The 135,565-nt window shown below is 55.5% G+C and overlaps 6 protein-coding genes and 1 non-coding gene across 26 annotated transcripts; 5 read left to right on the forward strand and 2 right to left on the reverse strand.

Moving 5' to 3' along the window:
• Positions 1 to 236: 236 nt before the first annotated feature.
• TANGO2 (transport and golgi organization 2 homolog) lies at positions 237 to 37,316 on the forward strand. Of its 7 annotated transcripts, XM_027577063.2 has the most exons (10): positions 3,145 to 3,352; positions 3,655 to 3,707; positions 10,030 to 10,125; positions 19,054 to 19,142; positions 24,601 to 24,720; positions 25,237 to 25,351; positions 28,860 to 28,930; positions 32,419 to 32,572; positions 34,017 to 34,121; positions 35,650 to 37,312. In XM_027577063.2, the coding sequence occupies exons 1-10, from the start codon at positions 3,314 to 3,316 to the stop codon at positions 35,768 to 35,770; spliced, it is 963 nt and encodes a 320-aa protein (XP_027432864.1). In that variant the 5' UTR covers positions 3,145 to 3,313; the 3' UTR covers positions 35,771 to 37,312. The 7 variants fall into 7 exon arrangements, with proteins under 7 accessions (XP_027432867.1, XP_027432868.1, XP_027432869.1 ...); XM_027577066.2 differs by lacking the exons at positions 3,145 to 3,352; positions 3,655 to 3,707 and adding an exon at positions 237 to 286; XM_027577067.2 differs by lacking the exons at positions 3,145 to 3,352; positions 3,655 to 3,707 and adding an exon at positions 284 to 375.
• A 3,909-nt stretch (positions 37,317 to 41,225) lies between these two features.
• DGCR8 (DGCR8 microprocessor complex subunit) lies at positions 41,226 to 76,253 on the forward strand. 3 transcript variants are annotated; one of them, XM_027577055.2, is made up of 14 exons: positions 41,226 to 41,355; positions 46,320 to 47,320; positions 47,796 to 47,955; positions 50,153 to 50,295; positions 50,459 to 50,741; positions 52,818 to 53,015; positions 53,280 to 53,381; positions 54,145 to 54,243; positions 56,059 to 56,141; positions 69,921 to 70,021; positions 70,353 to 70,459; positions 71,623 to 71,750; positions 73,209 to 73,322; positions 74,296 to 76,253. In XM_027577055.2, exons 2-14 carry the CDS (start codon positions 46,601 to 46,603, stop codon positions 74,377 to 74,379), a joined length of 2,322 nt encoding a protein of 773 aa, XP_027432856.1. In that variant the 5' UTR covers positions 41,226 to 41,355; positions 46,320 to 46,600; the 3' UTR covers positions 74,380 to 76,253. The 3 variants fall into 3 exon arrangements, with proteins under 3 accessions (XP_027432856.1, XP_027432858.1, XP_027432857.1); XM_027577056.2 differs by lacking the exon at positions 41,226 to 41,355 and adding an exon at positions 45,521 to 45,902; XM_027577057.2 differs by lacking the exon at positions 53,280 to 53,381.
• A 176-nt stretch (positions 76,254 to 76,429) lies between these two features.
• On the reverse strand, positions 76,430 to 81,714 carry TRMT2A (tRNA methyltransferase 2 homolog A). 4 transcript variants are annotated; one of them, XM_027577060.2, is made up of 13 exons: positions 81,658 to 81,703; positions 81,402 to 81,493; positions 80,594 to 81,156; positions 80,220 to 80,328; positions 79,845 to 80,026; positions 79,543 to 79,657; positions 79,335 to 79,450; positions 79,145 to 79,256; positions 78,259 to 78,381; positions 78,012 to 78,087; positions 77,583 to 77,699; positions 77,378 to 77,474; positions 76,431 to 77,277 (listed from the first exon to the last, which is right to left on the reverse strand). In XM_027577060.2, exons 2-13 carry the CDS (start codon positions 81,423 to 81,425, stop codon positions 77,046 to 77,048), a joined length of 1,866 nt encoding a protein of 621 aa, XP_027432861.2. In that variant the 5' UTR covers positions 81,426 to 81,493; positions 81,658 to 81,703; the 3' UTR covers positions 76,431 to 77,045. The 4 variants fall into 4 exon arrangements, with proteins under 4 accessions (XP_027432859.2, XP_027432861.2, XP_027432862.2 ...); XM_027577058.2 differs by having other exon boundaries at positions 76,430 to 77,277; positions 81,329 to 81,714; XM_027577061.2 differs by having other exon boundaries at positions 81,350 to 81,714.
• Positions 81,715 to 81,913: 199 nt separating this feature from the next.
• On the forward strand, positions 81,914 to 89,485 carry RANBP1 (RAN binding protein 1). Its single transcript, XM_027577070.2, has 6 exons — positions 81,914 to 82,152; positions 83,501 to 83,637; positions 85,445 to 85,602; positions 87,711 to 87,839; positions 88,456 to 88,521; positions 89,060 to 89,485. The coding sequence occupies exons 1-6, from the start codon at positions 82,138 to 82,140 to the stop codon at positions 89,179 to 89,181; spliced, it is 627 nt and encodes a 208-aa protein (XP_027432871.1). The 5' UTR covers positions 81,914 to 82,137; the 3' UTR covers positions 89,182 to 89,485.
• LOC113913417 lies at positions 88,554 to 88,679 on the forward strand. The gene has a single exon (XR_003517201.1). It is a non-coding gene; the product is annotated as a small nucleolar RNA SNORA77 (small nucleolar RNA).
• A 3,618-nt stretch (positions 89,486 to 93,103) lies between the features above and the next one.
• On the forward strand, positions 93,104 to 109,008 carry ZDHHC8 (zinc finger DHHC-type palmitoyltransferase 8). Of its 4 annotated transcripts, none has more exons than XM_027577334.2 (11): positions 93,104 to 93,422; positions 100,318 to 100,439; positions 100,617 to 100,774; positions 100,864 to 101,036; positions 101,217 to 101,319; positions 101,733 to 101,824; positions 101,991 to 102,132; positions 102,351 to 102,471; positions 102,544 to 102,653; positions 104,013 to 105,013; positions 106,177 to 107,418. In XM_027577334.2, the coding sequence occupies exons 1-11, from the start codon at positions 93,319 to 93,321 to the stop codon at positions 106,346 to 106,348; spliced, it is 2,298 nt and encodes a 765-aa protein (XP_027433135.1). In that variant the 5' UTR covers positions 93,104 to 93,318; the 3' UTR covers positions 106,349 to 107,418. The 4 variants fall into 4 exon arrangements, with proteins under 4 accessions (XP_027433135.1, XP_027433133.1, XP_027433134.1 ...); XM_027577332.1 differs by lacking the exon at positions 106,177 to 107,418 and adding an exon at positions 108,048 to 109,008 and having other exon boundaries at positions 93,220 to 93,422; XM_027577333.1 differs by lacking the exon at positions 106,177 to 107,418 and adding an exon at positions 108,048 to 109,008 and having other exon boundaries at positions 93,220 to 93,422; positions 102,351 to 102,438.
• Positions 107,495 to 112,297, reverse strand: CCDC188 (coiled-coil domain containing 188). Of its 6 annotated transcripts, XM_027577341.2 has the most exons (10): positions 111,683 to 112,297; positions 111,396 to 111,503; positions 111,131 to 111,235; positions 110,954 to 111,010; positions 110,785 to 110,844; positions 110,577 to 110,641; positions 110,318 to 110,375; positions 110,008 to 110,057; positions 109,015 to 109,096; positions 107,495 to 107,628 (listed from the first exon to the last, which is right to left on the reverse strand). In XM_027577341.2, exons 1-10 carry the CDS (start codon positions 112,214 to 112,216, stop codon positions 107,623 to 107,625), a joined length of 1,125 nt encoding a protein of 374 aa, XP_027433142.1. In that variant the 5' UTR covers positions 112,217 to 112,297; the 3' UTR covers positions 107,495 to 107,622. The 6 variants fall into 6 exon arrangements, with proteins under 6 accessions (XP_027433142.1, XP_027433143.1, XP_027433144.1 ...); XM_027577342.2 differs by lacking the exon at positions 109,015 to 109,096 and having other exon boundaries at positions 107,500 to 107,628; XM_027577338.2 differs by lacking the exons at positions 107,495 to 107,628; positions 109,015 to 109,096 and adding an exon at positions 109,554 to 109,730.
• Positions 112,298 to 135,565: the final 23,268 nt, after the last annotated feature.

Raw genomic sequence — 135,565 nt, forward strand, 5'->3', positions numbered from 1 at the left:
CTTCCGGCGTGGGGAGCCCGTAAGCCTGGGAAAGCCGCGGGGGTCACGAGACCCCCAGATGCCCGCGCAGCCCCGAGGCTTGGCGCAGCCCTGGGGGCGGAGCGCCGGGAGGGCTGCATCCCCCGAGTGACAGCGCGCCCAGCCAACGGTGCTCGGGGTCGCGGCGTGCCGCCCCGCCTCTGGCGCCGCAGCCCAATGGCGAGCGCTCAGAGGGCGGGGGGGCGGGGCCTGGGCGGCGGTGGTGGCGCGCGGGCGCGGCACCCGGAAGTCGGCGGCGGCGGAGGCGGTGAGTGTGCGGCTGGCGGACCGGGCGGCGGACTCCTCTCCCCGAAGGGCCGGCCCAGGACCCGGGGCGCGGGGCTCCGGGGGGCGCGGGTAGGGAGGGGAGGGACAGGGCCGCACCTCCCCGCCCTGCCTGTCTCCTTTTCCCGAGGCGTGGAATGGAAATCCTACGGCTGGGTCCGGAGAGACCAACTGACCCCGACGAAGCGCCCCATGCGTTACTCGAAGGCGTTTCCAGTGGTCCCCGCCCCAATGGGAAGCAGGGTCCATTGGCAGGCCGGGCCGGTCTCGCTGCGGGGAAGCAGAGACTAGCGGGCCGGGAGCTGCGTGGTCGCTGCAGGGTGGGTGGGCTAGGGCCTCAGACAGTTCTGAAGCCCTGAGTCACGGTGCCACCACCCTGTGGCCTGTTGCGGGGCAGACGGATGACAGCTGATGTTTGTCTCAGTAGGCAGCAAGTGCTCGGTCATGCCTGCGCTTGGACACGCCTTTTCTGGGGTGGCTCAGTTAGTCTGACCATCCCCCCAGGGTATCAGGGGTGGGGGCTGGACAGGGTTGCACCCAGGGCAAGCGCTGGCCCTGGTGCTTGGCTTTAAGACCCCCTTCCCCGACCCCAGAGTGTCAGGTGCTTCATGGCCTCCCTCGGGGCCACAGCTTTAGAGTGAGCCTTCTGTCCTTGGACTAGTCCGTGAGCCTCAGCCCTTTTCCTCCAGCAGGGATATCACATGCTGGGCTCAGGCCTGGCCTGGCATCCTGCTCCCAGCCTGCTGACTGCTGTTTTGCCGCTGCTGTTTGGGCTCAGAGCTTTCTTCCATGAGGCAGATGTGACGTGATGGCAGCTATAAGGGGTGACTGCAGCTGGTAGTACTTTGGAAATGCTTTCTCGAACTTGCTTGTTAATCCTCTGGGCAACCTTTTTGGGCAGATGTTCATTGGTTGGCTGCTGTCCACGGTGAAGAAAACTCAGGCTGAGGGGCAAGTGGTGTTTCCAAGGTCACTCAGAGCCAGGGCCAGGTCCCAGTGCCTCCGCTCCACCTTGGCTACTGTCTCAGGATCTTGCCGGCTTTGGGTGAGCTGGCTGGTGAGGTGGAAGCAGGAGGACACAACAGAGCTGTTCCCTCTTCTTCAGGATCCTAGAGCTCCCGTCTGGTGGGTGGGCTGCCCTGGTGCCCCCACCTTATCTGGCCTTTGACCATTAGCCCCAGTCCTGTGCCTTCATGTTCCTGGCATGTCCACAGACTGCAGGCCACTCAGACTGGGCTGCTGCCAATGTTTGCTCTGATGTGTGGTGACAACAGCCGTCCCTGAATGAAGGAAACAGGCTGTCAGTTCTGCCCTAGCTGCCCAGCCCCTGCACCGTTGTGCTTGCCTCATGATTCTTTTGTGACCTCGTTCTGTGGGCTTTTTGATCGTGTTTCACCATGGATGTAACTGTGTGTGGTGTTTGGGGGCCTCGCTCCTGTGCCTGGCATCTGTATCAGAGGGTGAAGCTCTCTGTAGGCAGCCCTGGTGCCTGCCTGCAGAGGAAGTGGGCCTGTTACTCCTGAGGACTTCCGTGGAGAAATGAGGGGCCTCCAGAGCATGCCTGGAGATAAACAGCTCGTGGCAGGGAGGCTGGGAGGACTTTTAGAAGTGGTGCCACACTTGTCATTGATGCTCCAGATGTGCAGGAACTGGGTCCATCCTTTGGCCGACATGGCATGTGTGTGAGGGCATCACCGTTGAATCTGGCATTTGTTGGTCCAGACCATGGGGTTGGGTGATGGGCTCCATGAAAACGAGGTCGCTCCAGGTCACCAAGCTGTCTTTCCAGGTTATCATCGCAGTTTTTTTTTTTTTTTAAGATTTAATTTATTTATTTGACAGAGACACAGGGAGAGAAGGAACACAAGCAGGGGGAACAGGAGAGGGAGAAGCAGGCTTCCCGCGGAGCAGGGAGCCCGATGCGGGGCTCGATCCCAGGACCCTGAGATCATGACCTGAGCTGAAGGCAGACACTTTGACGACTGAGTCACCCAGGCGCCCCCCCTTTTTTTCTTTCTTAACTTTCCTTTTTATTTATTTTTTTTTAAAGATTTTATTTATTTATTTGAGAGAGAGAGAATGAGAGACAGAAAGCACGAGAGGGAAGAGGGTCAGAGGGAGAAGCAAACTCCCCGCTGAGCAGGGAGCCCGATGTGGGACTCGATCCCGGGACTCCAGGATCATGACCTGAGCCAAAGGCAGTCGCTTAACCAACGGAGCCACCCAGGCGCCCTTAACTTTCCTTTTTAGATTTGCAAAAATGATATATGTGCACTTAAAAAAGGCTGTCCACCATCTCTTGGCGGCTCCCGACACTCCGGGTACATCTTGGTTGAAATACTCCGTTGTCCTTTATTAAGCATGGGGGCCGCAGTGGTCACTGTGAGGCCGGGCTGGTCCCTGGCTTGTGGGGAAGCCAGGAGGGGCTAAGGTAGAGGGGCTGCCCTATGTCCAGGGCTTTCTGAAATGCTCATTCTTCCCCTCATTTGCGTTGCTCCTTTGAACTGCAGAGACAGTGACACTTGGTGTGGAGTTGAATTAGGGCTCCCCAAACATCGTGGAGATCTCAGAAGAGAGTATCCCTGTAGAAAATTTGTCAAGGTGAAATGCCACTTGGTCAAAATGACGAAACACAGATTGTAGAATCCTCAGTTGCTGAGCTGGGAGGAGGGTGGGGTGTTGCAGTGGGCTGGCTGCTCAGAATATTTACAGACGTCAGGGCTTTCTCAGCCAAGGCCCCTGAACAGCACAGCGACACTGTGTTCCCATGTGTGTTTACCTCCTTTGCTGGCAGCTGCTGGGAGGACATTCCGCGTCAGGCGAAAAGAGCAGCGCATGCTTTCCAGCTCTGCCCCTGGGGGCTGCCACAGTGATCGCACAGGCTGCACTGGGTGAGGCTGAGGTGTCTGGCTCCTCAGCCCTGTCATGTGAAGCCCGAGGGCCCCTGTCCTCTGCATGGCTCCTCAAGACCAGATAGACAGGCTGGCAAGCCTTGAAAATATATTCCGAAATGTGTAAAGTGCTTGGAGCTGAAGATTCTCTGGTCCAGGTAACCTCTGTTCAGAGCCTTCACGTGCACAGCCAGCCGGTGGGAGATGGATGTGATGTGAACCGGGAGCCTCACTTTCCGGGTGTCTAGGCCCTCTTGGCTCTGTGTGGAGGCCACAATAGCTCCCCATTCATTCGTGTGCATCCCTGTCATTCTTTGCTGCATTCTGACCTGGCATGTCTCTCCTCCACTGAGAGGCCTGTTTGCCTTTTCAATTGACAAAGTAAAGTGCTCCCACCGAGGGTGCAGGCCCCCTGCCCCTGGCACCCCAGTTCTCAGGTGTGGTTTTGCTCTCTGCTCAGGTGCTGGTGTCATTATGCAGAATTCTTCAAGAGGCCTGGCTCTGCTTTGAAGGGTTTGTACCAGGGCTGAGTGCACTCTTGCCCGGTCTTGCATGGATAACATCTTTTTCGGCCTTTCTTTTCTCCCTACACCAGCCTGCCCATAAGAGTGCACATAAAGCATGCCTGCTGTTAGTGTGCATGTGTTTTAAATATCCAGCTCCATGCGTTGTACAGGGAGCCCAGCCACACCACTAGCGTCCATACCAAGAAGGTGTGCTAGCACCCGGATGTCCCCTATTCTCCAGACCAGGTGGCCCTGCCCTGAATTCTGCCCTCAGGGATGAGTTTTGCTTATTTCTGGCTTGGATACAAATGCTGAGGTGGTGTGCCGTCTCTGCTGTGGGGTTACTGGGGAGCCGGGGCTCACTCAAGACTCACCTGCTTGCGGCGCTTCATGCTCAGTGCTGGGTGTGACTGGTGGTGGTGGCCCAGCACAATTCATTAGACTTTTAAAGAAGATTCTATGAATAGCCAAGAGGGAGACTTGTCCTTCAGATCCCAGAGCATGTGCTGAAGCTGAGAGGCCTGCCGAGCATGCCGGACCGCCATGGAGCCTGGTGACTGGGTGTCCAGGGTATGGCTGAGGTGGGACAGACCTGACTGACGCCTGGCACCTGGGAAGCAAGGGGTACCTCACACCACCCAACGGAGCAGGGCATGGGCTGACCTGAGAACTAAACCAAAATACAACCATGCAAAGAAGGCAAGGGAAAGGGGCTTTCACTCTGGGGCACAGAGGGTGGCCACTATGCGGTAGCAATGGGAAAACTTGCGGTAAAGTAACAGACTGTTTCCGATAGACAGTGCCACAGGCAAGGCTGCAAGACAGGGCAGGCGTGGGAGGAAATATTGGCAGCTGTGGATCAGACAGCCCGTGAGCCTGCCCACACCACGTGCACTACACTACAGGTCAGTGCAGCAAAAGCCCAGGATTCAATACCCAAATCGGTGATTCGTGGACACAGGCAGGCAGGTGTCTGTAAGATGCGCAGCCCCTGGGGGTTGCCACTGTAACCATGGTGAGAGTGTTTCCTGCCACCCTGAGGAGGGCAGCAGCGGCAGGTTGTGGTGCTGGCGGGACGCCCCCTTGCCCAGCCACTGGTACCTGTACTGGATGTTTGGAGGGAGTTGGGTCAGGTCTGCTCACCTAAGAGCATCGTGCTCTGAGCAGCCATTCTGCCCCCTCCGTCTCTGTCCTAGGAAGATCCTCAGCCCATTTGCAGAGCATGTGCTCCCACAGGAGCTGCTGGTTGTGGTCACAGGAGGCGTGTGGAGCCTTGGGCTGGGGATGGACGAGTGGGCACCAGGTATGGGAGGACGGGTGGGCTGGGAGGAAGGGAAGTGGACAGGCCTTGGTGCAAACGCTGGAGGAGATGGTGCTTGTTGGCGTGGGGTGGGTGGCCGGCACAGTTGGTGTGTGATGCCCATTAGCCCCCAGGCAGGGTGGGCCAGCAGCTGGGTGGCATCTGGAGTGCACAAGAGGGAGATGGGGGTTGGTGACCACCCCCAGCACTGCTGAGGTCTCCCCGTCCCCTGACCAGGTCCTTCCCCGTCTGGGCTAGCGGTGACAGTGAGGTCCGGTCAGGATGGCCCTTGGGCCCCACTTGCCTACTCTACCAGTGAGCCTCTGTGAAGTTGCAGACCTGCCCTCCCTGGCAGCAGAAGCAGATCCTCACCTTTGGTCCATCCAGGTGCCAGGCCTTGTCCCCACATGGCTCTCACCTGAGCCACGGCAGCCTTCACCGCACCTCTTGGCACGTGGCTCTGACCACGGGCTGGTCTGCCTGCCTGCTTGAGTCATTTCCTCGTCATGCTCTTGTTAGACTCCGTGTGGACTGAGGTTTGAGGCTTGACTCAACTGAAGAGCCTGGCTAGTCTGAAAGAGGGAGTGTACCTGGCTGCACTTGGCTGTTAGGACAGCCCTGTTGGTTCCTCTGGAAGACAGGCGAGGAAGAAGGAGGCCCCGGCTGGAGGGGGCAGATTTCAGAGGCAGCCGGGTGAGCAGGCAGGATGGAGCGTGCAGAGAATGCTCGAAAGCCTTAAAACTTCCGTGCCCGTGCTGAGACTGACAGCTGGACTCATGACCCATTCTTCCAGTTTTGCATTACCAGTGGTTAGAGCAGGGCAAGGCAGAAGTTGGGATCCAGGAAGACTTCCTCTGGCTTTCTCAGAGAGAAGAAAGAGAGGAAGAGAAGAAAGAGGCCCGTGGCTTTGGTTTGAAGGGAACTTTTTGCTTTTGCCTCACACCTCGTAGGTCCTTCCAGCTGGGGCTCAGGTGTGCCCAGGGACTGTAGGTGTGTGCAGGGAGTGCAGGCCCTGGGCCACACAGGTGGTTGCCCTGGATCTGCCCGGGCTCCCGGTGCAAGGACCTGGTAGAGGTGCACGCTCAGGCTTGGGGAGGCCACCCCAGGGGACGCAGTGCTTCCTTCCACAGTGTGTCCTGGGCGGGCCAAGGACACAGTGGGCGTCCCAGGCTGAGTGAGCAGGTGTGAGGTGTGGTGTGGGTGTGCTGTCTTCATCCGTGCACGTACAGCCTCATGCACCTGCTTGGCCTCAGTCACAGTCCCTGGGTTGGGGGCCTTTGTTAGATGCCATCAGAGAGAACGTACTTCAGAGCTGCAGCCTTTCTGTTTCCCACAGGACTTCATGCGGGCCCTGTTCAATTCCAGAAACGTCCTGGGTAGTTTTTTTTTTTTACAACAGAGTCGTCACTGGGTCACGGAGGTCAGCTTTTTATGTGAAATCTTGGTTGTGACAAAGATTGCCTGGTTGCCGTGTGCAGCTACGAGAGACCGTGTGAGTTCTGGAATGTGGCGTCGCTAGGAAGCCATGGTGGGGATGCTCCAGAGGCTGGGAGCTTGAGTTACTGACTGCTGACGTCGCCTCCTCACCAGTGGGGCCCAGCCCCCTGGTTTTCTTTATGGAATAGTCCAGGCCATGGTAAGCGCCTCTTCGGGTACACACAGCGTGAAATGATATGCGCCCCCCCGCCCTCAGCCACTGTGCCATGCAGGTGTTTTGGGCACTTGTCAGGATGGTCGGCACCTCATAGGCTCCATTTTCCAGCCCCACTGCTCGCATGGCTTCCCCTCCTTGGTCTGGGCCACTGTCCGGGGTCTTCCATCCCTGTGGGCAGCTCCGAGGCCCGGCTGCACCCTTAAGGTTGTGGCATTTGTGAGACAGCACCCCCGGCGGGACCACGTGTGGACATGGTGACGTTTCGTCAGGCTTTCCCAGGGTTGAGCGCTGAGAGAACAGTGAGGCCACCAGGGCTACTGCAGTGGGCATGTTGGCTTCTTAGCGTTTCCATGATGGCGCCGGGGGCAGTGGTTTGTGGATGTGCCAGGGTGGTGTCGGGGTGCAGTGCTGGGGTTATCCTGGCCTTCTGGGGGGGGGGTTCTGGGAGCAGATGCAGGGTCGGGAGGCTCACTTGGTTCTAGCAGCCTGCATGTGCCTGCTCCTCTCTGAGTGCAGCCAGCAGGCACCCCCCACAAGCGCACTGCTGAAGCTCCCGGGGAGAGGGGAATCACCCCTGTGAAGCTCCTGGCTTGGGAAAGTTTTCCCCAGCTGGCCTGTCCTCTGCTCTATGGCAGCGGGGGCCCGGCCTTCTCTGGGTCTGTGTGTCACCCTCCCAGAGAGCCAGATTCTGTGGCACCTGCCCCTTTTTGGCGGGGGTACTCTTTTCCATGTGCTGGGTTACCCGGCTGCCCTCCTGGTTGCTGTGAGGCCAAATGAGGGAAAAGGAGGGAAAGTGAGCCCTTTCCAAGTGAAAAGGATGGGTCTGTGACATTTAAGTGCCATCCGCAAGCCTGGGGGTGGGTGTGCACATCACCATTGTAGCCTCCTTCGCCTGCTGGAGCCCACAGCATCCTGGGAGCAACAGGCAGAGGTGGGGTGCGACTTCCTTCAATGCTTGGATGCTTCACTACCTTAAGGTGTCCCCACCGAGGTTGCCAAGGTCCATGGGTGAGGTTCCTGATCAGACCTCCCCAGGACCTTCCTGCCTGTCTCTTCCTCTAGCTGTGGGCTGGCTCTGGCTTGGGGGCTGCCATGGGCATGCAGACACTCCACGGAGGGCCTGGGCTTGCATTCCTGGTGGAGGTGGGGACAGGGGCCGGGGATGTCACTGAGGAAGCCAGGCACGCTTTTGCCCGGGACGCCATCCTCCCTTACGGACTTTATCACCCCGGGTGTCCTTCAAGGGTGAGCTCCCCATGACAAGCAGAGAAGCCACCAAGCATGGAAGTGGGGGCCTATAGAAGCCCTTCCCCATCTCTTTCCCACTGTGCCAGCCTCGGAACCCTGGGAAGTGGAGAGCAGTGTTTTCTTAGTGCCCCAAGTGGCCAGGCAGGCAGGTGTGCAATGGCCCGAGCAGAACTCAGTTTGCCCCTGTTAGCAGTTCCAGCCTCCTGCCCGCCCTGTGTCCAGCCTGCGAGACAGTGACTGGGAGCACAGTGGCTGTATCTGGAGCTCGCTTGGGGAGCCCTGAAAGTCAGCAGGAGTGAGAAGGTGGCCCAACAAGTAGGGTGTCAGGGAGGATTTCACTAGGGCCTGGGTGGGGGAATGCTGGGAGAAGGGCCCTGCACCCATGGGACCTGCCTAGGTGAATGAGATTGCGGGGGTGGTGGGACGTGGAGCTGAGAAGGGGTGGGGCAGTGGGCAGCGGGCCTGGCTTGAGTGGGGGGCGAGGGATTGGAGAGAAAGGCAGTTCCTGATGGTCCCCTCCCCAGGGGCTGGCTTTCCTCTGGTCCTTCCCTCCCAATGACCACGTCTTCATCGAGGCCGCAGCCCTGGGCTTTGTGCCCACACCTCTGGCGCCAGGCTGCCTGGAGACCCATCAGTGGCCTTTCCTCCAACCACAGAGCCCTCTCTGCTACCCCTGTCTGGAGGGCAGGTCTGCCACCCACACAGGCTGGCTAGGATGGTGAGGTCCTGCAGCCAAGTTGGAGGGCTCTGCTTCTGGCTTGTGAGCATCAGTCGCCAGAGCTGCCCCCAGTGGATGGCCTTGCCCAGCAGCTGGGCACGCAGCCCGGAGAGGTGCACAGCAGGCCAAGGCCTACATGATGGCCTCTTCTGACAACCCAGAGCTGCATGTCCTTGGTGGGGCAGCATGTCCCTGGTGGAGCAATCCTCACAACAATCCTCTGTCCTGGTAGGGCTCTGGGTGGGTGGGATTTCAGAAGTGATGGGTTGGCAGGGCTTCTCCCATTGACCATGTTTGGCCTGGTTGCCACAGGCAGTGCCGGTTGGCCTCTCCTGCAGTATTCTCATTTGTGGGAGAGACTAGCTCCCTGGGAGTGAGAGGCCTATGTCTTCTGTGCTGGACCATGGCCCTGTGGCAGGTTCCCATCCCCTGCACCTGGCGGGTGGGGCCCCTCTCGGCCCACTCCTGCTCCTCCCATGCCTGAAGTACCCTCCCCCGCCACCTCCGTGTGGCTTCTCCAAGGCTTGGGGGCAGAGGGTTTGGAGTGGCATGGTGTTCGTGGTTTATGTTGAAACCTGGAGCAAGGATGGGCAGGGTCTGGGCATCTCATCCCACCTTCTCCCAGCTGGGGCCCAGTTCACAGACCCTCTTTACAGATGCAGGTCCCAAACCTTGCTCTAGTAGGTGCTGTGTTCTGGGAGGGTACTGCACGGACCCTCCCCAGTCCCAGGGCTCCCCAGGCTAGTGCACTTGGAGCTCAGTGGACACGGAAGCACACACACACAAACACCCACACATGACTATACACTCACACATGCATGCAGACCTCAAGGCCTCACGTACATGCACATACGCCGAACACTCCCTCACCCCCCTTGCTTCTGAGGCTCTTCTGGGGGCATCTTTTTGGCTCCCTTCAGTACCTCCACAGCCTCTGTGTTGTCCATTCCCTGGCTGTGGCTGCTGGCTCTGCCCTGCAGCCGTGCCCTGGCTCAGGCACACATGCAGGGCTAGAGACCCTCAGTCACCTTGTCCAGGGTCAGTGGCCTCAGGATTTCATCTCTATTCTCAGCTCAGTTAGGGGAAAAGATCTGCTGGCCCTATAGAGGCCGCCAGGTTCTCGTTCTTGCTCCTGTGGCCACCCTCCACGTGGTGTGTCCAGGGCCAGTGAGCATTGCAGGCAGCAGGGGACAGTCTGGCCCGTGCTGATGTGTGTGAGCACTTAGGGAGATGGTTGGGCGGTGCTGGTGAGCGTCACCGTGTCTGGCGTATGGTTCTGCCATGTCCGCAAGGGTCAGGGGCATCCCAGAGGCAGTTCTCTTCTGGGCCAGGGAGCATTGCAGGTTCGGGGAGGCAGTGGTGTGTTGTCTGCTGTTTATTCAACACATTTTTTTTTCCTTTTCCCGCAGACTGGTGACCCTGTGTGAACAAAGCTGCTCTCAGGGACCCATGTGCATCATCTTCTTTAAGTTCGATCCTCGCCCTGTTTCTAAAAATGCATACAGGTAACCCCCTTGCTCTGTGTCTGTTGTCCTCCACTTGGCCTCGGGTGCCCCACAGTCCTCATAATACCCTACAAGCTGTACAGGCTGGGCCTGCCCTGTCCAACAGCAGTTATTCAGTGTGGGGTGCAGCAGTGGGTACCGCCCGGTGGCAGGAACGCTGAACTGACATACGAAGGTGCAGAGGCTTAGCTGCTTAAGGTCGCTGGAGGGGCAGGACAGAGGAGCCATGTTGGGCCAGGTAGGGGCGCAGCCCTGTGGTTTCTGCAGGGGCGCCAGGGGCAGCAGAACTGGCTTGATGAGCAAGAGCCCCATTTAGACTGGGCTCCTCTGTGTTGCCAGTGGTAAGTCTGGGTGGTGGTGGCAACACAGGGTCTGTGGGTCCTGAGCTGGGGAATGGGGGTGGGGGTGGGGAAGCTGGGAGACCAGCAGAGGTGGGAAACTGAGGCCAGAGAGGGATGAGACATGATCCAGTGCACCCCCCTCCTCCCCACGACCTTGGGCTCTGGATGTGCCCCTCTGTTCCCTGGGGCACCCAGTGGGAATTTTTCCGTGTTTTTCCAAGTATGAGGCTGAGAGGTAACCCACAACCAAAATGACATTTTAAACTGATCACTAGTACGATTGCTTGGAAAGTTTTCATCATTTTGAAATCTATACCAGAAATGATATGAGCCATTTTGATTAGCTTCTTAGACTTGAGTCACCATGCAAAATTGCACAGACACCATGATGCCTAATTTCGTGCAGAATGAAACTCATTCCAGGCCAGGGGTTGGGGACTGAAGAGTCCCCAGTGTTCCCATCATGCAGAGGAATGGACAGCAGGGCCAGGCCAGGGTCCTGGAGCTGACCCCGCACGACCCCCAGCAGAATGAGCTGGGGTGCAGCCAGTGGGCAGGATCCAGGGGCAGTGATTTGAGCAGGGGGAAGTGTAACATCCAGAATTATTAACTGTTAACAGGATTGGAATGGCCTGGGTGGAACCCCGTGTTCCACCCTCAGGCTGAGAGCCAGACCTTGCCGGAGAGGTTCAGCCGCGGCACACTGGATAGCAAAGAAATCGCTGGGGTGCCACGGCAGCAGAACTTGCTAGGATTCTGCCCTCCCGTGTGCTGGCAACTGTCGCGGGAGGATATTGGGGGGAGGTGCTGGCCACTGGGTGCGTGGGGGAAGCCACATGTGTAACCGGACTCATCCTGGGGGAGCCGGGCACATTGCCAGGTGTGTCCTGCGGTGGGACGCCACCGAGGTAGAGGTAGAGCGCCCTCTACTGACGAAACTTAATATGGTACTAGCCCCAAAGTTCAGCTGCTTTATCATGAGGAGGCAGTGAAGGGCAAATTTGGGGCTGAGACATAATAGCTGGATTACTGACACGGTCTACCCCTTTGGCTACTGAGGTTTCATGTGCACCCTTCTATGCTCACATGAACTCTCACGCACCAACAAAATGACTCTGTTTTGACCTGGAGTGAAGGATTTCTCACACGGGGACATGCAGCCTCACAATTCCTGAGTCTGTTGCTGGCTATATTTACTACCAGATTCAGCCGCAGCCTCCCTGGAAATCTTGTTTCTCAAGGTTACCTCCAGTCTTCTGCCAGTAAAATAAACATGGGAAGAAGGAGGAAGGAGCTGTCTTGCTTTCGCTCGGGACCTGTGCATCACTGCCAAGACCTCTCCTCATAATGACTCCCAGTGGATTGTGATTTGAGACAACCTTAGTGTTTCTCTCCAGTGTATTCCAAAGCCCTAAGCCAAAAACTAAACATACCACAGCTGGTGACTGACTGAATACACTTGTTGTTTACCCTATTGCGTGGGGGGGGGGGGGGCAAGAGGGACTTCCGGTAGCTGCTCCTACTGTAGCTGTGGGGTTGTCTGGCCCTTGAGAATGGGTGGGCTGTGGGCCCTTGGTATTCATGCTTCCGTACGTGTGTGATGGAGAAAAGGACGGGAGGAGCAAGGAGGGGGCCACATGGGAGGGACACTGCAGCAGGGCCAGTGAGGAGAGGCCAAGCCTGGGCCTGTCAGAGATTGGAGAGGGGTTCCCAGTACCTAGAGTGGAATGGGGAGCAGGCCAGGCTCCAGGGCCATCAGTGTGGTGGGGAGGAGGCCCTGGCTAGGCAGTGCTGCCAGGAGCCAATGGGGCCAGCAGGACCTGCCCCAGCGTCCCTCACTTGGGCTCCCTCCTGCTTTAGCCATCCCTGTCCTGGCCTGAGATGCACCAGCCTCTGCCTGCCTGCGTTGGCATGCACTGCTGTGTCTTCATCTCCCACCCCCCAACCTAATAAATGGCAGGAATAGGAGTGTGTGCCGTTCTAACCATTGACAAGTGTCCAGTTCAGTGGCATTAAGTACATTCACGTCGTTGTGCAACCATCCCCACCATCCATCTCCAGAACTCTTCATTGTCCCCAGCTGAATCTCTGTCTCCACCAAACACTGACTTCCCGTTTCCCTCCCCCCAGCCCCTGGCAACCACCAGTCTACTTGGTTTCAATGACCTTGACTACTCTGGGGAATCTTAGTATTTTTGTGTGACTGGCTTATTTTATTGAGCATAGTGTCCTCAAGATCATGGTGTAGCATGTGTCAGAATCTCTTTCCTTCTTAAGGCTCAGTAACATCCCACTGTATGCAGGACCACATTTGTATCCATTCATCTCTTGATGGACACTTGGACTATTTCCACTTCTTGTCTATTGTGAGTCCTACTGCCGTGGAGATTAGCATACAAGTGTCTGTTTGAGTCCCGCTTTCCATTCTCTTGGGGGTATACCCTGAGGCAGAATTGCTGGATCATATGGCAGTTCTGTTTTCAACTTTCTGAGGAACTGCCACATTGTTTCCCGCGAGTGTCTTTCGATGGTCGTGCCATAGGCTTCTCGAGCCATGCCAGCCCATGTATCCGTTTGGTGGCGGAGTATGTCTTCACGGTGTGTCATCATTGTTCATTGTCCAGACCAAGTTCTCTCCCACCAAGCCAGACAAGCCAGGTGCCAGGGCCACCATCCACTTGGACTCTGCTGCCCACCAAGCTGGTCCACATGGCTGGGGCCCATCGAAGACCCTGTGCTCCGTGTGCTGTCTTAGGCACCCTCAGTATCATCACACGTGCAGTGGCCTCTTGGCACTTGGGGTAATGGGAAGCACCTGGTTTTGTTTGTGGGTTGAGTTCATCCCTGCAGTCATTGCTGCTCCAGGGTCAGATGGTTGCGAAGGGGACTTTTATAGCTGGAATGGTGGCCATCCTTGCCATGGAAAGTTGACCTTTGAACAACATGGATTTGAACTGTGCAGGTCCACTTACATGCTGATTTTTCTTTTTAAGATTTTATTTATTTATTTGACAGAGAGAGACACAGCGAGAGAGGGAACACAAGCAGGGGGAGTGGGAGAGGGAGAAGCAGGCTTCCCGCTGATCAGGGAGCCCGATGTGGGGCTCGATCCCAGGACCCTGGGACCATGACCTGAAGCTGAAGGCAGACACTTAACAACTGAGCCACCCAGGCGCCCTGACATGCTGATTTTTTAAAGTACAGTACGATAAATGTATTTTCTCTTCCTTACGATTTTTTTTTAAGATTTTTAATTTTTTTTCAAGTAATCTCTACACCCAGTGTGGGGCTCGGACTCACAACCCTGAGATCAAGAGTCATGGGTTCCACCGATGAGCCAGCGAGGCGCTCCTCTTTATGATTTTCTTAATACTGTTTTATTTTTCTCTAGCTTACTTTATTGTAAAAAATATGGTATGATACACATAATATATAAAATACATGTGAATTGAAATGTTTATGTTATTGGTAAGGTTTGTGGTGAACAGTAGGCCAGTACTAGTTAAGTTTTGGTGGAGTCAAAAGTTATACATGGATTTTTTGGGGAGCCTGGGTGGCTCACTCGGTTAAGCATCTGCCTTTGGCTCAGGTCATGATCCCAGGGGGCTCCCTGCCTAGTGGGGAGCCTGATTCTCCCTCTCCCTCTGCTGCTTCCCCTGCTTGTGCTCCCCCCTCCTCTCTCCCTCTCTCTTGGTCAAATGAATAGATAAGATCTTAAAAAAAAAAGTTATACCTGGATTTTTGACTCTGCGGGGAGGGGGGTTGGTGCCCTTAACACCTGTGTTTAAGGGTCAGCTGTCTATGTAAATTATTTAAATATCTGTCTGCCCTACAGAAAAGAATGAGACATCCTCACCCTTGATGCTGTGGGCAGTGTCACCCATGGCTCTGTCATTGCCAGATGCTGATCTCACAGGAATGTGTTTTCTGACCTCCCAGGAGTCAGTTCCTGGAAGATGAGCCTGTCCCTGTCATGCCCTGCCTGGGACTGGCCCAGTGATGGTGGCGCTTGGTCTGTGCCTGCCACTTTGCAGGCCTGCTGGTGAAAGGCACGGCTCCTGAAGCATCTCTTCTCTTGGGCCTCGTTCAAGCATCGTATCATCTGTTTCCCCACGAGAGAAAGTATAGCCCACTGCGGAGCAAGCATCTTGTGGTCTCTTCCCCCCAGATTTAGCAGTCACAGTGTGTTGCTGAGTGATGCTCACCGGGTGCAGGCAAGGAGGGAGCCAGCTCAGCACCTGCCCAGGGAGTGAATGTGAGCATGGCCATTTCTGCAGAGAATCTCCAGGCCTGACGCTGGGCTAGGCCCTGGTGTCATGGATCCCATGGTCTACACCTCCCATCCCCCATGTCACCATCCCACTGCCCCTCGCTGTTGGGGATACCCATCCCTCCAGATGTGGCAGTGGTCCCCAGGTCACATCCCACTGCTGCCTCCCCGCAAGCACTGCCCTGGCATGACTCCCCAAATGCCCTCAGGCCTCCCCATCTGTCTTCTTGGTGCTGAGCTGGCCCTGGTAAGGTGGGCTCCTTGGGTGTCACTCCTCCTGGGGTTGCCTGTGGCATGAGGCATCATGGCCCCTGCCCAGATGTGGGACTCCCCTGGGTGATCCCAGCCTCTGCCTCCCATGCCTGTTGTTACCTGGCACTTGGAACCTCCAATTTTTGGTGATGATTACCCAGTGTGAGTACTGTCTGGGCGCCTGTTGGTTCTGTTCGTTTTAAATTTTAGTACGGATATCTGCAGCACTGAGGCAAGGAGTGTAGCAGATAAGAAATTATTTTAGCAGTCTGTGAGATGCTGACTTAGAACTTTTCTGTGCTGCAGCTTTGCCCCGGAATCCTAGTGACCTTGCTCTGTAGAGGCAGTGGCGTTTCCCTGGGATTCTACTTATTTCCCTGATTGTAAAGGGGTACGTGCTCTTTGAAAAAAAGTCATACCCTACAGGATGTACAAAGTAAAATGTGAGCTCCCGTAACCCCTGTGGTAGGCTGATGGCTCCCAAGATTCCTGCCCCCGCTATACACACCAATGTCATTCATTCCCCTGGTTGTGTGTGGGGCTGTGGGGCTAAATGTGAAGGGATTTTACCAATGTGACAAAAGTCCCTAATCGGTTGAGTTGGAGTTAGTCAAATGGGAGCAGTCCTGGGTGGGTCTGACGTAATCAGGAGAGCCCCCAGGTGGGGCCAAGCCCCTTCCTGAAGAGGTAAGCTGCTGTGCTTGGAGGGGCCCATGGCCAGGAACTGGGGGTGGCCTCTAGGAGTTGAGAGTGACCCCGGCCTAGGATGGGAATTCTGCAGCAACCTCAGGAACATAAGGAAGATGCCGAACCTCAGCGACACCCTGCTGGGCAGCACCTCGGGTGCTACCTCAGGGGCCGCTGAGCAGAGCACCCAGCACATCCCGGCCTGCGCTCCTGACCACGGACTGAGATGAGAAGTAGGCGTCGCTCTAAGCCGCTGTATACGCACGCTTTGTGTGTGGCAATCTGTGGGGCCCCATAGAAAACCAGTATGCTTCCCATCAGGTAGCACTGTCATGGCTGTCATATAACCACCATCTTTATCAAAATGTCTGTGTAGACTCATGAGCTGATTCCCCTTGTTGGTTCCAGTCTGGAGGACCTGCTGGGCGAGCTGTCACATCCTTCTGGTGGCTTCCACGGGACTCATCACTGCTGGTGACATCACTGGGCCATGGGCCTGTGCACCTGCTATTTGGCGCTAAACTCTCCCCAGATGGTGCACAGACTTGCCCCTCAGATGGTGCAGAGATCCCCCACACCATAGTACACAGATTCACCCCCCCGAAATGGTGCCCTGACTCACCTTCTAGACGACACACAACTCACCTGCCAGATGGTGCACACGCCTACGTCCCCCAGATAGTGCACTGACTCACTGCCTAGATGGTATACAGACGCACCCTCCCAGATGGTGTGCAGACTCAGCCATCCCAGATGGTACACACTCACTCCCCAGATGGTGTGCAGACTCCGCTATCCTAGATGGTGTGCAGATTCACACTCTCAGGTGGTACACAGACCTACCTAGTACCTCCAGACAGTGCACAGACTCACCCCCAGTAGCAGAGTGAGGAGTGCCCATCGATGAGTAATTAGTGGTTTCAGTTATTAGAACAAAACAAACCTGACTTGCTGTCCTCAGAGCCCCTGACTGGTGGGCATGGCCCCTGCCCCTGGGCGCTGTGGCACAAATGGACTTTTATTGGTGTTGCAGTACCCGGAAGTGGTGAGTGAGGGAATACTTTCTCTTACTTGGAGCCTTGATGTGGGTACTCATCATGCCCACATGTCTCCCAATTAGGTATTTAATGAAATCCCCAGCAAACCACTAGCAATTCAGCTAAATAGTGACTCTTGTGGCAGAAATAACTGAGCAGTTATTAATATTCCTAGTTATTAACAAATGCGTGTCACTGCTCCTTGTTTTAAAAATAGTAGGGAGTTGAAAATCTTAGGACAGAAGGTTCTGCTCAGTCAGCTTTTTTTTTTCTCCCTAAGTTTTCCTTTTCTGGAGACTTACCTAAGAATCAGAACCAGAAGTCAATAGCACCAGTCTCCATTTGGGAAGCACCTCCCCGGCCTCCCTGGCCCCCCCGACCCCTCTCAGCACAGGTGTCAGGATGAGTGAGCAGAGGAGTGGTGCTGGGCGGCAGAAGGTGGACACTGTTTTATGACTACGTGGAATGACCTCCACCCACAGGGGTTGGTGGGGTGCCCGGCCCATACACGCAGCCTGTGGGAGCAGTGCTAGCTGGGTTGGGTCCAGAATTGAGTCGCAGAAGGAAGGGACAAAGCAGATGTGGCAGAAGATAGAGGTCAGGGCCCGGCTGGCTTCTTCCTAAGGCTGTCTTCCTCAAACCGGGGCTGGGGTCCAGCAGGTTGAGCTGCAGAGGATTGTTCTGTGAATGGCTGGGTTTCGTATCAGGGACAGCGACTCCTCCCTAAGTGCCTGTCCCTGAGACCTGGAGCAGCCTGGAGTGCTGTGTCTGGGGGGATAGAGGGCTGCCGCAGCCTGGACAGGTGTCCCGAAGGTGGTGAGACTCCCAGGGCAGATCTGGAGGGTTTGATGGCCACCGCCAGGCCTTGGCCATGTTGGTGCCTGTGGCTGGGGCTGCGTGGGGAGGTACAGATTTGTGGGGGGGGGCTACCACACGCTGTGTGCACAGGATGAAAGTGCTTCTATGGGCCTGGGCAGTGGTGCGGGTGCCAGTTTCACTTTCAGTTTTATAAACTTTGTTAACTCACATTTTACCACAAGCAAATGTCCATAAAAATCTTATTTTTTTTTTTTTAAGATTTTGTTTGTGCGAGCCGGGTGGAGGTACGGAGGGAGAGGGACAGGCGGACTCTCCGCTGAAGCAGGGAGCCCGATGCGGGACTTGATCCCAGGACCCTGGGATCATGACCTGAGCCGAAGGCAGATACTTAACTGACTGAGCCACCCAGGCGCCCCTAAATGTTCATGAAAATCTAAGAGTCAATACAAAAATTATTTTTGAAGACTCCTTAGGATCTGACCACTGACTAGACTGACTTGGTTTCAGACTCAGTGTGACCACAGGCGGCCAAGCCGTAGCTCCTGGCCCCGTGTCCTTTGTGCACCTGCCCGTGGTGCTCAGAGGTTCCTTTGGCTGTCGCTTCTTAGACCCAGAGGTCTCATGGACGTGGCAGCCCCACTCAGTCACAGTCTGTGTTCTTATTTAAAAGGGCAAAGCCCACTAGAAGCTTTGTTTTCTTTTTTTTTTAAGATTTTATTTATTTGAGAGAGAGAGAGAGAGAGAAAGAAACAGCATGAGAGGGGAGAGGGTCAGAAGGAGAAGCTGGATCCCTGCTGAGCCGGGGGCCTGATGCAGGACTCGATCCCAGGACTCCGGGATCATGACCTGAGCCAAAGGCAGTCGCTTAACCAACTGAGCCGCCCAGGTGCCCAGAAACTTTGTTTTCTTATGTTAAAACTAGAACTCTTTTGAAAACGTTGACATCTTCTCTGCTTGCCAACAAAAAACTTGTTGGATTCATAATGCAAAAAACTAGAGAAACACAGAAGTTCTTACCCACTTCCTTCCCCCAAACACCCCAAAACGCAGGACAGCAGCCTCCAGAGATCCTGTGCTCTGCCGCTGCTCCACATGTCCCCAGGGCCCTTCTGGTGGGCCTGCTCACATTTCTAGGAAGTCACGGGCTCACTGGGGATGGCCTCGGGGGAAGGGACAGATGGGCAGAAGGGGTACTTCTCTGCCACCGGCGCACCTGGGACATGCCTGTGCAGGTCCTGCTGCCCTTTTTGGATAAGTGGGGTATGCAAGGTGGGATGGGATATGTGTCTTTGCCCAGCATCGCCTGTCTGTCAGGGTCAAGGTCCTGGGGCACAGTCTTTGCTGAAGTCTCCCTAGGAAACCCACATGTCTGGCGCCATCACTGACCTTTGTCTCCTGAGGGTTCCTGTCCTCTTTAGGACTTGCCTGTGTTGCTAACGGAGGCAAATTTTCTTTGTTAACAGGAGAAAAAATTGGCTTTTCTGTTTTCCCCTGAGACCTTTAGTCATGCTTTCTCTTTCAGGCTCATCCTGGCGGCCAACAGGGATGAATTTTACCACAGACCATCCAAGCTAGCTGACTTCTGGGGGAGCAACAATGAGGTCCTCAGTGGTGAGTCTTCGGGGGGGCAGCCACAACATGGCAGGAAGTAGGAGCCCCAGAGTGCTTTTAACTGTTAGTGGTACTGCCTCTCAGTGTAAGTGCAGAATGAAGGAGTGGACACTGACTGGTCTCATGGGGGAGGCTCCCAGGTTGGGGTCTGGGGCCAGCATTGAGGTGACCAGCCCCGAAGTGTCTACCCAACACCATCCACGTGGTTTCATGTGTTGTGGGTTCCCAGAGAAGGAGCTGGAAGGATCAGTTGGTTTTATTTGTATCCACCTTTTCGCTGTGCACGTGTGGTTGGGTTTGTATGAGGTGCAGGTTCACATTCGGTCACTCTGTGAAGCATCGTAGTTTGTGTGTGTGTGTGTGTGTGTGTGTGTGCGTGCATTCATGCACACGCGCGCGCACACACATTTCTCTTTACACACCAGCACGCCTCGCTCCAGAGATGGTCTGGATTTGGGGAGCAGAGGCTTGGTTGGAGCACATTCAGATGGGAGCTGCATGAGGAGTTCCCACAGAGGGAGGCAGAAGCGGAGGTGACAGCTGTGTCCCCTGCTAGCTCAGCGGGCAGCCTCCCTGAGCCCTGTGGACAGAGAGCAGTTTCTGCCCATGGGGTGGACAGGGGTCTACTTGAAAGGCACGTGGATAGGTGTTGGCCAGGCCAAGGTCCCTCTGCCTGCGAGCTAGGTATCAGGGAAGCACAAAGGAGCCTGGCAGGGCTGACAGGGGTGCTCAGGTGCCCAGTGGGCTGAGTGAATGGCCTCAGGGTTCTGGGGACACCAGGTGTGCCCTGCTTCGCCTGCAGCATCTAAAAGCTTGACTGGAACTTATACAGAAGGCCTCCTGTGTAGACTGGTTGCGCGTTGGTGTTAGGAAAACACTGCCCAGGCTGGATTGTTCTGGTGCCATGTGGGAAGAGGACAGGAGTAGAGAGACTGAGGCAGGGCAGTGTTGTGGACAGGAGGTCTGGCAGGTGGTGGGGAAAGCTGTTGTGACCCTGTGAGATGAGACCCCTCTCACTGAGAGCAAGAGGGAGAAGAGGCTAGGTCTCTGGGTTATGTCTTGGCCTCCTCAGAAGCTGCACGGGAGACCTCGGAAATGTCTAGACGTGCAGACAGAAGTGGGGGGCCGGAGACCCCTGTTGTGTAAGCTCCAGGTACTTCAGTACAGTAACCCCAGGGGGGCCATGTATGTGGGGTCCTTGGCTGGGCCAGCCATGGCTCTCCCAGGGGTCGAGGGTTAGGCCTGCAGGGCAATGTGAGGAGGGCTGAGGAGAGCCTGTGGGCCTGGCCAGTACCATGCCAACCATCCTGAGCTAGAGTAGAATGGAAGGGGGTCATGGGGATGGGGCAGGCTGTGTGTGTTGCTGCTGCAGGGCATGAATGGGTGGCTGTAGTGGCGTCGGGGGATGGGGACTGGTCAGGGTGGGTGGGGTGAGGGGTGAGGGCCTGATGGCACTTCTTGAGTTTTTTTGTAGAACAGGGCACAGATGAAGGGTTAGCCTGTTTGGGCTCCTTTGGCCATCCTGGCCACCTGGGCTCCATGCTGCTTAGGCACTCAGGCCTGCACCCTGCCCCTAAATCAGGGCCAATCCCTGCTGAGGGGTTCCAGCCACTTGGAATCCTTCACCCTTTGTAGTGATTTGGAGTTGGTCTCTGGCATGCTGATACGGAGCTCCTGCCTAGTGGGAGGGTGGCCCTGCTGCATGACAGTGCTGGGTGGGCCCAGTGGCCACTGCACCCGTTAGGGCTGGAAGACACTAAGATCCACATCCTCCCACCATCTGACATACCAAATTGTGTGCAGAATTGTAGGCCAGTGGTTCTCCAAATGCGATCTGTGAGCTAGTAGCATCAGCATTGCTTGGAAACTTGTTAGAAGTTTGGAAAAATTCGGGTATTATTTTTTAAAATATTTTTTCTGTCTCCTGCTCTCTCTTCTTGGTCTCTTTCCCTCTCTCTGCCTATTCACACATATATTAGTTTTCTTGAGGTTGTCCCACACTTTGATGACGCTTGGTTCATTTTATTAAAAGATTTTATTTCTCCGTTTTTTAGAGAGAGTGTGCACACGGGTGTGCATGAATGAGGGGAGGGGCAGAGGAAGAGAGAGAGAATCTCAAGCAGATACACTGCTGAGTGCAGAGCCTGACTCGGGGCTCAGTCTCACGACCCTGAGATCATGACCTGAGCCAAAATCAAGAGTCAGACACTTCACCGACTGAGCCACCCAGGCACCCCTGATAATGCTCAATTCATTTTTAAAAACCCTCTTTTCTCTCTGTTTTATTTTAGATCATTTCTATTGCCATAACTTCACATTCACTAATCTTTCTGTGGTGTCTAATCTGCTTTTTAACCCCATTGTATGTTTTTTCTCTCACACATTGTAGTTTTTATCTCTAGAAATTCAATTTTTCCATCTTCTTTGTATGTTCTTAACTGTTTTAGCATACAGAGTATAGTTTTAGTAGCTGTTTAAATATCCTTGTCTGTAAAGTCTGATGTCTGTGTCAGTTCCAGTTCAGTTTGACTAGATTGATTGAACTTTTAGTAAGCAGGGTCATGTTTTTCTGCTCCTTTGCATGCTTGGTAATTTTTGATTGGATGCCAAACATTTATGGGTTTTATCTTGTTGGGGACCGAATATTTTTGTATATCTATAAATATTCCTGCGCTTTGTTCTGGGACACAGTCAAGATGCTCAGAAACAGTTTGATCCTTTCAGGTCTTGCTTTTAAGATTGGTTAAGTGGCTCTGAAGCTATGCCCAGTCTAAGGCCAATGATTCCCTACTCCTCAGGCAAGATCCTTCTGTCTTCCCTTGCCTTTGCTCCTTGGATCTTGAGGTTTTCCAGGCTGACTTCTAGGAACAGGCACTATTCCCAGCCCTGCGTGAGCACTGTCTCCTCTAATCTTTCTGGATGGTTCTTTCCTGGCCTCGGGTGGTTTCCTCACGCACATGCACCGATCAGCTGCCTGGGGCTCTGTGCGGCTCTCTCCTCTCTGGTCCTCTGTCCCGGGAGCTCTGGTCTCCTCAGTCTCCCCAAAATCCCAGCCCTTCTCCTCAGCCAGGGAGTCCGGTGGACTCTGCCTGGGTCTCCTCCCCATGCAGTGTCCTGGAGACTCTCTCCAGTCTTGGGGTTCGCCTAGTTTATTTCTTGTCTCAGAGATCTGTGTCCTTTGTTTTTTGATGTCCAGTGTCTTGAAACGCATTGTTTCATGTTATTTTCTTTTGGTGGTTTTAGGTAGGAGAGTAAAGCTGGTCCCTGGTGATTGGCCAAATATGGAATTCTTGTTTACTGTTCAGTGCTTGATTTGTAGGAGTTTTTTATGCATTCTGGATCGGAGTCCCTTGTTGGATAAATGTATTGCCTCCTCATTTTCTTTTTTCTTTTTTTTTTTAATTTTATTTATTTATTTGACAGAGATAGTGAGAGAAGGAACACAAGCAGGGGGAGTGGGAGAGGGAGAAGCAGGCCTCCCGCGGAGCAGGGAGTCTGATGCGGGGCTCGATCCCAGGACCCTGGGACCATGACCTGAGCCGAAGGCAGACGCTTAACGACTGAGCCACCCAGGCGCCCCGCCTCCTCATTTTCTTAATGACATTTTCTGGTGAGCAGAATATTTTCTTTTAGTGAAGTGAAGTTTATTCTTTTATAGTTTATTCTGTTTGTGTCTTTGCCTACCCTAAAGCCATAAAGATGTTTTCCTCTTTTTGCTTCTAGAAGCCTTTTGATTTGGGGTTTTGTTTTTAGGTCTATGATTTATCTTACATTTTTGTACTTGGTGTGAGGTAGGGGTTGAAATTCATAATCTCAAGTTCTCCTAGCCTTATTTATTGAATAGATAACTCTTTTGCCTATTGCATTCCTATGGCAACGTGGTTGAAAATCAGTTGAACACACGTGTGTGGATCTATTTTGGACTCCTTTGTGTGCCATTGATCTGTTTGTCTGTCTTGATGCCAACATCACACTGTATCGATTGCTGCAGCTTTTTTAGCAATTTTTTTTTAAAAGATTTTATTTATTTATTTGACAGAGAGAGAGAGACAGTGAGAGAGGGAACACAAGCAGGGGGAGTGAGAGAGGGAGAAGCAGGCTCCCGCGGAGCAGGGAGCCTGATGTGGGGCTCGATCCCAGGACCCTGGGATCATGACATGAGCCAAAGGCAGCCACTTAACGACTGAGCCACCCAGGCGCCCCTTTTTTAGGAAGTTTTGAAATCAAGTGGTGTTAAGTCCTCCAGCTTTGTTCTATTTCAGGACTCCTTTGGCCATCCTGGCTCTTTTGTGTGTGCATATAAATTTTAAAGTCAGCTTGTTAATTTCTATAAAATAGAAAAACTTCCTGGGATTTGGATTTGGATTGTGTTGACTCTTCTGGCCATTTGGAGAGAACTGTTGTCTTAACGGTATTGACTCTTCGGTTGAGGAACAGGGCATCTCTGTCTCTCTTTTAGTTACAGATTCTTGACTTCTCCCAGCACTGCTCTGTGGTTTTCAGTCTTTAGGTGTTACACATTTTTCCTTAAATGTTTTCCTTTGTTTTATTTATGCTACTGTAAATGGTATCTTTAAATTTTCATTTTTCTGATTCTTGTCTTTATTTAGTTAGTTCTAGTAGATTTTTTTTTTTTTAGTAATTTTTGTATTGAACATCAGGCTCAAACTCAGGACCCTGAGATCAAGAGTCCCATGCTCTTCTGATTGAGCCAGCCAGGTGCCCCCAGCAGATTTTTTTTTTTTTTTCCTATAGATTCCTTTTGGATTTTCTTCACCTGTAATCCTCTCGTCTACGAATACAGTTTACTTCTTCTTTTCTGATTTTTCCATCTTTTCTTTCTTTTACTGTTACAGTTTATTATTACTATAAAAGTGATATTTTAATGATTTAGCTGCTTTTACCCCAGTCTTCAACTGAAATGATCTTCTAATCTAGGAAGACACTTTGCTATGACTTAAAGGGCCTCACCGACCCAGTGGTGAGGCCCCATGGAGGGCTAACCATGACCTGGGCCTATGGGGTATAAATAAAGCAAACAGGTGGGCCTGGATGTGCTCCGAACTCCTAGTGAAGCACCCAGCCTGAGGGCCTATGTGTCTTGCTGGGGGAGGACAGCCAACGGCCCTGCACCTGATCCAGGATGTGGGATTGGGGCCTGGTGCCGTTGCTCGGATGGAGCTGGTACTGTGCTCCCAGCCCAGTGTTGATCCGAGCATCAGGATGCATTCCACGCATGCCAGGTCCCACCGTAAGCTTTCAGGGGCTCTGTGGGCATCAGATATCATCCTGGGAGCACGATCTCTCTCACATGCCCTGTGGACTTTAGGGCTGCGTTGCCCTGAGTAGTTCAAGCCCCTATTCCTTAGCCAGGGCTGCCGGGCTGAGCATGTATCTCCCTAGGACACAGGGCCAGGGCAGTAGGTGCTACTGGTGGTGACACTGTCATCTGTCACAGGGCTTGACATGGAGGAAGGCAAGGAAGGAGGCACGTGGCTGGGAATCAGCACACGGGGGAAGCTGGCCGCACTCACCAACTACCTGCAGCCACGGCAGGACCCGGATGCCCGGGGCCGAGGTACCATGGGGCTGTGGTGGAGGATGCGGGGCAGGGGGGCGGGCTTTCCTGGGCACATGTGGACACAGGAGGAGGAAGAAAGGGAAGTGGGGTGTTTCCGGCTCTGAGGCCCACTGGCTGGCATCACTGTGGGAATCCCCCCTCCGCCTGGCCCAGACAGCACCTACCTGCACAGACATGGTTTGCCCCTCTCAGGGAACACTCTCCACATTTGTGCCCCAGACCAAAGTGTCACTTCTGGCTATTGTCGTTGTCCCCCACCTGTCAGATGTTTGCAGAGCAGTACCCCGTGGGAAGACAGCTCTATGGACACACATTGTCCCCACTGAAGATTTTTTTCTCCTCATGCTGTACTTCCATTTAGGGTGTAATGCAGAAAAAAAAAAATTAAAACCCAACAAAAACAGAGTTCTTGATGTAGACCTCCTTAGATGCCAGGGGAATGAGGTACGGCTCCCCAGGACGAGGGACTCAGCCCTGCTGCCTCGGCCATGTGTGTCTGTCCCCTACCCACAGGTGAACTTGTGACCCATTTTCTGACTACAGACATGGACAGCTTGTCCTACTTGAAGAAGGTCTCTGCGGAGGGCCACCTGTACAACGGCTTTAACCTCATAGCAGCCGACCTGAGGTGGGTCTGCTGGGAGGGAGATGGCAGCCCATCGGGCACTGCCACAAAGCTGAGTTGTGGGCTTGACGGGAAGTGGGGTTCCCACCCTGCCACTCAGCTTGGGGTACTGCAGCAGCCTCTGCAGGGACATAGCTCCTGGTGGGCATGGTGAGGGTCCCCAGGGCCGGCCGACTGTTGCGGAGGCGTAGGGATTGGAGCCCGGGCTTCCTGAAGCAGCGTCAGGGTTGCTGGCTCCTACGTGCGAGCTATAATAAGACTGCAGCGGGCATCTCCAGTCACGGGGGGCACCCCTTGCCCACGCCGGCCCCTTGCCCCTGAGCTCTCCTCCACGTGTCCGTTGGCTCAGGAGTGCCCTGTTGTGGAGCTGCACCTCACCTGCCCTGTTCTGTGGTGCGCAGAGGTGCCCCAGGCTGGAGAAGGAAGGCCCAAGCACCGCTGACTGGGGTCCAGAGCAGCTGGTGGTGGTCAGGTGCTGCTGAGCTCTGGGGCCTCACAGTGGCTTCTTCAAGGGGAGGTGTGTCTGAGCATGTGGCCTGGCTCATCTCAGGTTCTGCAAGGGGCTCAGTGGAAAGCTCCCAGGGCCTGTCTGGAGTTGTCAAGGGGCAACAAAGCTGTCCCAGCTGCCCACGGGCCTCATCACCAGAGGATGTGGAGGCTCTGCTGCGCAGTCATCTGGGGGGAGTCTTCCCCTATCTGGAATCGGGCAGATAGGCAAGGAGCAGAGGCAGGAGGAAGGGTCCCCGAGAGGCCTGGAGCCTCGGGTGCCTGTGCTGGCTGTGAGTCAGGAGGCAGGTTGCTGGAACCCGGCAGGGGCCTGCGGCCGTTGGGGTGTTGCCAGGCCCAGTGAGGCACTCAGAGGTGCAGCAGTAGCTGGCAGTTGCCCACATGGCTGTGTTGGGGTGGATGCTGAGCCCTTCATGTGCAGCACCTGGCACATCCTCACAGCCACCCCGTGTGCACCTGCTGCGGCCGAGCTCCGACGTGGCGAAGACCCCTGCTGGTGTGCGGTGGGGCTGGGGTCCCCTGGTGCTGCTTTGGGCTGTTGGCTGGGGTCCAGGTGGCCCTGGAGACCGTAGCCCCATCCCACCGAGTGGGCACCAGGTTGGGGAGGAGCACCGCGCTCATGGCTGTGACAGCTTGCAGCATCTGTGTTTCTACCTGAGGTGCTGGCTGGCCACTGTTGGGTTGTGGCCTGGCTTCTCCGAGTGTGTTATCTCTGTGGCTCCCATGTCTGGACCCTGGCCACGGCCCTGCAGGAGCTCAGGCGCCAGCTGCACTGCTGTGGGCCTCCATAGGGCTGTCTCTAGGCCAGGGCCTATTGCTCAGCAGTGTTTGCTGAGTGCTGGCTGAGGAGCGGGCACTGCCCATGGTCCGCTTCCTCCGTGGGACGCTGAGCCATGAGGTGAAGTGATTGTTGGTGTTTGGTGCAGAATAGCGGGAGTCCTGTGGTACCCTTGTCCCCCGGGGGTGGGGTGGTGACCCCAGAGCCTGTGCCCAGGACTGTTGATCAGATGCCAGTGGACAGTGGCTGGCGCTGCGTGCTGGGTGCCAGGCATCCACCCGGCCCTTTCTCCAAGTGTGCAGACAGATGTGGTGACAGATGAGTAGACACTATTGACAGTCTTGGTGCATAAGGCAGATCACGGCAGGTGGGGGAGTGGTAATGCCACAGCCATGAAGGGTGGCCGATGTGGAGAGGCTCTGGCTGGGTGTCCTCACCTCCGATGCCCCAGGGCCCATGTGCATTCCTCAGAGCAGGCCGCACGGAGTGGCTGGTGGATTCAGGCATTGGTGGGAACAGCCCGACAGGGCGGGTGGGGTGTCCTGTGCTCCCTCCCGGAGGACTTGCACTTTACAGATGTGGGCTGGGGACTGCAGGGGTTTTGTGAATTTGTCCTTCAGTGAAGTGAGCATCCATCGTCCTTTCCTCCAGCCCTCCCCTTGTGCACCCCCACTGCCAGTGCCCCAGAGGTCAGTGGATGTCGTCAGCTTTCACCAGGGGAGGTGGTCAGTACCCCGTGGTTGGCCCATGACCAGACACCTGGCCTGAGCCTACTTCCTTCCACAAGGAGCCCCAGGCCCACTGTGCCTTGAGTGTCCACTGCATGTGGCCCACTCGGCCCCACTGCACGGATCGACACATTGATATGGAGGCTGCAGTGGCCATGGGAGGAGGTGGGGACTGGCATAGGTACTTGCTGCCTTGGACCTCTCCTCCGCACCATAGGCAGCTACTCCAGGGAGACTTCCATGCCCAGGCAGGGATCCTTTTGCTTGTCGTTCTCTCTACGTCTGACCCGGTCTGGGAGACCAGTAGTCCAGCAGGACTCAGTGCTCAGCGGCCATGTCAAAGTGGCTGGGTGACGAGAGCCCCAGCTCTGAGTGGACACATGCATGGGCAGGCGGCTCCTGCAGGTGGGCTTGGGCCCCTCTGTGCCTGAACAGCTCTCCTGGCTCCTGGGGCCACAGGGTCAGAGCTTGCCGCCCTAGACACTGCTCTCAAGGCCAGGTGGTGGCCAGGGCAACTGAGTGGGTTATGCCCAAGGACCAGGTGTGGAGGGCTGAGGCCAGAGGGTGGAGGGAGTCGTCAGTCAGAGGAACCCCAGTGGCAGGTGCCAGAAGGAAGTCAGGGTCAAGAAGAGGGGAGCCTCATCTCTATCATGGCTGGTCCCTGACCAAGCATGGCGGGAGTGGGTGTCCAATCCACAGGTCTTCATGCTTTCTAGCTTTGTGCCTATAAACACAATTTCTAAAGTCATTAGCCAGATATCTTGAGAAATGAGCCAGGGGCTGTGGGGAGGAACACAAGCAGAATGTGAAGCCCTCTGGGGCCAGGGTGGGCACAGCCAGAGGGACTCCCTGGCAGCCCCACCCGGCTCTTTCTTTGCAATGGTTCATCCTGGAGGTTCAGGTCCCTGTGTGGCGTTCCCTGCACCTGCGGCAAGGTGGCCCAAGGCCAGGAAGAGTCCTTCCTAGTTTGCAGAGCAGGCAATTTCAAGGAAGATTTACTATGGTGTTTATGAGTGGGAACATTTTCAGCTCTGAGCATTTTGAACTATTTTTAAATGCACACTCAGCACATAAAAGTAGGCAAATGTGATCTTTGGTGCTTTGTTTGGAAGCCTCTGTTACCCTGGGGTATTCCACTGTGTCTGGAGGTGTCCAGAGATGGGCTGTGGGGGTGGGGATTGGTGTCTGTGGGCGCAGTGCAGTTATTAACGTACATAGCATGCAAGTACCTGTGCCACGGGGGCATGTGGTGAGGCAGGAGGGTCTTTTAGATGCTGCCCCTCGCAGCCTGCTCCCAGGCCAGGGGTCTCTGTGGTGAGCCAGGAGTCAGGAACCAGGGGTCTCAAAGATCCTACATGGGAGGCTGGGGCCCTGACCAGCTCCTGTCCTGGTTGCAGCGAGCCATTGTCCCTGTCCTAGACTGTGGAGATTGCCAGACAGTGAGAGATTTGGACGCCCCATAGCTCCCATCTGACTCTCTCTCTCCTCCTTTCCACAGCACAGAGAAGGGGGATGTCATTTGCTACTATGGAAACCGGGGGGAGCCTGAGCCAGTTGTCCTGGCACCAGGTTAGTCTACTCTGGTGGGTGGTGACAAGGTGGGGGCTGCTTCTGTGGGGACACTTCTGTACTTTTCAGAGACTGGGTCCCTGTCACATTCCTCTCCTGGGATTATGCTCCTTGGCCATTTGTGTGGCTTATGCCCCCATAGTGGCCCATGGCCTACACTTGGTCCACATGTCAGGTTGCCCACAGCCAGGGCCACCTTCCCCTAGCACTGAGCCCGTGACCGCCCAGAAAGAATTGAAAAAGGACAATCTGCAAATTACAAATCTACCCCCACTTCTGTGCATTGGCCCAGAGGCCTTTGTGGAAGCATCTGGAAACTACCCCTGTGATGCTCTCTCTCATTTCTCAGTACTTGAGATCCTGTGACTGGAGATGCTTGTTTTCTGCTAAAGGGAGGAAGGAAGGGACAGAGAGAGAGAGAGGGAAGGTCGAAGGGAGGGAGCGAGGTCATTTCAAATACATTGTGTTGTTTCCCTGAGCTTGACCCTGCCTGACCGTGTCACTTTTAAAAATAACAGTTTTATTGAGATGTAGTTCACATATCATACAATGTACTCACTTAAACTGTACCATTCGGTAGATTTTAGTCTATCCGCAAAGGTGTGCAACTATCACTGCTATGGAACCCCATGACATTTTCATCACCCCGAAAAGAAACCCCTGTCTCCATTAGCGGTCACCGCCGCCCCCCTTGACCCCTCAGCCCCAGACAACTACTAACCTACTTTCTGTCTCTGTGGATTTGCCTACTCTGTACATTTTGTACAAGTGTAATCATCCAATATGTGGCCTTTGGGACTGGCTTCTTTCTTAGCATCATGTTTCCAAGGTCCATCCACGTTGTAGCATGAATTAGGGCTTCACTCCTTTTTACGGCTGAATAATAGTCCATTGTCCAGATATTCTACATTTTGTTTTTCCATTCAATTGGTTGATGGACCCTTGGGTTGTTTTCAGCTTCCAGCTATTGTGGATCATGCTGCTGTGAACATATGTTATAAGTTTTTGTGGGGACCTGTGTTTTTCTCTCTTTTATGTGTATACCTAGGAGTGGAAGTGCTGGATGGTAAGATAACTGTTTAACCCCTTTGGGGAACTGCCAAACTTTCCCAAAGCAGCTGCACCATTTACATTCCTACCAGCAGCATCTGAGGTTCCAATTTTCCCACATCCTCATCAGCAGTTACTATTGTCTTTTATTTATTTATTTATTTGATTTATTTATCTGATAGAGAGAGAGAGTGAGAGCAGGAACACAAGCAGGCGGAGTGGGAGAGGGAGAAGCAGGCTTCCAGCCGAGCAGGGAGCCTGATGCGGGGCTTGATCCCAGGACCCTGGGATCATGACCTGAGCTGAAGGCAGTCACTTAACCAACTGAGCCACCCAGGCGCCTTTTTTTTTTTTAAAGATTTTTATTTATTTATTTGACAGAGAGAGAGAGAGACAGACACAGAGAGAGCACAAGCGGGGAGCAGCAGAGGGAGAGGGAGAAGCGGGCTCTCTGCTGAGCAGGGAGCCCGATGTGGGACTCGATCCTAGGACCCTGGGATCATGACCTGAGCCGAAGGCAGATGCCTAACGACTGAGCCACCCAGGAGCCCCTATTATTGTCTTTTTTGAAAAGATTTTTAAAATTAAAAAAAAATTCTCTATACCCCATGTGGGGCTCAGACTCAAAACCCTGAGATCAAGAGTCTCACGCTCCCCTGACGGAGACAGCCAGGCGTCCCTGTCTTTTTGATTACAGCCATCCTAGCGGATGTGAAGTAGTATCTCATGGTGATTTTGATTTGTGTTTCTCTGATGGCAAATGATGTTGAGCATCTTTTCATGTGCTTAGGGGTCATTTATATGTCTTCCTTGAAGAAATGTCTGTTCAGATCCTTTGCCCATTTTTAAATTGGGTTGTTTGTTATTTTTGAGTTATAGTTTTTTTTCTCTTTTTAAAGATTTTATTTTTTTATTTTATTTATTTTTAAGATTTTATTTATTTGAGAGAGAGAGCATGAGCGGGGGAAAGGGGTAGAGGTAGAAGAGGACCCCCACTGAGCAGGGAGCTGGATGCAGGACTCTATCCTAGGACCCTGGGATCATGACCTGAGCTGAAGGCAGACACCCAGGCACCCCTAAGATTTTATTTTTAAGTAATCTCTGTGCCCAGCGTGGGGCTGGAACTACAACCCTAAGATCAAGAGTCACATGCTCTTCCCCCTGAGCCAGCCAGGTGCCCCATGTTATGGTTCTTTATATATTCTAGCTACCAGTCTTGTATCAGATGTATGATTTGCAAAAATTGTCTCCCCTTCTGTGGGTTTTCTTTTCACTTTCTTGTTGATGTCTTTTGAAGCACATCATTTCAAGTTTTGGTGAAGTCCCGTTTATTTCTTCTGTTGCTTGTGCTTTTGGTGTCATGTTTAAGAAATCATTGCCTAATCTAAGGTTGGTAGCTTTTCTCCTATGCGTTCTTCTTCTTTTTTTTTTAAATTTATTTATCTATCTGATGGAGACAGAGACAGCAAGAGCAGGAACACAAGCAGGGGGAGTGGGAGAGGGAGAAGCAGGCTTCCTGCCGAGCAGGGAGCCCAATGTGGGACTCGATCCCAGGACTCTGGGATCATGACCTGAGCTGAAGGCAGCCGCTCAACGACTGAGCCACCCAGACGCCTTTTTTTTTTCCTAGGCGTTCTTCTGAGGCTTATAGTTTTAGCCTTTATGTTTAGAGCTATGGGACATTTTGAATTGATTCTTTTGTATGGTGTGAGGTAGGGATTCCACTTCCTTATTTGCATGTGGCTACCCAGGTGCCCAGCACCACTATGGAGTAGTCTTCCCTGCTTCTCTTGATGGATAAAGCACAGTGATACCCCACCCTGGTGGCCCAGCAGAGCCAAGGCTGTCTTCCTTGGAAGTGGCTGCAATCACCTCAGACTCAGTCAAGATCCTCACCCTGTGAGGAGCTGCAGCAGGCGGTGCTGGCTTCCTGTCTTCGGTGCGTCTTTCGAGGTGCATGACTCCAAGGTCACCTGCCACTGCTTCCTGAGGCTTCCTGAGAGTGGGTCCCCTCCACTTCAAGGCCAGGCCTCTCCTTTTTTTGACATGAGAAACTCTTTTCTTTTTTGTCACCCATTCTTTTAACTCACTGACAACTTGTTCTGAGAAGGTTGTGCTGAGACCCTATCATTCCCCAGTCCAGGGTCCTGGCCAGTATAGAGTGGAGGTGGGCCTTGCCTACTCTCACTGAGTTGAGGCCATTCTGATGTTGGCAGACTCCCTAACCACTGATACCCAGCAGGTACCCCTCTGGCCTCAGGTTGCTCTTCTCCCACCCTTGACCTTCTCAGGCAGATCCACCCCTTGCAGCTTCTTCCTAGCTTAGAGACAGGACTGAGATGGGGAGGTGGTTCCTTCTTGAGGTTCGCGGGTGGGCATTTATTCTGAATTCCCACAGTGGGGCCTCTGCACTGGCTGGGCTGTCCCCTTCCCTGCAGGGACCTATGGACTAAGCAATGCGCTGCTGGAGACGCCCTGGAGGAAGCTGTGCTTTGGGAAGCAGCTCTTCCTGGAGGCTGTGGAGCGGAGCCAGGCGCTCCCGAAGGATGTCCTCATTGCCCAGCTCCTGCATGTGCTCAACAATGATGAGGCGTGAGTGGGTGGATCCTACCATGGCGAGCAGTGTGTCCCCCTTCTTCTCTAGCCCTGGGATGTAGAGGCAGGCAGGCTGTGTTGCCCTAGGAGGCTTGTGGAAGTGACTGGGGCCAGCTCCTCAGCCAGGGGGAGCCTGATGGACATACTGTCCTTTGCTCTTCTCCTAACTGCTCCCCTCCTGGGCCAGTGCACTTTGAAGCTCAATGCTCTCAGAGGCTTGATGTGGGCCTGTGTGGGGCAGAGAGTAGCTGGAGGTTCCCCGTGTCTGCACACAACTAGTGGGAGATTCTAGAAAGCTCCAGGTGCTTAGCAAACCACAGAAGCGAGCAGCCAGCCTGGGACTATATCTAGGGGTTAACTGGCCTTCCCACATGCTGTCCTACCAGTGCTATGGCACAGACACACCTGTCCCAGGAATCTCCTTGGGGAAAGGAGCTCCTGACCCAACTTCCCTAAGGCACCTCAGTGGCTTCTGCACACAGTACCTGCCTCAGGGATGCCACCCCCTGGCGTGTCCTGGCCATCCCACCTGGGGGTCAGAGGTGCTGACCAAACTACCTTCTTCCCATGCCACAATGTGGCCCATACTCAGGCCAGGCCACTATCCTGCCCAGATGCCCTGGCAGCCCCTCAGAGGAGCCTCCCACTCCTGTCTCCTACAGCCCCTCCCTGCCCCTCGCTTACTCTCCATCTCCTGTTGGAACCATGAACCAGGGCACTTTCAGCTTCAGCATAGCCACCCCTCAGGGAAGCCCTGCTAGGGCTGGTCCAGCATCCCCTGCTCAGCTGTGAGTCATGTGGTCCTCAGTCACTGGCTGTCATCCCCTCTGGCCTGAAATGGGGTCCTGGCTGCTTTGACAGCTGTGGGCCTAGCACCAGCTTCAGTGGCTGGCAAGCTGCAGGGCTCAAGTGGGCTCCTGTCACATGGAGAGATGCCCATAGGGTACCTCTTGGGGTAGGCAGGGCGTGTATGTGGCCAGTGACCCCTCAGCCAGGCCCCTGCCCCACAGCACCCCTAACCACTGAGACATGACCAAGACAGGAAGGTAAGTTTGCTCTGAGAGATGACTTCTGTCATTCCTGGGGGTCCCTGCACAGCTCTGACCAGATTGACCCCCGGCATTTGCAGATTCAGCAGAGCCTTCCGCAGGGCTGAGCTCATGTCCCTGGGTCCCGGAAAACCTCCTGGGGGCCCTGGCAGGGGGAGCTGGCCTGGCACTCACTGTCTGGCAGCCTGGGCCCAGTGATGGAGTCCTAAATAAAAGACTGGACTGAGATTTGATGCCTTCAGCAAAGTGCACAGACAGAACAGCCCTTGTGGATTCCCCAAACTGCCTCATGAGGCTGGTAGGCTCCTTAGGCACTGCAGGCCTTGAGGATGGCAGGTGGGGCTATGGGTGGGTGGGTGGGGGTGGCAGTGACCCGGCCTCTGTCCTTCCAGGCAGCTGCCAGACCCGGCCATTGAGGACCAGGGCAGGGAGTACGTGCAGCCCTTCCTGAGCAAGTATGCGGCTGTGTGTGTGCGCTGTCCGGGCTACGGCACCAGGTACGAGGGGCTGCTGGGTGCATTCAGTGCTGTCCCACGAGGAACCCAGCCCTCCCTGAAGTCTGTGGACCCCAGAGCCTCTGCCCTGTCTAAAAGCAGCTGCCGTTTCAGCTTGGGGGTTGGGGGTGCTGTGGGGCCAGCAGACACCACAGCTGATGGTTTTGAACAACAAGCTCGCCGGCTCCCAGGGGTACTGCAGAAATGGTTCCTGGGCTGCTTCCTGCTCCCTCCACAGCCATGAGGGGGCTGGGATGGCTGTGGATGCACTCGGCTTGGCAGATCCCTGTGGACCCAGAGGTCCCACTGCCCAGCTCTTCCTCTCATTTTGCCCTGTGTCCTTGGGTCTGTTACATTCTCTGTGTGACCAGGGCAGGAATCAGGTCATGTCGGCCTGGGGACATCGCCCAAGAAAAGGGCAACTTCTGGCCTCAGCCACAAGGAGAGAATGCCTGGGAAGGAGAAGCTCTTGGCATGGGTGTCTGCTGTCCCAGCAAGTTCCTTCTCTGCCTCTCTCCCTCCTGGGCAGAGGAAGATTGGCTCTGTGTGTCTGGGAAGCCCAGCCCATCCCTGCGATCCTGTCTGGGGTAGCCTACCCACTGTACTTGGAGGTGGGTGGGTTGCTGGACCGGCCAGGATGCGCTAGGAGTGCTGTTGCTCACCTGGCCCACCTGGCCTGGAGGCAGACTGTGGCCTCGTGCAAAGCAACATCTGCCTGGATTTGGCTTGCACCAGGCTCCCGGGGCACCAGCCTTGTGGTTGGCTGGTGACCTGCAGTGGACTGTGATGGATAGGCTAAGCTCTTGGGGGCCCGTGGCCACTAAGGACTCAGGGATGGGATGCTTGGGTGGTGACAGGTGCTGAGTGATGCCACAGTGATACCGCATGTACTCTGGGTACATGGTGATATCACACGTAATCCTTGATTTTCGAGTTCAGGTTGGCCCGAGGATTCCATCCTCCAGGAGATGACAGCTTCAAGCCCTCTAGCTGGGGGATGGGATGGTAGGCAGGGCCATGGTGGTGTCACTGCCCAGCACTGATGCTCCAGGGCCCAAGGGTTGTATGCCTGAATGGTGGCCTTTCCATTCTTAGGCTTTTCCCTTGGCAGGTGGCGGGGCATCAATTCTCTCAGGCTTCTCCATCACAGACCTTTTTCTCAACTAAATTACATGCTCACGTGTCCTCATGTGCGTGAGGCAGAGTGCCAGGTCTGCTCCCTGGACAGGTGTGTGGCTGCTGGGTCCAAGCCCGACTGGGCCCCCCAGTCTTCGGCATGAGTGTGCCCACTCTGTGTGTCAGCCTGCACGGGGGCTGCCCTCTCTCAGGGGGAGACAGGTGCTAACAAAGTGAGGACTGGCCTTAGGGACGGCTGGCAGGAGGAGAGAAGGTGCACTGAGCATTTGGGATGGGTAGAAGGGGAGGAGGACAGGAGAAGGTTCCTGGTGATAGAGGCCCCATTTGGGGCTCTGCCAGGCAGGCAGGGGGCTGAGGGCAGAGGGCTGAAAATGGGCCCCCTGCTCTCTTTCAGAACCAACACGGTCATCCTCGTGGATGCAGACGGGCACGTGACCTTCACAGAGCGTAGCATGCTGGACAAGGACCCCTCCTGCTGGGAGACCAGCACCCACGAGTTCAAGCTGCAGAGCTAACCCCTCTCCCTGGGTGTGGCCATTGGGCTCCTGGAAGGCCCTGCCTCGAGGACCAGTGTGGATAGGAACCTTCCGTAGGCACATGCACTGCCTGTGACTTGGCCAAGCATCCCCCAGGACCAGGGCCCTCTGGTGTTTCTGTGACCTGTCTGTGTCCGCGTGTCCCGCTCAGGGTCTGCCCTTACGCCAGTAGGAGCGACAGAGTCCCGCAGCCAGGCCTGGGGCAGGCCTAGGTGTGCTGGGCCTGTGTGAAGGCACCTCGATCTGCCCCTGTCCAAGCACAGAGGCACACAGTCGAGGCACATGCCTCCATGCACACCTGCAGGTGCACGGGCACACGCACACCATGCACAGGCAACAGATAGGTGTACATATGCTCAAACGCACACAGAATCCCCGGCATCCACACGTATGCATGCTAGACAGGCAGAGATGTGCCGCTCACATCTGCAAGTGCTTCTGGCCAGTGGGTCTTTCCTTTGATCAAAACAACAGAGTGTAGACTTTTGTTTAAAAGTGGCTCCCTTTCTCCTGGGCATAGTCCACTTCTGGACAGCTAGACTTGCTTTTAGAGAGGAGAGGCCCCATTTGGAATGAGAAATGAGAACAACCCCAGAAAAACCCACTGTCATAACAGAAGCACAGGCTGGTTGGTGGTCCTTTATGCTCTGGGGGGTCTCCTGTGTGCATGGGGTGGTCCTGTGGGGGGAGGGGGGTGGTCCTGCATGATGCCCCAGGGGTTCTGTGTATGCTGGGGCACCTTGGTAGGCTCTCAGGCACCTACCTGCCCATTGGGGGTCATGGGTTTGGGCAGGCCCTCTCAGTGAGGGGACACAGGCAACCCTTACTATTTCCCTTCTCCTTGGGGAGTCAGACTTCATAGGAATCTGTACTTGAACGTGAGAACTTGATAATAAAATTCAGAGGCTGTGGTGAGTCAGTGCATTTCAGGTCCTTGTGTGATGGGGGACAACTGTGCAAGGGGTCAGTAGGGCTGCTCTCCTGGTCTGCAGGAACTCCCAAGGCACACTCACCAGAACAAGCCTCTCCCCACTTTCTTCTTTTGCTCATGGGTCTCTGAGCACCCTGATGGAAAGCCAAGGGTCCATCAGCCTGTCCATCTGTCTGTCCTTGGGCTGGGGTTCGAGAGAGAGCCCAAATGCATGGGACACAGTAGGTGCCAGTTACAGGGCCTCCTGAGCTGGGCTGAGGAGCCAGGGACTCATCGGGGTGTAGTGAGGAGCCCTTGGGGACCTCCCCATGGAGTGGTGTGGTCAGGCCTGCACTTGGGGTGGACTGTGGAGGCCAAGGGGTGGTAGGAATGGGTTTCAGGGCAAGGGGGCAAGTAGAGTCTGTCTTAATTGCAGGACCCTGGTTTGCGGCAGGCACTCAGGAGTTCCTGTCCCTAGCCCAGGCTGAGCATCAGGGGGTCCTGTTGTGTGTCCAGTGCTGAGACCCAGACTTCCATCTGCCTTTGCAGCTGACCCCCAACTTGGCCTTCTCAGAGCCAGTGAGAGCTTGGGGTGGGGTGTGGACCTGCACCCGGCCCCACTTGCCTTCTCAACCCTTCCCTCTTCTCACCCTGAGCACCTCTCTGGGGACTGATGCCCTCCTTGGCTCACTTTGAACTCAGAGGAAAAGTGCTTGAGCATGGTCAGGTTTGAATGGGGCCCCCAGTGGTGGCATAGCCCACACCCCTAGGCCCAGGGGCAAACACTTGTTGGCTGAGGCACACCGAGCCAGGCTCTCAGCCTAGGCACTGCCGATGCCCTTCATCTGCCTCAGTGCCCCACACCAGCACCCACCCTGGCCAGGCATGTCTGCCCTCATGGGGCACCACTGGGCTGGTGCAAAGCCATCTGGAGAGCTCTCCCTGATGTTTGTCTCTACCCCAGGGACAGAGCCTGCACAGGGATACCCCAGCCCTCAACCTGCCCTGGGCTTCCCAAGTGCCTGAGCCCCCTGAAGAAAGGGCAGCCAAGATGTAATTCTATTGTTATGGGTTGAGTTGTGTGCTTCCCGAAAGATCTATTGGAATCCTAGCCCCTGTACCTCGGAATATGACCTTATTAGGGTCTTTACAGAAGTAATCAAGATAAAATGCAGTCATTAGGGTGGGCCCTAATCAGGTATGACTGATGTCCTTATAAAAAAGGGAAAATTTGGACACGGGGACAGACATGCATGCAGGCAGAATGCCCTATAAAGACTGGAGCTATGCTGTCCCATGCCAAGAAACTACCAGAAGCTGAGAGAGAGACCTGGAATAGATCCTTCCCTGGTGCCTTTAGAGGGAGTGTGGCTCTGCCAACACTTTGAGCTCGGACTTCTGGCCTCCAGAACTGTGAGACAATAAATTTCTGTGGTTTAAGCCACTCATTTATGGTACTTTGTTATGGCAGCTCTAGCAAACTAAATCAATTGTGACCTTCATTTTACAGATGAGGAAATTGAAGCTTGGAGAGATACCATAATAGTGTCTCAGTACACAGGCAGGTAGGGAGGTAGAGCCATGGGGCCAGGAAGGAGAGGATGCATCTTGGGGTGTCCTCCCTTGTAGGCTCATGGTCTTCCCACATTGGTTTCACCTGCTGCCCTGCACACCCACCCCCCCCCATCACCATTTTTCTTGCCTCTGCCACTACCCTTGGTCGCGCTTTCTGCACAGCTTCTGCCCCAGGGCCTTGGCACTTGCTGTCCCTTCTGGTTGAAGAACTCTTCCCCCCCCCCCCCCCATATATCCAAACCACACTGTCCCTCACATCCTGCAGCTCTTTGGTAAAGTCTTGGGGAGGCATCCCATCTGAAGCTGCAATCTGCCCTGCCTTGGTCCCTGCTCTATTTTCTATAGCAGTTAGCACTGGGACATGCTATGTGTTTTGCTTGATTGTTTCTTGTGTGTCTCCCTATCAGAACAAGAGCTTCAGGAGGCAAGGCCATTACTCTCTTGTCCATCACTGTATTCTGATGCCCACGCCAGGTAGACCTTTGAACCAAAAATGACATTGCTGGCACTTCTCAAGCCCCCATTTATTTTGGTCTTGAAGTGAGACCCTTGTGTGGTTAGAAGGGACCCTAGCAAGCTGTGCTTTCCAGAAGTGCTTTTGACATGCCACACAGGAAGCCTGGACCTGACCTTGGCATGGCTTAGCTAGTCATCAGATGCACTGGATCCCTGAGTTCCCAACATGGGTCCTCTTTTCCCAACATGGGTCCTCTTTTCCCAGATGGAGGGGGAATTCACCTCCTTTTCAGATGCCCCTGATGAGCTGCTTCTGCTCTCTGGCTCTAAGACAGCCAGTTGAAGTGTGTTGGCATGCAGGCTGGAGGTATGGAGCTGACTGATAATGGAAGCTAAGTCTGAGTAAACAAGACCAGCCCAGGAATGCAGCCTGGCCTTGAGGCTTGTCATGGCAGGCCTGAGATCCTGGCCTTCTGCCTGCAGAGACACCCCCGCCACCGCCCCACCACTAACACCTGATCTTTTGGTCTCATCTGCCAGCACATAGCATCATCCAGGTCCTTTAGTAGAGACCTGGCTCATGGGTGAGCTGGGCTCAGGTGGAAACATAGGAGCCCAGAAGGAAAAGTTTCCTCAGTTTGGGCTAGAGCTCCGGCTTCTAGGCATCCACCTGAGGCTGGAGTCAGATGGGGGCTGTGGGGACGTCGTGTGGGAAGGCCATGTGGAAAGCCAGCTGTAGTGTGTTGGTCTGAGGTCTCGAGTCTGAGGCAACTCACCAAGCAATAAAGTGTGGAGAGTTTGCTAAGGCTGGATGGTGGCATGCCAAGGGTTCCCATGAGCTCTGACCACTGGGCCAAGGAGAGCAGTTGGCCCAGCCACAGGGAGGCTGGCCTCCCCTGGCTAAGTCCAGGAGCTAGAACTTCATGGGTCTTGGTCACATTTTTATTGTGACCAAGTGAAGTGTCTTTGTGCTGTGAAGTGTTTGGTGCTGACCACTGGGACAGCCAGGTAAACAGAAAGGGGCAGGAAAGGAGGGAAGGGCCTGGATAGGCCTCCAGCTTCCTCCCTCACCTGCAACACTCTTTTTCCCCACCTTTTTTAATCTTTTCATTTTGAAATGATTTCAACTTCCCAAAAACTTGAAACGATAGAACAAAACATTCCAGTGTCTTTCACCCAGTTCCCCCCAATGTTAACACCCTACCTCTAGCCATACTAAAATGATTACAACCAGGAAATTAGCGCTGATACATTATTACCAGCTAATTTACAAACCTAATTTGTGGGACCAGTTGTCCCACTTCTGTCCCTTTCCTGAGCCAGGTTTCAATACAGGGTCCAGATCCCACATCACATAGCTGTGTTTCCTGTAATTGAAGACAGCTCCTCAGTGTCTTTGACTTGAATGATCTTGACACTTGAAAAGCACCTGCCAGTTTTTTGGTAGAATGTTCCTCATTTGGGTTTGTCTGATCTTTCTTCATTCAGGTTTTGCCTTTTGGGTAGTGATGCATGTCCTTCTCAGGAGGCCTACAATATGTCCCTTTACTGGTGCTGACTTTTGTCTTCATTTTTATTAAGGTATCATTAATATACTATACAACGAATATCTTTAAAGTATAAATTTGGTAAGTGTGGATGTGTATACGTTTGTTGGTGACCTCGATCACTTGGTTACCTGGTTCTCTCAGGTTTTTCTCCACGGCGGTTACTATTTTAGGTTTGCGGTTAGTGTCTTGGGGAGAAACTTTGCATCTCTGTAAAGCAACAAAAAAATCGCCAATTCTCCTACTTTTTCTATTTTTAGCATCCGTGATTTTTGTCTGCAGCAGGTTTGTGCAGGCTGCCAAAAGGGAGATTTCCTACTTCCATCATTCCTTCTACATTTATTCACTGGAATTCTGGTCTAAGCTGTCCCTTCTCCATTTACTTATACCCTCCCTTTTCTGAGGTTCCTGAAATGGCATTAGCAAGTGGAAAAATGCCGGAAGTTCAGCATATTTGTCCTGTTTTCCTACTGATTATGCTTAATGCTTTTAATTGGAAACGTTTAATGATTGTGTGTATACGGTCTCGTCTGCACTACGTAGACCACAGAGGCGCCCTCTGCTCCCGGCGTCCCCTGCGCCGCCCGGCTCCCGGCGCTTCCCGCGTTCTCCCGCTCCCGGCATCCCCTGCGCTCCTCATTACCCGGCATTCCCTGCGCTTCCCGCGCTCTCCTGTTCCCGGCATCCCCTGCGCTGCCCGTTCCCGGCGCTCCGCGCGGCCGCCGCCCTCCGCGCGGCGAGCCCCGCCCCGGCGGCGACCGTTAGTGCGGCCGCGGCCTGAGCGCCTGGTCCCGCCCACGCGGCCGCGCTATTGGGCCGCGTGCCGTGGCCGCGAGCGCCACGCGCTGCCGATTGGCGGCCTCCGCAGCCCGCTCCGCGGTTCCCCCAATGCGGGGCGCCCGCGCGCAGGGATTGGCCGCGAGCCGCCAAGGCCCGCCCTCCGCTCGCCCCGCGCGGCAGGCGGGTCCGCCGACCGGAGAGAGCTTGGGAGGCCTTTCTAGATGGCGGCTAGGCCGTGAGGGTCTCCCTGCCTTGGTCGGGCTGCGGGCAGCTCGGGCAGGCCGCGGGCGCCGGAGGTAGGTGCGGGGCGCGAGGGGCGCCCCGCGGGCCGGCCGGGCGGGCGGGCGGGCGCTGCGGCCTGCGCGAGGGCGCGCCCTTCCCCTCCCTGCTTCCCGGGCCAAGGGCTGAGGGCCCGGGCGGCGGGGTGGGGCGGGGCGGGGCGGGAGGGCGCGAGGCGGGGCAGCCACGCGGAGTCCCGGCTTTTGTGAAGCATCATGGCCGCGGGCCTCGGAGAACGCGGGGCGGGGGTCCCGCCGTGGCGGGGGTGGGGTGGGGGCGGGCCCCAAGCCCAGGTGGCGCCAACGTCGGTCGCTCTCCGCCCGGGTAAACAGCCCGAGTGTAAAGAGACCCCTCGCCCTGTGGGCCCGAAGCCGTAGCGTCGCTTTCAGGCGGGAAAGGTATGAACACGGGTAGTGCTCGTCCAGGATCCTGTCGGGTGTAACAGTTTGGGAAATCTGAGAAGTCGCCTGAGTCTTTTTCTTCGCCAAATGCTCATGGATTGTCACTTAGATAAGCGGAGCGTGGTTTTGTTTAACGATGGTCGTGGTAGAAATAAATGGAAGGTGGCAACCTGTTGATAGTGGTACGTGGCAAGTATCATTCGATGGACTTGGGTTGCTCATGGTAGGAATTTGATTTGCTGTTCTGCATGCTTGCATGTACCTTGTTACCTGATGCACGGCAGTCCAGGCTAGGGCTGGTGATTGTGTGAGGCCAACCGGCAGGCGGAGACCCTCTGTTTCCTGGTCTAAGCCTGGACTCCCAGTCAGGCGCCTCGCGCACAGTGGCTCAAATCCTGCGGCAGGCTGTCACTCACCAGAGGGAGTGAATGGCTAGTCAGGAGTGCGCCTGTGAGTACAGGATGTGAGGCCTGTTGGAGGATGACAAAAGGAATGGATGAGGTCATACTGCTGCTGGGTTGGGCGGGAGGCTGCAGTGTGAGAGGCTTGACCGAAAGGCACCAGCCCCAGCACTGGACATAACAGCCAGCGCCTCGATGCCAGCTCAGCAACTGGACTTCAGTGAAGGGCGCTGTCCAAGCCTGTTGGTTTTACCCCATGTACCAGGGATCCAGGGGAGCCTGCTGCTGGCTTGCAGTCCACTTGGCAAGCAAGGTTTGCATCCGTGTGTTCACTCAGCTGCAGTAGCAGTGAAGCTGATGGTGGGAGAGTCACTCTTTGAGCCCTTTATGGCCAGGCACTCTGTAGGGCACTTCCTAGGGATTGTTTTGTAATCTGACCATGACCTTGGTAGTAGAAAACATGAATCTCACTGGATTGCCTGGTCTTGGTCCCTCTTAGTAGCTGCCCTTTCCCCTTTGGTGGTCTCATCCAGCTTCCTGGCTTTAATGCCCTCTTTCCTTGACAGCTCCCATCGCCTTCTCCAGCCCTGGCCTCCCTTCTGAGCTGCTGTCTCTTCCAAATCTTCATGTGTTACTTTGATGCCAAGTAGCCATGGCCAAACCTAAATCCTTATCTTCACCCACCCTACAACACTTCTCATGCTGCCTTCACCACCTCAATGCGTGGCAGCTCCGTTTATGCGTTTAGAGTCACCTGGATTCCTCTCTTAGGCTTCCATGCAACACTCAGGACCATTTCTTACCACCTCCAGCTTAACATGCTATTCTGAACTGCCTGGTGAGCCTCTTAATTCTTCTCTTTGCTCTCACCCTTGCTCCTCCCCCCACTCACCCATGATAGTTTTTCTGGACACAGAATGATTCTTTTAAACTGTAGGATAGTGTAAAACCAAGGAAATGAGGAGGGGAGCCAGCTTGCCTGGGTGGTAAAGCAGCTTCACTGCTTTCTAGCCGTGTGACCTTGAGCAAGTTGCTTAACCTTTCTGTCCTTAACCTCTCTCTTAGTGCTGTGTGAGAACTGGTGAGTGAAAATGCATAACACTCTTAGAGCAGGGCCTCGCTGAGGGTTGGTTGCCACTGCTGTCCTTGGATCATGCCACCTCAGTGCTTGGACCCTCCTGTCCAGTGGCCCATCTCTTCTTTTTTTTTTTTTTTAAGATTTTATTTATGTATTCGACAGAGAAATAGTGAGAGCAGGAACACAAGCAGGAGTGGGAGGGGGAGAAGCAGGCTCCCCGCAGAGCGGGGAGCCCGATGTGGGGCTCGATCCCAGGACCCTGGGACCACGACCCGAGCCGAAGGCAGACGCCTAACGACTGAGCCACCCAGGTGCCCAGTGGCCCATCTCTTAAGATAAGAGCCACAGTCCTCGTCTCAGTTCCACTTAGCACGCTGCTTTCACCTGCTTCACTGCACTTCTACCCCAGGGTCTTTGCTCTTCTGTCACCTGGAATGTCCTCTGCTCCCACCCACCCAGCTCACTCTCTTCTGCCTTCAGATGGACTCTGTGCAGTCTTTGCTGTCTGCCCTTTCTGAAGCTACCCCCCTCCCGCTTTGTTTTCTCTTGAATACTAATCAGCTTTTCTTAGTTATTTCTCTATCTCTCCTGCTAAAAAGTGAGCTCTGTGGGTACAGATTTTGTCTGTTTTGTGTCCTTAGCATCTAGAATGGTACGTGGGCCATGTGGAAAGCGTTCAGCAAACACTTGTTGAATGAGTAGAGCAAGCTTACAGGGGAAAGTAAGGAACTTGCCCAGGACTGCCCTACTACGGAGTTCTGTGCCTTGAGCTGCTGCCCCCTGGGGCTGGGCAGGCTTTCCTGATCTCCCAGGGAGAAAGAACACTCTTTTTTCTCTACAGCTCCCTGACCCCACCCTCTGTACCTCTTTCAGGCCTCCCTGCATTGTTGTCATTATCATCTTTGCTTTGTGCTTTGGTGATGGCAGCTGCTTGGTCTTTTAACACGGTAGCAGGTGTCCTCATCCTGTACCACCCTTTGTTTTCAGCCCCGCCCCCCTTCAGCCCCCAGAATCACTAGATCGGCTCTTGCTAGTGTCTCCACAGACCTTCCAGAAGCGGAGGGGTTTGGTCCTGATTTTTATCTGTGTTCTGTAGCACTGGACATGCTGACCTGTCTGTCCTTCTCTGAAATGATCTTTGTTGGTTGCCAGGAGACTGGCCTTATTTCACTCGGTTCTCATGCCTGTTCAGCTGCAGCCTCCTTAGCGTTTACCTCAGTTCTGAGTCTTGTTATCTGTATGCTGTATTCCCTTGATCTTTAGCACCTTTGACAGATACACCTTTGGGGGAAGTACTGTGATAAAATTCCCATTGAATTCAGAAATGTAAGGACATCTTAGAATCTAGGAAATAGAGTGACAGCTCAGTGGTCATTGCCCTTCCAGTTGTGTCCAGGTGGTGGGGACTCTTGCTCATGGTAGTACATCCCTTAGAGTAGAAGGCCAGTGAATATTGGTTGAATGAATTAATTAAATCTGAGTAAGTCTTTGGTTTTTATGTTGTGTCTCCTTGAAAGTACAACCACCATGCTCTACTCCTTCACTGTAAACTTCTTAAATGTGTGATGTCCGCTGTCTTCTGCTCTATCCATGCAGCCAGTCAAGCCTGCCCTACGTGGGCATGGGCATGCATGTGCGTATCTGCACCTGTGTGCATGGCATGTTCATGCGTGCGTGTGTGTGTGTGTCTGCATGGTGTGGGAGTGTGTGCGTATACACGTTTGCGTCTGCACGTGCTTCTCCTGCTTTGATGCCCGGCCCTCCTGCAGACCTCTGGGTTTTTGGATTGTCCCTCTGACCTGCTTTTTCACATCATCCCTTTTGTTGTCTTTTCTCTGAAGGGAAGCTTCCCAGAGTTGCATCCTCAACCCTCTTCTTGGTCTGTGTTGCCTCTCTGGGCAGCCTCTCTCCTGTGGTTTTGGCGATTATCACCTCGCTGATGTGTTCTAGCCTTCTGTTTCTGGGCCAGTCACAGCTCCAGAGCTGTGGCCTCAGCACCTGTTGGACAGGTCTGCCTGGAGGCTCCATCCATTCTCCTCGGCAGGCTCTTGCCTGAATGCTGGAACACGTGTGTCCCCCCAGGGGAGAAGCCTCATTTGCCTTCAGTTCCCTCTTGTCTTTGCTCTCCGCCTCTATCTGGTCAGCAGTGTGGTCAGTTCTGTGTCTTCACTGGTCTTGAGGGCTCCATCCCCGTCACCAGAGCCTCATTCACACCTTTGTGCTTTGGCCTGGAGGACTGCCCTCTGTGCCTTGGACATAGGCACTGGGCCTGGCACAGCTGTCAGTTTCCTTTTTCAAATAGGGGCTGAATTGTGGCATGGGAATCGCTTCACCCTTGGTGGCTCCTTATTGCCCCCAGGAGGGAGCCAGGCTCCAGATGGCACCCAGGACTTCCTGTGCCTTGGCTCCAACTGTCTCCTGAGGCTCCCCCGACCAACCCTGGCCAGGTTCCCTTCCCCACAGCCACCATCCCCTCCTCTACTGGGAACAGAACCACGCCACCTCTGGCAACCTCAGCACGCTGCATCACTATCTCGGTCCACCTGCCACCTTGTGGGCCCAGGAGAGCCCTGGGGTCCCTGGGTAGCAGAGCGCCTGGCTGTACCTCTGAGGCCCTAGTGCCGCAGAGTTGAGCTGAGGGTCTCGCACTCGCCCTCGCCCTCTGACTGACCCAGCCCTAGCAGGTGAGTGGATCCATGTCGCTCTGATGGCCAGAGGGAGGCCACACACCTTATGTGTATTCTGGAAAGGGCAGCCTTGCACCGCGAGCTTGCTTACCTAATAAACTGAGTTAGGGGAATGCTGCGGTGAAGCTTAGCCTAGTTTTTAAAAATCTTTTTTGAGCCTTAAGATAATACTTTTTGTGCTTCTGAAGTAGGAATTACAGTGGACAATTAGTAAGATATTTAACTTAGGACTTAAATTATAATTTAGGTTCTGAAGGAAGAATGTAGAGCTAGTTTGTTTTGAAGCCTAGAAGGTTCTCTAAGGCAGTAGTATTTCAAGTTCTTTACTACACTGTTAATAGCATTTGACTCTCAGTACCAGGGAAGCAGAAGGTTTCTGTCATTTTGTGACGATGTTTTTAAATCTCTTTGCAGGTGGAAGAAGAAAGGTGCCACTTTGGCATGAAGACAGACTCGCTTAGTCGTCAGTCATTTAAGCTGAGTGCATTGTGATTTCCAATAATTGAGGCAGTGGTTCTAAAAGCTGTCTACATTAATGAAAAGAGCAATGTGGCCAGCTTGACTAAGCCGCCGGCGTGTGCAGCGCGGGCAGGACGGCACCCGGGTCTCAGCGGACTTGTGCATGTTAGCTGTATAGATTTATGTAAGGTTTTTTAAAACTCTGGTCTTTTAAAATAGTCTTAACCACTTTTACTATGGAGACATATGAGAGTCCCTCTCCTCTCCCGCGTGAGCCCGCAGGAGAAGCGGTGATGGAGAACCCAGCTTGCCCCTTTCAAGCGCTGCCCCGTGAACAGTCTCCACCACCTCCCCTGCAAACGTCCAGTGATGCAGAGGTAATGGACGTTGGCTCTGGTGGTGATGGACAGGCCGAACCCCCTGCTGAGGACCCGCTCAACTTCTACGGAGCTTCTCTTCTCTCCAAAGGATCCTTCTCTAAGGCCCGCCTCCTCATAGACCCGAACTGTAGTGGCCACAGCCCGCGCACCGCCCGGCACGCACCTGCGGTCCGGAAGTTCTCCCCTGACCTTAAGTTGCTTAAGGATGTAAAGATTAGCGTGAGCTTTACCGAGAGCTGCAGGAGTAAGGACAGGAAGGTGCTGTACACAGGAGTGGAGCGCGACGCTCGTGCAGAGTGCGGTCTGGCCCTTAGCCCTGTCAGTGGAGACGTGCATGCTTGTCCCTTTGGCGGGAGTGTTGGGAATGGGGTAGGTGTAGGGGGTGAGAGTGCTGATAAGAAGGATGAGGAGAATGAGCTGGATCAGGAAAAGAGAGTGGAGTACGCAGTGCTCGATGAGTTAGAAGATTTTACTGACAATTTGGAGCTAGATGAAGAAGGAACAGGCGGGTTCACGGCTAAAGCAATCGTGCAGAGAGACAGAGTGGATGAAGAGGCCTTGAACTTCTCCTATGAGGTATGTCGGCGACCCCTCCTTTGGAGCACTCTTAGCAAACCCAGAGAGAGGTGTTGGGAACTGCAGCATCTTTTTGAAAGCTGATGTTGCAGAGGAAAAAAAAACTCGTATGAGGTGGAATAATGTTAATGTGGAGAAGAAAAAGCTGTAAGAAGTCCAGGTTTTTAAATTTTCCTAAAGAAAGGTTTGGCTGAGCAGTCGACCTTGTACCCTTTATGCAACCCGAGTTGGAAGGTGCTGCTGAAAAGCACTTCCTGGTGGCGTGTGCACCTGTGCCAGGTGTCAAGTGTGTTGGTTGCAGTTGTCAGTTTCTTCCTGTTTGTTTTTCAGATGATCACGCAACATAAAGGCATACCTAGGCCCCACTTGAGAGTGCCTCATTTCTGTGTCTGTTCTCACTAATGCTGTTAAGCTTGCCTATGGTACAGGAATGCAGGCTCCGGGGGCCCTGGTGTCTGAACAGCGTGTTTTGCAGGATGATTTTGACAACGATGTTGATGCTCTGCTGGAAGAAGGCCTTTGTGCTCCCAAAAAGAGACGAATGGAGGAGAAATATGGAGGAGACAGTGACCATCCATCTGACGGAGAGACAAGCGTGCAGCCAATGATGACCAAGATTAAAACTGTGCTAAAAAGTAAGTCAGCCAGTCAGAAAGTAGTGTGTTTGTGGGGCGGCAGAAGTGCCGTTTTGAGAGCCCTTGGGTGCCAGGCAGTGGTCTTACCAGTGCACACATGTTTGAGAGAGGACAGTCACGTGTGGTGAAGGGGAGACAGACAAGACACAAGGAAGCACCAGATGTACAATGACCCGGGTGCAGATTGTGGTGTCATGCGTGGATACACACTGGAGCGGTTGGTGTTGTGCAGGGGAATGGGGAGGCACTTCTGACGGGGTGGGGGTGAGGGGATGTTGTTGTTGCTGGAAGATGACAAGATGGGCAACTAGAGGATGTGAGGCCAAGGCCAGAGGTGGGTGCAACACTGTGGCAGGTGATGGTTGGATTCTGGATTCTCCGCCAAGTGTCAGGGGAAGCCGCTAGAAGCAGGCAGGTGTTGTTACACAATTTTTGTCTAAAGGCACAGCTCCTATGGCTGCAGCATGGTGTGTGGACTTTAGGTGGCTAGGGTGTGAGCTCCTGTGGTAGGGGTGAAGGTGTTCCAAAGCTGCACTGGGATTTGGTGGGTGGGGGGAGCAGTCGGCCTGGAGTTGCCTGTGGGGCTGGGCATTGGGCAGTGGGAAGGGGCTGAACGGATGTGTCGGGACTCAGGCATACAGTTGAGACCTTAGGCTGAGGGTTGGAGTGCAGAAGGTGGCTTGGCGTGATGGGAGGAAATTGAGGGGCAGGTGTTGTGTAGTCTCCCACTGCAGAGTGGACAGGTTGGCTGTGCTGGGTGCCACAAAGCCCTGTCCATTCTGAGCAGCCTGGTTCAGGTTCACAGTGTGCCTGTCCATGACTTCAGGCATGCCACTGGGTCTGCCTGCACCGGGAATTGCTGTGTCTTTCCCTCTGCAGCCTTCTGCTCCACCTTACCCGCCTGGCAGCCTGCCCCACAGTGCTGCCTCCCAGGAGCTGTGGCATGGGCCTCAGGCTCACAGGCTGTGTGTAAGCTGCATGTGAGCTCTTCAGACGGCTGGGCCAAATTTATGACTGCTACTTGTCACAAATGAGTAGCCCAGGTGCACCAGTGACCCATGTTGTACTTTGCTAGCATTTTGTTTGCTTCTCCTTGTCCTGACTTAGCCCGAAGCTGGTGTGAGGCAGCTCCTTGGCTCAAGCCTGGGTAGGGGAGAGTGCGTGTGACAGTGTCTGTGAACCTCTGACCTCTCGTGCTCCCTCCCATCATCAACCATCCAGCCAGGATTGTTATGTTCTGATGTCAGGCCAGGGGTTAACACTGCCGGGTGGGGACCTGGCACTGGGATGCTACTCCCTTGTCCGTGAGAGTCCCTCATGCCATTTCATTATGTCTATGTTTTTAAAATTTCGTTTGTTTTTTTCTTTTGTCCCTAAATTTCTCACTTGCTCCCAATTCCTGTAAGAGAATTGTTTCAGTTAAATCTTTGTGCTTTTCCTAGTCACCGGTCCTGTCAGTGGCAGGTGTCAAGTGGGTAACAAGTCTTGAGCTTTTTTCTTTGACTGCCTGTAAAGCAAAGAAGGAATTGGGAGTGGTGTTCTTTTTTTTTTTTTTTTTTTTGGGAGTGGTGTTCTAAAACTGACTTAGAAACATATGAATTGGAAGTAGTGTTTCACGTGCTGGTGAGAGTGTGCAGCTCAGGTACAATGAACACTTGCTGTCGAGTCACAGGGAGCAGTGGTCGGCAGACATGCAATTTGTTAGCAAAATTTACTCAGCCCCTGGGGTGCCTCTGGCCACAGCCAAGGCAGGCAGTGAGGGATTGATGGCCGTGGTGCCCACAGCTGTGCAGGCAGCAGCTGAGGCTAGGACTCGTGTCTTGTAGAACCTCATCCCAGGCTCCTTTGTGCACCATGTGCTGTTCTAAGCCCAAGAGTACAGCAGTAAACAAGGTGGACAGCTTCCTGCTATTGAGGAGGGACTTAGATTCTCTGGGTTGGAGCCATATAAACAAGCACAACAATTAAGAACAGAGTTTCGTGCATTGGAGGTGCTGAGTGGCAGGCAGGGCTGGGTAGGCTCTGTCTGGTGGAGGGTGGGGTACTTCTCTACTCCCCTAGCTCTTAGAGGTTGTTTCCAATCAATCCTTGGTTGACTTTACTATTTTTATCTGCCATGTGTCATGATTTTGAAGCTATCTCTACAACTCAAAAGTGTTTCTGAAGTGATTGTAGGATGCTCTTGTCTTCTGTGCAGGTCGTGGCCGTCCTCCCACAGAACCATTGCCCGACGGGTGGATCATGACATTCCATAACTCCGGAGTCCCGGTGTACCTACACAGAGAGTCTCGGGTGGTCACCTGGTCCAGGCCGTACTTCCTGGGAACGGGAAGCATACGGGTAAGCGATGCATCAGTCATGAATTTAGTCTTGTTAAGTTTGCAGACTGAACATACACACGCTGTGTTTGCATGCTAGCCAGGCAGAGGCAAGTGGAAGGCTTCAGATGTTCAGAACTTTGGTGTCATCCTTGTAATCTGTGTTGCAATTTCACTATCCACAGAAACATGATCCTCCTCTGAGCAGCATTCCTTGTCTGCATTACAAGAAAATGAAGGACAATGAGGAAAGAGAGCAAAACAGTGAGCTCACCCCCAGTGGGGAAGTGTCCCCTGTCAAGCCCCTGAGCCGATCTGCAGAGTTGGAGTTCCCCCTGGAAGAGCCTGACTCCATGGGAGCTGACTCGGGGGCCCTCGATGAGAAGGACCCACTTGGGGCTGAGGCTGCTCCTGGGGCCCTGGGGCAGGTGAAGGCCAAGGTTGAGGTGTGCAAAGACGAATCAGTTGGTAAGTTTCTGGGGTGAACTTTCTTCCTTAGTTGTTGGCTGGGATCCATCTGCAGGGATGTGGCTGCCCTCCACGCCTTTCCCGGGGTCACATTCCTCTTGCTGAAGGCCACCTGTTCCTGCTTTTGTCTGTGAGGAAGGGACTTCTGGGGACCTCTCTCCACTCTTTTGTGGTTGGAAATGCCTGTCTCCCTGATCTTAGAACCTGCCTGGGTCTGCAGGCCCCACATGGCCGGGGCTGCTGTGGAGATGGCTACTGTCAGTGCACACTGGCGTTTTTCTCTCGTTACTTTTGTGCCCTTTCCTGAAATCTTGGTTTTTCAGTAGGATGTGCTCATGTGGCATTGTTTTGATCTGTCTTGATGCGCTCAGAATGAACTTCTTCAATCCACAGATTCAGTACTGGGAGACAGCCACTATTCTGTGGACGTTTCCCTCTTCAACCCCATAATTGCTTTTGGCTATGTATTGGTGTTTCTCTTCTCTCTTCTGTGTCTTTTAGCTTAGGCCTACCCATGAAAGTCTTGGTTGTCTCTACAGTGGTGGCAGACCTCTCTCAGCCCACCTGCTGAATCTCTTTCAAAGAGGACTTTGTGTTTTCAGGACTTTGGTTATTGCTATTTAGATATTGTCTGAATATTGCTGCCCAGCCTTCATTGTAACTCTTAGGTGTGAGGAGCCTAGAAAAGCTGGGGCGGGGCGGGGGGATGCACCACTGCTGAGGGAGAGGCCTTGGTGGAGAGGGCTGGTTGGAGCCTTAGGCATCTGGGGAAAGGCAGGGTGTGTCACTGGCTCCTAGCTTCCCCCCGCGGACAGACTGCTATCTCCCCCAACCTGCCTGCCTGTTGCCTCCCTCCCCATCCACGTCAGCTGCCCCTGTCTTCTGTCCATGTGTCCGGGCTTTTCTCAGGACCCAGCTGGAAGGGAGCTTTCACTTTAAGACTTCAATGTAATGGTTTCTTTTTTCAAATCCATCTTTTATGCACACGTAACACCTGAATGTGTTCTTGTGTTTTGGAAAACACCTGTCTTTCACTTCTAATTTTACTCCCTTTGGAGAGGTGACCACTTGTACTTGTTTCCAGAATTCTTTGTCTGCATTCACATGTAAAGAAATAACGTGGTTTAGTATGTAACTAAGTGGGTGCAGGTATATTGTTTCACAGCCTTGTGTTTTAACCATCTACTTCTCGGTCTTGCACACGGACTTCCTCCCTCTATTTCCATAGGTGTTGCTCTTAGGGCTCGGTGTGAACCACAAGAGTCTCTGCCTCAGGGCTTATACTTGCATAAGAAACCAGTGAGGGTGATGTGACCCTCTAGGATATCCTGGGAGCCAGAGGGATAGTGGGTACAACAGTACAAGCTGGAGGCCCCTGGGAACTTCACTGAGTGGAGGTGGGTGGTGAGCAGTGGGATTGGGCCAGGGGCTTTGTGGGGAGAGGCATGACAGGTGCCAGGGCCCCAGCTGCCTGGGTGTGTTGCTGAGTGGCTGCAGGCAGCCAGGGTGGCCGGAGGGGAAGAGCTCAAGGCGCACAGTGCTTTGACTGCTGTGATACTTGTTTTAATACAGGGAGAAAAGTCTTGAAGGCCATCTGGTTTGTTTTTTTTTTTAAGCTTTTTCTTTTTCTTCTTGTTCCAAATAGACTAAAAGAGCATCTCAGAAATTTGTCCATAAGGGACCTTCCTGAGTAATTTGAGTGACAGGACCTGGTTCAGGGGTGTCTGGGTGGCTCAGTCTTAAGTGTCTGCCTTAGGCTCAGGTCATGATCCCAGGGTCCTGGGATCGAGGCCCATGTCAGCGGGGAGCCTGCTTCTCCCTCTCCTTCTGCGCCTCTCCCCTACTTGTGCTCTCTCTTGCGCACTCTCTCTCAAATAGATAAATAAAATCTTAAAAAAAGAAAAAAGAAAGGACCTGATTCTTTGCTTTCTTTGCCCTTCAAAAGGGAAAGGAATAGGGAATGGCATGGCGGGGCCTGTTTGATGGGCAGCCCGTCACCATCCTACTCACTGAACAGAGGAAACATGACTCTTAGGTTGGAAGTTAGCAATTTTGTTCTCTGGTAAATCCACATAGATCTTGAGGAATTTCGGAACTATCTGGAAAAGCGTTTTGACTTTGAGCAAGTCACTGTGAAGAAATTCAGGACTTGGGCCGAGCGGCGGCAGTTTAACCGAGAAATGAAACGGAAACAGGCCGAGTCCGAGAGGCCCATCCTGCCTGCCAATCAGAAACTCATTACTCTGTCTGTGCAGGATGCACCCACAAAGAAAGGTGAGTTGGGGCACGTAAATTTTATCTTGGGCAGATTGGTTATCCTGTTTTTTTTTTTTCACTTGATGGTCTTAGAACATATGCTTTGTGTGTAAGTTGCATTTACTTCAAAGCTTATGTTTACCCTACGAATGCAGAGGTGTACTACGTTCACAGTGGTGAGCCCCTAATTCAGTGAGTCGCTAACTTGGATGGTGCCAGGTCCCAAGTGCTAGCTTGCGGCAGGTCCTCACGCTGTTGCTGAGATAGGCCTTCTTGTCACAGAGTTTGTCATTAACCCCAACGGGAAGTCCGAGGTCTGCATCCTGCACGAGTACATGCAGCGCGTCCTCAAGGTCCGCCCCGTTTATAATTTCTTTGAATGTGGTAAGTTTGACCTCCCTCGTCTCGGTCCTGAAGAATCCTACACCTCACTGGGGTCATGGCTGGGGAGGCGGGAACTGATCAGTAACCCCACTCTGCTGGGATAGAAGTGAAAGGGCAGGGCAGGGAGAAGCGCGCTGCAGGTGGGCGGGCTGTGTTCACAGTTGTGTGCCCCTTCTGAGGACAAATGCCTGTGCCTCCCCCTTTCTTTATCCACACTCCCCGCACTCCCACCTTCTTCTCATCCCTTGCTCTGAGGAAGGCCCCCCACTGCGTCTCCACCTGCCCCCAGGTGGATGAAGGGGCCTTGGGCCTGCACTTCCCACCAGCCGTCTCCTGTCGCCATCCGCATCACACCTTTGTGAAAACGAGTTTGTCTTCCCCGTAGAACCCTGAACCCAGGAGCACTCACTGTTTTAATGTCGTTCCCTTGGCTTCCTGCATCTGTGCATCTCTGCTCTTCACAGTCCTCTGTCCATCTTTCACAGACATTGATCCCTGTCCCTGGTGGCTTGGCCTCTGGCCTCCTGTTTCCCCTCCAGCTTACTAACCTGTGGTCCCCCGTTTCCCAGTTTTCCTGGCATGCTCTCTGCCTGTTGACCAATCCTTGGCCCTATCTCCATGCCTCAGGGAGCCCCCGTCTCTGCCTTCCAGCAGTAGCCCTGACCCTGCCTTGTCTCTTGGTGCTAGCAGATTGTATGTGTGCATGCGTGCGCGATTTTATTGTCTTGGCAACTATTTTTAAAACCGTAATTTTAATTTTAAGAGAACCCAAGTGAGCCTTTTGGTGCCTCGGTGACCATTGATGGTGTGACCTATGGATCTGGAACTGCAAGCAGCAAAAAACTTGCGAAGAATAAAGCTGGTAATGTGCCTGCTTGGGTGTCAGAGACCCATGCTGCCCACAGTGTCCGCCCCTCCCCTTGGCTAGGGAGGGCTGGGGGTGGGGCAAATCCATTTGATTTATGTAATCCTCTAACTTGGTTTTTTAAAGTATGTGCTCATAGGAAAAGACTCAAATAGAGGAAGTAAAATGTGAGAAATAAAACTAGAAAACTCAAACCTCTGCTCTGTGGCAGCTGGGCTAGAATCTCCCGCCCTTGTCTCCACTGCTCACAGAGCTCACTGGGCCGCCGTGAGCACACGTTCTAGAGTGGGGTTGTTCGTAAACTGTGCAAAACGTGGGCATGCTAGATGACAAAGAGGTGGATTTTCACACTTGGCATTCTTGAGTGGTTTTGACGTGAGAGGATGAATTCCTGAGTCCTTCAATCTCTAGATTTGGGACTGCCCCTCACTGAATGTAGCCTGTCAGATCCCTGGGAAGGCCTATGTTTTCCAGTTAAAAGGGAAGCCATTCTGCCTCACCATCAGGGTTACTTGGCCTCTTCTTGGAAGAAGCACATTTTAGGGTGGGTGTTGGGGGTGTACCCCAGGCCTGGTGCCCATAGTTCTGTTCTTTTTTTTTTAAGATTTTATTTATTTGAGAGAGAGAGAGAGAGAGCATGAGCTGGGGGGAGGGGCAGAGGGAGAAGCAGACTCTCCGCTGCCGAGAGGGAGCCTGATGTGGGGCTCGATCCCAGGACCCGGAGATCATGACCTGAGCTGAAGGCAGGTGCCCCCCACGTTCTATTCTTAAGGTTTCTACCTCTGCTGTAGTGTTTCCAAAGCACTCTGCCCTGTACAGGCACGAAGTATGTCAGTTTCATCACATTCTTACCAGGTCTCGGGGGGTGGGGGGGTGGGGGGGGTAAAAGTGCTTTTGTTCACGTGACTCTGAGTTTACCTTGGAGTTGCTTTCTTTTGTGGTATATGCTGAGGATGATTGAGAGGATATGTTACTTTCTGTCCTTCCTTCTGTGAGGCTGTGCTGGGATCACACACTCCACCCCTTCTCTGGGAAGGCCTGCTGTCCATTTTAGAAAAATTGTGCCAAACGGCTTTTTCAGCTCAGCATACTAGTGCTACCAAGGTCATGGCGCAAATAGCTCAGAGTAGGGCCCATTGTGGGGGTGGAAACGTCCTGGCAGTAGGGCTCTGCTCTCCCCACATATGAGGATCCACTTCCTCTGCCCAGATCCTCTAGATATCTCACTTGCTAGCACCTACGACTCTATAGGGTCAGATTGTTACTTCTCCCCATTCCCCAGCACTCCCCACTTCCCCACCCCAGTGGTGAGTGGCAGCCCTGCTCATTCAGAAATCTGTGCTCAGCATTGAGCCATCCCTCTGCTCCATCCTGCAGACGCTTTCTCAAGAGTATCCGTCCAGTCTCGCTGCTTTTCCGTCCCACACTCAACAGCAGCCTGCTCAGTCCTCAGGCCTCACTACTTGGCCTGGGTCCTGCTGAGCCAATTGCCTGCACGCCACCACCGTGACTTTGAAACAGATCTCTCCTGCCTTGCCTGCTACAAGTACCTCAGGGCAAGAGTACATACAGCTTTTGTGGCTTAGGAGGCTGCTCACAGCGTAACACTTTGCCCACTGCGTCCTTTGCTCAGGATGTGCTCCTCCATCCTCTACTCTCCCTGCCTCGGAAGCACTACTGTTCCCCAGGGCCCTTGCTTCCCTCTGAGCCATGGGAACCTTGGCCCTGCGCAGGAGCCAGCGTGCAGCTTGCTCTGGAGTCAGGAAGCAAGCTGGGTCCAAACCCTCACCCTTGGGGTTTTTCTTTTCATAGCCCGAGCTACGCTGGAGATCCTTATCCCTGACTTTGTCAAACAGACCTCTGAGGAGAAGCCCAAAGACAGTGAAGAGCTTGAGGTGAGTGTCATAATCCTGCTCTGTCTAGACCTGTGGCTCCAAGGCAGTGTCTGCGCCATCCCCAGGCTAGTGCAGGTATGGATTTAGTCATCCAAGCTCCAGGTGATTTTTGTTTGTTCATATTTCATAAAGGGAAACGTGTTTGTCTTTGTGCAAGCAAGGCGGGGAAATGACATTTTTTTCTGAGATTTTTGCCCCCTGTGTCTTGTAATGGGTGGCAAAGAATGTGCACAGTCAGCTCTCCCCTGACTAGATCCATGGTGGGAATCTTTGAGACAGAGTCTGTAAGTTATGTTGTTCTTTGTATTAAGAACTGTTTAAAACTAGTAAACCTTTTTGGATAAATATGATTCTATGGTTATTTGTAGTGAGGGCTTTTCAAACTCTGAAGAAGACTTTCTTTTTTATAATGGCTTTTATTGATCTATATATTACCATACATTTTGTCCTTTAAACCATACTGTTGAGTGGATTTTCGTATATTCAGAGTTGTGCAATCATCACAATGGTCTAATCTTACAATATTTTCATCTTTCTAAAAGGAAACCCCATACCCATTAGCAATCACTCCTAATTTTCCCTGTCCCCCAGCCCCTCAATCCCTGGCAACCACTAATCTCCTTTCTGTCTTGATGGATCTGCTAGCTCTGGACACTTCATATCAATGGAATCATATGACATGTGGTCCTTTATTGACTGGCTTCTTTTTAAACCATGCTGTGTTAGCTGTGGGTTTTATCCGATTGAGGAAGTTTCCTTCTGTTTTGCTGAGAGTTTTTTTCAGGAATGGATGTTGGATTTTGACAAATGTTTTTCTTCTGTTGAGATGATCGTGTGGTTTTTGTCTTTTACTTTATTCATATTAGTGGTATATTGCATGGGTTTTTTGAATATTAAACCAATCTTGGATTTCTGGGACAAATTCCACTTGGTTTTGGTGTACATAAGTTTTGTGTGTTGCTGCATTTAGCGTGCTGGTATTAAGGATTTCTGCAGCTATATTTATAAGGGATACTTGTCTGTAGTTTTCTTGTAATGTGTGGTGTTGGGGGGATACTGTCTTTACAGAATGAGTGGAAAATGCCTTTCTCTTCTCTTGTGTGGAATAGTTTGTGAAAGGTTAGTATTAATTTTTAAACATTTGGTAGAATTCACAGTGAAACCATCTGAGTTTAGACTGGATTTTGATGTTACTTAATTATGTTACTTAATTTTCAAGTGTACTTCTCTTCAGATTTCCTGCTCCTTTTTGAGCTGGTTTGGGGACTTTTTATGTGTATAGGAATTTTTCCGTTTGCTCTAGGCTGTCTCATTCATTGGCATACATCTTTCATAGTGTGTGCTCATGACCCGCTTTATTTGGCAAGGTTGTGCTGATCCTGCATTCACTCCTGATTTTAGTAGTTTCCGTCTCTTCTCTTGGTCAAGTCTAAGGTTTGTCACTGTCATTGATCTTTCAACGATCCATCTTCTGGTTTTGTTTGTTTTTTCTTATTGACTTTTTTGTTTTCTTTATTTTCTATTTCATTTATTTCTGCTCTAGCCTTTATTTCAATACTTTCTTTGGCCAGTCTTAGGTTTATTTTGTTCTTTTCTAGTGTCTTCAGGTTAGGGTATTGATTTGAGGTGTTCTTTTTAAATACTGGAATTTATGGCTATAAATTTTCTTCTGTGTACTACTTTAACTGCAGCCCATAAGCTTTAGTGTGTTGTGTTTGTTTTTGTTCATCTCAGAGTATTTTTCTAATTTCCCTTGCGATTTCTTCCTTGAACTATTGGTCATTCTAGGATTGTTTACTTTTCATATATTTGTGAATTTCCCAAATTTCCTTTAGTTGTTGATCTTTAATTTAATTCCAGTGTGGTTCGAAAACATAGTTTGTATGATTTCAATCAGTCCTTTTAAGTTCACTGAGGCTTGTCTTAGGACCTAGCATACAGTCTGCCCTGGAGAGTGTTACCTGTGTGCATGAGGCAAGTGTACTTCCTGCTGTTACTGGGTGAAGCAGGTGTCGGTTAGGTCCAGTTGGTTTGTGGTGTTTGTTCTATATCTTTTTTGGTCTTCTGCCTTGTTCTTCTGTTTTGTTTTTTTTTTCCTTGAGAGAGAGAGATCGAGTGAGAGTGTGCATGTGCGTGCCCGTGGTGGGGAAGGGGCAGAGGGGGACGGAGAGAGAGAATCCCAAGCAAGCTCCATGCCCAGCACGGAGTTGGAGTCCGACTCAGGGCTCAGTCTCATGACCCTGAGATCTCAGCCTGAGCCGAAATCAAGAGTCGGATGTCCAACCAACTGAGACACCCAGGTGCCCTGCCTTCTGTCTGTTATTGAGAGTGGGTATTGGAGTCTCCAGCTGTTATTCTTGAATTATTTCTCCCTTCACTCTGTCCATTTTTGCTTCATTTATTTTGGGGTTGTTGTTAGATACATACATGTTTGTGGTATTGTGATATAATAAGAAGTATATGTTTGGTGTTTGTTCTTGGTTCCTGGTGCAGAGCTTCTACAATATATTAGTGTTTGTTTTTTGTCCCCAGTTCTTTAAAAAGCTGCAGGTTGATAAAGGTGAATGGAATGTCTTTTCTTATTTTTAACATACCTGTTTTTTCTTTTTAATTTTATTTATTTAAGTAATCTCTATACCCAGTGTGGGGCTCAGACTCAAGACCCCAAGATCATGAGTTGCATGTTCCACCAACTGAGCCAGCCAGATTGCCCCAACACATCCCTTTCAACCACACCTGAGTTTATGTTAATTAAGTGACTTTTGGACCATCCCTTTGAATGGGAGCTGGTTGCCTGTGGAATCTACCATATAATTAGAGGTTTAGAACTTTCAGCCCCCCCTTTCCCATGTGGTGTGTGTGTGTGTGTGTGTGTGTATGTGTGTGTGTGTGTGTGTGTGTTTAGGAGGCAGTGGAGGTTGAGCTAATCGCTAATGGCCAATGATGTAATCAGTTATGCCTGTGCAGTGAAGCCTTCATTAAAAAAAAAAAAACCTGAAGGGGTTCAGAGAGCGTCTGGGTTGATGAACCACATTGAGGTGCTAAAAAAGATGGCATGGTGAGAAAAGGCATGGAAGCTCTGTACCCCTTCCTTTATACTTTGCCCTGTTTATCTTTTCAATCTGGTTGTTCCTAAGTTATATCCTTTTGTAATAAACCAGTTCTCTGTTATAAAGTAAACTGTTGTCCTGCGCTCTGTGAGCTGTTCTGGAAAATTATTGAAGCTGCGGGAGGGTTGGGAACCGGTATTGTACAGCTGCTCAGTCAGAAGCACAGGTGACAACCTGGACTTGAGGTCAAGTGATGGCAACAGTCTTGTAGGACTGAGCCCTTAACCTGTGGAGTCTGCTCCAACTCCTGGCAGTTAGTGTTAGAACTGCTTGGTGTGGAAACCCACTCATTTGGTGTCACAAGTGTTGAAACTGGAAGTCAGTTCTGTTTAATGTTCATTATATTAATGTCATCTTGATAGATGGGCCCTTTGTCATTATTAAATATCCTTTATTTCTAATAACAGTTTTTGTCTTAGAGTCAGTTTTATCTGATATAGTCACTCCTACTCTCTTAATTATTCTTTGTGTGATACGTGTTTCCTTCTTTTTACTTTTAGCCTATTTGTGACTTTGAATCTAAATCATGTCTCTTATAGACAGCATATAATTGGGTTTTGTTTTTATCCTTCTGTCAGTCTCTGCCTTTTGATCCGAGGGCTTAGGCAAATTTTTGGGAAGATTTCATTTTATTTTATTTTTAAAGAATTAATTTATTTGAGGGAGAGTGTGAATGAGAGTGGGGGGAGGGGCTGAGGGAGAGAATCCCCATGCAGATTTCCCACTGAGCGTGGAGCTGCCCTGCTCAATCCCAGCACCCATGAGACCATGACCTGAGACAAAACTAAGAGTTGGATGCTTAACTGAGCCACCCAGGCGCCCCTAAAGATTTCATTTTTACATAATCTCTGCACCCAGCATGGGGCTCGAACTCAAATCCTGAGATCAAGAGTTGTATGCTCCACTGACTGAGCCAGCCAGGCACCCGTTTTTATTTAAATTTATTGACTTTTTTTGTTTTGTTTTTTCAGCGAGGTGGAGGGGTGGGGTGCTCAGTCCATTGAAATGTAATTCCTGATAAGGTAGAATTGATGTATGCCATGACACTGTTTGCTTTCTGTTTTATGTCTTTCTGTTCCTCATTTCCTCCATTACTGTCTTCTTTGCCTTAAATACTTTATAGTTATTTTCTCAGTGGTTGTCCTAGGGAATTTCAGTCACATCTAAACTAAAAACAATCTAGCTTGGACTATTGCCAGCTTACTTCAATCATATACAAAACTTGGCTCCTATATAGCTCTATTTACCCCCACTTTTATGCTTTCACTGTCACAAATGACATCTCTGTATGTCATGTGTCCATAAACATGGATTTATAGTTATTGCTATATGTAGTTGTCTTTTAATTCAGGTAGAAAAAAAGAGAAACAATATGTGTTTATACTGTCTTTTATTTACTGTAGTTACCTTTACCTTTTGCAGTGCCCTCAGTTTGTTAACAGTCTGTAGTGTTCCTTTTATTTCAGCTGGAAGGCTCTTAGTATTTCTGGGAGGGCAGTTCTGCTAGCAGTGGATTCTCTCAGGTTTTGCTGATCTGAGAATGTCTTAATGATTCCCTTTTTTGTTTTTTTGTTTTTTTTTTAAAGATTTTTGTTTATTACAGAGAGAGACAGCGAGAGCAGGAACACAAGCAGGGGGAGTGGGAGAGGGAGAAGCGGGCCTCCCCCCAGAGCAGGGAGCCCGATGCAGTCTCTTAACTGACTGAGCCACCCAGGTGCCCCTGATTCCCGTTTTTGAAGCATGGTTTTGCTGGTTATAGAATTCTTGGTTGACATTCTTTTTCTTCATAGTGGGAATATGTCATCCTACTGCCTTCTGGCCTCTACAAGGAATGAGAGGTCAGCTGTTCATCTTACTGAGTCACATTATTGATGAGTTGTTTCTCTTACTGTTTTCAAGGTTTTCTCTTTGGTCTTTGACAGGTATGTCTAGGTATAGATTTCTTTGACAGGTATGTCTAGGTATAGATTTCTTTAGCTTATTCTTTTGGAATTTGTTGAACTTCTTGAATATGTAATGTTTTTCATCCTTGGGAAGTTTCAGCCTTTATTTCCTCACATTTTTTTTTTTTGCCCTTTTATTTCTCCTCTCTTTCTGGGACTCCTGTTATATGTAAGCTGGTATACTCCCACAGTAGCCCACAGGTCTCATAGACACACAGACCTCATAGTCACTAGTCTTTTTCTTTTTTTAAATGTTCCTCAGACTGGATATTAACCCAACCAGTGCGGGGCTTGAACTCAGGACCCTGAGATTGAGAGGCAGAAGCTCAACCAATTGAGCCACCCAGGCACCCCTTTGATTTTCCTGTCTTAAGTTTGCTGATCTTTCTTCTGACCGAATTGGCTTTTGAACCTCTCTAGTGAATTTTTTATAATTTCTATGTCTTTATTGAAATTCTGTTTGGTGAGATATTGTTCCTTTGCTTTCCTTTAATTCTTTAGACATGGTGTGTTTTGTTTGTTTTTCTTTTTTTTAGTTTTTTGAGCATATTTATTAAAGCTGATTTAAAGTCTTTAGTAAGTCCAGTTTCCTCAGGGATGGTTTGTATTGATTGCTTTCCCCCATCTTGTAGGGCATATACATTTGTGTTTCATTTCATATCTCATAATTTCTTTTATTGAAACCTGGGTATTTTAAATAATGTGGCAACTCTGGATATCAGATTACCTCCCCTTCCCAAGATTTGTTATTCTTGCTGTTTTTGTTGTTATTTAGTGATTTTGTTAGTTTGCTAGGACTGGCATAACAATATATCACAACCTGGGTGATTTAAACAACAAATTTTTTGCCTCACAATTCTGAAGACTAGACCTCTAAAAGTGTCAGCAGGGTTGGTTCCCTCTGGGGGCTGGGAGGGAAGGATCTCTTTCAGGCCTCTTTCCTTCATTTGGAGATAGCTGTTGAAGATAATTGATAACAGGCTTTCTCCCTGTCTGTGTGTTTATTTCCAGATCTCCTCTTTATAATGACAGTAGTGTCGTGTTGGGTTTAGGGCCCAGCCTAATGACTTCATTTTCATGATTACCTCTGTAAGGACCCTGTCTGCAAAAAAGGTCACATAATGGCATACTGGGAGTTAGGATTTCAACATATGAATTTGTGGGGGGACATATTTCAACCCATAACAGTGACTTTCCTAGACTGTTCTGTGAAATCCAGATCAGAGATTTCTTGACCTAAACTAGTAAGTCTCCTCGCCTTTGCCAGGGGGCTCTTTATGCAAATTATGGTCACCTTTAGTGCTCTAATAGTTGACAACTGTGTCTTAGCCTTCCCACTTGCACAGAGCTTCCAAGTCAATTGGGTGAGAGATTTGGGCCTTCTTGGGTCTTTCCTAGGCATGCATGTGGCCACCTAGATCCCCAAATTGGAGCTTTTCAAAGTCCCTTATGGGCAGCTGTCTCATTCTCTAGATTCCCTTTTATGTTTTCTGACCTGCCTCTTGCTTGCCAGCTGGTATCCCAGCCTTAGGCAATTGCAGTATGAAACAGTTGCCGATGATTATTTTTGACAGATTTCCTGGGGAGTTGGGCTGTTTGCACTGAGTGAGCTCTGAGTTGGGTCACGCAAAGGCAAGTTTATTATGGGACTTTTCTATAGAGATACCAGCTGGGCCAGATGGCGATGGTTCTCTGGGGTTGGAGTGTTGGGGAACCATCCTGCCTTCTTCAGTGGCTGTGGGTTTGCTGGTTCCTAAGGCCACCATAGAGCTGGGAAGAGGAGACAGAAATGGGCCAAGTTAAAATGCTACAAAACTCATTGTCTTACCAAGATTCAGCCACTTTTCTTGAATAAATGCTCCTCAGATTGTTGTCTTTGTTTAATTTCCAGAATTCCGAAGAAGTTGATTCTGACAATTTTTATTGATTCTGTGGAGGAGCAAGTTTCAGAGGTCCTTTATTCTGCCACTCTAGAAGGGCTTCAGGATGCACTTAAAATTTTTTTCCAGTCTTTTTAGACTGATACTATTATAAAATATGGTAAAGTGCCCATGGCAGTCAAATGTCTGTATTCTGTGCTCAGAGCCTAATCACCAGAAACAGTATCAAAAGGATTAGCTCCTCCAGGAAAAATCACATTTTCTACTTTATTTCTGAATAACCCGACTGTGGAACAGTGGTGTTCAGGGAGGCTTCCAGGGCATGTTGGAGAACCCGGTACCTAGACCCTTCCCCACAGCCCGCCAAGGCCCTTAGGGTTGGTGTTGTAGTGGCTGATGAAACATGGGCTGCATAGGCTCCACCGCCCTGTCCTCTGATACAGGGCGGCAGAAACTGGAAGGCTCACCGCGGTTCTGGTTCTGGTAGTCGGCCTGGCCTAGGCAGGCAGGGGATATGTGGCTCCAGCAGGCTTTTTGGAGGATGGAACTTTGCTTTGTTTGTCACAGCAGCTTATCTGAGCAGGCTCTGCTGTTGGCCACCAGTGGGGGCAGGGAGGGATGGGGAATCTTGCAGGACACACACCCCCCTTGCCTGTGGCTATTATTGTGGTAAAGTTTAAAGTAACTCAGTAAATTACAGTTGACTTGAAAATTTTTTGACATGTTGAGATAATGGAAAGTTCTCCAGGGTTAGTACAACAAGCGTTAGGAATGCTTGGTTTCAAGATAACATCCAAGACAGTCTCTCTTTAGTGTTGTGGCCTCTAAGATACCATCATCTTGCTTGGTTGGTGGTTGAATGAATAAGCAGCTCATTCCAGTTTTTAAATCTGAAAGTCTGTGCTTGCTCTGGCTTTAGTTCACTTTCGTGTTTGGCACCATTGTGGTTCCCTAAGCAGGGACCACCCAGTTTCATTCTGGCCAGCACAGGGACCTAGGGTGTGTTCCATGGCTCCTCCAGCCTTGGCAGGATATGTGTGTTGCACAGTGGTCTGTTGCTCCAGTTCCCTGCTCTGTCCCAGCTGCCCTTTGCAGTCCTACCACCTGCATTGCGGCCTCCTCATATGTGGCCATGCAGTGGGATGTGCACCTGGAGGGCTGCAAGCTCTCTCTAGACTTTACATCAACCCTGTCACTGCCTCACACTTTGTGATCAGGGGACACTTGATCAGAGGCCAGTGGTTACCTCTTCTCTGTTGGAGGTGCATGGTTTTGATGATGACCAGCTGGCAGTCTTTGTGTTCTGTTCTTTCATCCTCCACCTTTCCTCCTGCCCTCAGTTTGCAAGGTCATTGTGGCTGCAGCCTTTTCCTTGGAGCCTTTCCCATCAGCGCCTCTAGTGAGGCATTTGCATTTGCCTGAGGCATCTGCCAGGGCAGATGCTATCGGTTTCTGGGATTTTTGTGCCTCAGGTTGTGCCGAACAGTAGTAGTAAGATTCATGTTCTGGCCATATATTCTGGGGCTTGTCTGGAAAGTGAGGGATCTTTCTAGAAATGACATCGGAAAGTAGGCTGAGAAAGAGGAGGTTTCCCCAGGTGGAGGATGCCACATGGGCAGCTTGGAAATCCCAGGTAAAAGTTCCCTTGTACACACAAGGGGCTTTTCCATGTCAGTTCTCCAATTCTCTGACATCAGCGAGGTGTCTACAGCTCTGCTGAGTTCTCACACTGTCTACATGGAGTTGATTCAGTCCCAAAAGACTGCCCACACTTCACACTTAAGCCACAAATGGGGTGCCCAGGCCACCCACATTGCCCAGCCAACGACAGATTCAGGGGTTCCCATGGCTTCGCTCAGTTTCACTAATTTGCTTGAATTAGAACTTTTTTAGAATCTGCTCTCAGAACTCAGGGAAACACCTTATGTTTACTGGTTTATTATAAAGGATACACATGGACAGCCAGATGAACAGGTCCTTAATTGTGTTTGGTCAGATGAACAGGTCCTTAATTGTGTTTGGTCTTTCTGGTGACCAGCCCCATCATGAAACTGTCCAAGGTCCCCACCAACCCCAACACCCCCCCCCGCAACCCTCCCCCCAGTCTCCTCATTAGCATAAACTGAGGTGAGGTCCAGAGGGGCTCATGTGAATAACAAAAGATACACCTATCGCTCAGGAAATTCTAAGGGTTTTAGGAGCTCCATGCCAGGAACTGGATATAAGGACCAAATACGTGTCCGATGGCCAAAAATGTCCTCATCCTCTGGAGAGGGTTTTTCACACTTAGAATTTAAATGTATATGTGTGTGCACACATTAACATTGTATTTTTCCCTTGTTTTAAAATTTGTTAGAGAAGAGAGTAGCTTCTCTGTTAGGTTGGATGTGTTAGAGCATCTCAGTCCTGACTGATTTTGCTGTCTTGCTCCTAAAAAATTGTGACAGTGTTTCTGTCACATCCTTATGAGTAGCTCAATAGGTGGTGGCCCCTCTTACCCATGGTGCCTCTGTGGAGGTGTGGTGCCAGAGCTTAGGCTGTGGGGGCATTCCCTTCTTGTGTGGACTCCCGGGGGGCGGACAGCAGGATGCCATGGTGGGCTGAGTGGGCCCTGGTTCTTTGGGAGCTCTCGCTGTGCCCTCCTGTCCTTGTGGTACAGTGGCACAAAGTCCACATGCAATGGTGGCATGGATATAGAACATCCAGAGTTTGAGAGCTGCCCTGGAAGTAGAGGCTTGGGGCAGGGCTTGTTTGATGTTGATTAAAAAGGCAAAAACGGATGACCAGAACTGGCACCATGCCCATTCATAAGACCTGGGGTGATTTCTTCTCAGTATATTATTGCTTCTTAGATACCTGTGGGTTCTGGTTGGTTCATGGTTGTTCTAGAATTTAGGTATTAGTGACCCATTGTTTTTGCCTTTTTGGTTCCCCCCCCCAATTTACTTTTTAATTTATACAGAGTTAAATACACTTTTTGGTACACTTCTGTGAGTTTTGAACCATGCATATAGTTTTGTCATGTAACCCACAGCACAATCAAGAACATTTTCAAATCCCCCCTCCCAGTTCTCTTGAACTGTCCTTTTGTTGTCAGAATTCTCTCTTTTCACCCTGTTAGGCACTGAACTGTCTCCCTAGGTTAGCCAATTCCCGAATGTCTTATCAGTGGAGTGACAGGGTAGGTACCCTGAGTACCAGGCTCCAACTCAGTGATGCACGTAGGATTTGTCTCTGTTGGTGCCTGTGTCGATGGTTGGGTCATTTTTGCTGCTGAGCGTGCCCACTACAGGGCAGTGCTGGGTGTGTTCTTCCTTCTTGATTGAGGGGTGTTGAGCACATTGCCAGTTTTGGGTGATTAGCACTTGGTTGCTATGAGGCTGTCCAGGTTTCCATGTGAGCGTAGATAAATAAGCACCCAAGATGGCCTTGCTGGGCTGTACAGTAGGTGTGTGTTCAACTGGATGCCTTTGCACGTCTGTGGGGAGCAGCATGTGTATGTGGATCTGTCTCTACATTTGGTTCTGTCTCCTTGGTCTGTGTGTCCCTTCACCAGTGCCACACCTTCTTGATGACACCTTCTTGATTTATTTGAGAGAGAGAGAGAGCGTGATTGTGGCGGGGGTAGGGGCAGAGGGAGAGTGAAAGAATCCCAAGCAGATTCCGCCACTTGAGTGCGGAGCCCAACACAGGACTCGATCTCACAACCCTGAGATCCTGACCTGAGCTGAGACCAAGAGTCGGATGCTTAACTGACTGCACCACCCAGGCACCCAAATGATATGAATTCTTGAAATCAGATAGTGTGAACCCTCCAACTTTGTTCTTTTTTCAAAAGTGCTTCCATACCATGCTCCTTTGCCCTTCCATAAAGAAACAGTATGTCAGTATGGAAAGTTCTGTTGAGATTCTGATAGGAATTGTGTTACATCTGTAGATGAATTTGGGGAGAATGTACTTCCTAATGGTATTGAGTCTTTCAGTTCACAACCCCAGTGTGTCTCCCCATTTATTGAGGTCTTCGTTCATGTCTTTTATTGTAGCTTGGTCATCTCCAGTGTGCAGATCCTGCACTCATTTTCTTAGATATAGACATAAGTATTTCATACATGTTTTGGAGCTGTTGTGAGTAGCACTTTAGTTTCAGTCCTGATTGTGGATTGCTAGTGTAGAGAGATGGAATTTATTGTCTGTATGTTGACTGTGTGTTTTGCAGCTTTGCGAATTGTGTTATTTGTTCTAATAGTTTTTCTATAGATTTCTTTGGAATTCCTGTGTACAGACTAGGTTGACTGAGATGAAAGGTGGTTGGATTTCTTCCTTTCCAATCTAGATGCCTTTTATTTCTTGGCTTGCTGTTCTGGCTAGAAGCTCCATTACATGTTGAGTAGCAGTGGGGAGAGTGGACATCCTAGTCTTGTTCCTGATCTTAGGCAGAAAGGATCCAGCCTCTGACCACTGAGTGTGACTTTAGCTCTCCATTTTTTGTTGGTGCCCTCTATCAGGTTGAGGAAGGGTTCTTCTGTTCTCAGTTTGTTGAGTGTTTTTGTCATGAAAGGGTGTTGGCAGTTTGTCAAATGCCCTTCCTGTATTTGTTGATAGGCCTTTTTTCCTCTTTAATTTGTTGATAGAGTGAATTTGGTTGATTGATTTATTTTTTAAAAACTGCATCCCTGGGATAAGTCCTACTTGGGCACGGCATATATTTTTATTTTTATTTAATTAATTAATTAATTAATTTTTTAAAGATTTTATTTATTTATTTGAGAGAGAGAATGAGATAGAGAGAGCACGAGAGGGAAGAGGGTCAAAGGGAGAAGCAGACTCCCCGCTGAGCAGGGAGCCCGATGCGGGACTCCATCCCGGGACTCCAGGATCATGACCTGAGCCGAAGGCAGTTGCTTAACCAACTGAGCCACCCAGGCGCCCCCACGGCATATACTTTTATGTGTTACTGGTTGCGAATTGCTAATACTCTGTTTAGGATTTTTATACTTGTATTCATGAGGGATGTTAGTTTGTAGTTTTCTCTTTGGTGTTAATAACAGAGTACTACTAACATCATAAAATGAATTGGCAATTGTTCCTCCTTTTAAGGTTTTTTGAAGATTCTCTAGAATTGGTGTTATTTTTTTTTTTCCCTCTTAAATGTTTGGCAGTTGTCACCAATGAAGCCATCTGCATGTGGAGTTTTCTCTGCAGGAAAGTTGTAACTACAAATTCAGCTTCTTGAAAAGGGCAGTTTGGGTAGTTTGCATTTTTTAAGGAATTGGTCCATTTTCTCTAAATTGTTGAATTTATGGGTGCTGGGCTGTCTGTGGTGCTCCCTCATGGCCCTTCAAGGTCTGTTGGGCACTGATTCTCCAGGTTTCTTCCATACTCTTGTCAGTGGGTCACTTCTGCCCTTTGTGCTGCAGTTCTTATATGCCCCTCATAGGTTAACCACGAGCCACATGTGGCTGTGGCCCTTGGTGCAGGTAACTGGTGCAGGCCTTTGCCTGCGGCTGTTGGATGTGTTTGGGCTTCTGAGTATGTGTTCTCTAGCTGTGCGTGTGTGCCTCGGCTCTTGCAGGGAGGATCCTGGGCACACAGGTTTTCCACCTGCTCAGCCTGATCCATAGCCCAGGTGCTGGCTGCCAGTTAGAGACTGGTCCTCATAGGCTGAGTGAGAGAGCCAGCCTCCGCTGATGGTTTGGCTACCTGGCCAGCCATTGAGGATGGGTCCAGGGCTTGACGTCTTGGTGAATAACTTTCCCTGGAAACTGATCCACGCTGATATGGGCATTTGTAAGTGGAGGTGTCTTGTGGGGACCTCTTGGAAGACAATAGCCAAATGAGAGCAGGGAGATTTTCAGCTCACTAGAATCAGGAATCCTCTTCAGAAATAGTACCTTGCTTTTCTCGACTCAGTCACAGTGAGTCCGCTGGTGGAGGGAGAGGAACCCCTGCCTCCCTCCCCAGAGCAGCTGTGTTATGTTCTTACAAGAAGAGGCAGGGAGATGGAGAGAGGGCCATGTGGAGATGGGAGTGACGCTGCCACAAGCCAAGGAAAGCTTGGGGCTGTCAGAACCTGGGAAAGCCAAGGAAGGATCTTCCTGAGAGGTTTCAAAGGGAATGTGGCCTGCTGACTCCTTGCTTTTGGACTTTCGGCCTCTAGAAATGTGAGAAAATAAGCCACTCTCTTTGTGGTACCTTGTTATGGAGGTGGGCTGTGCTGAATGGGTAGGCCATGGCCTCCCTTCACTGGGGGTGGCTCAGCAGAGGCCCAGGCCTGGTTGGGGTCAGAGCCACTTCCTGGCTGCTGCCTGCCTCTGTTGTGCAGAACTTGCCTTTTTTCCCCTAAAAAACAGGTTAAGTGCTGTCTCTTCTGTTCTCTGGTTCTCATAGTGATTGGTTTCAGAGCCAGGACGGATGACTTTTTGTTTGAAACGGGAGCCAGGCCAGGCCCTTTGCAGCCTTCAGGAGGCTTGCCCTTTTTAGAGTACATTGCTTTTGTCTTGACTTACCTTCTTTCTTCTATAGTCTCACGATGATCTTCAGATTTTTCTCCTAAGGTTGTCTGTCTTTAGATTTCTGACTAATTGTCTGTTCAGACTTAGATTCAGCAAAGGCTCCCAGGCAGCACCAGGCTCTATCACCCTGTTGCAACATGTTCTCTCCAACCTAGCACAGCGCTGCTCGTCCTGTCTCAGAGGGGCAGCTGGACAGTGAGGTGGGGGTGTGATGTGCTCCTTGAGGCAGTAAAGAGGACAGGAAACTTCCGGGGCAAGCAGACAGCGTGGGGAGCAGCTCCGTGCGTCCAGCAGGCTCAGTCCAGCACTTAGGAGTGGCTGCTTTGTTTTGTAGTATTTTAACCACATCAGTATTGAGGACTCACGGGTCTACGAGCTGACCAGCAAGGCCGGACTGTTGTCTCCCTATCAGATCCTCCACGAGTGCCTTAAAAGGTAGGGCGGGTGCTTCCCCTCCTGAGAGGGGTCCTGGGGGCTTCTCTTTTGGTGCCCAGTGTCTTTACTAGTCATTTATCCTGGCTTAAGCAGTGCTGTTAAAAGCGGGGCCGTGGCAAGTGTTCCGTGCGTGCACAGAAGCCCCTCGTGCCTGGCGGTCAGTCAGAGCCCGTGATCGGGTGTATGCAAAGACTGCCCTCCTTCTCAGCTGAGAAGCGGTTTGGGGAAAGGGTTGGCATTGTCTTCAGAGAGCCTTTAAAGGGCTTTCCTGAAGTTGCTGTTTCCTCCCTTCTTAGTTGATGTCACCTGTTGTCTCTGTTTTTTCTTAAAGAAACCATGGAATGGGTGACACATCCATCAAATTTGAAGTGGTTCCTGGTAAAAACCAGAAGAGCGAATATGTCATGGCGTGCGGCAAACACACAGTGCGCGGCTGGTGTAAGGACTGCCTCCCCTGCCTCTGGCCACCCCATCACAATTTCTCATGATTGCTGGGGCAGTGGCTCCCTGCTGTGTGGCCTCTCTGGCAGCCCTGAGGCTCTGTGGCTTGGTCTCTGGCCACTGCTTTGGCATCTTTCCCGAGCTCCTGCCTTGGGTGCTGACTGCCTGCAGTGTGTCCACTGGCATCTCCTTTCGACCTCAGAAAGCCAGTCACCCGCAGGCGGGACCATCCCCGTTCTCCTGGTTCCTGGGATTGGGCTGATCGTTCGGGTTAGACTGTGTGTTCCCCTCCTGCCACCAGTGCCCCATCCAGCCCGTGGTCCCTGTGGCAGGAGGAGGGGTGGAATGGTCCCTGGAATGGCAGCAGAGCCCCTGGCCTGCCATACTCTGTGTCCCTGTGTTCGGTATCTCTGTGCACCACCTGTGCTCTTTACCGAATTTGGTTTTCGGAGTAACCACTTTTTAAAACTTTATTTTAAAAGAAAATCTTCTATGACTATTATACACAAAACCAGTACTGTGTAAATTGGAAGGTAACATACCAGTTGTCCCTGGGAAAATCACAGAACCACTTGCACACCCAGGTGTCCCCGTGATCCAGCAGACACCAGTCCTCACAGAGCTACCTTCTGGAGCAGGCAGGTGGGGCGGAGGAGGGACGCTGGGCCATTGACCCCCGCCCCTGTCTGGGAAGCGTGGCCCGCCTTGCTCTGCCTGGCCATAGGTGTCTCCTGGCACTCACTGTTCTCCAGACCCACTTTGCTCCTTGGCCCTGCCTTCCCTCTGCATAGAAATCCTGCCTGGAAACTCCTCTGGTCTTTCTGGTGGAGTCCGTCCTGCCGACACTCATTGTTGCTTGTCTTTGTCTCTGGACGTGTGGGGTGTGGTGGGAGGGAGGCCTCGTCAGCTATACCTTGGGCCTGTGCTGATTTTCGGAATCTCTGAGGGGGCTCTTCTGTAAAGTGGGGTGGGGTGGGTCCTGGCCTCAGCTTTGTGAGACGTGGTCCCCAGTGCAGGGCTAGAACACGTCTCTACCCCCTCTTGTAGAACATGCCGTCAGCTGGGTGGGGGCATGACAGGTGTGCTCCTGTTTCGGAGAGCTGGCTGTGTTGACTGCTGGATATTAGGGACTCCCTCTCCACATTTCATCTTCCTCACAGGTAAGAATAAGAGAGTTGGAAAACAGTTAGCCTCTCAGAAAATCCTTCAGCTGCTGCACCCACATGTCAAGAACTGGGGGTCTTTACTTCGCATGTATGGCCGCGAAAGCAGCAAGATGGTCAAACAGGTAACTGGGTCCCTCCCCTGGGCCTAGGGCAGCCTCCATGCTTCTCATCCTCCTCCCCCAACCCTGGAGCATGTGTTTGGGGTCCTGCTGTCACAGGGGACAAAGTTGGGCAGCTCTGCTCTTGTTCAGTGATGCCTCTTGGGCCCTCTGCTGGCCACGGTCTGTGACCTTGAGGGGGGTTGGGAGGTCGTTCATGCTGTGTCTCCCTCCCTGAGAAGCCTGGGCTTGGCACTGGCTGTGTGGGAAGGGCCTGCCCAGCAGGAGGTGCAGCTGGTGGTGCTGGCAGCCCAAATAGGAAGCTTCTGAGCTGAGCCCTGTTGTCCCCTGCCTTTAGCCCCATGGGGGTAGAAGCCCTTGGATTAATTTGAGGACCCTTAGGAGCTTGAGGGAGAGTAAGAGATGCAGGGCAGCTTTTCCTGGCTATGAATACCTGTTTGCCTTGTATGTCATCTGGTTAGTTTCTGCTGTTTTGCTGAGTTGTTGAGTTTTAAATCAACACCCTTAAGTTTGTGTGCTTTGTGAGGTAGAAGGAAATACTGGGAGGTGTTCATGGTTTTTAGTTTTTCTCCTGATGTTTCGAGAAATAGTTTGGGTTATTGGCACCCCAGTAAGGGGAGGGGTGGTCATTGTGGCATCCCTGAAGAGGCCCTCGTTTGGGACTTGACAAGATGGGGTGAAGGAAGTGACACTGGGCCCGTAGGGTGCTTTGAGGAACCTCAAGTTATGAGTTGCTGAGATAACTCAGATGCAGTGCAGATGAGGCTGACTTCCGCCGTTATATGCCTTACTTTGTGCAACATCTTGGTTGGACTAAGATTGAGAGCGAGAAAGCCTGCCTTGGCCCAGGAGTGGAAACCCTCCTGAGGTTGGAGTGCGAGGGTCCGGTCTAGGCACAGCCCTAGCTTGCATCTTTTGGAGGACAGGTGCAAGGCACGGCAGGTTTCCTCAGATGGCCTCTTTACCCGGGAAGGGCCTCAGGACATCTTGGTCCTGCAATGAAGGTCATAGGACATGCAGACATGTAGAGAGCCCTGTGTCTAGGGCTAATGGGCCCCCAGCTGGGCCCCAGTGCCAGGGTGTGTTCCATCTGGCAGTGTGCCATTCTGCTGGCTGAGGCCATGCTCTGATCATTCCGTTCTGAGGGTCTGGGCAGTGCGGGTGCTCAGCACCAGTGATAGGAGTGGAGGCAGCTGGTTGCCTGGGTGCCTTTGCCTTATGAAGGGAAGAGGCCATAGCTGCTTCCTGCTGAGGGTGAGGCAGAAGTGGGGGTGGCATGGTCAGAAAGTGAGCTGGGCAGCCGTGGACTAGTCTATGTTCTCTGTGGCTTTGTCAGCCTGCCGGGTGTGGGTTGAGGGTGGGGCAGCCGGTCTGGGGTCATGCAGCTCTGGCTGGTGGCCACAGTGTGTCAATGAGGCCTGCCCCAGGCACTCCTGAGAGCGAGGCGCTGTGCTCCCCCAGGAGACCTCGGACAAGAGCGTGATTGAGCTGCAGCAGTATGCCAAGAAGAACAAGCCAAACCTGCACATCCTGAGCAAGCTGCAGGAGGAGATGAAGAGGCTGGCCGAGGAGAGGGTGAGCATGCAGGCTCGGCCAGCACCGCAGGCCATGGCCCCTCTACTCCCTTCATCCCCTTGCCCTCAAGGGAGGGGCGGGTGTCGAGTCAAGGTCAAACTGGCAGCTGTGGGGGTAAAGTCAGCCCGCAGGAACCCATCCCTGGCTCCTGATGCCTGTGTAGTGCTCCCTCTTCCCAGTGAGTCCGCAGTACTTCCAGAGATTTCCTTTCCTTTGTGTTTCCGCATTCATGACACTTGCATCAAATCACTTCATTTTTTAGTTACATTATAGAGCTCTCAGCCCTGGCGTACGGCTGTGAAGGGCCTGGCTTCTGGGTGTTTCCACTCAGTACCAGCTGTTTGAAGGCAGGAACAGTGCACCTGCCAGGCCTCCCTTACTCAGGGTCATGTGGGTGACAGACTGCCATCATGGACCTCTTCTTCAGGCCCTTGGCATTTCTGTGAGAGAGGAGCACTGCTCATAGAACAATTTGACCCGGATAAGGCTCGGTCCTGGTGAAGCTTCCTGAAGCTACCCGCCTGAGGGGCTTCTAGGCTATAGGACCTTTTTCAGCTGTGGTCTTTGCCCGGGCCTGTATAAAACCCTGAGAAGGTTTTATTTGACTTTTCTGGCCCAGGAGATGCCTCACTTCTGCCCTCAAGTTGGAGCGGGGAGAGAGACCCACCCATGTGGCTTGTCCCTGGTGGCTGTAACTTCTTTGGCCTTTCACTTCTGGGTGTGTTCTGATTGCCAGGGAAGCACGAGCACGCAGTACTCTGAGATGGCATCCAGGCAGACCCAGCCAGCCTCCTATCCGGCCCACTCCTCAGGCCCCCCAGGGCTGGTGCCCTCCTACTCCAGAGGCTACCTGGCACCAGTGTGCTGAGCTCACCGTCCCCCTCCCCCTTGCCTTGGGCGTCTCTTGCCCGCGGTTGGGCTGGGCCACGTGTTCCCACATCGTTGGCATCCCTCACCTTCGTTGTTCTTCCAGGAGGAGACACGGAAGAAGCCCAAGATGTCTATTGTGGCGTCTGCCCAGCCTGGCGGCGAGCCCCTGTGCACCGTGGACGTGTGAGGGAGGCAGCAGGGGCAGGCGCGGGGACTGTCAGCTCTGCTGCCAGGGACACCACGCGCCGCTCACTCTGCAGCCTCCAGGCCTCTGATCCGAGTTCCTCCCCTGCGGCCAGGCATCTAAGGCCGGGGCCAGAGGGGTGGGGCTCTGGTGCACAGGGACAGCAGGGCCACGCAGCTCTTCCTTGGGGGCCGCCCACAGGTCTGAGTGGACGTGTTCAAGGATGGACTCAGCTTGCCCACATGGGTGAGAACCAAGAATTTGGCAATAGCTGTGGATGACCTCTGCCTCTGGGGACTTGCTGCAGACTGGTTTGATGAAGGTTTTCCTGAGTGTCAGTATGTAACATGCACAGACAAGAAGTGACAGACTGAGAAAGTGGTGGCCGAGTCCTGTGGTGCCCTGTGCCCCAGGCTCCCACAGGCCACTGCAGAGGTCTGGTCAGAAGGTGCGCGCTGGCACCCCCACCCCTCCCCTGCCTCTTGTGTTTTCCCTTTTTCTCTGAAAAGGTTATAACAGGAAGGAGTATTTCAGACCTTTTTGGCTTAAAATAAACACAAGTTTAGAATCAACTATTTTTCAGAAATTGCAGGCAAGCCCTCAAGGTGATTCTTTTGAATCCTTGAAACATGTTGCCAGTTTGAGTATGAAGTCAGCTGGTCTCTGCCTGGCTTGTTGCCCGGGCCCTGGGCTGGCGTGTGCTCCATTTTTTCTGAGTAAGTCTTAATGTCCTAAAAACACGCCTTCTTAGACACCGAGGCCCCTCACCTTCACTGGCCTCTGGCAACTTTTTACTAAAGATTTTTGCACAGTCAAGTCCATCTGTCCACCCATCAATTTTTAAAGCTTTTATGATATTTTAGCATTTGGGAAGAAACTTTTACAGTGAGAGTAGAAGGTAGATTTGGAATCACATAGCAGATATAAACAAGTGAAGCCTTTTAGCAGGAGGATTTTAGAAGAGGAAACAGGACCGTGTGGTCCATCCGTGCTCACAAAGTGGCACTCCTCCCAGAGCTGGCACAAGCACGTGCAGGGCGGTGGTCTTGCCTGTGATGGTGGCTGCACTGGATTTCAAGGGCACCTGCCCTGAGCAGCCAGGCCTCATGGCCACCTGTTCCTTTGACCAGCAGGCAGTGATCTCCAAGTGGCTCCTGCAAATAGGTGCGGGGGTAGGTGTGTCCCTGCCCTGAGCCCCAGGAGACATGGGTATGCTTGGGGCCCTGGGTCCACGTGCAAGGTAGCGGTGGCCATCCGCTCCCTGTCCCTAGGGCCTGTTCAGGGTGGCATGTGCTCTTGGTGCACGGTCGGCTGCAGGGGCCCACTGCTGGGCTGCAGTGTCCACGGGCATGCCCATTCTCCATCACATCCCCCGTGGTTGGTGTTGATGGCATTTGTTTTCATGAATTCAGAATGTCGGTCTTGTGTGCCACCCACAGTGTATCTCTCCCTTACCACCTATGTGACTGAGGTTGGCTTCTGTGCTGACCTTTATAAAACAAAACCCTCAAATCAAGTTGCTGTAATTAGACACTTGCTTCTGTCTTGCCTCCTGTCTGCAGCTGTGAATAATCATTTGACTATGACTGTTGGCCCTCAGAACAGCCAGATGCACCATTGTGAACCAAAGCTTCGTGCACATGTGTTAACTAGAGGCAGTGAGCCTTGCTGCAGCCTCCCCATGTCCTTCCTCTGTGTCCGTGTGGGTGTGAGTGTTGTGTGTGCACAGCCATGCCGTGGGGGCAGAGGGCAGGGGGAGCCTGTGCTGATGCCACCTCCACATGGCCACTGGCCGTCATGTACCTTCCAGGTGGCGGCTAAACTATGGCTGTAAGGGTGAGCCTTGACTGAACGCATAAAGCAAAACTGTCCCAAAAGGGAATGGCTGGTGTGTGTTTCTTCTAACCATGTGAGGCTATGGGGCTTGTGGACCCTCAACGCCAGAACGCCCCCTCCTCCCCCCCCAGGCTGAGACATTTTTGCCTGGTCACACTGGTCCTACGGTAGCTGGGCAGTGTTCCATCCTGGCTCCCAGCTCCAGTGGCTTCCCTTCAGGGCTAGGTTGGGGATGGAACCTTCCCTCAGGGGGTGTAGGAAAAATGGGGCAGACCACTGGGCCTACCTGCAGGAGATGGCCCCTCGCCATGTGTTCTACCCCACATGTACAGCTGTGGGCCAGTAGATCCACATCTCTGCTCCCCTGGGGTTAAGCATAAAACCTGATGCTGTCAGCACACTGCTGTGACTTGCTGCCACACAGAGGAGCTGGCAGTGTGCTAGCGGGAGGTGGAGGCTCAGACTTAGGCTGTTCAAGGTGCCCCGTTGACCTTGCCCCCAGCACCTGCAGTGGGGTGGCAGAAGGGAGCCCCGTGTGCTAATGAGTTTTCATCACAATAACAGCTGTAGTTCACCAACTGTTTATTCTAGCCCTATATCCCAGCTAACCCAAAAAGAACTGGAGGTGTGGGGGCAGTGGTAGGGGACATGCTACAGGAGCCTAGAGTCCACAGGGACAGATGGACCTTGAGTGGGTCAGCCAAGTCTTGTGCCCTCTAGGTGCTGCCTGAGCGTCCTGAGGCAAGGCAAGGACTTGGGGAACCCCTTGGCTGCTGCCCGGGTGATGAAGATGGCCCCATTCTGAAAGGGCAAGTTTCCAGTCCTCCAGGGACCTAGCAAGAGGCAGCAGCCCCGGTTTCCTGTAAGGTATCCTCTGGGGGTTCTGGTGGGGACTGGGCTGGAGGGTCCTGGGGTGCCAGGGCCCCTGCGCCATTGGGGTGCTCCACCCTCTCAAACAGGAGGAGCATCTCACAATGCGGGGTTTGCGGGAAGAGGTCCACAGCCACAGCCTTGACAGGTCGGAAGGGGGTGCCCTTCACTCGGTTAGATGGGGCCCTGCAGAGGCTGTGGTGGAAAAGGAATGTCAAGGTCCGCCACGTGGGTCCACCGGGTCCCCAGTCCACCCTGTCCTGGGGCCACCCCAGGCCCCCCACCTCACACTCACTCCACAAAGTTGCCCATGGCCGCCCGGGGGTTGCAAGAGACATACAGGAGCCGCTTGAGGTTCTCAGCTTTTCGGACAGCCAGGATCACTTTGGAATCTGAGGAGGTCCAAATAGGATGGGCATCAGGCCTGAGGCTGCGCAGCCTGGTGTGCCACCCAGACCTCCCTGCCCCCCCATGATACCTCCCAGATGGAGGGCACTTACGCAGGCCAGCACGGGGTGGGTCCAAGATGGCAATGAGCTGCTGAGAGGCTAGTCTGCTCACCAAAGCGGGCACCAGGTCCTCGGCTCTCCCACAGTGGAACTCCACATTACTCAACTCTGGACATGGAACCATAACCCTGTCACAGAAGACCCAGGACACCCTCTCCCCACAGGATCCACCTGGTATCTTGAAGTCCCAGGTCAGAGGTGTCTCGGGAAAGCCTTCTGGCTAAGGAACCTGCTCACCCTTAACACAGCTCCAGCATCCTGGGCACACAGTCAAGTCCACACAGTAGGAGCCCTCCTGCACCCTCTGCCCCTCACCCCACCATGGGCCCTAAGAACCTCCTGGTGGGCCTCACAGGCTGTGCTGAGGTATACAGCAGGAGCATCTGCCGCCCACTCGCTGTGTGGAGCACTGGCTCTCACCATTGTCTCGGGCGTTCACCCGGGCATCTTCCACGGCCTCCTGGCACAGCTCAATCCCCACGACTCTCTTCACCCTCTGAAGTCAGGAAAGGACAGACTCGTGGCGCCCTGCCCCATCCCCACCCCCTCAGCATGGTGGGAGGCGTTTGGGGAGTGAAAGAGGATCCGGAATAGGTGTGGGGGGCCACTAGGGGTCATGAGGCAGGTGACGACGTGGGTGGGGTTCAGGCGGGGCAGGAGGGCTCACCGGGGCCAGTGCCAGGCCGATGGTGCCAGTGCCACAGCACACATCCAGTACTGTGCTCCCTGCGTCCAGCTGGGCCCAGTCCTGGATGACTGTGTAGAGCACCTCGGCCGCCGGAGTGTTAACCTGGAGAGTGGGCCAGCAGCATCCAGGAGGTCAGCGGAGCCTCCCTGCCCACGCTGACCTCCCCACCCCCAAACACTTGCATTCCCTGGGCACTTCCTGCCTGGGGGCGTCCATGGCCCCATCCCTGGGTCAGTCACCCTCTTCCCAGGTCTCCAGATCCCACCCCTCCCCCATCTAGCCATCTGAGTGCCAGAGGCCCAGTCCTTGGACTGACCCTCAATCCCATCATGCCCAGCAACTTCACCCGGTCTCCTGGCTTTGAAAAGCAACTTGATACTGATAACCCACACCTCACCTCTTTTCTGAGTGCCAGAGCTCACACCAGAACCCTGGCATCACCCCAACTCCTGTTCCTACCCCCAGAGGACCCTTTTCCCAAAGGATTGTCAGAGAATCTAACGGCAAATAATCTTTTTCCTACCTTACAGTGCTTATGACTCTCCTGCCTGGACGTTCTCCCCAGGCTAATCCCTTATCACTGCCCTAGCCCACTGTCCCCATCATATTCTTTTTTTTTTTATTTGCGAGAGAGAGAATGAGAGACAGAGAGCATGAGAGGGAGGAGGATCAGAGGGAGAAGCAGACTCCCCGCCGAGCAGGGAGCCCGATGTGGGACCTGATCCTGGGACTCCAGGACCATGACCTGAGCCGTAGACAGTCACTTAACCAACTGAGCCACCCAGGCGCCCCTCCCCATCATATTCTGACATCATGTCAGGCCTCCCTCCATGTGTCCTTGTGATCCCTAGAAATTTGGGGCTACCTGGAAGAAGGCGTGAGGAGAGATCCGGAAAGTCAACCCCAGCAGGTCCTCGTGGATGCACCGGTCTCCAGCCACATGCTCCAAGGGCAGGCCCTCCTGGCTAGGAGTCTTTCTGTGGGTGGTAGGGTTACATCCATCAGTGTCACCAGCCCTTGCAGGGACCCGCCCCACCCCTACCCAGGCTCCTCACCGCTGTCCCTCCTCTACAAAGTAGAGGCAGGTCACCCCAGTGGCCTTGCCTGGCCCCGCCATGAAGTGCTGCGCCAAGGAGGCCTTCAGCCCAGCCAGTTCCTCAGGGCCCAGTTTCTGGGTAAGTAGCAGAAAAGGCCTTGTAAGGCTGCGTCACAGCTCACTGTGGCCCAGACACCCTCCCCCAAGAGAGCCACCCTGCCTGAGACCTGGGGGTGGAAGTAGACAATGGCCATGGCTTGGCCACGGCGGCTGGTTCGCACAGTCAGCTGCTTCCAGTGGCCTGAGTACGTCTCTGGGTTATATGCTGGATATGGAGTGGACCTGTGGGAGCCATGAGTGGCCCTGAGTCCCCCAACATCTGCCAACCAGGACTGGGTGAGCAGCATCCCTGCTCGCTCTTCCAGCCGCACCCACCAGATCACAATCCCAGAATCCCCCCAGGCAGACCCTCTGCTCCCAGACCACCTCAGGACTTCTCCGGGCCCCCAGCCCAGCCATAAGCCCTCACCGGATGAACTCCTGGAAGGCCTTCACCACCTGCTTGGTGGCCCCAGGGATGTGTACGGTGTCAAAGGGGGCTGCCACAGCACACGTCCCGCCCTTGTACTTCCCAAGCCGACAGCCGACTGTGTTGTCCTCCCCGTCCACCCCAACGCCGACCAGAAACTCACACTTATTACGATACTCGGTCTGCAGGGAGGCAGAGAGAGAGACATGCCTGACCTTGCCCTGGCCGTCCGGGGGATGGGGTGGTCAACAAGTAACAGTCACACAACGAATACCAGAAGTAAATGCAAAGCAGGAAAAGGGATGGTAGAGATAAGTGAAAAGAGCCCCTTTAAGAACATAAGATGAGTTTCTGGCCACACCAGCCGGGCCTGACCTGCTGGGGTGATGGCCTAACCCCCTCCAGTGGGCAGCAGGCCTTGTTGTGCTTGTGTCTCTGTGAGAGTAGCCAGGGCAGCAGGGCGCGGTTGGTGGTCCCAATTTCCCTGCAGGATGAGGTGGGGCCAAGGTTGGACTCAGTCCGCTTCCCCTGCAACCATCCCCAGCCATTCTCCAAATGCCCAGGTGCCCAGGTCCCTCCCTCAGGACCTCACTATCCACACTGATTATATATGGATTTTACTGGCTAACTACCCAAAAGACCGTGCAGACCCCGAGGATGTCTGTACAGGGCACAGGATGGGCTGAACAAGCATAGATAGAAACGAGCAGAGCTCTGGGGCCAAGGGGGTGATCTGCACCCACACTCACTTGGCGAGCTTCTGTAGCACCTGCTCACATTCCAGCTGCTTCCGCTCCAGCTGCTCAGCATAGGGCACGGTCCAAAGAGGTGTCACTACATCTGCGATGCATGTGGCCGTTGGCTCACCCTCATCCTCACGCCGCCTCTTCCTGGCCATAGGATCAGCCTTGGGCCTGGCCAGGCGCACGCTGAGTGGGCGGCCCTTCCAGAGGGCACCGTGCAGCACACGCAAGGCCTTGTCCCGCTCAGCAGCACTGCGGAATGTCACAAAGGCGCAGGGAGGTTGCCCAAAGAGTTTGGTCTTATGAGGCTGCAGGCCAAAGCGGCCCAGAAAGCGACGGACATCACTGAAGCTGGCATGGCGGGGCACGTTCTGCAGCTCCAACTTGAAGATCTCCGAGGTAAACAGGTCGTCCCTGATGTAGCTGTAGAGTCCAGGCTGAGGCACGGACTCTGCAGCCGGCCCAGCCCCCCCTTCCTCCTCCTCGTCTTCCTCCTGGGGGGCTAGGGCTGCAGGGCTACCCTGGGCACTGCTGCTGTCTTGGCCGCAGCCCTCCATGGGCACAGGGCCCTGTGTGGAGACAGACAAGGGCTGGGCTGAGGGCCGGACCCTAGAACCTGAACGCCCCAGGCTCCCCTTGTCCCACACCCCAACCTCCATTAGTGCACCCTACGCCCAGCCTCTCTTTTCCCCTCTCCCAACTTATCCCCCTATCTCACGTTTTCTCCCGGCGGTTACCTACCCCGCCTCCATCTCCCCCTACCCTCTCCTCCTCCATCTCCTCCGTCTCCCATCAGGATCTCCCTTCACTTTACTTCGTTGTCGAGCTTGTCACTCATCGTCTGGTCCGTCCGCTGCCCGGACTGGGGACACCCACAAGGGCCGCCTCCGCCGCCCGGTCCTGGGCCTGGCACAAGGGACGCAGGCGTTCAGAGGGCGGCTGCAACGCCGCGAGACCGCTCGCCGGCTCCGCCCCGGGCGGGGGCGGGACTCGAACCTTCGGTGCTCAGGTTCGGGTCTCGGGCATGGGGTACGCCGCCCGCCCGCCAGGGGCCCGCGCCGGCCACTCGCCTAGCTGGCCACTCTCCCGTCAGCCAGCGCGTGCAGCCGAGGCCGTGCGTCTCTATCATCCTGGCTTCCGGTGACGTCATCACCACGCGCCAGTTCCGATCCCCTGTCCCTTCGAGAGCCCGGGGGGTGCGCGCCGCCGCGGGGCGGAAGTGCGCGCGAGGGCCGCCGGGAGGGCACGCTCCCCTGGCTGCCGGGCGGGTCGGGCATGCGCCGCGGGCGTTTTGGCGGGAAGCGCGGGGCGGGCTGGACAATGAGAATGTCCGCAGTGTGAGCCAATAAAGCTGCACTGGTTTTGAATCGCGTCGCGTTTCCCGCCGCCGGGGTCAGGGGTCGGGGTTCGGGTCGCGGGGCGGAGGGAAGAGCGAGAGGGCGGGAGGCGCCGGCGCCAGACGCGGAGGAGAGGAGCTACGACCAGCCGCCGAGAGGCCGCGGAGCCAGCGACGACCGAGCCAACCGAGCCGCCGCCGCCGCCGCGCCCCCATGGCGGCCGCCAAGGTGCGGCCGGGCCCGGGCGGGGACTGGGTGGGGGCCGGGAGGCCGAGGCCGCTATTGGCGGCCACGTGGGCGGCCCGCGCCGCCGCCGCCAACCCCCGCTGGCTTGCGGGCTCGGTGCCTGCGGGGCCTCAGTGGCGCGTGGTTGGAGCTTTGGGGAGCGCGGCCTGGGGCCTTCGGGGCCAGGACTCGCGATGCCTGGGGGAGCGCGGGCTTGGGGGCTGCGGGGCGCGCGCGTGACCTTGGGGCGGTCCCAGGTGGGGCCGGGAGCTCCATCCGGGCGTGGGGCGGCCCGCCGCCCAAGCTTCTTGGTCTCTAGTTCACTTTGCTTTTCGCTTGAGACGAGCGGCGGGTGGCTGGTTTCCTCCGGCTCGGCCCACTTGCAGGCTTCCCACCAAAACCGTGCGTCCCTTCCTGCCGTCGCCTACGCAGCACTTCATTCATTCTCTTCTCACGTCTTGAACCGCCACAGGCCTCTCGCGGAAGCTCGCATTCTAGCCGGGTGGTCGGGTCGTGGCCGCACCGACCCCGGGAGGGGGCGGCTTTGTTGACTGCGGGGCATCTGCTCGGGTTGAGCTGGCCTCGGCGGAGCCGCAGTGCCGTCCAACCAAGGAAAGCAACGAAGTCTTATATATGTTCTTTTTTTGGCTCGAGTTTGGTAGTGAAGTTTCCCAGCTTTTTATGGACTACAGATCACCAGACCACGTGTTTTGTAAGACTTGAACCTAAAATATCCATTGTGCCCTGTAGTTTTCTAAACTGGATCAGAATTTTACGGCTCTTGTACGATTTCTGTGGACGCATCAGCTTTCTGATGTAAAATAAAATTGCTGACAGAACTGTGAATTCCATGTAAATACTAACAGTTGTGTAGTAACGTTTTTGTTTTCTACTAAACAAGAGCACTGATTTTTTTTCAACCAGTAAAAATTCAAAGGGTTGCTTTTTGATTATTAAAGGGTGGCACTCTCTTTGAAGCTCTCTTCTATCAGCATGTCTTTTAATCTTCACTTAGCACTGTCATTATCAACATTTTACAGGTGAGGAAACTGAGGTGCAAAGTGGTGCGGCAGTGTCTCTTTGGCCAGTAGGGGCCCAACTTTAGGGGCCCCAGTCCGACTGTCCACACATACGATTGATGCATCTGGGGAGGGTGCTGAAGTTCAGCATCTTACTGCACTCTGAATGTGGGTGCAGACCTTTCTTTGTGTGAAAGACTGTGGACTTAATCTCTTGCTTTGGGATGAGGCTGTTCACTAGGAGGGATTGCCCACTGTAGCCACTGCTGAGCTCTAGGTGGGGGCTGGGCACTAGGGCCAGCAGAGTCACCTCTCTGCACCTCAATCCACAGGACACCCATGAGGACCATGACACCTCCACTGAGAATGCAGATGAGTCCAACCACGATCCCCAGTTTGAGCCTATAGTTTCTCTTCCCGAGCAGGAAATTAAAACGCTGGAAGAAGATGAAGAAGAACTTTTTAAAATGTAAGTAAGCTCATGTTGCTCCAGACATAGGAATCTTTAGTGTAAGTTTGAAGTCAACGGTTTTTATGGGTGTCAAGGTCTTGGCCTGACTTTTAATTGGACTGAGGCTAAAGAAAGGGCTTGGAATTGTGTGATGACTAATCCTATGTGGAAATTAAGGCTGCTGTTAGAATCTATTCATTGGTTAACTCTTCCCTGGGTGCCCCTGCTTCTGGTGGCCAGTGCTCTGGAGAGCACAGGTGCTCCCTGGTGTCCTGTCCCTGCTGCTCTGTCCACAAAGGTGCATCTCCACAGCTCCCTGTCCTTGCCGCCTTACAGGCTTGTTACCTCTTTTTTACCTCAAGAGCTCCCACGGCCCCCTTCCTCTGGTTGAACAGGGAGTCTCTACTATTATTATTATTTTTTTCTTTTGCGCTATAGACTGGCATCTTGAAGTTTGTAAGCTCCCGATTCAGTGTTTTTAACGCACAAAATAACACCGGGAATTATAAGTGAAAGGGAGTGGTGTTATGCTTACCAAGATTAATTTCTAAGAATTATTCTACACGTGTTTTTTGACACTTTCAGTGAGAAGCTACAATGGCAAGGGACATTTTTAAGTAGCGCTGGCTACCAGCCATGTGTTGAGATGTTTGCGACAAATCAGTGCTGCCGAGACTGATCCGTTGCCTATACTCAGAATCACAGGAAACACTAGGCTCTGTTACAAGTTAATGGAAGTAGGCTGGAGTGTTTTTCCTGTCCAAGCTTGTGGAGTTCCCCCACACCCCTTCAGATTCTATCCAAGAAGTCAGATGAGGGTTTGAGTGCTTTCCTGGGGGGGGGGGGGGGGGGGGCAGGAACAGTGACCCCTCCCTCTAAGGAGGGCAGGCTGAGGAGACCAGCCCCTTCCCACCACTCCCAGAGGTCTGGGGAGGGAGAGTCACATACATCCCTTTGGTCTCAGTGGTGGGCGTGTCCCTGAAGACACTGGTTCTTCACATCTCTGCTTTCCTGGACACAGGCCCTTCCTGAAGGAAGTGAAGCCAGCAGGTCAGGCCTTTGCGTCTGGGCCCTTGAGCTCCAGGTGAAAGCTTTGGTGGCATCCTTGTGAGGGCACTGTCTCCCTTAACAGAATTGAGCTTGGGGAAGAGAGCAGAGTGTTATGCAGAAAATGGACCAGCAGGGCTTGGGTCGGGTGGGGAAGGGAATGGAGGGCATCAGCCTAAAGTCCTAAAGGCAGGACTGCTGGGCTCACCATGGGGGCTTTGGTGCCTGCCTCTGTGGGAGCCTTGGCTGGGCCCAATGTGAGGTGCTGTTCTGTGCAGGAAGGCAGGGTGTTGGGCCAGATCCTGGCGGCCTGAGCAGAGGTCTGCAGCCACCTCTTTGGGTTGGGGGGCCAGGGAAGCAAAGGGGGCATCTCACAGCAGAGGGAAGGGCTGGTCTTTGGAGGGCAGGGGTCCTTGACCTCCATCTGCTTCCATGCTACCCCTGTGGCCCTATGGGACACCAGGGGCTCCCCTGCACTGTGATCAGGGGCAAGCCCAGCGTACTCAGGGCGGTATCTTTGCTGAGCAGTTGGGTCTTTCTGTTGGAAATCTCTTTTCTTTCTCATTTCGTAACTTGAAATTTATTGTTGTTTTGCTCTTTTGGTAATTTTTGGACTAATAGTCCTCGAAGTGCAAAGAAAGGAAAAGGCGTCTATGGAGACGCCAGATACAGCTATTTGTTCAGTGCACAGAAAAGAAGTGTTCTTTGCAAGCCAATGTTTGACTACTTATTTCTCTCTCTGCCCATCTAAGCTCTCTCTTAATGGCTTTTCTTGAAGGCGGGCAAAGCTATTCCGATTCGCTTCAGAGAATGATCTCCCAGAATGGAAGGAACGAGGCACTGGTGACGTCAAGCTTCTGAAGCATAAGGAGAAAGGGACCATCCGCCTCCTTATGAGGAGGGACAAGACCCTGAAGATATGCGCCAACCACTATAGTAGGTGGCCTCTGGGGACTGTTTTCACGCCGAGTCCCACACGAGGATGCTTCAGGTCTTTGGGCAGGTTACCTTCAGTGCTGCACTGGGAGCCTGGGAGTGCATTGTGACATGGGTGCATATTTGTTGTGGTGTTTTCTGAACTTAAAGTAGGAAATGAGGTGTACCCACATGCTCTGAATGCAGAGCAGACTTTCAGAGAAACTTCTGGCATACGGGGTGTGGAGTCCAGGCAGATAGGACATGATGGGGTGGACAGAGAACCCCAGTGTGGGCTTGGGACCATGATGTGCCTGCCCGAGGACTGGGCAGTGTTGTGAGGATATGTGCTTCTATATATATTTGATGTGCCCAGTAGGAAGCCTTCCCACTCTTCAGTGTGTTTTGTCCCTGCAGGGTGTCCCCTGAGGAAGACAGAAAGGAAAAGGGGTCGGGGGAGAAGGTGGCTACCTATCCTTGTGCCTGTAAGACTGAACAGGTAGTGGGTGGTGACAAGCTGAGGCCTTTGGACAGGTGTGATGCATCATCCTTGGGCTTAACATGGTGGGGATGGGGGTGGGGTCTGGGAAAAGCCCCCTCAGGCCTGGCCTGGGAAGGGGCAACAGTAAGTTCCCCAACATAACAGTCTCTTGGCTTCTGGGTTGTCCTGCAGTGCTATGTGTCTTGGGAAGCAGATGTGTTTTGGGCTGCATTCCTGATCCAATGCCATGTCTGCGTTACTGGGTAGAATGCATGTCTGGCAGGGCAGAGCCCCTCATCTGGGCACACAGGGTGACCAGGCAGGAACCTGAGCAGAACAGCCCTTGGTGTTGTGGAAGGATGGGCGGGTTTGCAGAGGTCCTGAGGGGTGGTGCAGAGGGGCTTTCATCTTCCTTTTTTTCTTAAGTTTTTATTTATTTGAGAGAGAGCGCAAGCGAGCACGAGTGTGTGGGGCAGAGGGAGAGGGAGAAGCAGACACCCCGCTGAGCAGGGAGTCCGACGCAGGGCTCCATCCCAGGGCCCCGAGATCATGACCTGAGCCGAAGGCAGATGCTTAACCAACTGAGCCACCCAGGCTCTTCCTTTCATGCCCTTCCTTAGGCAGCTTAGGTATCCTCTCGTGAACCCCACCACCCCATCTGTCTTGTCTGGCCCTTGGCCTCCACTCCACTTTGAATCGCTCCCCAGGGGTCTTCCTGACACCCTGTGCTTCTTCCAGAGCCTTGTCAGGTCACTGGGTTGTTTTCCAAGTTGTAGGTGGGTCTGGGCCTGGTACATACCACAGACCCCTTGAGGCGTCAGGCGGGTGGTGGCAGGAGGAGGCAGCGGTGCCTCTGTGCCCTGTACAGCTCGAGGGCTTGCCCCATGTCTCCATGGGGATGGTGTGACTGGTCCCGGTTCAGACGGTCACATGTGCTTGGGGCTGGGCGTGGGCCGGCCCACGTCCCTGGAGACCTCTGCCAGGGCTGCAGGGGCACCACCGGTAGGTGCGGCGCGGGGGGGGTGCTCTTGTTCTTTGCGCAGTCTGTCTCCCTTTTCCACCATTGGGGCTGCGCAAAGCCTGAGGCCCCCCAGGGTGGCTGTGCTTATTCCAGGTCATAGCTTTGTCTTCCATAATGTGTTATCACAAGCCCCACGGTGTCCACTTCTGGTGGCCTCGTCCCCCAAGTCCCTGGACAATGTCAGAGTGGTTGTCCTGGTCCGACCCTGTGCCCTCCTGCGGGGGGGTCACCCTGCTTACGGTTCCTGTCCCCCACCTCCCGATGGGCCAGGTCTCTGATGGTGTGACCAAGCATGGACACAGCCATGGGATAGGTGCCCCACAGGAAGGGCTAGGTATGAGCGGCTCTGTTGGTGTGGAGCCCTTGTTCCAGTGGAATTGGAGAATACTCGCTGAGGTCTCGGGTCAGGGAGCAGGCCACCCTGTTTCCAGATCTAGGACAGTCTGGGTTTTAAGTGAACACGAGGTGTTTGCAAAGAAACATGTTTAAGATCCCTATCCCATGGGACTTCGTTTAGGCCTGGTTGGTGGACCCCAAAGTGGGACCTTGCGTTGGCAACCAGGGCCTTTTTTGGCGGGGTGGCCTCGCTGCAGTTGACAGAACTCTCACTTGGCTCCTCTTCCCCAGTCACGCCGATGATGGAACTGAAGCCGAATGCGGGCAGTGACCGTGCCTGGGTCTGGAACACCCACGCTGACTTTGCTGACGAGTGCCCCAAGCCAGAGCTGCTGGCCATCCGCTTCCTAAATGCTGAAAGTAAGAAGGGTGCCGGGCCCCAGGGACTGCCTGACTGCGGCCGCCTGTCTAACAGTGTAGCTTTGCAGGGAGAACTGGTCGTGCCTGGGAAGTGTGTGGTAGGGACCGGTCCCACCGTGCTCTCTGGTGCTCCCTTGGGGGAGGGGTGCAAGCCCTGCAGTTGAGCCATGTGCCAACGAGGCCTCATCTGGGCTTTGAGGCCACGATCAGGGTCTTTTCCGTTTTAACCTCAAAGGGGTCTGGGCATTCAGTCTACCCTGGTGCAGGCCTGTCCCTTTCCAGCCCCGATTGTCAAGTGCCAGTGGGCCTCGTCTAGCGGCTACTCTGACGTGCCTGGCAGTGAGGCTTCCGGCCCTTGGTTGTGCACGGCCGCCAGGACCATGTACTGCTCTGCTCAGATTGTCACAGCGTCAGAGGGAGTCCATCATAGCCACCGGTCTCAGGAGGGACTTGAGAAACAGTTACTGCTCTGTCTGAGTAAGAGTGAGCCCAGGGCTGTGTTCTTAAGTCCAAATTGGCCATGGGATGAGCCATTTGTGAATCTTGACTCTTCAGACCCTCTAGGACGTGTCCCCTTCACTGCTCAGGGATCTTAGGAAGTCTCTTCTTTCCACAGATGCACAGAAATTCAAAACAAAGTTTGAAGAATGCAGGAAAGAGATTGAAGAGAGAGAAAAGAAAGGTGACATGGTGTCGTGGGTAGGGGACTTCCTTGCAGACTCACTCTGCATCCGGCTGCAGCCCCAGGCGGGTGCTTTTTCCGTCTGCCACAGAAACATCCCAGGGTGCTGTGACCACCTCGACCTGTCAAGGGTGATACAGCCGTCTGGGGACACAGGGTACTTCTTGGGGAGTGAGCTGGCCATCAAGGTCCCAAGCAAGTGCTCCCTGGCCTGGCCTTACAGCACCCAGCCAGGTGGTCATGTAACGACGTCTGGCTAGAGTCCACGGCCGAAGGGGCCTCGAGGTCCTCGCAGTCATCTGCTTGCCAGGGGCCCGATGGTGGCTGCCCTAGTAAGGGACCTGACCTAACTGAGCTCCCTGATTCCCGTCCCGGGCATGAGCTCTTAACTCGTTTGTGTGCCCCTGGAGGCTGGCTTGGCCAGCACGTGGTGAAGTGGCCTGTCCTGCGGCCCTGGCCCAGGGCCACAGGAGGTGGGCTGGGCTGCAGAGAACGGTGCTTCTTGGTTTTCTTACTGCGTCCCCCTATGTCTCAGCAGGGTCGGGCAAAAACGACGATGCCGAGAAGGTGACTGAGAAGCTAGAAGCTCTCTCCGTGAAGGAGGAGAGCAAGGAGTCGGAAGACACCGAGAGCAAGGCTGGAGCGGAGGAGGAGCAATAAGCCGCCTCCCCTTGTTTTCTCTTCCTTCCGTTCTTTTTCCTCCTTTTTCTTTTTTTAAATTTTGCCCTGCTCCTTCTTTTCAGTTTGTTTTTATTCTGTTTTGTTTTTACAAGGGACTTTATATAAAGAACTGAATTCCAACATTCAGGTTGTTTTTTTCTAAGTTTTTGCCCTATTGAAGAAGACTTCAGAAAATCCATTCCCCAGTCATGAAAATGTACTGTGCTCACTTTCTTTTCCATAGTGGAAACACTTATTTATAGTCATCAAAAATAGTGAATAAACGACAAATTCGAAACCTGCACGGAGGGCAGGACCGTGTATGCGCCGGCCCTGTCCTGGGAGCAGTGTGGGTGCTTGATGGCTCCGGGGTGTCGGGGCAGCGCTGCGGGGCCCACGCGCCGCCACTGGCTTAGCCGTGGGCTTGGGGCTGCTGTTGGCCCCTGGGGCTGTGCTGTGTCTGAGGTGGGGTGGCCATGTGCTTCTGCCTTGTGGCAAGGAGTAGGTAGGCTTTTGTTGTGTCTTTGTTTTTTGCCTCAGGGGTGGGAGGGAAAGGAAGACCGCCAGAGTGCCCTGGCTTTTCACACAGGAAGGCCAAGTAGGTTTCTAGGCTTTGGCCAAGGCTGCGTTTGGTTGGCCCTCGGCCCTGGTGGAGGGAAAGGCCGGTCCCCTGGCACACTTGTCCAGTCTGGTGCAATGTGTGAGGGGGTGCTTGGCCCCACAGCCCTCCTTGGATACCCCACTGCCATCCTCAGAGAAAACTGCCCTACCCGCTCACCTGTGGCATCTTCATCTGGGTGGAATTGTGGACACCTGCAATAGCTTTAAATATAAAGGGATGTTTTCGAGTGCAAATGGGTGCCATTTGGGGGTTCGTCTTATAAAACAAATTGTGTCTGAACGTTGTCCTAAATGGGGGGGAGAAGGGTTTTTGGTGCACCAGCAGGCTTTTCAAAGCACAGGGTTGCACGTGGTAACGTGTGTCCTGGAAGGCCAACGGGGCTGCAGAGTGTGGCCATACTGCCCTCCAGCGGGGGAGGAGCAAGTTTGGACCTGGCCCTGGAGTGGATTACTCTCCCTTGGCTCTTGGTCATTAACACCTGCTGGAGGTGCTTTACAGTATGGCCAGAGTCTACCAGCTGGGCCCTGCTCTGTCTGACCTCCCAGTGTGCTGTGTTGTGTGACCTGTGTCTGGTTCCAAACCTCGGGTCCTTGTTCCCTCTGGGGGAAGCACCTCCAAAGGACACTGCTTTTTTTTTCAACCAAACCGAAAACCTCACTGGCCAGCATTGTTGTGTCCTGGCAGCCTTAGGCCTCTAGGGCACAGGTCTGGGTGCTCTTGAAGTCACTGTTGGCATAGAAGCCCTTCCCGCCAAGAAGGGACATTGAAGCTTGTGTACCTTGCCCATCCTGATGAATTGGAATTTTGATGTAAAGGACAGGTGTTGCTTCCCCATGGGCCTCTGTTGGATGCATCGACCTATGAAAGGTTGGCCCTGCTTGATCCTTCAGGGAAGGGCAGTCGGACACCCCTTTTACTTAGTACAGAATGGTTGTTGAACATTGTTTTTGCTTTGGGCTCAATACAACATAGTCCCACTTGATGTGAAACCCCAGGCTGACTTCTTTCCTCTTGGGTAATGAGTTGTGTCTCCAAGGGGGGAAAACGCTGACAGCAGGGTAGGCCCCTCAAGATGGCTGGAGAACAGAGCTGTGCTGTGACCAGGCTACGTTACAGGTGGCTTGCTGACACTGCAGAATGGTGTCGAAAGGGAGACGTGCAGTCCTGACATTCCGTCCCACTGGGATGAGCAGGGATGCCAGAGGGGCCTCTCCCATACCCCTCAGCCAGTGTGTTTTCAGGTGGGTTCCTCCCTGTGTGGCACAGAGGCAATGGTAAGCCATAACTGAGGTACTGATGGTATTGCGGATGGAGTGAGAGGTAAGATGATACACCTTTCTGTTCCAGGTCAGTCCATTGGGCAAGCTTTTCGCTCTGCTTTCCTTTTCCCAGGAATCTTAACTCCTAAGTTGGGGGAGGACTACTGGGCCGGAGGCCTCCCTGGGTCTCCCCCTGCTCTTCTCTCCTCCCCCAACCCAGGACTCTCCTCTGCCCAGGAAGTCTGCAGGGACCTCACCAAGGAGGCACCAAGCACTCCTTTCATTGACCAGTGCTTGGCACTCACTCTACAGCTCTCAGCTGTCCTGGTGCCCCTACATAGACCTGGAGTCAGACCTGGGCCTGAGTCACCATTTGGGAACCTGTGGGGAGGCTCCCCATGGGTGGGCTAGCATCCAGAAGCTTCCAGGGATCTGCGGTCCCAGTGCCGGGTTGCAGAAGGGTAGGAGCAATGGCAAAGTCCTGGGTGGGGCATGCTTTGACTGGAGTCTTTGTGAGGACCCTGGACCTTGCATCTCTAGGCACTGAGGCTATCAGAGGGCTGAGGCACCATGGGCAGAGGTAAGGAGGTGTCTGCTCTTCACTTACCCTTGTGCCCCGAGCCTGCCACACAGTGCTAGGGTGCCCCCCCAACTCTGTGCTGGGCCCCCTAACGTGGGCTCCGCACTGGGCAGAGGCTACAAACTGGAGCGTTATGGGAAAAAGCCCATGACCGGATCTTTTGTCAAGCAGCTGTACTAATGCCCCAGTTCTGGCCCGTGGCCCAGGGTCTTTTTAATGGCTCACAGCAGCCCACATACAGGCAGGGAGGGGCTTCCAGGCCAAGGAGCCCCAGGGCCTGTGGCAGCATGGCCTGAGAAAGTGGCCCTTGGGCAGCAAGGGATTCTGGCCGTTAGAGGAGCAGGTGCCTAGGGCCAAGGAAGGTGAGGACCCCGCCCCCCCACAGGGATTCCCAGCTGGGGAGGGTGCTGATGGGTCTTGGTTTCTGAGCAGAGGGCCCTGGGGCTATGTTGGAGGGAACAGAGATTTGCTGGTCCTCACTGTGGAGGCTTCAGAGCTTGACCCAGGTCCCAGCCTCCCAGAGGTTCTGCACTGCTCTGCCTGGCTGTTCGGCCTGTTCTGTCCACATTGCAGCCAGGCACTGCAAAAGCACAGGTCCACCTTAAGCAGGCAGCGGCCGCGGAGCTAGCGGGTGGGATTTCCTGCAGGAGGTGGGCCTACCCACAGGCCTATCCCAGGCAGGGGCAGGATGCCCCGTGCTTCCCCGGGGCACTCCACCCTACCTCTGGGAAGCTGAGAGTCTCACCCGACCCTAGCTCCCCCACCTACACACACTCCCAAACCTGCAGTTTGGGCCAGGAAGCTCGAGAATCCAGCGCCCCCGCCCTCCTTACCCTGACCAATACCTGGACTCGGTCCAGTGGAGGGGCCCGAGGGCTGTGAGATGGACAAGAGATAAACAATGACCGGGCCCCTACAGTGTCACAAATTCCCCACCCCCACGAATGCCAGGGGAGCTCCAGATGAGAGGGGTCTGGCCCTGTTCGGGAATAGCATGGAGCAGGGACATCAACCTGACCCCAGGGACAGGCTCCGAGGTGTTAAGGGAAAGGGCTGTGTAAACAGAGGCCCGGGAGGGGACCAACATGCCACAGCGCCAGGGTCTGCGGGCTGGGAACAGGGGGCCTGGCGCTCTCCGCGGTGTCCACCGGAGGGCTAGGACTGCAGGTGCGCGGCGACCGCTGCGTGGCTTCAGAGCGCCGCGGGCACTCGCCTGGCCGGGGCACCAAGGCGAGGAGGGGCCGCGCCCGGCCCAGGGTTCTGAACGCTGCGCCAGACGCCAGCGCCAGCCGGGCCCGGGGTTGGGCGGAGGGCTCGGTGGCTCCCCAGTCTGGCCGGCTCCCAGACCCGGCTCCCCCCTGAGGAGGGCGTGGGGCGGGGCGGGGGCCGGGCGCGGCCGCAAGGGGTCCCAGCTCCGCCCCGCCTCCGGCCCCGCCCCCCTCCGCCTCGCCGCCCGGTCCACCTTAAGGGGCGCGCTGACATCAGCGCGCCGCCGCCGCCGCTACCCGTGGGGTGGGATTTCCTCCGCCGCCGCCGCCGCCGCCGCCGCCGCCGCCGCCGCCGCCGCCGCCGCCGGTCCTGCGCCGCGTCCAGCCCGCCCCGCCCGACCCCGGCCCGACCCCGGCCGGCCCCGCCCGCCCGGCCCCGGGGAGGGATGCGGCGGCGCGGCGCCCAGGATGCCCCGCAGCCCCGGGACGCGCCTCAAACCCGCCAAGTACATCCCGGTGGCCACGGCCGCCGCGCTGCTGGTCGGCTCCAGCACCCTGTTCTTCGTGTTCACGTGAGTCCCCCGCGTCACCGGGGGTGGGGGCACAGGCAGCCACAACCGGGCCAGAAGGGGCAGGGGCCGGTACAGCAGGGGTTGCAGCCTGGCAGGCCTGGGGGACAAGGCCTGCGGGCGGGGCAGGGCAGGGGGGCAGGGGCCGGTAGGACTGGGCACGACAGGGCTGGCACCAGGGCTTTGGGTGACCTGAGTCCCCCACCTGGGCTGAGGCAGAAACAGTGAGTGTGCCTGTACTGGGGCACCAGGGACAGGTGAGTTCTCCGTGTGGGGACACTAGTGCCTGGCGGGCACCTCACGAGTGTGCCAGGCCCTGGGTGTCAGTTGCTGGGCCCAAATAGGGGAGTGTGTGCAGTGCCCGCCCAGGGTGTGGCTGCAGCCCTCCCCTCCCCACAGGCTGCACAAGGGGCGATGTGGGCTGCTGAGAGCCACCAGCCCCTCCAGCAAGGAGCTGAGGGCAGCTCTTGGGTCCCCTCCTGGCTGTCCAGCCCAGGGCCAGAGCCAAGTTGTTCCCGCGTAGGTGTGGCCTGGCCAGGCTGCCACGTGCCTGCCCCAAAGCCACCCTTGATGCTGGCCTGGCAGTTCCCTACACCCTCCCTTGACCTTCTTAGGAATGCTTGGGGTCGCAGCTGGAGGGCCCAGGCCAGGCCTCACCCAGGGACACCGGCCATATTGGGCACTGGGAGCCTTGAGGCAGAGGGCAGGCAAGGCCCTGAGCCCGTGCAGACATAACTTCTTCATCGGAGACAGGCTGGCTCACACATAAGCCTGCTGGCAACACCATGGCTGTGGGGCACCTCAGGTACAAGGAGGGGTGGGAGTGCCAGGCTTCAGCCATGCAGATCTGGGACCACCCGCTTCCACAAGTCCCGTGCTGAGAAACAGCCCAGGTGACTAGAGCAATGACTGCCCAAGCCTTCCTGGGAACTGGAGGTGTTGTTGCCAATGGCCCCAGCCCGCGGGGTCTCTGGTCCGAGGCAGGTCAGCCCGAGTGTGAATGAGCCTGGAGCAGGGGTGAGCGGGAGCCGGCTTGGCACCCTTCGCCTTAGCAAGAGTGAGGGTAGCAGCTGTGAGGATGGCGAGTCTGCACTGGGTGCCCATGGAGGCGCAAGAGCTCCCTACCTGGAGGCCGGGGCTGGGTGGGCGCCACAGGCTGCCAAAAGCGTGTTTAAAAAAGGCCTGTGTGGACGGGCTTATTTCTGGCTTTGGCAAGCAGGCGTGTTCTTGTTACTCAGACGCTGCTGGCTGTAGGGCAGAGAGGAGATGGACAGGTGGGCAGCGAGTGCAGGGCCTTCTGGAGGGGTGGGGCGTAGCCCAGTCCTGGCCCTGGGTCCCCCACACCTGGACTCAGGTGTGCTTCGGGGTAGCCTGGCGTCCACTTGCTCACCCTGGTTTCTCACTCCTGAAGTGCAATTCAGTCTTTTTCCTCCCTGACATTGAAAGTAATACGTGTTCTCTTTCAAGAACTTGTGAAATGCAGGGAAATAAATCTTTAAAGAATTGAAATCAACCCTACTCCAGGGAGTCTTCCTGTCTCCTCTCCTCTCCTCCTAGGCTCACCTGAGCCCCTCTGTAGCATGCTTGTCATAAGTCCTTGCTGTGGTTTCAGAGAGCCCTTACATGGCTGTCCTATGAACTTGACCATCCCAAGATGTGGGCACTGAGGCTCCTGCACCCTGCCAAGGTCTTCCTTCTTCAGTTCTCAGAGCTGAGGTTCTGGGTTCAGGGACACCAGCCCAGCAAGGGGCAGGGTTCCCTCAGGGCACCGCATGCCTTTCCCTGTGTCCTGCCCTGTGTGTGACCCACTCTGCCTGAGAGAAGGTGGCATGTGCCTCTGCAGCAAGCTGGGGGTGCAGGGGCACCAGCTGGGGGCCAGGGGCAGTCACCATCTAGCCAAGGAAGCTTTGATCACCCTTAGGGCAGGGCTCCCCTGAACTCCTGAGGCCACATTCCCCGGGCCAAAAGGCCACTGGGGACCCTGGCCAACCCTGACCCTGGCTCCATCAGGGACCTCCAAAGCGACTGGGTTCCTGAAAAGGGGTTCTGCAAGGCGAACCAGGCCTACCGACCGAATTCCAGGCAAGCAGGGGTCCTGGTGGTCCCCCCCTTGGGATAGGCCTCTGGTCACCCTAGCACCCACACTTTTACCCTTTTTCTAGGTCCAGGCCTGCTGCAGACTTAGACATGTAGTGAGGAGGGAGCAGCCCACTCCTGTGTCTTCTCCACCCTGCCCTTGAGGCGCCCATGGGGTTCTCTCTTCTCTGCCTTTACCCCTTGTCCTTCACTGGATGCTGCATGGCCCCAGGCCCCCTCTCTGCTCAGTAAACATGAGCTGCCCCCTTTGGGGCAGGTCCGCGCAGACAGCAGCTGCTGACATGGTGCAGGGTGGGGAGCCAGGAGCCTAGAAGATCAAGGACCCCTTCCTCAGCCCAGCTCACTGAGGGGCCTGGGATGAGCAGGATATTCAGACATGTTATCAGGAGAGGCTGGGGGGTGGGTAGGATCACCAGAGGTCAGGGCATCTCCCTCAGAGGATGGGGAACATCCTGAAGGGCAGGTTCCCAGAGGTCCTTCTCCTCCAGGAAGCCTTCCTGGGTTCCTGGTACAGTCGTGTCCCCTTGGGCCCCAGAAGCCCTTCACACTGTGGCTCAAAGCCAGGCTGGGTCAGGTGCTGAGTGGGTTTCCAAGAGCCCCCAGGCCAGGTCTCCACATCAGCCCCTTCCTCCTCCCAGAGCCGCTTTGCAGAATGACAGGGAACCTGGAGACATCAGAAAGCTACGGCTGCTTTTGGGTTACCAACACCTGGGGCCAAGCTGGGCCATCTTGTCTCTGTCCAGGACCAGGGGGCTGACTTCTGGGACGTCACAGTCTGTCCCCAGGATGGGCCTGAGCCCTCCCTGTGCCCAGAGGCCCAGACAGGCTGGAAGGCCCAGCATGGGATGGTGGAAGGGCAGGCCCGGGTGGACAGAGCCCCTGGCAGGGGCCACATGGGAAGGAAGGAAACTTGGGGTGAGCCCCCTGCCACACCTCACTGCCTGTGGCCTACCGTATCTTTGGCCGCCTGAGCCTCAGTTTCCCCAACTGCTCAGGTGTCTGCAGGGATGGGATGGGTACAGGAGGACAGAGGCCCCAACCTAGCCTGACCAGGGCAGAGTGGCCACAGACCCTCTGGTCCCAGGTGCCCCCATGTGTGAGCATCACTCTTAGACACAAACAGTGTTAATGAAGAACCCGATTTAAATGAAAACGTCTGAGTTAAAATTTTCCATTCCACATTTAGCTGTGGCGTGCATACTGGCCCTGCAGAACCGCCCACCCCCACTGAGTGGTGTCTCCCTGCCCGGCTCGGCGGACTTGGGGCCTCAATCTGGGTGGGGCCCATGGCAGTGGCTTGTGGCCCTAAGACTCAGGAGGCGGGGGCTGGATAGGGAGGAGGGTTTCCAGCCTCAGAGCTGGGCCAGCCCCCCCACCCAGGCCCGCCCTGGGCCCCACAGCATGGCTGCAGCCAGCAAAGGGTGGCCAACCCCTGCCTGGAGCATACCATCCCCTGGGTGGGAATGGAGTGATGTCCCTGTGGGCAGAGGGGCCCTCCTGGAGCCTGGGACAGACTCAAGGTGGACTGAGCAGGACTGCCTGCCACGCCTTGCCCACAGAGCTGGCACGTCCTCACGTGTCCTCACGCTTGCCTGGTCCACGGGGAACAGAGAGAACATAGGGGGTCGGCTTGAGGAAGGGCATGTCTGTGTGTGTTCGTATGTGCATATGAGTGTGTTTGTGCATGAACGAGGGCACAGGTGTGCCTGTGTGGCCGTGTGTATGTGTGTGTGCAAGTGGGCGGGTCTGTTCTCGCAAACATTTATGCATGTGTGTCTTGTCAACATGTGTTGGTGTGTGCTCATGTACATGTGCCTTTTGAATGTGGTCATGTATGCACATGTGTCTGTGTACACGCATATCCAGGCATGTGTTCACACATGTGTGTCCTGGAGCATATTTGTGTGTCTGTGTGTGCATTGCACATGTGTCCCTGCATGCTCATGGGGACATGTGCAGGCTGGCTCTGGCCAGGGAGCCGGTCCTCATTAGGCATGACCCAGGCTTGGACCCTCCTTCTGGCATGGCCTGGGCGTAAAGGCCTCCTGAGGGAGGATGAGGGGGGCAGGAATGCATGGGAGGGCCTGATGCTGGGTCTGAATCAAGCCTGGGGGCCTGGTGATGGTGGGCCGACGGGGCAGTGGCTTAGGTCCCTGTTAGAGAACCTGCTCCCCACCCCCCCCAACCCCCGCAAGCCTGCCCAACACCAGCTAAGGCCCCAGGCCACTCTCCCTGGTACGTGTGGCCCAGGTATGCAGAGAGGGGGTGCCCGTAGTGGACAGAGGCTGCCCACCACCTCAATGCAGACATTGCCCTGTCACATTGCAGATTCCCAAACTTGGCCCCGTTGCTGTGCAGGTGTCGCCCCCCCTCCCCTGTAGCCCTAGGCATCTCATTCAGGGCAGCTGTCCAGCCCGTACAGCATGAGGGTGGGGGGAGGTCATTGAGGCTCAGGGAGGACAAAGCATACAGGCTACCTGGGCCAGGGGAGACTCCAGTCAGTGTGGGTATGGGGGCTGCCTGTGGGGTTCAATCCCTGCCTGCCTGCATAACAGCTTGAATCTCACCCCAAGGTCTTGGTATGTGACAAGCCGTCCTATACCCACTCCTTGTCTGTAAAATAGGGAAACAGAAGCACCCACTCCCTGCAGCTGGAAGGGCAGATTTTGTGATTCACTGCACAGAGCTGGAGGGCAACAGGCTCTCAGTATCCCCTGGGAAAGCCTGGACAGCCGGGATGGATCCTCTGACCACCCCTCCTCCCCCGGTGCCGTGTTCTCTTGCCGGCAGTGCCCACCCACCTGCTGCACCCTGTGTGTGCACATCTGCTAGCCCCAGCGCAGCGCAGGACCTCTGAGCTCCTCCCTTTGCGGAGCAGGCTGGCTCCACTGGTGCGGGCCACGCAGGTGCACAAGAGCCCACCCTTGCCTTTAATGCTCTGCTGTCGTGGTCTTGGAATTCTTGATACTTTTTAAACACCGGGCCCGCATTTTCATTTTGTGTGGATTACATAGCCTGCCCTTCCCAGAGGGTGCCATGGGGAGCTGGCGTGCCCCACCTGCGCGGGGCCGCAGCCCCCCACTTCTTCCCAGCTCCTGCTTCTCTTGAGCTGATAGTTCCCACTTGCCTGGAGAGCCCGTCCCCACTGGCATTTTGGCCTCTGCCTCCCACCCTGCCTTGCCAGGCAGACCATGCCTCAGGGGCCCGCCAGCACCTTGCTGGATGGGATTGGGTCGGAGACCACAGCATATGTTGAGCACCATCTGTATGCCGCGCTTTAGCACGCAGGGATGGGGAATGTGGAAGTCATCCACCGGTGGGCACCCTGGGCTGCCTGGGCAGGGGGTGGTGGGGGAAGGCCCTCCCTGCAGATGGAACCTGTGTCCTCAGGGAGTGCATCTTCCTCCACAGCAGGTCCTGGAGAAGAGGAACGGGTAACTTGCGGCTCCTGGCCGCCGAGCCTGCTGCCGTGGGAAGTGGAGTCTTTAAATAGCCTCTTGCTTTCCACTAAAAATAGCGAACTTCTGCTGCCATGGAGGTGGTTGCTGGGGTGGCGGGGCTGGCTCCTGGCCAAGACAGGCGTGGGTGCGCCAGCGTGGCCGGCATGCACTGGGCCGGTGGGCAAGGCCGTGGGCACTTCTCGCCCTGCCAGAGGCCACGATGCCCTGTTCTCTCAGTCAGGGCTACTGGGTGGGGATCCCCCTGGCCCTCCAGTTCCACAGAAGGGCTAGGTATGGGGAGGGGAACTACCCCCCAGGTGCCCTCCACTTGTCAAAGCAGCTGGGAGCCACGGGAGAGATCAGGAGTCTGAGGCCAGAGGAAATTTGTGGGAGCCGAGTGGATGGACTCAGGGACGCGCTGCAGGGTTGGCACAGGGAGCCATAGGTTATGTGCCCAAGGACTGTGTGGATCTCCACAGAGAGGGCTCTGGTCAGGTCCCCAGAGGGCGGAAGAGGATGCTCTCTGTGGCAGAGCACCCACCGGGGAGGTGTATGTGATCCTTATGGGGTGCCAGGAATCTGGGAAGGCTTCCTGGAAGAGGGTGCAGCCTTGGAGCCATGGGTGTGGGGGTAGTAAGAGATGGTGAGTGACAAGGGGGTATCATGCTTTTCTAGAGTCTCCAGGTGTTCTGCATTGTCATATGGATAGTAAGGTGACAAACTAAAAAGAAGGGGCTTCCTAGATGCGGATGTGCTCAGTGGCCCAGACCCTGAGACTGCACCCCTCAGGGAAAAACAGGGCTGCCACCCACCATGCATTTACTGACTGAGAATTGGAACTCCCCATGTCCCAGATTTTCCCTGGCAAAGGGGCTCCGCTGGGCTGGGGATAGGTCTGCGTGAGGACCGGGGCTGGCCTCTGTCTGTCATAGCACACAGGCAGAGTGAGCTCATTTCTCATCCTGGACTCCTGCCTCCAGTCTGCCACCCCTCCTAAAAGTGGGAGCCCAGGCCTACAGGCCTCTCTGAGCCTCAGTATCTTCAACTGTGAGTTGAATTCCTAACAGGCACCGGGAGGGTTGCTGGAGTCAGTGTCTGCGTGCGGGCAGCCCGCACACCTACCGGGCACGAGGTGCCCAGCCCTGATGGTTGAGTGGAGAGGCAGCAGGCTGATGTGCAGGGGTCTCCCGGTGGGGCTGTGGTGGCAGTGGCCTCCCTGACTGCCACGCTGAGCACTGATGGTGGCCTTCGATGGCCCAGCCTGCCTATGTGTGGCCATGCCTAATTCATCTGTCCCCACGCCCCATCCCCACCCATCTGCTGCACCCCCAGACCCAGCTCTGCCCTGCTGTCCAATGCAGGTGCCCATGGTTGACTCGAGCTGTGTCCCCCGCTGTTCCTGTCTACAATGGCATCATCTTCCTCTTTGTCCTGGCCAACTTCAGCATGGCCACCTTCATGGACCCTGGCGTCTTCCCCCGAGGTAGGGCCCTGTGCTGGGGCGCGTGATCTGCTCCCTTTCACTAGAGTGTGAGTGGCTGACGCGCGAGAGCCTTTCGGGGGTGGGTCCCGGTGGGCGGGCTGGCAGGGATCCGGGAAGGACTGTCCTGCCAGGAGAGTCACGTTCCTGCCACCCCCCGCCCCCGGCCCTGGCTCACAGCGGATGAGGACGAGGATAAGGAGGATGACTTCCGGGCCCCGCTGTACAAGAACGTGGATGTGCGGGGCATCCAGGTCCGTATGAAGTGGTGCGCCACCTGCCACTTCTACCGCCCACCTCGCTGCTCCCACTGCAGCGTCTGCGACAACTGCGTAGAGGTGACCGTCCCGCCACCCCTTCTGCCCCGTGCCCCCCCATGCCCCTCCCCGCCCCCCACCTTGTGCCCTGACTCACTGCTCCTGCCCAGGACTTTGACCACCACTGCCCCTGGGTCAACAACTGCATTGGGCGCCGCAATTACCGATACTTCTTCCTGTTCCTGCTGTCACTCAGCGCACACATGGTGGGCGTGGTCGCCTTTGGCCTGGTCTACGTGCTGAACCATGCTGAGGGGCTGGGAGCTGCCCACACCGCCATCACGTATCCTTGGCTCGACTGCAAAGACAGTGTGGGCCGGGGGCACATTCCACAGGGGAAGCTGAGGCGCAGGGCGGTGGGGTGACTGCCTGGGAGTCCCCAGGTTGGGTGGCAGTGGGAGTCATTCGTCCCCAGGCACGGGTCCCGTGCTTTTGCCTCTGGCCATTGGCCTTAACGGGCCAGCATGGCCGTCATGTGTGTGGCTGGCCTCTTCTTCATCCCTGTCATCGGCCTCACTGGCTTCCACGTGGTGCTGGTCACTCGGGGGCGTACCACCAATGAGCAGGTGCTGACCCTAGGAGGGCCCGCGCGGTGTTGGGGATGTGGGGGGGCCCTGTGGGCCAAGAGGGCCAGGGCTACACCAGGACTGTGTCTGGGTGGTGTCAGGGAAGGGTTGCTGGAGCCCTCAGCTGAGGTGGCCTGTGCAGCTTCTGTAGGGGGAGGATCTGGCCCTGGAGACCCTGCGCGGGGCATGGAGCGTGGGGCCGCACCTGTGGACACTGCAGCCACCAGTAACTCAGGGCCCAGAAATTCTACAGTTTCCGGCGGGGACCGTCGGGGTGAATGGGCGGGGGGCACCCACGGGCTGACCCTGCCCAACCTGCCTCTGAGGAACCCCAGCCGTCCCTGCCTGTCCCCCTGTCCGCCTTGGCCCGGACCCTGGGTGGCCAGGCTGGCTGAGGGGTCCCATGTCCACAGGTGACGGGGAAGTTCCGTGGGGGCGTGAACCCCTTCACCCGAGGCTGCTATGGGAATGTGGAGCACGTGCTGTGCAGCCCTCTGGCACCCCGGTGAGGCCTGGACGGGGTGTCAAGGGGCCTCTGCCGGGTTTGGGGTGGGCAGGTGTGGACCCTCAGCCTGGTCGACCTCTGCCTTTGGCAGGTGCGGCCAGCCTTGCCTTTGGTGAGCGTTTGGGCCACATAAGCCTGGCCACTGATCCCTCTGCCCCTGGTGCAGGTACGTGGCGGAGCCGCCCCGGCTGCCGCTGGCTGCTCGCCTGAAGCCACCCTTCCTTCGGCCCGAGCTCCTGGAGCGAGCTGCCCCGCTCAAGGTCAAGCTTAGTGACAACGGGCTGAAGGCTGGCCTGGGCCGCAGCAAGGTGGGGGCCCTGGGGTCAGGTAGGGGATGGGGTAAAGGGCAGACCCTTGAAGGCAGGAAGCAGCTCTGTGTGAGGGGCCCTAGAAGTGGAAGCGGGAGGAATTGGGTAGATTCTGGAGAATGGTCTAGGGTCCGGGGCCCAGGGCCCAGGGAGGAGTCCCCAGTTATGCCCCACCCCTGGCCCATGCCCTACCCACCACTGACCACGCCCCCTCCCAGTCCAAGGGCAGTCTGGACCGGCTGGATGAGAAGCCGCTGGACCTGGGGCCGCCACTGCCCCCCAAGGCGGAGGCCGGCACGTTCGGAGGTGACCTGCAGACCCCACGCCCGAGCAGTGCTGGTGAGGTGGGGGTGGCCAGACAGAGGGAGGGACATGGACTGACCCCAGCCTGACCGTGGTCCGTCTCCCCAGAGAGCGCCCTGTCGGCGCAGAGGACCAGCCCCCCGACACCTGCCATGTACAAGTTCCGGCCTGCCTTTCCCTCGGGTCCCAAGGCGCCCTTCTGCGGGCCTGGTGAGCAGGTGAGGAGGCCTGGCCCCACCCCAGGAAGTCCTGCTCCACCCCTCCTGGAGACCCTGTCCCCAGAGGCCTCACCCCAGAGGTCCCACTCCTAGAGGACTCGCCCCAGGAGGCCCTGCCCCTGGGGCCATGGGGTCATAGCCTTGTGGGCGCCAGCAGGCCCTCACCCTGTGGGATCCCAGCTATGCACAAAGGAAGGGCTGGGACAGGCAGTCCTGGCTGGCCCCTGCTCCTTGGCCGGCATTGCCCGCTAGCCTGGTAGGCGGCTGCCCCCAGGAGCAGTGTGTGCCAGGATGCCTGGAATTCCACTATTGGTCACTCCGTAAGGCCCACGGGAAGGGTTCAGAAGAATTTGAGATTGTTTAAGAAAGCACATTTATTTTCTCTGAGTTGTGTTAGGGACTCTACGATCACTGTGGAGCAATTGGCAACCCTGGACAGCCTGAGGAATGATCCAGATCCCTGACATTCCCAGGCTGCCCACCCTCTTTCATGGCCACCTGAGAGGTGAGCCTGTGACTGGGCCAGTATGCCTGGACCGGTTGCCTCCCCTCAGGACTGATGTCCTGCTTGACCCGGCGTCTCTGGACCCTCTGGGCTGGGCAGGGGGTCTGGGCCTCCTTGGCCAGCATGCCATGGTCCTGTGCCGGGAGGGGTATTGATCAGCCCTCCTTGGGAATGGGGGGCTTTAGGTGTCCTCGCCTGCCTCATCTTCCTGGGATTGTCCTGGATCCCACAAGGATTCTGGCCAAGTACCCCAAGGCCACATTTGTCTCTACCAGTACCCCCTCTGGGTTTTGAGGTTCTGCAGGCTCTCGTCCCCAGCCCAAGCCTGTGACCGCATGCCTTGATTCACGGAGACTCAGAGAGACCCCTCCGCCCTGTTGCTGTGGCTGCCCCCTGGCCCCTCCCCAGGAAGTCCTGGCCCATGTGGGCTCTGAGGGTCCTGCCCTGGGTAGATGTAGCAGCTAGCTCTGCTCTTACATGGCAGGGACCTGCAGTCCTCAGCCATGAGGTGCCCAGGAGAGGGCTCTGGGTCTCCACGTGGTTATTACATCTCCTCAAGGTCCAGCTCCCGAGACTGTCCCCATGGCCCCCCTCCTCTTTCCTGGGGAAGTAGGAGCAGAAGTGTGCCCAGCCTTCCCTGGGGAGGCAGCATCTGGGGGCTCTGTTCTACCCTGTCCCCACTTGCTTCTGTGGTGGTTAAGGAAGAGGTGGTTAGGGGATGGAGAACTTCCAGGAGCAGCTTGTCGGTCACACATGTCACCAAATTGTAGCCTCTGTCGGGGCACAGAGCACCTGGTGGCTGGGCGGAGCAGGGTGGCCGGGCAGTGGAAGACGTGTGCCCTCTTTCTCCACAGGTCCCTGGCCCTGACTCCCTGACATTGGGGGAAGACAGCATCCACAGCCTGGACTTTGCGTCGGAGCCCAGCCTGGACCTCCCTGACTACACACCCGGAGGCTTGCATGCAGCCTACCCGCCGTCCCCGCCACTCAGTGCTGCTGACACCTTTTCGGGTGCCTTGCGCTCCCTGAGCCTCAAGGCAGCAAGCCGGAGGGGTGGGGACCACGTGGCCCTGCAGCCTCTGCGCTCTGAGGGCGGGCCCCCCACGCCCCACCGCAGCATCTTCGCCCCCCACGCGCTGCCCAACCGCAATGGCAGCCTGTCCTATGACAGTCTGCTTAACCCCGGCTCTCCCGGCAGCCACACGTGCCCAGCCCACGCCGCGGCCGGGGTGGCCAGCTACCGCTCGCCCTACCTGCACCCGGGGGCGGTGGGTGACCCGCCACGGCCTCCGCCCCGTAGCTTCAGCCCGGTGCTGGGCCCCCGGCCACGGGAGCCCTCACCTGTGCGCTACGACAACCTGTCCAGGACCATCATGGCCTCCATCCAGGAGCGCAAGGACAGAGAGGAGCGGGAGCGGCTGCTGCGCTCTCAGGCCGACTCGCTCTTCGGCGACTCAGGCGTCTATGACGCGCCCAGCTCCTACAGCCTGCAGCAGGCCAGCGTGCTGTCCGAGGGCCCCCGCGGCCCTGCCTTGCGCTACGGCTCCAGAGATGACCTCGTGGCGGGGCCCGGCTTCGGTGGTGCCCGCAACCCCGCGCTGCAGACTTCACTGTCCTCGCTGTCCAGCGCCGTGAGCCGGGCACCGCGGACCTCCTCCTCCTCCCTGCAGGCCGACCTGGCCAACAACAACGCCCCTGGGCCTCGGCCCGGCAGCGGCTCGCACAGGTCCCCGGTGCGCCAGGGTCCCCCCTCCCCACCCAGCACGCCCCGCTCACCCTCCTATGCAGGCCCCAAAGCTGTCGCCTTCATCCACACGGACCTCCCGGAGTCGCCACCCTCGCTGGCCGTGCAGAGGTGGGTGCTGGGGGGCAGGGGGCTTCCCAGCACAGGTCAGGTGTCCGGCCGCCTGTGGGGCCTCTTGGCTGAGCATGCGGGGGTTGTCTGGGAAGCCAGTGGCTGCCTATGGGCGTGGGCCTCACCCTCCTTGGAGGCCCCCCCTGGCCAGACTGTGTGAGGGTAGCCCAGCTCCAAGGACACCCTGACATGTCTGAGGACAGTGGGGCTGGAGGATTTGCCCACTGTGGGCTGCATATTCTCCTGCAGCTGGTGCACCCGAGTGTAGGGGGGACCCTGGGGCTTCTTCCCCTGGAGACAGTGTTGGTCCAGGAGGCTGAGTCTGGGGGACATCATCCCACAGCAGAACGTGCTGTCCTGGGTGCTCCTAGCCCCAGGAAGTAAGGGCTTCCTTGCTTGGAGATGGGGAAACTGAGGCCCAGAGGGGCAGGCTGGTTCCAGGCTCCCAGCAGGTGGGTAATAGAAAGCTGGGCCGGCTGTCTCACAGGTTCAGGTCCAAGTATATGAGCTGAACAGCTGAGGTGTGCTGGGCCCGACAGGGGGTGCATGGGTATCGTCAGGGTGTCACCTGTGCCACCGCGAGCACGGGCTCAGTCAGCGAGGCGGCCCCTGTTGTGGATGCGGCTGGCCCAGGGGGTGGCAGCCGCGCAGTGAGGTGGGATGGCAGCCGAAGGAGGGAGGCGCTCCCAGCTTCGTGGGTGTTTGGGCCGTGATGTCAGAAATGCTACTGGTCAGTACTAGGCAGGCTGGAGGGCAGGGAGACAGCCTCTCGTTTTCCCAGGAGGGAGGAGGGAAGGAACCAGAGTCACCACTGGGCTCCCCGGCTTGGGGCACTAGGACGATGCAGGGCCTGGGGGCTTGGCCAGAGTCCATCTAGCCTCCCTGCGCTCTGTGATCTGTGCCAGTGGGAGGGACCAAGGGACCTGCGGGGGGGGGGGGGATGATGGCCATTCTGACATCTGTCTTGTGACAACATAGCCCTCCCTCTGCAGGCTGTGCACCCCCACCCATTTTCTGGGTGGGACCTTCTGAGCTCAGAGGCAGGGGCCGCCCCGGGCTTTGTCTGCGTCTGCGTCCTCTGTCCTGTGTCCTCCGCTGGCCTTTGTCATGCTGTGGTCCCGCGTTCACTGTGTGTGTGCGTGTATGTGCTTGTTTTGATGCAGGGACCACCCTCAGCTGAAGACCCCCCCAAGTAAACTTAACGGGCAGTCCCCGGGCCTGGCCCGCCTGGGGCCTGCCGCTGGCCCCCCAGGGCCCTCCGCCAGCCCTGCCCGGCACACGCTCGTTAAGAAGGTGTCCGGCGTGGGTGGGACCACGTACGAGATCTCAGTGTGAGAGGACTGACTGCCATCCATCCGCCGTGGAGCCCCGGGGACCAGGACCCCCAGCGGCTGCCCTCCCCTCCCGACTTCTCTGCCCCGGGAGACAAGGAGGCCCAGGCCTGGTGTGGACACGTCAGCGGAAGAAACCACGCCTCCACAAGCCTGTCCCTCTTCCTTCCGCCTGTCCATCCACCCATCTGCTCAGCAGGGCGCAGCTGGGCCAAGGGCCGCCGGGCTACAGGATCTGTGCGGCGGTGCCCCGCTCCCACAGGTGGGGGGGGGCGGCGAGGGGGTGTGGACTACATCTGCACCTGCTGCACCCATGCCCCTGAGGCCTGTCCCCACCTCCTCCCCTCACAGACGGGTCACTGTGGCCCAGAGATGGACAGAGAGGCCTGGGTCCCTGGCCAGACCCGACCGAGGCCCCACCGCCCGGCTGCTCCTAACTCGTTGCCTTTCAGGGACCCGCTGGAAGCTTGTAGCTTGGCCAGGCCAGTTCTTCTTCGGGGAGTCCAGCCCCAGCCTACAGGCACCCAGCTCTGGGATTGCTCTGGGTTCTGACAGACAGGTGGCCGATGGACAGACAGCCAGCTGTGGGTGGGGTCTTGGCTCCGTGTGTCCTGTCTCGCCCAGCTGGTGGGTGCGTCCCCGTGTCTGTGCGCTGAGCTGCCATGCCACGTCCCATGTGTTAACGCTCGGGCCCCCGCTGCCCCCACTGCCGGGAAACTTGCTTTCATTGAAGCCTTAACCTCTGCTTTATGCTCTTGTGGGAGGCGACCAGGGTGGGTGGGGGGAGGCAGGTGGGAGCAGGCACGGGCTGGACGCTGCCACAGGGGACCCATAAGACCAAGAGTCCTCTCCCTGCCGAACTGGAGATTCCCTACCCCAAGGCATGCCAAGTCCAGGCCCTGCAGGAGCCTCGGCGCCCTCGTGGGAAGCACATGGGGGAGGGGCCAGAGTTTCGCCTGGCGCCAGGGACCCGAGAGTAAGCACACGGCAGCGTCCGCTTGCGTTGTGTCTGTTTTATGTTTTTATATCTACATCTATATATCTATAATTTTATTAAAAAAAGAAAAACAGTCATTTCGATCCTTTCCTTGAGCAAGGCTAGGGCTATTGCTGCAATGCAGGGGCTCCGGGGGCGGGGAGCAGAGTGGGTCAGGCTCTGGGAGAGAGGTTGGCCATTCTTCTTCGTGGGTGTTTCCACTGACTTAAGCTGAGTTGGAAGCTTGGGAGGTGGGGTCTGGCCGATGGGTCTTTGGCTGACAAGGCTCCCGTGGGTCTGCGTCATCCCTGGTGGTGACAAGGCATTTGGAGAAAGGTTGGGGTTGCAGACGTCCCAGGACCCCCTGGGAGCCCAAGAGCTCTTAGGGGAGATGGAGTAGGGGGTGCAAATGGGGCCACCCGTTGGCTGAGGGCCCCGTGGGGGCCGTTGCTGCATCCTTGCAGCTACAGTCACTGGAACTCATCCTCCTGGCAACCTGAGCCTCCCCTCCCCCCCCCACCTGGCACTGCCAAATGTGGGGGGTGGGGGCATTGAGAATCCATGGCTCTTTAGGGCTGAAACCAGCCAGGGCAAAGACTGGGGGTCTGGGGCAGGGGCTGGCCCAATGTGGGAGGCTTGCTGGGCTTCGGACCCTGCACTGGGCAGCTCTGCCCCATGCTGACCTCCACCTTTCTGCTTCTCTCTCACGGGACGCTGCGGCCCCCAGGGGGCGGATCGGCACCTGCAGCCGCGGATGGGGCCGGCGTGGCCAGCCCAGGGTGCCCCCCGGCCTGCACCTATGCCACCTTGGCCTCCCCGAGGACCGCCCACCGCTGCGGGCCCCCTGGAGCCCGGCCACCGGGGTACCCCCCCGAGGGGCTATGTGCCGCCTGCACTCAGCCGCCTCCAGCCTTTTCCCCAGTCTCTCGGGGCCTGAGCGGGACACCAAGTAGGCAGCTCTGGGGCCCGAGAGGACAGCCCAGGAAGCCAGGCAGCCACAGACCCTGGGCCGGGGGCTGGGGGTCCTCTTTCCACCAGCTGCACCTTGCCTGACTCCCAGCTCCCTGGGGCTTGTGACCCTGTGCCCACCCACCTCAGGAAGTCCCCACCAGCTGCAGGGGGTCCCACTCCCCAGGCAGGGGCCCTGGAGCTGGCTGGGACCAGCACCCCGAACTCCCTGCCTGACCGAGCACTTTAGACGCCACTTCCTCCCCAGGGAGCCCAGGCCTCTGTGGGTTGGGCTGGGGTGGGGGTCTCAGGTTGCCCCTGCAGGTCACTGCACTCCCTCCTCCCCACATCCAGCACATGAACAGATGCCTTAACCTCTTGGAGCCGCCAGCCTGGTGAGCCATCCGGGCCCTGCCAGGGCGGGGAGGAGACCCTGCCAGTCCAGTGTGTTCCTGGTGACTGCTCTGCCCTGCCCGGCAGTCTTCACTCTTTCACTCCGAGATGTGGCACCTGGGGGAGCTCAGAGGGCCCCACTGCCCACGGCCCTGCGGTCCCTGCCAGCCAGCGGGGGCCTGGATGCCCCCAGGGGCAGGGCGGGGGCTCGGGCCAGCCCTTTTCCTGCCTGGGCGGTGCCTCTAATTCTCCCACTTGGGGATGAGCAAGCCACAGAGCTATTCTCTATTGTTCTAAAAGGTATTTTCCCCCTGCCCCAATTTAATGCCCTAAATAAAATTTTTGGTGTTTACCTCCACAACTCTGTCCACCAACGTGGTCCCCCTGTCCTCCGAGCCTTGGGGCAGTGCCAGGAGGCTGGACTGGACAGGGATCCTAGGTTGGGGAGGGGACAGGAGTGGGAGGTGGGGGTGGAGGTGGCCGGTCAAGAGTGGGGAGGGTAGGGTGCTCGGCCAGATAGGGACAGAGGGTTACGTGAGGGGTGAGAAGTCGGGGGTAGGGGGTGGGTCAGGGAGCCTGATCCCTGAGATCTGCAGATTGGGCCCGGGCCCCAGGCATGAGGCCCGAGGACCCCTGGTCCTCACTTTCAGTGGAGACCCTCCTGCAACACCCTCTGCTCAGAGCCCTCCCTGGTGGCCTGGGGTGGGCTGGGGGCTTCCTGTGGCGGGGCTGCCGCCCAGCGGGCAGATGGGGCATGGGCGCTAAGGCAGGGGCGCCACCCCGAAGAACCCTCAGTGTGAGATTGGCCTCAGAAGGCAGCAAAACCTCCTGCCCCCGCCACCCCCGCCCCCGTTTCCATGGAAACAAGCTCACACGCTGTGTGTGTCACGACTATATGTCCAGCAGCAGGCCCAGCCCTCAGGACAGACCCCGCCTCCACCCTTCTCCGCAGCTCCTGGCGGGGACGGTGCTCGGCAGTGCCGTGGGCAGGCGCCAGCGTGGCCGCTGAGCACCCGGGGCAGCGCTGGCCACCTGGCCTCCTCCTCGCTGGGGCCGCTGGGCCTCCGGCCTAGAAGGGCAGGAAGTCGTCCACCTCCAGGCGCAGGAACGGGCCCAGGAGGGCCCGGAGCTTCCAGACAGCGGCGCGGCTCAGCAGGGGGGGCACCAGCCCCTCGAAGGGCGCGGGGTCCACCACGTACACGTAGGCGGCGGTGCAGGCCAGCAGGGCGCCCAGCAGCAGCCTCAGGGCCAGCAGCCTGCGGGTGGCGGCGGTCAGGGGGCGGGGGTGCCCTCAGGGACGGTCCCAGGGGACTGGGCTCTGCCCGTGCACTCACGCAGCCACCTACCAGAGCTGGCCTTTGAGGCCCTCGGAACATCCCAGCTGCGGCCTTGCCTTCTGCAGGGGAGGGGCTGGGTCAGAGCCTGCCCCCATGGCGGGGGTGGGGGGGGTGGGGGGGCCCTTGTACTGCGGGTTCTTACCCCTCACTCCCTCACCCAGGACCAGGCACCTGCATCCATGTCTCAGGGATAACTGGTCACCGAGCTCCTGCTGGGGCTCCTGCCCTGGGGCCTCCTCCACTGAAGCCCACATCCCCTCCCCGAGAGGGGCCTCTAGGGTGAGGCCAGACTGGGACAGGGTGTGGATGGGGGGCTTACCGCTATGCATGCCATCTGCTGTTCCTTCCTGGCCTGGGTGCGGCACTGGGCACGCTCCCTGGATGGGGAGGCAGGGCGGGGGGGGGGGTGGGGGCTGCGGTCAGGGCCATGTATTACCTGCCCCCAGCCCACACCACCCCCTTGGTCTGGTGCAGTGGAACTGGGAGGGTCAGGGGTTGATCCCCCCCATCCTGGCCAGGACACCTGCCCCTTTCCCAGTTCAGCCAGGCCCCCCCAGGCCCCTGACCCTGTACATCACCCCAGAATCTCCAGCTGAATGTCCTCCATCTGGTCTAGTACTCCCCGGATGTCCTTCTTGAGGTTCTGGGGGGCAGAGGAGGTAAAACAAGTCCTCTCACCCTGACTACTCTGCCGTATCCCCCTGCTTCTCGATGGTCCCTTGTCCCCGCACCCACTGCCTATCCCCTGTTCCCCTCAGCCTCAGGGGTCACCCTCTGGGGACCTACCAGGAGCCCAGTAGCCTGGTTGTTCAGGGCCATGTGTACCTCGGCCACGCCGTCCCACACCTGGAGGGAGCGGAGAGACTGGGTCACGCTCCAAGGAGCAGGGTGCCACGGAGGTGTTCCACCAGGTGTGGGTCCCCCAGTGGCCCTCCCACCCCAGCCAGGCGGGCACCTCGGTAATGGCCATCTTCTTCCTCTCGAAGGACAGTCGGATCTGCTGCAGCTCGTTCTGGGGAGGGGCACAGCACGGGCACAGGCAGGGCCAACGGGGTCAGCTCCTTCCTCCCTGGGGCCCCCGGCGCCTGCTGCACGGAGGAGCCCTCCCATGGCCCGGTGCCCGGGGACCCACCTGAGACTGCTGCACGAAGGACTCCTCACCCCGGCACATCTCTCGCCGCAGCAGCTGCAAGGGTGCCCTGTCTTCCAGGGGCCGGGCACTGGCCTGCTCAGGGGGCTATGGAAGAGCCCCTGGGTCAGCCCCAAGGCCGTGGGTGGCAGCTGCGCTCAGGGACGGCTGGAGAGCGGGGGCGCGGCTATGGTGCACGGAGCCACGCGGTCATTCCCGACAACTGCCCTCCATCCTGCCGGGCCGGGCGTCTGCCGTATGCACTTACCCAGGCCAGGGCCGTGCAGCTCGAGTGCTCCGGGCACAGGGGCAGGAACTGCTGCCCTGGCCCCAGGAGGGCCCCCAACTGCTCCCGCAGATCCTGGTTCTGTCTTTTCTGAGGGGTGGGGAGGGGCAGAGAGATGGGGCTGCTTGTCACAGCTGCCTCTTGGGCAGGAGACAGAGGCCACAGGGGCCAGGGCAGAAGCTTCGGCTCTGCAAACAGCTGCAAGCCCACTGCACAGATGGGCTCTGAGCCTGGGCTGGCCCTGGAGCCTCGGCGGGCTCGCCACTCACCAGATTCTGGTTTTCCTGCTCCAGCTGGAGGAAGGACTGCTCTGCAGGATCCAGGGGCACGCTCTGGAGTGGGGAGGGGGCTGCCCTGGGTGACGCCGGGGTTCCTGACCCCATCGGCAGGGGTGGGCATGGGCAGGGTCTGGGCCCCGAGCTGGGGGACTCCCCCTGCCTGGGTGCCCCTTGCTCTTGTCCCGAGTGCAGGGGCCAGCCCCACCCTAGCCTCGTCTCCACTTGTCCTTGTCTCGCCCCCACTGGTTCTCTGGGTCTCTGTTGCTGCATCTCGCCCTCCTCGCTTGCCGTAAAGTTCCCAGGTACCTCAGCCCCGACCCTGGGCCCCCCGCTCCCTGCCCCCGGAGGTGGGAAAGACCTGGCTGACTCTATGGAGTGAGTGGAACTGAGAGGCACCAGGCAGGGCCACCTTACAAACCCCTGGCAGGGTGGATCCAGGCATCCTCTGTGGCTGCTCGAAGCTGATGGCTGGGGGCACTGGGGGTGGGAGTGGCCACAGGGACCTAGGGTTTTGGGCCCCTCCATACCTCCCTGTAACCCCTTCCTAACCCCAGGTCCAGGCTCTAGCCTGGCCCGACCTGCCACCCTCTTATTGAGGGCCCTCTAGGTTTCATGGCTCACAGGTCCGCTTCAAGAGTGCCTGTCACAAAGGCCTGGGGACAGCCAGGGAGGTCACAATGGGCCCGGGTGGTGGCCAGAGCCAGGGCTGGTAGGGCCCCTCCCACCAGGACCCTGTACCTGAAGTGCCCTTTTCTGCTCCCCTGCTGTGCATCTTCCCCGCCCCCCCAGCTCCCCCACCTGCATTAGCTCTTTTCTCAAAATGTAAAACAGGTAATGCAGACGCAAGGCTAAGACAAAATCAAAGGCCGGACGTGCTGTCCAGTGCGGCCCTCCCACCTCAGTTCCCACCACCCACCACCCACAAGCCTGGTCGTTAAGCTCCTGCTGGGGTTCGGCCGCACATTCTGTGCAGCTGGGCGGCATGCGCCCCTGCCTCTTCCTCACACAGGAGAGCTTATCCCACGGCCTGGCTTTTTTACCTAACCGACCTTTGGGATTTTATTTTTTGAAAATCATTTATTGAATATTTAATGGTTCTATAAGGATGATTATCATCCTCTTTATAGGTGGGGACACTGAGGCACAAAGACACTGAGTCACTTGCCCAAGGTCACACCACTGTTAAGTGATTGAATCAGACATGAGATCTCTCTTCGGTGTTTCGGAGGTCTTTTATTTTATTTTTTTAATTTTAATTCCAGTATAGTTCACATACAGTGTTAGTTTCAGGTGTACAATACAGTGATTCAACAATTCTACCCATGACTCAGTGCTCATCCTGAGAAGTGTACTCTTCATGCCTTTCACCGAGTTCACCTCCCACCCCCCCACCCTCTGTTCATTAGTTTCATTTCCTAAATTCCATGTATGGGTGAAATCATATGGCATTTGTCTTTCTCTGACTGGCTTATTTCACTTAGCGTTATACCATTTAGCTCCGCCCATGTTGTGGCAAATGGCAAGATTTAACTCTTTTTTATGGCTGAAGTAGTATTCTGTTGTATGTACTATACACACCACATCTTCTTTATCCATTCATCTGTCGATGGACAACTGGGCTGCTTCCCTATGTTGGCTATTGTAAATAATGCTGCAGTAAACATGGGGGAGCATGTATCTTTTCGAATTGGTGTTTTTGTATTCTCTGGGTAAATACACAGTCGTGGAATTACTGCATCATAAAGTTGTTCTATTTTTAAGTTTTTGAGGAACCTCCGTACTGTTTTCCACAGTGGCGGCACCAGCCTGCATTCCCACCAACAGTGCACGAGGGTTCCTTTTTCTCCTCTTTCTTTCTTTCTTTCTTTCTTTTTTTTTTTTTTAAAGATTTTATTTATTTATTTGAGAGACAGAGAGAATGAGAGAGAAAGCACATGAGATGGGGGGAGGGTCAGAGGGAGAAGCAGACTCCCTGCTGAGCAGGGAGCCCGATGCGGGACTCGATCCAGGGACTCCAGGATCATGACCTGAGCCGAAGGCAGTCGCTTAACCAACTGAGCCACCCAGGCGCCCCCCTTTCTTTCCTTTCTTTCTTTCTTTCTTTCTTTCTTTCTTTCTTTCTTTCTTTCTTTCTTTCTTTCTTTCTTTCTTTCTTTCTTTCTTTCTTTCTTTCTTTCTTTCTTTCTTTCTCTGTCTTTGTCTTTGTCTTTCTTTCTTTCTTTCTTTCTTTCTTTCTTTTTAAGATTTTATTTATTTATTAGAGAGAGAGAAAGGGAGAAGGAGCAGGAGCAGGGGCAGAGGGAGAGGGAGAAGCAGGCTCCCCGCTGAGCAGGGAGCCTGAAGCGGGGCTTGATCCCAGGACCCTGGGGATCATGACCCAAGCTGAAGGCAGATGCTTAACGGACTAAGCCACCCAGGCGCCTCATGAGGGTTCCTTTTTCTCCACACCTTGCCAACACCTGTTGTTCCTTATGTTGTTGGTTAGCCATTCTAACAGGTGTGAGGTGGTATCTCCTTGTAGTTTTGATTTGCGTTTCCCTGATGATGAGTGATGTGCAGCATCTTTTCATGTGTCTGTTGGCTGTCTGCATGTCTTTTTTGGAGAAATGTCTGCTCATGTCTTCTGCCCATTTTTAAATTGGATTATTTGGTTTTGAGGTGTTGAGTTTTAGAAGTTCTTTATAGATTTTGGATGCTAATCCTTCATTGGAGATGTCATTTGCAAATATCCTCTCCCATTCCGTGGGTTGCCTCTTAGTTTTGTTAACTGTTCCCTTTGCTGTGTGGAAGATTTTTACTTTGAAGTAGTCCCAATAGTTTATTTTTGCTTTTGTTTCCCTTGCTTCAGGAGACCTACCTAGAAAAATGTTGCTATGGCCGATGTCAGAGACATTACTGTCTGTGCTCTCTTCTAGGATTTTTGTGGTTTCAGGTCTCACATTTAAATCCTTAATCCATTTTGAGTTTATTTTTGAATTGAGTTGAATCTGAGTAAGAAAGTGGTCCAGTTTCATTCTCCTGCATGTGGCTGTCCAGTTTTCCCAACACCATTTATTGAAGAGACCGCCTTTTTCCCATTGAATATTCTTGCCTGCTTTGTCCAAGATTAAATGACCATGTAACCATGGGCTTATTTCTGGGTTTTCTCTTCTGTTCCATTGATCTGTGTCTATTTTTGTGCCGGTACCATACTGTTTCCATTACTATAGGTTTGTAGAAATCTTGAAAACTGAGATTGTGGTACCTCCCGTTGTATTCTTCTTTTTCAAGATTGCTTTGAGTATTCAGGGTCTTTTGTGGTTCCATGCAAATTTAGGATTATTTGTTCTAGTTCTGTGACAGAGGTCTTTTTAAGGACTACTGAGCACACATCCACAGTTGGAGCCAGATTTAGCACTTTGGTCTGTTTTTCCTCCCTTCTTTCCAATAGTCCATGATGTGGCCTGTGCTACTGCAGGTCCCCCCCACCCCCTCACTGCCCCTGGACGTCCTGGGTCCACGTCTTCCTCTTCTTCAGTGCCCTCCCTTGTTCTGTGGAAGCCCATTCTCAAGTAACACTCTCAGAAAGGTGGACTCAAGTTTTTGCATGGTAGAGACGGCCACAAATCCCTTTTCTCCTAGTGCTTTGAGCCTCTGCAATGTGACTTTTCCCCCTTCACCTCGAGAGACAAGGTCCCTCTCTTTATCCTGGACTTTGGACTAACCTTGTGCATCACTTGGGCATGTGTGCTAGGCCTTGACCTCTCTCTCTTGCTGTCCTGTGGACCCTCTGCCACTGGGGAGGCCTTGCTATCAGATAAGAGGTCATGGGGAGAGAGGTTTCTGTCATTCTAGCCTGTCCCCAAAGGCCCAAAGGGGCTGACAAGCCCAAAGCACCCCTGAGAGCACGGTTCCCAGGGATGAGCCAAGTCGCCAAGCCCCAGGCTACGTCATGATTGTTTTAGTCACTAAGTTTAGTAGTGGCCTCTCACGTGGGAATAATGAGACACCTCACAGGTCTCCAGAAAGCACCTTACTCTGACCTCAGGCTTTTTGGATGTGGGGCTGGGGAGAGAATCAGCTCAGAGGGCGTTTCCCGTGGGAATTTGAGGAGGGCCTCAAGGTCCTCAGTGCTGCTTGGAGCAGGCCAGTCACTGCTGCCGGTCTTTTGAATGTCAGAAATCATGTTTTAAATTTCCAAGACATCGTTACTGTTCTTTGAATGCCCCCTATTCTTTTTCTAGAACATCCTGCTCTGTTTTAGGGATACAGTGGGTTTAGAAGGGAGGGAAACTTTTTGCTTCCTGTATTTTCCTTATTCTCTTTGTGGCTTTTTTTTTTTTTTTTTCCTTTTTGGTCTTGGGACCTCCTATTAGACACTGGCTTTCTTTTTCTTCTGCTCCTGTGGGTAAGGGAGGCAGGAAAGAGCTGACTGCCACGTTTCTCTCCCCATTAACTTTAAGAACTGTTGGAACATCTTAATGTCAGGTCCCAGGAAGGAGGCCCTCCTGCCTCGGAGCAAACATCTACCCGCTGCATTTTTGTGGTCTGGAATAGAGGACGGCATGGGGAGTCCCCGGGTCACCTGCTGTCCTGCCATCATGCTCAGTAGAGCGCTGTTTGCCTCGCCTCGGTGTTGGATGGTCCCCCCAGGCTGTCCCCTAGCAAGGCCTGTTTTTCTGCTTGTCTCCACCCAGGCTGTGCCACTAAAGCCAGTCCCTACTTCCTGTCTGAAGAAATTAGTCAAGATCCCTTGTGTGCAGATGTCTTCCTCCTATCTTCTGTGTCATATGAGGCGGATATGCTGCAGGAGCCGCGGGTGGGTGGCTCACTGACAGAGGAGGCTGTCACACAGGCCGGAGCAGGCTGGACACATGTGGCCCCGGCCCCAGGAGGCCCCTCTGTGTTTCTAGGGTGGGGGTGCCGTCTGTATAGCCTCTAACAACAGGTGCTACCTGGGGATGAGCTGGAGAGGATGCTCCTGGAGCCTGGCTCAGGCACCAGCTGCCCCCCCGCAAGCTGCTCCCCCAAACTGCCAGGCAAGTGGGGGGTTCTGCTCAGCCTCCCTCCTATAATTCTTCTCTGGAATCTCATGGGTATCCGGATGTGCTTGGTTCAGAGTACCCTTCAGGAGACAACTCAAGCTGACGGCCCAGGAAGGCTTCTTGGGGGGCCTCTGAGGTGAGGCAGCCATGGGGAAGGAGTCCAGGCAAAGGCCCTGCCGGGGGCTGCTGTAGGGGAGGGGCAGGGCAGTGGGGGGCAGGTGGGAGCTGCATCCTGCCCTCAGTGTTCCTCAGCCTGCCAGGTGCCAACAGGTGCTCAGGAATGTGAAATGGGGGAGAGAGAAGAGGTCCTCATGGAGACTGGTGGTTCCAGGGGCTGTCACGTATGGAAATATCAGATGGGGTCCTCATTTCTCACCGCGGGCACCCTGGCTGGGCTGTCAGGCCCAAAGGCAGTGGCGATCCCTGAGTGGGTTTGAGGAGGTCTCAGATGACACAGGAGCTCCGGCTTCACTGCCTGTTCCCTTGAGGCACCTCCCTTCCCAGCCTGGGCACCCCACGTTCCCTGATTCACCCACACCTTTACTCAGGCTGTGCCCCCATTTGCTGGAGGCTCAGAGCCTGGCCCTGCAGACCTCAACTCCCTGAAACCTTCTTCACCCCCTCTCTCTGGTCCTGGCAACATGGCCCTGAGCCGGAGAACACCCTAAGTGGTGGGGGTGCTCTCAGAGGGAGAGAGGGTGCTTAGGATCCACAGCTGGGATGGCATTCCCACGAATGGGGACAGATACACTAATGCGTTTAAAGAACCCTGCAAACCAGTGTCCCGGATCCGGGTGTGTGGGGGTTCTGCCTCGTGTCAGGGCTTCAGGATGCCCACAGGAGGGTGGGGAGTGAGTCTGCGTTGGCTCCCAGTACTGGCCGGAATTCCTGTTCACAGGCGGAAAGTGCGGCTCTAGGGCATTGTAGGGAGCACCGGGCTGTGGCCCCTGTTGCCAAGCAGCGCACCTCCCTGGATGCCAGTTGCCATGGCAGCCGCTTCCTGCCCAGATTGCCACGATGCCCAATGGCCTCAGGGAGCCTGGAGCCTGTGAGCAGGGGTTGGCTAGGGAGGAAGAGGAGGTGTGGGGGACCACGCCCTTTCTGCCCTGAGCCAGGCCAGGGTGCTCCTGCCTGGACTCACTGGGACTTCAACCTTCAGTGCCCCACGTTCATATCAAAGGGTGGGAAACAGGCTTGGAGCAGATGGAACTCGGGGTACCTGGGCCAGTGCAGCCACATAGGAGGTGCCCCATCTCTCCCCTAATCCAAGCCCTGGCCCAGACCCTCCCTTCTCCAGGCCTCAGAGCCACCCCACATGTCCCTCAGGCCCTGCAGGCTTCCTGGAGCAGTCCCAGGCTGCGGGTTACCTCTTACCTGGGGCATCAGGTCACTCTTAGCCCCTCATTTCCCTCCCACGGCCTGGGAGGAGGTGAGCTCTCCTTTGCTCTGAGCATGTAGCAGAGGGTGGCCCATGGCCGGGGCCCATGGCGCTCTGACGGTGGTCTTGCATTGGCTGTGGCCATGTGGAGGCTGGGGTGGCCTGGGGAATGAAGGCCTACCCCAGGGCCAGCAGGCACACTCCAGGCAAGTGCACACAAGTTGCTGAGATAGGCACCTCCCCTCCCTTCTCCAGCCTGTGGGGGCAGCCTTACTGGACAGAGGATGGATTGGGGGTGGGCCCTAGGATGGGGTGCAGGTGAGGGCAGGGAGGACGCTGAGGGGGGGGCTGGGCCTATGAAGTCCTCCTAGGGTGGTCCCATTTCCAAAGCTGAGGCTTAGGGGCAGAAGGGGATGCTCCCCTGTCTGTCCTGTCCCTTGGCAGTGGCAAGCCATTTGTCTTCCCTTCCAGGGTGACTCTCTGGACACCCACCGCTCACATTTTTTATTTAAGAATCAGAGGGATAATAAGAATGTCAAGGAAAATCCTCTCAGGGATGCACAGCTCCAATAAATTACTATCAGCCAAGGCATTGAGGGCTCCGGGCTGGGGAGATGGCCATTCTGTGGGCGGCCAGGCCCCTGTGCTCCTGGCTGGGTGAATTGGATGTGCCTACCCTTGCCTGGGCCCAGAGACCACCCCCTCAAGAAGATCCCATCCAGCCAGGCTCACCCATTTCTCGGTACTTCCGTGACCATCTGCCCCTGTTACCTGCACAGGGGTGCCCAGGGACCCAGCCTGGCCTGGGTGCCTGATGGCCAGTGCCAGGGTCACCTTGCCGGGTCCTTACCGGAGCCAGGATCCAGGGTGTTGCCCACCTTGCTGTCTACCCTCTGCCTCTACCGGGCTCTTGCTGGGAGTAGACAGGGCTGGGCCATGAGCTTTGGGGCCCGTCACTTCACCCAAGCAATGTGCCCAACGGAGTTGAGTGAGAAATTGCGGGTCGGGTGAAGTGGAGAGACCTGGAATGGTCACAGGCCTGGCTAGCATCCCTGGGTGCCAGGGTGCTCCCTCTCTCTGAAGGACGCCCTACCCTCTGCCAACCGGTCAAGTGTGGGGCCCAGAACCTACCACCAGATGGCGCCACAACCCTGCTGACAGGCTGAAGTCGTGTTTCCCCCCCCTCCGCCCCGCCCCCCCCCCCCCCCCCCCCCCCCGGGGACCCAGGGCAGGGCAGGAGGCTAACCCCTGGTGGAGGAGGGACAGTGCTGGGGCAGAAACCTCCTCCCCACTTGAATCTGCGGTTCTGTCTTGGCCTCAGGCCCTGGCAGGCTGGCCATGAGGATCAGATGTCCTTTGCTAGTTCTACCCCACCATTCACACCTGAATTGCCTGGGGACTCTCACCACTTATACACACCCCTCTCAGGGGTCCCTCACCTGCTTCCTCCCAAGGGCCTGGGGCTCCCATCTGTGGGCCTTCCCCAGAGGGAGACCTCCTGACAGCCCTGGGCTGGCCCCATTGTGCCCTGTTTGTTAGCGGGCAGCCACGGCTGGCGGGGGGAGGGCCCAGGTTTGCAGTTACCTCTGGCCCGTGCTTGGGAACTGCTGGGGGCTGGGGCTTGGCTAGAAACTGGTGCAGGGGACAACCCTTCTGGAGGGAGAAGGACAGCGGAGCCAGCGAGGGCGTCAGGACAGGGGTCACCTGTGGGATCCAAGAGCAGCCGTGGTGGGGTGTGTGTGAGGGTAGGACGCTGGTGCTCGGCGCCCAGAGATTCCACTATCTCAGATGCCTGGGTGGAGGACTGGCCAGGTGGCTGGGCACCGCCACTGTTTTGGCATGACCACATGGTCCTTGGCTCAGAGCGTGTGCCCTGAAACCCTCTGCCCCCTCCCCTACCCCCTTATTTTCTCAAGGGAGACACACCAGATGTTTACTTGTATGCCGGCGACAGGGTATTGGAGGGGATTTCTCAGTGCGGGCTCCCCAGACCTGGGTCTGGATCCCCAAGGCCTCCACCTCTTAGGTGACCCAGCCCTTATCAAGGCTTTCTGGCCCCTGGGCAGCCCCATGGACCCATGAACCCCATTCTTTAGAGCCAGGCCAGGGATCTGGGCTTTGGCCTGGTGAGATGGGGCTTTGGGGTGTGGGGCTGACAGCTGAGGTGTTGGGTTTGGTCCTGAGGGCTTTTGGCTGGGCCTGGTCAAGATGAGGTGGGTGGGGGCGGCTGTGACATTGGAGGGAAGTGGGCAGGGCCTGGGGGATGGGCTAGGGGCTCCTGGGTTGGGGCATGGGGCTGCAGGCCAGAGAAAGTGGGGGACACAGGCTCTCTCAACCTTGGCTTTTGGGGCCTGAGCCCAGCCTCGCTGTCCCTTGAAGCTCCAGGCAGACCATCCCTTTGGCTGCAATTCCCACTTGGCTTGGAGGGTGTGACAAGAGGGCACTGGGGCTGCCCTCACTCAGGCCCAGGACACATGGCTGGAAAGTGGACTGAGGTCACCCTCTGCCACCCAACAATGGGGTTTTAAGACCAACACGTCTCCAGAGCCTCCAGATAAGCCCTGGGATGCAGGGCTGCCTGTGGGGCTATATGGGGGATAGAGAGATGGTGGGTGGCATATAGGGCATCTAGTCCTTTCCTGGGGCTGTCCATCATCCTCCCTGGCCTGCTCCATTCCAGTCCCCTTGGTTGCTCTGCCGGAGGGCTTGGCCCCAAGGCCACCTGACCTTCAGAGCTAGGATATCCCAGTCCCCCGGTGACGCCAGGTTGTTGCCCTTGGCCCAAGTACACCCAGATGTCCTCAGTGGAAAGCTGCTCTTTGGGCCTTAGGCCTCCTGTCCCCAGAGAGCAGAGAGAGCACACCACCCTCCCCCTCCCCCAACTCGACTTTCTCATGTGAGTGGTCTCCCTGTTGCGTTCTTTATGGGAAGGTGAGTCTGCTGGATGCAGCCTGCAAACACTTGCAGCAAACGCGATCCACAGTCTGGGGGCTTCAACTTTCCCACCACCTAAATGGTCACCCACCCACCCAGGGAGCGAGAGCTTAACTCACCCACTAGATAACTATGACTACCAAACCCACCAAAGAACTGGCTTACAAGCTTACTGACCTTTGAAACAACTGGTCACCTACTCCCCCCTCCCTGTTGGCACAGACCTGCACTCCCTGCCCCATGCCTCTCCGGTGTCTGACCTTGAGGTGCTGCGGGACCCCTGGGTGCCCAACCCAGCCCAGTGGGCAGGTTGGCTCCCTGGGGTCAGCTTTGGTCAACAGGCGGGGGTAGCCTTGCTCACTGCTGCCCCTCCCTCCAGCCTTGGGCCTGGCTTTCTGGGGAGGTGCACCTCCCCCCTCCCCACACCAACCACCCACACCGTTAGCCAGCTATCCAGCAAAGGGGCCAGCCGCCCACCCACCTGCCCAACTACATGCTGGCCGAGCACCTCTCAAGCCAATAGCTGCCCCTCGGGGCTAAGTGGTGGAGCCGGCCAGCGCCTCCCCGGAGGCAGCGTGAGGCATTCTTCTTAATAAGGCCCCACATCGATGATAAAGGGCAGTATCATCCCTCGATGATGTGCCGCGAGCGGGCTCACCATACAAGGGAGACGTTTAATTTATCTCAGGAACTGGGAGCAAGTTATAAAAATGGTAATTTCTTGGAGATTCAATTACGTGTTTTCATTGTTACCCTCGGTAATCAAGGAAACGATTTTAAAGAAAGGGCTGTGGGATGAATCTCTGGAGGCGGATCAGGGCCTGCGCTGGTTTGGGGACCTGGAGAAGGACGGTGTCAGGTGGGAGCAGGCAGAGTGCAGTGGGGCTCAGCTGCCTGGCCTCAGTCTTCCCACCCAAGATGGGCCCATCTGAGACTCTGCCGGCTGGTGGGGGAGGGAGACAACGTAGTGATCCTGTGGCTTCCATGGACACCCAATTCTGTACCCAGCACCCCCATGGGGGATCGTTCATCTCCCGAGGCCTCTGCAGGGAACGGAGTGGGGCTCCTTGTAGGGTTCGGACCTGATTTTTCCCCGAGTGATGTCTTGGCTCTAAATAACATTCCCAGGATTAACGGTGCTGGCAACCAACAGCACCAGGTGATTGGAAGAGGGCTTTATGGCCCCGTGGGTGAAATTGAACTTGCATTGGATGAGCATTTCTGAGATGGGATTTTCCTCTCCTGCAAAGGCAGCACGTTTCGCGCTAATTACAGCGGCAGCTCCTTGCAGCTCATCACAGTGGCTGTGCGCGCCTGTTGGGGCATGGAGCTGGCCCACATGGCCTGGGGTCACCACAGAAGGCCCTGGTGTGGGTTCTGGGGGGTGGCGACCTCATCCAGTCAGGGGCCACGGAGGGGAGAGGAAGCCCTTACCAGAAGGTGAGGCGGCCTGGCCGGGTCACACCAGGGAGGGGCCCGGAAGGAGGCCCCTGGGTGGGGGCTGGGAGGTCGGCCAGGCACCAGCACTCCCAGGCCCCCAGTGAGCAGACTTGGGGCAGGGGCTAGCCTGTCCTAGAGCGGTTGGCCTTATATCTGGTTCTGAAAGCCAGATCTACCCCTGAAAACCCTTTTATTCCTGACTCCAGGCTGCCCGGTGCACAGCCAGGGTGGGTAGGTACTATTCTGCTTGAGGGGGCTCCAAGCCTCAGGGTTCTGTCTTAGAATGGCCTGAAGGGAGGGGCTCAGGGTGAACCTCTTGGGCTGGGTTGGGGCTTGGGGAGGGAAAGCAAGGCTCCACTGTCTACAGAGCAGATAGGTTATGGTCACAGACCAGAGGCTTCCTGCCTCCTGCCATAGGGACACTGATCATTATCACGGACCAGCCCCTGACCGGGGGAGGCTGCCTCATCACCCAGTTTCCAGCTGAGAACGCAGACTCAGAGAGCTGAAGGGCTTGTCTGCGGTTGCACAGCAGGTAAGCAATGAGTGGGTGAGTCAAAGGCCTGGGGATGTCCAGAGCCATTTGCTTCTGCCAGGAGCTGGAGTGTGACTGTACCCAGGCATCCAGGGGGCATGCGCCAGGAGCTGGCTGTCAGTCAAGGGCTGGGCCCAGGGAGAAGGGTCAGGGATGCACCCCTGGGGAGAGGCTGGGTGATCCTTCCCTGCTCCTCTCCTGTGGGCCCACGAACTGACCCCACCTGCTACTTGTGACCCTGACAGGAGGGGGATGGTGCCCAGAATCTTTAAAGGGGACTTTTCCCAGAGTAATTACCTTTGATTCAATGCAGTAAATACTAGGCTATTTTTTCCCTTTCCAATAATTGAACTTATTTATTTTTAACTAAGATTAAGTGTTGTCTGTGAGCTCAAGATATACCACTCTCCTGTCAGGTCTGGTCAAAGCTCTCCCTCTTCCTGCCTCCTGGGGAGAGCCCACCAGGCAGAAAAGTGGCCAGCAGCTGGGATAGGGTGTGGGGGCAAAGAGACGTGGCTGGTCGGAAAAGCTCTGGACCATGGAGAAACGGTTTTTGTCAGTGACCGCTGTCACCAGGAACATGACCATCATTGCCTTCACCTACATCATCACCTCCATCACCACCATCTCTGCCACCACCACCACCACCTCTACCTTCACCACCATCACCATCACCACCACCATCACCATCACCACCTCTACCTCCACCACCATCACCACCTCCACCATCACCACCATTACCACCATTACCACCATCACCATCACCACCTCCACCTCCACCACCATCACTACCTCCACCATCACCACCATTACCATCATATCATCACCACCTCCAGCTCCACCACCATCACCATCATCACCACCATCACTATCACCACCACGATCACCACATTCACCACTATCACCACCACGACTATCACCACCTCCACCACCACCACCACCACCATTACCATCTCAACTACCATCACCATCATCCTCACCATCTCCACCGTCACCATCCTCACCGCCACCACCTCCACCATCACTATGATAACTGTGCCATCACCATCACAATTGCAGCGTCATGTTGACAAACTCACTGGTTCAAGGCCACCATCACTTGGCACTAATCCCTTGGTCCAGCATAGGAAACTTCATGCTGTTGTGATTGCCACTGAAGGGATGTTAGACATGGCTATTTGTGGGGGAAGAGGGGCAGGCTCAGGAAGGTCTTGAAGGACTTAGGCCCTTGAGAGTCCACAGTTCAAGTTCACTGCCAGTGTCCCCTCTTGTCTCAACCACTGACTTAGGTTCTGTCTTTGACCATGCTGGGGCAGAGAGAGCTGTAATGGCTGGGAGAATGGGCAGAGGAACCTCTAGTCCTTCTGTTCATCCATACCCACGTCACCCAGGCTGACATGTAGCCTCTGTGGCTTTCCCAGAGCTAAGGAGTGCCTGGATGAGATGCCCAGCCATCCTATCCTCCACAGACCCCAGGCAGTGCCTGAGGAGCTGAGGAGGTGGCATGTTCATCTGTGAGATGGGGATGATGCAGCACTTTCTGTGAAGCAGGCCACGAGGGCCAAGTGAGGTGATGCCCATGAAGGACCGTAGAGCACTGCCAGACGAGAGGGGGCCATGGACCAGTGATGGCGGGATGGCTTTACCATGTCAACTCTCTGAGAATAGTGGGGAGTTAGCGGGGAGCTTGTGTCCACTGTGGTGCTAGGTCACTGGTGTCACATGATGTTACTCCATGGTGCCACAGCCATGTCTCCCCACCCCCAGGGGTCCCAGTCTCTCTCAGCCACCCACACTGCCTTCCTTTCCTCACTGTGGTCTACTCCTGGCAGCTCCACCCGTGTCTGCTGGCCATGGGGCCAAAGCCAGAGCTCCTGGGGATACTGGAGACTGCGGTGGGGCTGAGTGGTCGGTGAGGCCTGTGGGGGCACACCAGCCTGGAAGGGGCAGTGGGGGGGCTGACCTGGGGATATCAGGGTCATTGGTGGGCATCTGCCCTGTGGGGGGCACCTTGCAGTATCCCCGATGCAATCTTCCTAGTAGGTCTTAGTGCCAGGGCATGTCCCAACTTGTGGGCCTCATGGAGGCTGATGGTTGTGGGGCTGGGCGTGGATGCTGGGGAGTGGGCCCTGCTCCTCAGCTGGTGTTTGGGGACACTATAGATCTCTAGAGAGAAGGTTGGCTCATACCCAGGACCCAGGATGCACTCATAGGAGAGCAGCCCTGCCTGGCAGTGCCAGTGAGGGCAAGAGCCTCTCCCTGCACCAGGGAAGGTGTCTTCTGAGGCCCAAGGGGACCCTCCCTGCCTCACCTCAGGCAGAGAGAGAATATATGAAGGTGCATTAAACCTCCCTTGTATTTGGGAAATATTATTAACAATTAAAAATCTTAAATCTTGATGACATTCCCAATGGCCAGATAATTAATACAAGAGCAGATATAATTACTTAATGATTAATAACTACGCTTAATAGTTTTCAAAGTAATTGTGATGAAGTTAAATTGCTGATGTCCTGCACAGTGCAGACACCTTGGGGCTGGGGTGGCCAAGTCATGTGGGCCAGGATGTGGCTCCACTGGACTCCTGTGTCCCGCTTCCCCCCCCCCCCCCCCACCGCCCCCGCCAACCCCTTCCTGGAGCCTGCATACCAGGATTGGGAGTTAGCCATACACAGAAGGTAAGGACTCTCACACCTACTTGCAGAGGTAGGGTCTTGCCCAATCACTGGGCCAGGTGGGTGGAGCCTGTCTCCTTCCCTGGGAGATTCATGGAGTGACCATAGGACAATGTCTCATTGGGCCCAGAAGTCACTGCCCCATACCTGCAGCTATTCTGGGTCTCAGGGCTGATAGGCAGGGACATCCTCTTCCCCCCTGGGCTAGTCCTTGGTCCTCCCATTGCCCACAGCTCCTTTGGGCCCTGGGAATACACCTCCACCATCAGACTTATCCTGTCATGCTCCCGGGGTCTGGACCAGGGCTGCTCCATCCATCAATTCTCACTAAAGTATGAGTGGTTGCTCAGCGCTGCCCTAATTCTCCAGGTCTATAGTTTCATGCATTTAGCGATGTGAAGACTTCAACTGAAGGAAGAGGAAGAGGGCAATTCCAGACTATGGACTCTGCCACCCCTGGACAGCAGCTTGGAGGATACCAGGAGCCCTGGTAGGGGCAGGACCTGGAGACCCTGCTTCCCTTTACATGAATCATTTTTGCTGATCCTGGTTCCAGGCCCCCTCTGGCCAGAGTCCTAGCTGACATTGCTGTGCAGTCCCTTCACCTGGGCCTCCAAGAGGGCCTTGCACAGCCTGCCACAAGATGCCCCTCCCCCCAGTCATCACAGCTTCCAGAACCCTACTGGGGCCAGTACAAGATGATGGGACAGAGTGGCGTCCGGTGCCTGAGGGTGGGCCAGGGACAAGCAGGTGGCCGCTTAAGCTCCTCTTGCTGCTTTTTTGGGTAGTTTAAAGTTTTTCAGAGCACAACATTAAGAGGAGGCCGCAGCTGGAGAAATAAAGGGGGGATGGTGGCGGTCCCGTGTGGAGGGCTGAGCGGGGACCTTCTGCAGCTTGGCACAGATGGCCACCACAGTTAAAGGGTTAGGCAGGTGTGGTCCTGGCCTTGATTTCCCCATTTGCCACTTTGGAAAGCAGGAAAGTGCCATCTCCCTCATCACCCCTGTCCCAAGGACACACCCGGATGGGAAAACCAAGGCCCAAGGTCCTGGACGCAGAGGCTTGGCCCCTGCTCCCCCAGGCCCCTCCCCTAGCCCAGACCTCTTGGGTCAGACCTCTGGCCTGGGGTCGCTGCTCTGGGAGTGCCCTTGGCCAGCGCCTCCTCATCAGCTCGTCATACTTCTCTGTTCCGAGGCCAGAGGCTCTGAGACCATTAGCGGGATTGAGGCTCCTCTGAGCCTGATTGCTCATTAAGGCTCCCCCACGGGCCTGCCCGCTCTCCTCCTGTGCCCGGCAAATGTCCTTCCCAGCTCAGGAGTTAGCCGCCCACCCATGTGAGGACCCAGTGGCCTTGGCCCTGACCCCATGGGCGACGCAGCAGGCTGGGCAGCTCTCCCCACGGCTCCCCGTCCTTACGTTGGCCGGGGAGGGGTTGATGATCTTGCAGGACTGCTGCCAGGATGCACCCTAACCCCAGGAGCCAGGGGGTGTATGGAAGCGCAGGCTTTCTGGGTACCTGGGAGGGGACTGGCCCCAGTCTCTGCTCTGTAAGTGGGCCTCAATTTCCTCATCTGTAAGGTGGGTTTGGGTGACAGGGTGAGGCACTGGCATTGGGTGCTGAGGTTTCCAAGCTGGTCCTGATCGCAGGCTCCATGTGGTCTGGGAGTGGGGGTTCTGGGTGGGTGCCTCTTATGGTGAAGAAGTCTTGCTGTGGGGCCCATGGTCGGAGCAGAGAGGCGCTACGCCGGCTTTATTCCTGGGGGCATCTCTCCCTTCTCAGAAGTGGGGGGTTGGACAGAGGGAGACAGGGCAGACCCCTGAGGGTCTTGGCATGGGCAGTGACTGTCCCATGGACCGTGACTCACCTCCCCCAGAGGGGTCAAGGCCTGGGACGGTGCTGCCCATGACTGTCACCTGAACCAGGTGATCAGGCTCTCTGGGGGCACTCAGGCTCAGCCAGTGGCTGGGGCCTGAGTGGAGCATCCCCAGGGCCATGGCATTAATCATCCTTGAGCTCCTGCCTGGGGCTGGGCACCACCGGCGTCTTCGGCACCCAGGGCCCACCCACCGGCAGTCAGCAGCTGCTCCTGAGGGCTTGACTGCTCCCCATTAGTCCTCAGGGATTCAGGGGGAGACCAAGGGATTTAGCGGTCTGCTTAATTAGGCCTCCTTGTTAATAATACATTCTTGCTAATGACCTTCTCTGTGGCATTAAACCTGCCAGTGGGGCTGGTGGGTCGGTGGGAGGTGGGTGGTGGGAGATTGCTGGGGCAGCTGGGGAGGCGTGGGCTCCCCAGGGGTGCGCGGGCTGTGGGAGGCTGGGTGGGGAGCCCTGGGCAGGATCTGGAGGGTTGGCAGGGGCAGTGGCCTGGCCCAGAAGACAGCGGGTGGGGGGTTGCCGGGCAGGGAACCCACATGAGCCCTCTGTGTCCTGTGGTCAGTGTGTGTGATCAGGGCAGTGCTGGGGTGGCCCATGCCGTGGGGGCAGAGGCCTGGGGATGGCAGAAATGTTAGAAGAGGAGGTTAAGGCAGAAGGAGGCGTGGACCTCATGTTCTGTTTGGACCATCAGGTGACAGAAGAGAAACAAGGAGGTAATACTCCGTGGGGGTGGAGCCTGGGTCACGGTGGGGAGGGGGGGCAGTATGACCCCACTTTACATTTGAGGAAACTGGGGTCAGGGAGGGCACCCAGCACAGGGCACTGTCCAAGATCCAGCTGTGGAAGCGGGGCCTGGGAGAGGGGCCTGCCCCACCCACCAGGCTTTTTCCCCAGAATCTACTCCCAGTCCCAACCGGGCCCCACCCCATCCAGCCCTGCGCCATGGGCTGAGACTCAGACCTGGCTGGGACAAAAGAGGCGGTTGATCTTGGAGGGGACCGGTGGGGGGGGGGTCTCAGGCCAGGGCCTAAGGACTCCCCAGGAGGCAGCCCCGCCCCCTCCTTAGGCTCAGGCAGACCAGTCTCACAATTCCCTCCGTAGCCGGCAAAAAGGAGTCCTTTAAGGCATGGGCACAAAACTTCTGAGACTTAATTAAAATCAATCTCCAATTACTCAAATGCCATTGATTCAGGTCTCGACCGATGGGGAAAATATGATCATCATTATGGAAAATGTCGATATTAAGAGCGTGGAGCATTTGTCTCAGCATAGAACAGGCCTGGACCCTACTGTGGCGAAAAGCCCATGCTCCGGCCGGGGCCACTCAGCCCTTGCTCAGAACTGACGTCCAGACCCTCTGGGAGGGATGGCTCTGCCACTTCCTGGCCAGGTGTCCCTGAATTGTCACCTCCTGGCTGAGCTCCAGTTGCTCACAGAAACAGGGGTTGTTAGGAAACTTGGAGGCTTCCAAAAAGTATGTGTCTCAGGGTGGCTGAAGCCAATGCTCCATGGAAGTGGTTCGATATGGTTGTGTGGCTGGGATCCTCTTGCTATTGCAGTGGGGACCCCTGGCTGAGTCTCACTGAGGTCCAAAGCTCCTGCCCAGTCAGCCACCTGATGATCCATTTCAGGAGGGAAGGGCCCTGTTGCCTTGACATAAATCCCTCTTGCTCACATGGCTTTCAAGACCTGGACTTAGCCTGGGGGCCCATCAGGCTGCAGGTGTCTGATGAGCAGCATCAGACCCCTGGACCACTGTGCCCCTCAGTTTAGACCTCTCAGTTCAGCTTCCACAGGAGAGTGAGGACGGAGTGCAGGGCACATCAACAGAGGTAGAACATCTGGAAAGAAGGAGGTGATGCCAAGCCAGGGCTGGGAGAAGTGGCTTAAATTAGAGAACCTTGGGCTCTGGTCTGGCCTTGGAGCCTGGAGCCTGTCCTGCAGCCAGTGGGGGGGGGGGCAACCACACCTGTGAGGCCGTAAGGGCAGGCCAAGGGCAGAGGGATACACTGGGAGATAGTTAAGGTGGGAGAGGAGTAACTGGGGTCATATTGTAAGCCCACCTAACCTAGTGTTCTGTTTTTCCTTAGAGAAAGAAATATGAAACCCTCAACTCTGCCCTTAAAACTTTGCACAAAGCACCCCCCATAAATGTGGCAAATTTCATGTGATTAGAAATGCTTGTGTGATTCTTGATTGTGGCCGTGGAGGGGCCAAGGCCCAGGAAGGCGAAGAGAAGGCCAGGAGAGCAGGGAGGCTCGGGCAGAGGGAAAAGGCAGGAAGGTCATTATAGTTCATATGTGCTGGCTGCGGCGTCGGGTGCTCGTCTCCTGTGTCCACTGCCCTTGGCCATTGTCCGCTGCCCCTGGGTCCGAGCCCTTTGCTTGTCTGCATTGGGAGAAAGGGGTGATGAGGGTGGTCCGTGCACACCATGGGGGTCAGGGGGTCACGGGGCTGCAGGGAGGGGTCTTTGGCCAGAGCTGGGCTGGGCTGTGACAAGTCTCCAGGGCTGCTAGGGCCTGGGGAGCATTGGTAGGGGCTCTGCTTAAGTTCCAAGGTGGCCCTGGCCCTCTCTTCCTGGGAGGGCAGCACATGAAGGGGCCTAGCCCTGGGCCATGCATAGCCCAGGAGGTCAGAGTGCAAGGCCTCAAGTGGCCTTCGGTGCTTGGGCCTGAGGGGTTGGTGACAGAAGATTCGAAGACAGGCTAACAGGGTTTGAGAGCCTTTGGGACGAGTGAGGGAGCACGGGGAGGGCTGGACGTGCTCCTGGCCTTTCCTGTGGATCTGGACTGCAGCCTTTCCAAAAAGGCCCCGCCCACTTTGTGCTGAGTCTTTTGTTACTTTAATTAATGCCCAGCTTCCTGATGCCTAATTAAACTGGAATTGCTCCATGTCCAATAGCTGAGCGTCCCATTAGATACAAGTTAATGTAACTGTCGCCGTGGCAATGAAATGAGGTTGGCATATCCCTGGGGAGGCGCGTGGAGCATCGCCCCCACCCCCTGGGGGACAGATAGGTGTGCACCCTGCCTGCACCCTGGAGGGGGCTCTTCACTGGGCCACTTGCTTGGGGTCCAACCTGGAGGGAGCCTGACCCTCCCTGAGCCCTGGGCCTCCAGCTCCACCACACGCCTGAGGGGAGCCTGGTTTCTCCCGGCTGATGCTCTGTTCTGACTACATGTGAGAGGAGAGGTGTGCCTGTGTCAAGACGGGAAAATGCAGAAAAATTAGAGAAAGGAATGTGAGGACCCCTCTACCCCAGAAATGGGTGTCCCTTTTCCTGCATTGTCCTCCTGTGGGCCTGCCTTGGGCTCGGTGGGGGGCCAAAGGCCTGTGGTGAGGGTGCGGGTGGGCATCCCTCGGGTAGGCGGTGAGCACGGAGGTCAATAGGGAGGAACCCTTTGCTCCTCAGGATCTAACAGCTCCAGGAGGAGCCCTGGGACTGGGGGTGGTGGCGGGCTCTGACCCCGATGGCCCCACTGTCCAGGGCAGCCCTCAGGGAGGGGCTCTTCCAGTGGCCGAGGGGGTCAGAGCTGGTTGGCCTGTCACTTCAGTGTCTTGGTTCCATTCCTGGAGGAACTGGGTGAGGTAGACAGGAGGAAGACCACTCTGGGGAGCTCCGTGGGGGTCATCACATGGGTGCTGACTTCCCTCTGGGCTTGGCTCCCGTGCGGGGTCTGGAGGACCCCCCTGCACACCCCAAGGCAGGAGTGGCCCTGACCGCAGGATGGGGCCTCAGGGTGGGGCTGGCTGTGCTGGCAGTGGGCACAGGGCAGGATCCAGGGCAGGTTTCTGGTTGCGGGTGCTGCTTGGGCCAGCACTTCCTCTACAGCTTGTATGCTCTTTAGTCCCCACTTGAAGCTGGGACCGTGTCCACCCTGCCCCCCATGGTCCCTCAGTGATCAGCTCAGTGCCCCTGAGTGGCTGGGCAAACGTATGTCTTAGGAGATGGCCTGGGGTCCCATGCCTCCCCCTTGGAATGCCCCACACTGCGGGGAACGAGGGGTCGCCTCCCATATTCCTGGCCCAAAGGACACAGCCCTCCACGGCCCATTGTGCATTCGGTTATTCTCTGAGCCCCTCATTTGTGGTGCGGCAGCGTCTGCTGTTTGCACGGAGCAAATCCGGGACGTGTTTGTTCAGTGAGATTACCTCTGCCAGAGCCGCCCCACGGGACAGGCTCGGTGCGGTGGGGCGAGCGTGTGCGCACACCGAGCATGGCCCAGGAGTGGCTCTGTCCGCTGCTGGTCACTCTGGAGGTGGCACTGTTGCAGCCAATCTGTAGGGCTGGATGGCACAGTTGTGAGGCGGCCACCCACAGTGGGGTGCTGGACCCACGGAAATTGGGTCCTTGCACAGTGGCCCCATCAACCTCTGGTGCCGCCCTGCCCTTTGGCTAACCTCCTGGGGCTCTGAGCTGCCCATGGTGGGGCCCCACCCTGTGCCCGAAGTCAGGAGGAGCAGCCTGGGGAAGGGAGACCCGAGCGACCTGTTCGCTTGGGGAGGGGGCTTGCAGGAAGAGAGGTAGCAGGAATGGACAGCAGATGTAGACACTCTGGGGGCCTGGCTGGGCGGGGGGGGGAAGCGGTGGGGCCAGCCTGTGGCCGCAACATGGCCCTGGAGCCAGGGACACCAGGGTTCATGTCCTTGCTCTACCATTTGTAAGCTGGGTGACACTGGGCAGGTGGGTCTCTCTTTTCAAGCGGGTGGGCTGGGGACGAGGAGGACTCCGCCCCCCCATGGGAAGATGAACGATGTGCTGGCTATGCCTGGGCCAAGCCCCAGAGTGTCCTTGGCCAACAGCTGCCAGGGAGCCAGTCGGGGGAGTCATTTGGTGGTGGGGCATGCGGGGGGCATTGAAGGCATCCAGTCCTGCCCGTAGAACCTCAGTCCTACTTCAGCACAGAGACCCGGCCTTGGCGAGGGTCCCTTAGCATGGCTCCACCTCCTGGGGGCCTGTCCTGGGTTCAGCACACACCTTATCTACTTAGGACTGGAGGGGACCCTGGCATGTGTTTCATCTGCCATCGATATTCAGGTAGAGTAGGCCCCAACTAAAATCATGGGGTCATTCCCTGTTCACGTTTTTCTGGAAAGAATGCCCGTGAGGGGATCTGCCCGGAGCTGCAGGTGCTTCAGTTGGTCTTGTGTTCCCGGGGTCACATTGGTGCCTGTGGGCTCCTGACTGGGGTCTTGGTGGGCTTCTGCTCCTTTGTCCTCCCTGGCATTCTGCCCTGGGCCGGACCTGCTCCGGGGCAGCCTGGGACAGCTTTGACCATCGATATCAGGTGGGCTTGCTGCCGTGCCACGGTCCCAGACCCTCAGAGCCTGGAGAGTCCACCTCCAGCTCTTGGCTCTGATGCCACAAAAGTGGTCTGAGCCCTGGCAAGGCCATGTGGAGGAGGGCAACCCGCTGAGCCTGGCCCTGCACCCAGCCAGCCAAGACCAGGCATGAACTAAGTACCACTGAGGGACCCTGTGGACACCACACAGAGCAGAACCCCCCTCCCCATAGCCCTGCCCAGATTCCGACCCACAGAAAAGCACACAAAAGCGATTGGGCTACTTTGTTACCTGTGGCAGGTAAGTGGGCACTCGCTGCCCCATTACCCCACCCTCCACTTACAGCCTAAGGGGTGGTAACTCTGGTCCAAGGGCTGGAAGCTTGTGCCCTGGGGCTTGGTTCCCTGAAAAGGACCCCAGCCAGGCTGACCTGGGGAGGAGGGAGGGGCATCCAATGGGATTGGGGTCATAGTGTGACTCAGGGTCTGAGTCTGATCCCATCTAGGGCTGGTGGCCCAGAGGATGGTGACGTACATTCTCACATTGGTGAGCTCCTACCTATGCCTCGAAGCCCAGCTCTGCAAGGTCCCTGCGTTCTCCCATTGGGGCACCATGGCACCTGAGCCTTCCTCTGTTACACCATCAATGACTTTGATATTATTTGTGGTTTTATGTGTGTTTTAGAAAAGGTCTGTGCCAGATTCAGTTGACCGCCTCTGTTTGCCCTGGGAGGTCACGAGCAGCTCCAGGCAGGGTGGGCTGGGCTCTTCTCTGGGTCTGCGTGTCTTGCCAGGCACACGGACAAGAAGACAGAACCTGTGGGGGAAGGGCCCAGCTGGGGGTGAGGAGGAGCTCCAGGAGGGGCCAGAGGGGGTGAGGGAGGCCCTCCACCTCCGGTGTTTCCACAGCAGCCCAGGAGAAAGCCAGGACTTTATGGTTGTCACAGACATTTCACCCTGCATATTTTATAGTCCGCGACTGCTGTGAACGCGGACTCCTGTCGCGGCTGGGAGACTCATAAAACGCATGTGAATTTTTATGTTCCGTTATCTCAGGGCCCTGCCCCGCAGACCCTGGCCCTGTCTTGGCCCCACCCCCGCCCCAGCCCAGCTGGGGGAGGGGCTCCCCCCCTTCCATACAGCCACGCAGCTTCAGCTTCATCCTGGGGACACAGCAGCTCTGGCCCAGCTCTAAACGCTGTGCCGCCGTCTCGAACCCCGCTCCCCGACCTGCAAGGGAGGTGAGCACTCCTCAGTCTACCCAGAGGCTCCCTGCGTGGGTGAAGCCCTCTTGAGCAAGACACCCCACAAGGCTGGGGGGACCTCTGCTACTACCACCTGGGTGGGGGGGCTCAGATTCTTGGGGTGCTCGGGAGGTCTGCGTGCCTGCCAGGACATGTCATTCAGACTCAGCCTCCCCGTGCCTTGGCTTCCTCCCCTGGAAAATGGGTTTTTGACTAACGCCGCTGCCGAGAAAATTCACGTCAAGAGCTTGGCACTCGGGCACGGTGCCCCGGCCCAGGGGTGGGCGGCAGGGCTGCCGAGGGGATGGCCCCGCAGGGGAGAGGCTCATCAGTTGCGGCCGCACGTCCCTTCATTACAGCACCCGCAGAAGATGTTCTCTGATTAGTCTGCTGAATTATGAATTAGGTTCCGGGTCCCCATGCAGCTGTTCCCGGCTTGTCATCCCCACCACTTTATTTCCCCATCTGCTTATAAAACCAGGAGCGCCGTCCTGCAATAAACACTTCAAACGCTTTTTTTAGGGGCTAATTAATTGTGTTGCATTTCTCCGACACAGCATGCAGGCTGGACCTGCCCGGAATTTCCAATGCGGGTGCGGCTCCTGCCCGAGGGCCTGGGGAGAGGGCTGGGGTGTCTGCAGGGCCCAGAGCCTGAGGCTGCATGCGACCTCCCCAAGTGCACGTCCTCAAGGGCAGCTCCCCAGCCCCTGCACTGGCAGGCTTGGTGGGCACGGGAGTGAGCTAAGCAGGAGCGGTTCTCCTCTGGATGTCCCCCCTTGGCACCCTCTGCTTGCAGAACCCCAGCCAGGGCCACCGGACTCCCCCTCAACTCAGTGACACATCCCAGGTCAAGTTCATACTTTTCTGTCTCCACCTCCCCACGGGCCTCCCCAGTATCCAACCTCCACCAAACCTCCCTCAGCACCCACCCTTATGCCCCCTTGCCTTTGCCTGGATACCTTCGGCCCTCATCCACCTGCCGAGCTTCTCCGGTCCCTGAGACCCCGCTCCCATGTTCCCCCACAGCGAGTGCCTGGCAGGGCGGGTCCTTTTAGTAGAGCAGAGTCTCTGGAACCACTGGCCCCTTTGGAGGAAGCCTCTGGGAGCCCCACCTCTTGCTCTGCACCCCGAGGCCCAGCAGAGAAAGTGGTGGAGGAGGTTTAAAACAATGACATTAATAAGAAAACAAAATCACAATTATCGAGTTACAAAACTGAGAGCCCAGAGACAATTAAGTTACAGTAGCCATTTCACTGTTCCCAATGCTAGGCAAGTGGCTTTTTATTAAGTTGATTTTTAAAGTGGGCTCCGCATCAAGTCAATAAGAGTTTTGGGTGTTAAACTTCTGGCCAGGCCTTGGGGTCCCCATCCAGTCCCCTGTGGGGGGTCCCTCGGGGTCCTCTGTCCCCGAGGCCAGTGCAGCCCCCCTGGGCCACCGTCATGCCGCTGGAGCTGGCCAGGCTGGGTCTCTCTGATTCTTCGC

The sequence above is a fragment of the Zalophus californianus genome, chromosome 14 (genome assembly GCF_009762305.2).
Source record: "Zalophus californianus isolate mZalCal1 chromosome 14, mZalCal1.pri.v2, whole genome shotgun sequence".
In the NCBI taxonomy this organism is placed as follows: domain Eukaryota; kingdom Metazoa; phylum Chordata; class Mammalia; order Carnivora; family Otariidae; genus Zalophus; species Zalophus californianus.

Coding starts and splice junctions, on each gene's coding strand:
- TANGO2 (XM_027577063.2), top strand. CDS start 3,314: ATGTGTAAAGTGCTTGGAGCTGAAGATTCTCTGGTCCAG. Junction 3,353..3,654: donor CTGAAGATTCTCTGGTCCAG/GTAACCTCTGTT, acceptor CTCTCTGCTCAG/GTGCTGGTGTCATTATGCAG. Junction 28,931..32,418: donor GCCAGTTGTCCTGGCACCAG/GTTAGTCTACTC, acceptor CCTTCCCTGCAG/GGACCTATGGACTAAGCAAT.
- DGCR8 (XM_027577055.2), top strand. CDS start 46,601: ATGGAGACATATGAGAGTCCCTCTCCTCTCCCGCGTGAGCCCGCAGGA. Junction 53,382..54,144: donor TTATAATTTCTTTGAATGTG/GTAAGTTTGACC, acceptor TTTAATTTTAAG/AGAACCCAAGTGAGCCTTTT. Junction 54,244..56,058: donor ACTTGCGAAGAATAAAGCTG/GTAATGTGCCTG, acceptor TTCTTTTCATAG/CCCGAGCTACGCTGGAGATC.
- TRMT2A (XM_027577058.2), bottom strand. CDS start 81,364: ATGGAGGAGGAGAGGGTAGGGGGAGATGGAGGCGGG. Junction 77,475..77,582: donor CCCACCCCGTGCTGGCCTGC/GTAAGTGCCCTC, acceptor GGACCTCCTCAG/ATTCCAAAGTGATCCTGGCT. Junction 77,278..77,377: donor GCCATGGGCAACTTTGTGGA/GTGAGTGTGAGG, acceptor TTTCCACCACAG/CCTCTGCAGGGCCCCATCTA.
- RANBP1 (XM_027577070.2), top strand. Junction 83,638..85,444: donor GAAGAAGAACTTTTTAAAAT/GTAAGTAAGCTC, acceptor CTTTTCTTGAAG/GCGGGCAAAGCTATTCCGAT. Junction 87,840..88,455: donor CCGCTTCCTAAATGCTGAAA/GTAAGAAGGGTG, acceptor TTCTTTCCACAG/ATGCACAGAAATTCAAAACA.
- ZDHHC8 (XM_027577332.1), top strand. CDS start 93,319: ATGCCCCGCAGCCCCGGGACGCGCCTCAAACCCGCCAAGTACATCCCG. Junction 100,440..100,616: donor CCCTGGCGTCTTCCCCCGAG/GTAGGGCCCTGT, acceptor CCTGGCTCACAG/CGGATGAGGACGAGGATAAG. Junction 100,775..100,863: donor TCTGCGACAACTGCGTAGAG/GTGACCGTCCCG, acceptor GCTCCTGCCCAG/GACTTTGACCACCACTGCCC.
- CCDC188 (XM_027577337.2), bottom strand. CDS start 112,216: ATGGAGGGGCCCAAAACCCTAGGTCCCTGTGGCCACTCCCACCCCCAG. Junction 110,642..110,784: donor ACCAGGCTACTGGGCTCCTG/GTAGGTCCCCAG, acceptor TCTGCCCCCCAG/AACCTCAAGAAGGACATCCG. Junction 110,058..110,317: donor AGCAGATGGCATGCATAGCG/GTAAGCCCCCCA, acceptor CCTCCCCTGCAG/AAGGCAAGGCCGCAGCTGGG.